At 52.1% G+C, this 136,698-nt stretch overlaps 10 protein-coding genes across 31 annotated transcripts in view; 4 read left to right on the top strand and 6 right to left on the bottom strand.

Annotated features, from left to right (window-relative positions):
* Window positions 1-17,236: 17,236 nt before the first annotated feature.
* On the top strand, window positions 17,237-22,623 carry CHRNE (cholinergic receptor nicotinic epsilon subunit). Of its 2 annotated transcripts, XM_008009959.3 has the most exons (13): window positions 17,237-17,327; window positions 17,587-17,729; window positions 17,856-17,900; window positions 18,024-18,133; window positions 18,265-18,420; window positions 18,716-18,816; window positions 19,125-19,325; window positions 19,408-19,522; window positions 20,772-20,886; window positions 20,970-21,156; window positions 21,242-21,348; window positions 21,458-21,646; window positions 21,741-22,623. In XM_008009959.3, the coding sequence occupies exons 1-12, from the start codon at window positions 17,282-17,284 to the stop codon at window positions 21,611-21,613; spliced, it is 1,482 nt and encodes a 493-aa protein (XP_008008150.3). In that variant the 5' UTR covers window positions 17,237-17,281; the 3' UTR covers window positions 21,614-21,646; window positions 21,741-22,623. The 2 variants fall into 2 exon arrangements, with proteins under 2 accessions (XP_008008150.3, XP_008008149.3); XM_008009958.3 differs by having other exon boundaries at window positions 21,458-22,623.
* C16H17orf107 (chromosome 16 C17orf107 homolog) lies at window positions 19,659-20,788 on the bottom strand. Of its 2 annotated transcripts, XM_073004614.1 has the most exons (4): window positions 20,522-20,788; window positions 20,212-20,421; window positions 19,849-20,120; window positions 19,659-19,768 (listed from the first exon to the last, which is right to left on the bottom strand). In XM_073004614.1, the coding sequence occupies exons 1-3, from the start codon at window positions 20,585-20,587 to the stop codon at window positions 19,872-19,874; spliced, it is 525 nt and encodes a 174-aa protein (XP_072860715.1). In that variant the 5' UTR covers window positions 20,588-20,788; the 3' UTR covers window positions 19,659-19,768; window positions 19,849-19,871. The 2 variants fall into 2 exon arrangements, with proteins under 2 accessions (XP_072860715.1, XP_008008148.2); XM_008009957.3 differs by having other exon boundaries at window positions 19,765-20,120.
* On the bottom strand, window positions 22,303-88,831 carry MINK1 (misshapen like kinase 1). 19 transcript variants are annotated; one of them, XM_008009962.3, is made up of 34 exons: window positions 88,531-88,822; window positions 41,124-41,189; window positions 39,044-39,100; window positions 38,827-38,952; window positions 35,944-36,054; window positions 35,411-35,501; window positions 34,800-34,930; window positions 34,449-34,503; window positions 34,218-34,296; window positions 33,790-33,965; window positions 33,230-33,299; window positions 32,619-32,829; window positions 30,607-30,723; window positions 30,057-30,143; window positions 29,628-29,849; window positions 29,239-29,412; window positions 28,660-28,920; window positions 28,155-28,240; window positions 27,877-27,987; window positions 27,622-27,734; window positions 27,300-27,388; window positions 27,070-27,093; window positions 26,782-26,945; window positions 26,286-26,391; window positions 26,068-26,205; window positions 25,747-25,855; window positions 25,155-25,322; window positions 24,904-25,047; window positions 24,559-24,693; window positions 24,263-24,363; window positions 24,024-24,173; window positions 23,778-23,937; window positions 23,550-23,689; window positions 22,303-23,152 (listed from the first exon to the last, which is right to left on the bottom strand). In XM_008009962.3, exons 1-34 carry the CDS (start codon window positions 88,585-88,587, stop codon window positions 23,069-23,071), a joined length of 4,113 nt encoding a protein of 1,370 aa, XP_008008153.1. In that variant the 5' UTR covers window positions 88,588-88,822; the 3' UTR covers window positions 22,303-23,068. The 19 variants fall into 19 exon arrangements, with proteins under 19 accessions (XP_008008153.1, XP_008008154.1, XP_008008157.1 ...); XM_008009963.3 differs by having other exon boundaries at window positions 26,286-26,388; XM_008009966.3 differs by having other exon boundaries at window positions 28,660-28,860.
* On the top strand, window positions 61,699-63,741 carry LOC140708593 (V-type proton ATPase 16 kDa proteolipid subunit c-like). The gene has a single exon (XM_073004608.1). It carries the CDS (start codon window positions 62,562-62,564, stop codon window positions 62,868-62,870), a length of 309 nt encoding a protein of 102 aa, XP_072860709.1. The 5' UTR covers window positions 61,699-62,561; the 3' UTR covers window positions 62,871-63,741.
* A 7,791-nt stretch (window positions 88,832-96,622) lies between the features above and the next one.
* PLD2 (phospholipase D2) lies at window positions 96,623-113,207 on the bottom strand. The gene is made up of 25 exons (XM_008009955.3): window positions 113,073-113,207; window positions 112,417-112,526; window positions 112,185-112,315; window positions 111,882-112,024; window positions 111,095-111,200; window positions 110,938-111,003; window positions 110,748-110,806; window positions 110,516-110,608; window positions 110,270-110,422; window positions 109,340-109,489; window positions 105,132-105,215; window positions 104,911-104,989; window positions 104,034-104,144; window positions 103,687-103,857; window positions 102,882-103,008; window positions 102,575-102,693; window positions 102,370-102,483; window positions 101,805-101,909; window positions 101,514-101,602; window positions 101,292-101,405; window positions 101,085-101,134; window positions 100,674-100,808; window positions 100,309-100,462; window positions 98,272-98,386; window positions 96,623-97,413 (listed from the first exon to the last, which is right to left on the bottom strand). Exons 2-25 carry the CDS (start codon window positions 112,523-112,525, stop codon window positions 97,189-97,191), a joined length of 2,802 nt encoding a protein of 933 aa, XP_008008146.1. The 5' UTR covers window position 112,526; window positions 113,073-113,207; the 3' UTR covers window positions 96,623-97,188.
* Window positions 113,208-117,076: 3,869 nt separating this feature from the next.
* C16H17orf114 (chromosome 16 C17orf114 homolog) lies at window positions 117,077-118,694 on the top strand. Its single transcript, XM_073004607.1, has 2 exons — window positions 117,077-117,149; window positions 117,946-118,694. Exons 1-2 carry the CDS (start codon window positions 117,077-117,079, stop codon window positions 118,110-118,112), a joined length of 240 nt encoding a protein of 79 aa, XP_072860708.1. The 3' UTR covers window positions 118,113-118,694.
* A 2,011-nt stretch (window positions 118,695-120,705) lies between these two features.
* PSMB6 (proteasome 20S subunit beta 6) lies at window positions 120,706-123,046 on the bottom strand. 2 transcript variants are annotated; one of them, XM_008009953.3, is made up of 6 exons: window positions 122,909-123,046; window positions 122,410-122,477; window positions 121,640-121,771; window positions 121,398-121,527; window positions 121,054-121,198; window positions 120,706-120,927 (listed from the first exon to the last, which is right to left on the bottom strand). In XM_008009953.3, exons 1-6 carry the CDS (start codon window positions 123,008-123,010, stop codon window positions 120,785-120,787), a joined length of 720 nt encoding a protein of 239 aa, XP_008008144.2. In that variant the 5' UTR covers window positions 123,011-123,046; the 3' UTR covers window positions 120,706-120,784. The 2 variants fall into 2 exon arrangements, with proteins under 2 accessions (XP_008008144.2, XP_008008145.2); XM_008009954.3 differs by having other exon boundaries at window positions 120,775-120,947; window positions 122,909-123,042.
* A 5,958-nt stretch (window positions 123,047-129,004) lies between these two features.
* Window positions 129,005-130,481, bottom strand: GLTPD2 (glycolipid transfer protein domain containing 2). Its single transcript, XM_037987430.2, is given in 4 exon segments — window positions 129,005-129,308; window positions 129,311-129,650; window positions 129,725-129,898; window positions 130,120-130,481. Coding segments are annotated over 4 exon segments (987 nt in total). The 5' UTR covers window positions 130,399-130,481; the 3' UTR covers window positions 129,005-129,114.
* A 2,494-nt stretch (window positions 130,482-132,975) lies between these two features.
* VMO1 (vitelline membrane outer layer 1 homolog) lies at window positions 132,976-134,123 on the top strand. The gene is made up of 3 exons (XM_008009951.3): window positions 132,976-133,255; window positions 133,360-133,475; window positions 133,746-134,123. Exons 1-3 carry the CDS (start codon window positions 133,064-133,066, stop codon window positions 134,041-134,043), a joined length of 606 nt encoding a protein of 201 aa, XP_008008142.1. The 5' UTR covers window positions 132,976-133,063; the 3' UTR covers window positions 134,044-134,123.
* Window positions 134,124-136,111: 1,988 nt separating this feature from the next.
* TM4SF5 (transmembrane 4 L six family member 5) overlaps window positions 136,112-136,698 on the bottom strand; it is a 9,048-nt gene continuing 8,461 nt past the window's right edge. The window contains exons 4-5 of the mRNA XM_008009950.3: window positions 136,355-136,538; window positions 136,112-136,278 (exon numbers count right to left, since the gene is read on the bottom strand). Of these exons, the coding sequence (XP_008008141.1) occupies window positions 136,264-136,278; window positions 136,355-136,538 (199 nt within the window). The 3' untranslated portion in view covers window positions 136,112-136,263. The remainder of the gene's footprint in view (window positions 136,279-136,354; window positions 136,539-136,698) is intronic.

Here is a 136,698-nt window from a genome sequence, read left to right as displayed (position 1 = left end):
ACTGCAACCTCCAACTCCTAGGATCAAGCAGTCCTCCCAACTCAGCCTTCTAACAATCTGGGACTACAGGTGCCCACCATCACACCCAGCTAATTTAAACATTTTTAGGCTAGGCACAGTGACTTACACCTGTAATCCCAGCACATTGGGAGGCTAAAGTGGACAGATCACGGGAGGTCAGGAGTTTGAGACCAGCCTGACAAACATGGTGAAACCCCATCTTTACTAAAAATAAAAAATTAGCCAGGTGTGGTGGTGGGTGCCTGTAATCCCAGCTACTTGGGAGGCTGAGGCAGGAGAATCTCTTGAACCCAGAAGACGGAGGTTGCAGTGAGCCAAGATCATGTGATTGCACTCCAGCCTGGGCAACAAGAGCGAGACTCCATCTCAAAAAAAAAAAAACAACTTAGTAGAGATGAGGTCTCAGTAGGTTATCCAGGCAGATCTTAAACTCCTGGGCTTGATTCTTTCATCACCTGATTCCCTTTTAAAACATCAGTTAGAGCTTTCTTAGACTTATCAATGCATTAGCTGGTTTCCTTGCTTACTGTTGCTTCGTGAGTCTCACGTCTTCTGAGATCCTGGGATGGTATCTGTCACACTCCCCTCAGCTGCTCAGCATCCGAAATCCTTTTCCTAAGCTCCAGACCCCCCACATCATGAGCAAGACGCTGCCTCTCACTAGCAAATGGGAAAACACCAGACTCTTGGTTCCTTTGCAGCCAGGCCCCAGCCATCTCACCGGGGCTTCTCCAGGCAGGGTTTCCTGCTTGCCTGAAGGGCCGCACCAAATCTGTCCAGGGCACCAGGCAGCCATTCCACTTGGTCTCTAACTGCGGCCTGGGCCTACTTCTAAGAGCAGCAGCCATTTAATACTATATTTTTTTCTCCAGTGTTCTAAACACTTTTGCGTTAACAGTAGTTGCCTAGGCTGGAGTGCAATGGTGCGATCTTGCCTCACTGCAACCTCAGCCTCCTGGGTTCAAGCAATTCTCCTGTCTCAGCCTCCCCGGTGACTGGTGCGCCCAACTACGCCCAGCTAATTTTTGTGTTTTTACTAGAGACGGGGTTTCACCATGTTGGCCAGGACGGTCTGAAACTCCTGACCTCAAGTGATCCACCCACCTTGGCCTCCAGAAATGCTGGGATCACAGGCATGAGTTACTATGCCTGGCCAAACATTACATTTTTAAGACATATTCATATTGATGTACCCACAGCTATAATTCATTCATTCGCAATGCTTTATTGTATTCAATGAGTAAAAGGCATTTTTCCCCTCTGTTTATGATCATTTGTTTCCACTTTTCTCCCCCATTATAAATAATAGCCAGGTGCAGTGGCTCATATCTGTAATCCCAGCACTTTGGGAGGCTGAGACAGAAGGATTGCTTGAGTGCAGAGGCTCGAAACCAGCCTGGGCAACATAGGGAAACCTCATCTCTACTAAAAATGAAAACAAAAATAGATCATCCAGGTATGGTAGCAGGTGCCTGTGGTCCCACCTACTCAGGAGGCTGAGGTGGGAGGATCACTTGAGGTCCAGAGGTCCAGGGTGCAGTGAGCCATGATCACACCACGGCGTTCCCATCTGGGTGGCAAAAAAAAAAAGTAAAAAAAAAAAAATAGTGTTATGAAAACTCTTCTACATTATGTTAGGGCATATGTGCAAGAATTTCTTTAGGACAAGCCCATGCCCACCCCTTGCCCCCAGACAGTTAAATCAGAAATTGAGTGTGACAAGCCAGGTACAGTGGCTTACACCTATAATCCCAGCACTTTGGCAGGCTGAGGCAGGCGGATCACTTGAGGCCAGGAGTTCAAGACCAGACTGACCAACATGGCAAAACCCCATCTCTACTAAAAATGCAAAAATTAGCCAGGCGGGGTGGCGCGTGCCTGTAATCCCAGTTACTGGGAGGCTGAGGTGGGAGGATCACTGGAATGCTGAGGTGGAGGTTGCAGTGAGCTGAGATTGCAGGTGACAGAGCAAGACATGACCTCAAAATAAATAAATAATAAAATAAAAATAATGAATTAATACATTAAAATAAGAAACTGGGGGGGGTGAGTCCCAGACATTAGCATTTTTGCTAAGATTTTATTTTTATATAATTTAAAACTTACAGAAAAAATACCAGAAGAGTACAAAGAACTACATGCCCTTTTCCCAGATTCACCATGTGTTAACATTTTGTCTCATTTGCTTGATCATCCTGTCTTTCTCCCTCTTAAGTGTTTCTTCCTGGAACCATTTGAGAACAAGCTGAAGACATTGTGTTTCTTTACCACTAAATATTTCAGTGTGTGTTTCCTTAAACAAAGACATTTCCTTATATACGACAGTGCAGTTATTAATTTTAGGAAATGTCATATTGATACAATACTAATACTAATATCCAATCCACAGTTCATAATCCCATTTGGCCAATTGTCCTAAAATGTCCTTGATAGTTTTGATAGGTGTTTTTTTTTTTTTGGCTTTTTTTTTTTTTCCTGTCCGGAATCCAATCCAGGACCATATCACTTTAATTTGCTTTAGTTCCTTAACCTGTCTTTATTTTTCATAAGTTTGACATTTTTGAAAATTATAGTCCAGTAATTATGTAGCGTTTCCCTCAATTTGTCAGATGTTTCCACAAGATTGTATTTGGGTTACGTTTTTCTGGCAGGAATATTACACCAGAGATCGTTCTTGGTACATTGTATCAGGAAACACATTATATCAACTTCACCCTTAATGGGGATGTCAACTTTGACCCCTTGGTTAAGGTGGCATCCACCACGTTTCTCCGCTGTGGAGATTCTGGTTTTTACTTTGTAACCAAGGAGCACTTTTGTGGAGAAATACTTTGCTACTATGTAAATATCTTGTTCCTTCTCAAACTCTGGCCTATATCCTGTAGCATCCACTGATAATTTTTTTATTTTTTATTTATTTATTTATTTTTTAAGACAGAGTTTCACTCTTGTTGCTCAGGCTAGAGTACAATGGCGTGATCTCAGTTTACCACAACCTCTGCCTCCTGGTTCCCGGTTCAAGCAGTTCTCTTGCCACAGCCTCCTGAGTAGCTGGGATTACAGGCACGCGCCACCACACCCAGCTAATTTTTTGTATTTTTAGTAGAGACGGGGTTTCACCATGTTGGCCAGGCTGGTCTCAAATGCCTGACCTCGTGATCCGCCCGCCTCGGCCTCCCAAAGTGCTGGGATTACAGGTGTGAGCCACCGTGCCTGGCCATCCACTGGTAATTCTTGCCAGAATTAATTACTGTCATGATGACTGAAAAACTTTCCTTTAAAAAAAAAAAAAAAAGTGATTTAGCTGACTCTGGGCACATTGTCTATGGGTTAGTTCTGTTCTTCGAGAAGCAACAACAAATAAAATTTAAAAAAAGAATAAAAGTAGGCTGGGCGCAGTGGCTCACGCCCGTAATCCCAGCACTTTGGGAAGCTGAGGCGGGTGGATCACTTGAGGCCAGGAGTTCAAGACAAGTCTGGGCAACACGGTGAAATCCCTTCTGTATTGAAAAATATTTTTAAAAATTAGCCTAGTGTGGTGGTGCATGCCTGTAATCCCAGCTACTCAGGAGGCTGAGGCATGAGAATCCCTTGAACCTGGGAGGCGAGGGTTGCAGTGAGCAGAGATCTCGCCACTTGTACTCCAGGCTGGGTGACGGAGTGAGACTCTGTCTAAATAAATAAATAAAAATACAAAAATTAGGCCTGGCGTGGTGGCTCATGCCTGTTATCCTGGCACTTTGGGAGGCCGAGGTGGGTGGATCACCTGAGGTCAGGAGTTTGAGACCAACCTGGCCAACATGGTGAAACCCCGTCTCTACTAAAAATGCAAAAATTAGCCGGGCGTGGTGGCAGGTGCCTGTAGTCCCACCTACTCTGGAGGCTGAAGCAGGAGAATCGCTTGAACCCGGGAGGCAGAGATTGCAGTGAGCCGAGATCACGCAACTGCACTCCAGCCTGGGTGACAGAGCGAGATCCCATCTCAAAAAAAGAAAAATAAATAAATACAAAAAATAAAAAGTGATTTAAAAGCCAGAAGCGATGACTCATGCCTTGTAATTCCAGCACTTTGGGAGGCTGAGGTAGGATGATTGCTTGGGTCCAGGAGTTTAAGACCAGCCTGGGCAACACAGTGAGACCCCGGCTCTACAAAAAAATTTAAAAATTAACTGGGTGTGATGGTGTGGACCTGTAGTCCCAGCTATTTGGGAGGTTGAGATAGGAGGATCGCTTCAGCCTGGGAGGTCAAGGCTGCGGTGAGCTGTAATGGTGGCACTGTAGCCTTGGCAACTCTGTGAGACCTCGTCTCAAAATATATATACACACACACACACACACACACACACAAATAAATAAATAAGTGATTTAAGTTTATTCCTTTTTCTTTGTAACCAAAAGAGTCCACCTAAAACAAAAGGTAGAATCAAAAGTGGGGTTCCGTGGAACTGATCCTGAGTCCAATAAGGTGCCTGGACAGTTGAAGTAGAATGTTTCTATCCCAAGTTTGCATAAGAGAGTCGCTAATTAATCTGTCACCTGGGGGATCTTGGACTTTAAACATGAGCACTGTTAGTAGGCATTTGATCAGTTGGTGGCTCTAGCTCTGGGTCAGTTCCAGGAGAGAAAGTGTATTTTGAGCTTTCTAGACTGGATTAGCTACTGTGTTATAAATTCCTAGGGCACCTTGCCAAAGCTGTTCTGCTACTTTGTTTTAATGTCTGTCTGTCCCTCTGGATGGCAGACTTTGGAACAGCAGGCGCTCAGAAGCACAGCCCATGTTCTAAGAGACAGGAGCTTTTCCGTGGATTGAGAGAGGATGGAAAATATTAAATAAGGAACTCCTTGAGCTTCTCTCTCTGTCTCATGTCTCACTTTTATAAGCTTCCTCTGATGTCTTTTTTTTTTTTTTTTTTTTTTTTGAGAGAGAGTCTTGTTTTTGTTTTGTCACCCAGGCTAAAGTTCAGTGGCATGATCTCAGCTCACGGCAACTTCCGCCTCCTGGGTTCAAGCGATTCTCCTGCCTCAGCCTCCCGAGCAGCTGGGATTACAGACACCTGCCACCACGCCCAGCTAATTTTTGTAGTTTTAGTAGAGACGGGGTTTCACCATGTTGGCCAGGCTGGTCTTGAACTCCTGACCTCAAGTGATACGCCTGCCTCAGCCTCCCAAAGTGTTGGGATTACAGGCCACTGCGACCAGCTTAAAACAATGTTTGAACATTAAAATTAAGATTTTTTTTTTTTTTGTAGAGATGCGGGGGGGGGTCTCACTATGTTCCAGGCTGGTCTAGAACTCCTGAGCTCAAGCTATCCTTCAGCCTTGGCCTCCCAAAATGCTGGGATTACAGATGAGAGCCACCTAACTCAGATACCACTGTCTTTTTAAATATAGACTTGGTGTGGTGGCTCATGCTTGTAATCCCAGCACTTTAGGAGGCCGAGGCGGGCGGATCAGCTGAGGTCAGGAGTTTGACATCAGCCTGACCAACATGGAGAAACCCTGCCTCTACTAAAAATACAAAATTAGCCGGACATGGTGGCATATGCCTGTAATCCCAGCTACTTGGGAGGCTGAGGCAGGAGAATCGCTTGAACCCAGGAGGCAGAGGTTGCAGTGAGCCGAGATTGCACCATTGCACTCCAGCCTGGGCAACAAGAGCAAAACTCTGTCTCAAAAATAGTAATAATAAGCCGGGCGCGGTGGCTCAAGCCTATAATTCCAGCACTTTGGGAAGCTGAGGTGGGCGGATCACGAGGTCGGGAGATCGAAACCATCCTGGCTAACACGGTGAAACCCCCGTCTCTACTAAAAATGCAAAAAATTAGTTGGGCATGGTGGCGGGCGCCTGTGGTTCCAGCTACTCGGGAGTCGGAGGCAGGAGAATGGCGTGAACCTGGGAGGTGGAGCTTGCAGTGAGCCAAGATCATGCCACTGCACTCCAGCCTGTGTGACAGAGTGAGACTCTGTCTCAAAAAAATAAAAATAATACTAATAATAAATAAAAATAAAAATAGACTTCCGGCTGGGCGCAATGGTTCACACCTGTAATCCCAGCACTTTGGGAGGCCGAGGCCGGTGGATCACAAGGTAAGAAGATCGAGACCATTCTGGCCAACATGGTGAAACCCCATCTCTACTAAAATACAAAAAATTAGCAGGGCGTGGTAGCACACACCTGTAGTCCCAGCTACTCGGGAGGCTGAAGCAGGGGAATTGCTTGAACCTGGGAGGCGGAGGTTCAGCGAGCTGAGATCATGTCACTGCACTCCAACCTGGGCAACAGAGGGAGAATGTCTCAAAAAAAAAAAAAAAAAAATTAAAAATTAAATAAAAATGGACTTCTATTTACTTTTAGTATTAATAGTGTAAATAAGTATCGGTAGTAAGAGCATTAAAAGTCAGGCCAGCCATGGTCAAGTGAGGCTGCAGTTGATGCTACCCAGGAGGCCAAGGCAGGAGGATCATTTGACCTCAGGAGTTTGGGACCACCCTGGACAACATAGCATAGGGAGACCCTGTTTTGATGAAAATGTTAAAAAATTAGCCAAGTGTGGTGGTGTGTGCCTGCGATCCCAGCTATTCAGGAGACTGAGGCAGGAGGATCATTGAGCCCAGCAGGCTCAATAAGCCAAGATTGCACCACTGTGCTCCAACCTGGGTGACAGGTATACTTCCTTCTTTTTTTTTTTTTTTTGAGACGGAGTCTTGCGCTGTCACCAGGATGGAGTGCGGTGGCACGATCTCAGCTCACTGCAACCTCTGTCTTCGGGTTCAAGATATTCTCCTGCCTCAGCCTTCTGAGTAGCTGGGATTATAGCAATGTGCCATCACACCCAGTTAATTTTTGTATTTTTAGTAGAGATGGGGTTTCACCATGCTGGCCAGGCTGGTCTTGAACTCCAGACCTCAGGTGATCCGCCCACCTTGGCCTCCCAAAGTGCTGGGATTACAGGCGTGAGCTACCATGCCCTCCCGAGTAGCTGGGACTACAGGTGTGTGCTACCACGCCCAGCTGTCATTACTTCTTGCCTCCTTTCTGTTTGGGATTCCCACCTCATCAAACTGTTTAGGAACTGGGAGTTCTTAGTAGTTTTTCTCTGATTTTGAATCCTTTCCTCCTGAACTTTCAAGATCAGCTGGACCCTCATCTGGCTTCTGCAGCGGCATCATCTCTACCACCACCTTCTCACTTCCTGAAGGCAAAGCCCACGATGTGGTGGAAACTGCCCGTGAAACAGTGTCCATCCTTTGCTGATATGGAGACTCTCCTTATAGATTCATTCTCGTCTTCTGCCTCTGTGCTGAAGTGAGAAGCGGATTCGAGATCTTTACTTTTCTTTTTTTTCTTTTTTTTAAATTTTTTTATTGCAGTAGAGGCTCACTCTGTTGCCCGGGCTTGAGTTCAGTGGTGCGATCTCAGATCACTGCACGCTCCACCTCCCAGGTTCAAGCAATTCTCCTGCCTCAGCCTCCCGAGTAGCTGGGATTAGAGGCACCTGCCACCATAGCCAGTTAATTTTGTATTTTTAGTAGAGACAGAGTTTCTCCATGTTGGCTAGGCTGGTCTTGAATTCCTGACCTCAGGTGACTCGCCCGCCTTGGCCTCCCAAAGTGCTGGCATTACAGGCGTGAGCCACTGCGCCTGGCCGAGATCTTTTCTAACAAGATGACTGGTATGGACTCTTCTTCCTGTGCTGGTAAGTTGCAAGGACTTTTGTTTTCTCTTCTTTACCCAAGTTGGTAAAGAGATTGCCTCCTGGGGAGGGTGAGCGCTTAGCCCTGGGCCTGGGGCCACCCTGGTGGCCTCCCTCTCCTCTATCTCTCCATCTCCCCCTCCCCCACCCTCCACATTTTTATCCCTCTTTGAAATCACTTTGGAGTTTTTACCATTTTTGTTCATCTCTTTCCCAGGCACCAGCCCCCCTTCTGCTCTGGTGTGCTGTTTTCCAAATCCAGGGCTTCCTCCTGGAGTTCCTCACCGTTTCCCTGCGGTGCTTTTACATCTGCCGGCAGCCCAGGTTTTGTCAGCTCTTCATGGCTTTCTCTGAGGGCTTTATAAATACAGCAGATAAGTAGCTGGTTGCAGACATTTTCTCCCAGTTTGTTATTTGCTTGCCTTTCGCTTTATAGTTTTTGCCCTACAGAAGTTGATGTATTTTTTCTTTTTCTTTGTGGTCTCTGATTTGGGTTCTAGGGAAAGGAAGAAAGGCCTTCTTTCCTCTGAAATACTAATTAGTTCATTGATTCTTGTTTTGCTCTACGACTTTCTTGGCTTCATTTTTTTTCTTTTTCTTTTTTTTCTCCTCTCTCTCTTTCTCTTTGTCAGAGTCTTGCCTTGTTGCCCAGCTGGAGTGCAGTAGCGTGATCTAGGCTCACTGCAACCTCCGCCTCCTGGGTTCAAGCAGTTCTCCTGCCTCAGCCTCCTGAGTAGCTGTGATTACAAATGTGTGCCACCATGCCCTGCTAATTTTTTTTTTTTTTGAGATGGAGTCTCGCTCTGTCACCCAGGCTGGAGTGCAGTGGTGGGATCAGCGCTCACTGCAACCTCTGCCTCCCAGGTTCAATTGATCCTCCCATCTTTCCACTTCAGCCTTCTGAGTAGCTGGGACTACAGGTGCATGCCACCAACCGAACTAATATTTTTTTTTTTTTTTAAGCAGAGGTGGGGTTTCACCATGTTGCCCAGGCTGGTCTTGAACCCTTGGGCTCAAGCGCCCGCCTTGGCCTCCCAAAGTGCTGGGATTACAGGCATGAGCCACCCTGCCCTCTCTGAAAATCCTCATATATTAAGCCAAGAAAAGGGGGATTTATTGGAAAGAGGCTGAGGTACCTCATTCAATCAAAGGACGTGTGGGAAGCCGGCCTGTAGCCGCTCTGCTGGGCCTCAGGTATTTCTGGGACGGGGCGGGAATGCCGAGGCCCATTCTTGTTTCTACTTGTCTGCGTCTCAGCTGCATTCTCTCTCGTTCTACGTAAAAGACGAGGAATGCATGTGGCGGCCCATGCATCCAGGTTTCATAGCTTGTGGCAGCAGAGACAGACTGCCTCTCTGAATTTCTGTTTGAGAACATTCCCAGGGAAGGGACTTTCTTTGGCCTGGCTTGGGTCAGGTGTCCTGCTGAGATCAGTCCACTCTGGCCAGGGGTGGGTTCTCTCTGCTCCAGGCAGATCCTCTGGGCCCACAGGATTGGAGACGGATAGTTCTCAGAAGAAGGGAGGGTGCTGGAAGATAAAGCACACATGACTTCATGTATTTCCTTCATACAGGCTCGCGCTTGTAATTTCAGCACTTTGGGAGGCCAAGGCGGGTGGGTCGCCTGAGGTCAGGAGTTCGAGACCAGCCTGGCCAACATGGTGAAACCCCGTCTCCTAAATATACAAAAATTAGCTGGTGTGTGGTGGTGCCGCCTGTAGTCCCAGCTACTCAGGAGGCTGAGGCAGGGGAATCGCTTAAACCCGGGAGGTTACAGTGAGCCGAGATGACGCCACTGCACTCCAGACTGGTGAGAGAAGGAGACTCTGTCTCAAAAAAAAAAAAAAAGGAAAAAAAAAGAAATCCAGGTCTACTACACCTCCTTGTTCTGGTTCAGCTGAACCTACTTCTGTTCACAGATCAAGAGCAGGTCTTTGTGTGGAATGGAGAGGGGGCCCTCCTCTGGCCAGCCTGGGGATATTTGCGCTGTGAGGGCACTGAAGCCTGAGAGGCCGCGGCCTGGCAGCCTGGCCGCTGGGGGCAGCTGCAGCTGTTCCCCCAGGCTAGCCAGAAGCCGGCAGGCGACGGCAGTTACTTCCTGTTGAGCTGAGTTCTTTGGGTCTAACTTGGAAGTCAAAGCATCCCGGGGGGTGTGTGTGTGTGTGTCTGTGCCTCTGTGTGTGTGTGTGTGTGTCTGTGCTTGTGTGTGTGTGTGTGTCTGTGTGTGTGGGTATCTGTGCCTCTGTGTGTGTGTGTCTGCTTGTGTCTGTGTGTATCCGTGCCTGTGTGTGTGTGTGTCTGTGTGTGTGTATGTGTGTGTATCCGTGCCTGTGTGTGTGTGTCTGTGTGTGTGTGTCTGTGTGTGTGTATCCGTGCCTTGTGTGTGTGTGCGCCTGTGTGTGTGTGCGCCTGTGTGTGCGCCTGTGTGTGTGTGTCTATTTGTGTGTGTGTGTCTGTGTGTGTGTATGTGTGTGTATCCGTGCCTGTGTGTGTGTCTGTGTGTGTGTGTCTGTGTGTGTGTATCCGTGCCTGTGTGTGTGCGCCTGTGTGTGTGCGCGCCTGTGTGTGTGTGTCTGTGTGTGTCAGTGTGTCTGTGTGTGTGCCTGTGTCTGTGTGTGTATGTGTGTCTGTGTGTGTCTGTGTGTGTGTGTGTCTGTGTGCGTGTATGTGTGTCTGTGTGTGTGTGTGTCTGTGTGTGTCTGTGTGTCTGTGTGTGTAGGGGGAATTGTCAGGCAGCCCACTCAGGTTCTGGGGAATTTTTATTATGACAATACGAACCCTCAGCCCTGGCTAGCAGGCCTGTGCCTGACTCCACTAACTCGGCAGGGAGTCTCAACCCCCTTAGGCAGTCCTCATTGTGAGCAAACCAAACCTAGACAAAGACGGTGGCTGAGCATTGCTCTGAGCACTGGCAGGAACTCACTGCTGTGACTTGGGAAGTGGCAAGAGCCCCTTCCGGAAACTCCTCCAGCGTGAGGAGCAAGACAGCAGGTGCGCCCCTGGGATGCACCGGTCACTCACAAGTTGCAGCTCCAGCCCCTGGTGCTCTCGGGTGTATGCGGTCTATGCATGGGGCCCATGGCCATGCGTCCATCTATGGGCTTAACCATCCAGGGATGAGGATTTCTACTCACTGTAACCCCCACCCACGAGCACCTCTCTTGTGCAGGTTGTTGGTTGAAATGTAGTTTTGTTCACTATTGCATTTTATTATTATTATTGTTATTATTTTGAGGCAGAGTCTCGCTCTGTCACCAGGCTGGAGTGCAATGGCGCGACCTCAGCTCACCGCAACCTCTGACTGCCTGGTTCAAGGCGATTCTCCTATCTCAGCCTCCCAAGTGGCTGGGATTACAGGCATGCGCCACCACGCCCAGCTAATTTTTGTATTTTTAGTAGAGACAGGGTTTCACCATGTTGGCCAGGATGGTCTCGATCACCTGACCTCATGATCCGCCCACCTCAGCCTCCCAAAGTGCTGGGATTACAGGCGTAAGCCACTGCTCCAGCTTATTTTTTTAAATTATTATTATTTTGAGATGGAGTCTTCCTCTGTGGCCCAGGCTGGAATGCAGTGTCACTATCTGGGCTCACTGCAACTTCCGCCTCCTGGGTTCAAGTGATTCTCCTGCCTCAGCCTCCCAAATAGCTGGGACTGCAGGCACACACCACCACTCCGGCTAAATTTTCTTTTTCTTTTTTCTTTTTTCCTTTCTTTCTTTTCTTTTCTTTCTTTTTTTTTGAGACCGAGTCTCACTGTGTTACCCAGACTGGAGTGAAGTGGCGCGATCTCAGCTCACTGCAACCTCCGCCTCCCGGGTTCAAATGATTCTCCTGCCTCGGCCTCCTGAGTAGCTGGGATTACAGGTGTGCACCACCACACCCGGCTAATCTTTTGTATCTTTAGTAGAGACAGGGTTTCACCATGTTGATCAGGCTGGTCTTGAACTACTGACCTCGTGATCTGCCCACCTCGGGCTCCCAAAGTGCTGCGATTACAGGCGTGAGCCACTGTGCCCAGCTAAATTGTCTATTTTTAGTAGAGATGGGGTTTCATCATGTTGGTCAGGCTGGTCTCGAACTCCTGATCTCAAGTGATCCACCTGCCTTGGCTGCCCAAAGTGCTGGGATTACAGGCACCAGCCACCTCGCCCGCCCCACTGTTGCATTTTCTGTGTTGTGGCGGGGTGTGTGTGTGTGTGTGTGTGTGTGTGTGTGTGTGTGTGTGATGTATTGTTTATACATGATGTAGTCGTGGTGCTTGAGGATTTAGCCCATCATTTGGAGAATGGATGGAAATCACACCTGAGTGAAACTACTTAGAGCAGGGGACACTGGACTCTGGGCTGAGAGTGTTTTTTGTTTGTTTGTTTTGTTTTGTTTTGTTGTGTTTTGAGACAGAGTCTTGCTCTGTCGCCCAGGCTGGAGTGCAGTGGTGCAATCTTGGCTCACTGCAACCTCCACCTCCCAGGTTCAGGCAGTTATCCTGCCTCAGCCTCTTAAGTAGCTGGGATTACAGGCACACGCCACCATGCCCAACTAATTTTTGTATTTTTAGTAGAGACGGGGTTTCACCATGTTGGCCAGGATGGTCTTGATCTCTTGACCTCATGATCTGCCCGTCTCGGCCTCCCAAAGTTCTGGGATTACAGGTGTGAGCCACCGTGCCTGGCTGAGAGCGTTTTTTTGAAGGATCCTTGCCATAATCACTTTTTAAAAAATTCCTTCAATCTAAATTTATCCTTTGAGTTACAAACAATGCAATTACACTCTAAGTGATTTTAACATGTACAATGAAGTTATTATTGACCATAGTCACTCTGTTGTGCTATCAAATAGTAGGTCTTATTCTATTTTTTTTGTACCCATTAACCATCCCCATCATCCGCCCACTACCCTTCCCAGTCTCTGGTAACCATCCTTCTACTCTCTATGTCCATGAGGTCAATTGTTTTGATTTTTAGCTCCCACAAATAAGAGAGCATGCGATGATTGTCTTTCTGTGCCTGGCTTATTTCACCTAACATAACGATCTCCAGTTCTGTTCATGTTGTTGCAAATGACAGGATCTGATCCTTTTTTATGGCTGAATAATGCTCCATTGTGTATATGCACCACATTTTCTTTATCCATTCATCTGTGTTTTTTTCTTTTCTTTTTTTTTTTAAACAGAGTTTTCACTCTTGTTTCCCAGGCTAGGGTGCAGTGGCATGATCTTGGCTCCCCATTCATCTGTTTTTTAAATTTTTATTTATTTATTTACAGATGGGGTCTCACTATATTGCCCAGGCTGGTCTTGAACTCTCAGGCTCAAGTAATCCTACCTCGGCCTCCCAAAGTGCTGGTATTATAGGCCTGAGCCACTGCACCCGGCCTATCCACTCATCTGTTGGTGAATACTTAGGTTCTTTTAAATCTTAGCCATTGTAGTGCTGCTCGTTCTCAGCTAGTTCTAGTGCTGCAACAAACAGAGGAGTGCAGATATCTCTTTGATATCCTGATGCCCTTTTTTCCTTTGAGATGGAGTTTCGTTCTTGCTGCCCAGGCTGGAGTGCAATGGAGAGATCTTGGCTCACTGCAACCTCCACCTCCCAGGTTCAAGCAATTCTCCTGCTTCAGCCTCCCAAGTAGCTGGGATTACAGGCGCTTGCCACCACGCCCAGCTAATTGTGTATTTTTTTAACAGACATGGGATTTTGCCATGTTGGCCAGGCCAGTCTTGAACTCTTGACCTCAGGTGATCCACCCGCCTCAGCCTCCCAAAGTGCTGGGATTATAGGCATGAGCCACCATGCCCGGCCTGATTTCCCTTTTTGGGAGGCATATACTCAGCAGTAGGATTGCTGGATCATATGGAGCTCAATTTTTAGTTTTTTTGAGGAACCTCCAACCCGTTCTCCATAGTGCTTGTACTAATTTACATTCGCAATAGTGTACAAGGCTTCCCTTTTCTGCACACTGTCGCCAGCATTTATTGCCTGTCTTTCGGATATCAGCCATTTTAACTTGGATGAGATGATATCTATCTCGTTGTGGTTTTGATTTGCATTTCTCTGATCACCAGTGATGCTGAGCACCTTTTCTTATACCTGTTTGGCATTTGTATGTCTTATTTTGAGAAGTGTCTGTTCAAATCTTCTGCCCTCTTTTTGATCAGATTATTAGATTTTTTTCCTCATAATAACTTTTGGAAGCACGATTTCAAGTTTGAATCCTGCTGGGGAGGATAGAGTGAATTTATATTAACTATATTGATTTATCTATATTTAATATATTTGTATATATTTCAGCTCTAGCAGTGAGAATGGCATCGTGACAGGCCGTGTTGGGAGCTAAACATATAGGAGAAGTGGGCTGGGTTGGGAGAGGGTGAAAGGCACCGGACTTGTGGTGTCATAGGGCCTGCCACATCCACCATCCATCCTAAACGAGAGTCTTAGGCCAACCCCATGACCCTCCTTCAGTGTCTGCACCGCAAGCTCTCATAGCATCGGGCAGTAGCAACGGGAACAAAACTGCTGCCTCTGCAGAGGGAAGCCAAGAAGTTGGTCTGGGGCCAAGACCATGGTGAAATGATGCACAGGTGATGAGAAAGCAGAAACTACACTGTAGGAAGGGGACATGCAAAGTAGGGGGGAATGGGCAGTGTTGACGAAGTGAGAGGAGCAGAGAGCAGACAGAGCAGTGGAGACCGAGAGATGGGGGAACAGGCCCTAGAGCTGCCTTGGTCTCTGACACTGGTCCAGTGGGTTCCAGTCCATGTGCGAGGCTACAGGAAACCAAGGAGAAATTTCATTTTTTTGTTTTTTGAGATGGAGTCTCACTCTGTCACTCAGGCTGGAGTGCAGTGGCACGATCTCAGCTCACTGCAACCTCCGCCTCCTGGGTTCAAGTGATTCTCCTGCCTCAGCCTCCCAAGTAGCTGGGATTACAGGCGCCGGTCACCACACCCAGCTAATATTTGCATTTTTAGTAGAGATGGGGTTTCACCATGTTGGCCAGACTGGTCTCGAACTCTTGACTTCAGGTGGTCCACCTGCCTCAGTCTCCCAAAGTGCTGGGATTACAGGCGTGAGCCACTGCATCCGGCCGAAAACTTCATTTTTTTGAGGTAGGGTCTCGCTTGTCACCCAGGCTGGAGTGCAGTGGTGTGATCATAGCTCACTGCGTCCTTGATCTTTTAGGGTCAAGCAATCCTCCCACCTCAGTCTCCTAAGTAGCTGGGACTACAGGCATGCACCTTTACGCCTGGCTAATTTTTTTGTTGTTAATTTATTTTTGTAGAGATGGGGGTCTCACTGTGTTGCCCAGGCTGGTCTCGAACTCCTGGGCTCAATGATCCTCCAGCCTCAGCCTCCCAAATATTTAGGATTACAGGCATGAGCCACTGTGCCTGGCCGAAACCTTGCTTTTCTGACAGATCTGGTTCACCCTAGCTACGGCCTCCATAGCACCTGTTTTTTTTTTTTTATGCTTCTCATAGTCTGGTGTCATTGGCTGTTGACAGGTCTCTGTCATTAGATGATAACTCCTTGAGGCTTGTTTTATCCATCTCAATAACCACAGCACCTAGCCCTGTAAGGGGGAACTTTGTAGGTGTCCATTAATGTTTGAATAAATACTTGCATTTATCACAATTATCGTCCCAAGCCTTGAGCCGGAGGCTCTGGAATAAGCAGCAGCACAGACTGAGAGTTAGTCCACGTACCAGCCACATGCAAGGAGACGAGCTGGGTTAAAGAGACCCAGAAAGGGAGTCTGAAATGGAAATCGTGGGAGTGGACACAGAGGCTTTACGCATGTGTGGGAAATGGACAAGGAGCCCCATGGACACTCTGTTCTTTGGTGTGTCCCTGCTTGTAACATGGAGGTGATTATGACCTACCGCATAGATGGGGGAAGGAGATCCAAAAGTGATGGGCTTGAAAGCGTTTTGTGCAGGATAAAATAAACACAGGTGTACGTGATCAATAGAGTTGATTGATAAGTCTCATGCATTATTGCCAATTTACTTGTGTGGCCCTGGATCCCGGCCTTGGCATCCCCTTTCATTCAGGGCAGTGATCATCGCTTTGCTGGACTGCTGTGAGAAAGTGAGGTGTAAGCAGAAAATATGCTTAGGCCAGCCCTTCCTACCTCACAAGGAACACCCGGACAGTTTCCTAAAAATACAGATTCCCGGCACCCTAGTCCCGAAATCAGAATTCTCTGGGAACGGAGCCTAGGAATCTGCATTTAAAATAAGCCCCCCTCCAGATGATTAAAATGGTTCAAGAAGGCATTAAGAAACACTGAGGCTGGGTGTGGTGGCTCATGCCTGTAATCTTAACCTTTTGGGAAGCTGGGGCAGGAGGATCGCTTCAGCCCAGGAGTTTCAGAGGCTACAGTGAACTATGATGGTGCCACTGCACTCCAGTCTGGGTGACAGAGTGAGATCCTCTCCCCCCACCCCCTGCAAAAAAAAAAAAAAAAAGGAACATCGAGGCTGAGCACAGTGGCTCACGCCTATAATCCCAGCACTTTGGGAGGCCGAGACAGGCGGATCATGAGGTCAGGAGATCGAGACCATCCTGGCCAACATGGTGAAACCCCGTCTCTACTAAAAATACAAAAATTAGCTGGGCGTGGTGGCATGTGCCTGTAGTCCCAGCTACTCGGGAGGCTGAGGCAGGAGAATCTCTTGAACTCGGGAGGCAGAGGTTGCAGTGAACCGAGATTGCGCCATTGCACTCCAGCCTGGGCAACAAGAGTGAAACTCGACAGAGCGAGACAAAAAAAAATCGAAAGGATCAATTAAGGTGTCATCAGGTGTGTGTGTGTGTTTAGGAGAGTAGGATGGGGAAGACGGTACTATCATCTGTGACCACAAGGTGGCAGCAGGGACAGACAAGGAGAAACAGAAGTCTCTGGTTGGTGCTCACATCCAGAGGGGCTGGGGATGGGCAAACCTGGAGATCAGGTTGTGGAAGGAGGTGGGCCCTTTACATGATCTCGTTTGCTAGATGGAATCCCTGTTACCGCAGGGCCAATCCCCTGTGACCACCTGTCTCTTTATCAGGTCTTTATGGAGGCTGTTTTTTGCCACTCTGCTGGCAGGAAAGGCATTGTGACCTTGGGTGGTGATAGTGTGTGTTCCACATGGGGGAGAATGGGAGGCAAGGGGTGTGTCACATCCCCAGATGTGTTCATCGGGCAGGGTCACCTACACAGGGCAGCTTACTCAAAGGACCTCAGTGCCTGTTGAAAGCAGTGTCTCCCACCCTCTGCTACTAGGATTGTGGTTGCAGGTGCCTCTCAGGAGAGGCTCACATCTGTGGCTGGGGAGCTGGCCAAAGACAAGGCAAAGGATGCTGGACTGGGGCGGGGCAGGGGCAGGAAACACAGGATGGGGCAGCTGCCTCTGGAAGCAGCCAAAATGTCCCCAGCTGCAGGAGGAGTGAGTAGAGGATTAGGTGACAGTCCCCTAACAGCCCGGAACTAACACCCTCCCCCCCTCACACATGCACCCTGGCCTGCCCCCTCCAAGCCTTCCAGAGCTCAGAATAATCCTGAGAACCAGGCAGCAGGATGGCAGGGGCTCCTTTTGGGGTCCTGCTCCTCTTGGGGCTCCTCGGTATGGACAGGGGCGGGGATGGGAGGCAATTGGTCACACACAGATACCGACATAGAGAGACTGGGAAGGCAAAGACAGAGACCAAAATGAAGACTGAGACACAGTATTTGGTTCCCAGGCACAGTATAATTGGTTTAGGAGACAGATACGGATAATACACAGCCTCAGAGGCCTGTGAGGACCGAAGGGAAGCAGAGAGGAGAGGTAATTCAGCCTCTTCATTATTGCCAATGACCCTTCCTGCTTGACCCCATCGCAGGCAGCAGTGTGGGGAAGAACGAGGAACTGCGTCTTTATCACCATCTCTTCGACAACTATGACTCAGGAAGCCGTCCAGTGCGGGAGCCTGAGGATACTGTCACCATCAGCCTCAAGGTCACCCTGACGAATCTCATCTCACTGGTAAGATATCCCCACCCTCATCACAAGCCAAAAATCCCACTTCTGGCCCCAACCGCTGAGCTTGGTCCTAAAGCTCACTTCTGGCCCTGAAATCTCACTTCAATCATCCCCATCTCCCATCTGCAGAATGAAAAAGAGGAGACTCTCACCACTAGCGTCTGGATCGGAATCGTGAGTCAAATCTGGGGAACAGTGTTAGGTCTTGTCCAGGGGACTCCTTTTCCCCCAAACCCCTCGCAGGCAACGCCAGGTGGGAGATGCAGGGTACGCGTCCTTTTGTCCCCCACCCCTTAGGATTGGCAGGATTACCGACTCAACTACAGCAAGGACGACTTTGGGGGCATAGAAATTCTGCGAGTCCCTTCAGAACTCGTGTGGTTGCCAGAGATTGTTCTGGAAAACAAGTGAGAACCGAGCCGGACGCCAGGCTGGAGGGAAGCCGGCCTGGGGTGCGGGCTGGACTTGGTTGGGGAAGGGGGAGTACTCCAAGAGGGTGCAGATCTGTGCAAAAAGCTCGGTTTCCCCGAGCCCACAGTATTGATGGCCAGTTCGGCGTGGCCTACGACGCCAACGTGCTGGTCTACGAGGACGGCTCCGTGACGTGGTTGCCTCCGGCCATCTACCGCAGCGTGTGCGCCGTGGAGGTCACCTACTTCCCCTTCGATTGGCAGAACTGTTCGCTTATTTTCCGGTGGGAAAAGTTACTACGAGGCCCGGACGGTTATGGGAGGGGGCTGTGGGGGCGGGGCCAAGTGGAAGCCCCGCCCTCGGGCGGGGCTTCGCGCTGGAGGCGGAGCCAGTTGTAGGCACATGGTGGGACGCTGGAGCGGGGCCGGAGGTAGAGGTGGGAACAGAGGCGCGAGGGCTGGGCCTGGGTGAAGGTGTGGGGCCTTGCGACCCCGCTAGATCCTAGCTTCCAGGGCAGGGTCTGAGGCTGGGGCCCGGGTCAGAGCTTGTGGGGTGGGCTCCCGGCCCTGGCTCCGCAGCTCTCAGACGTACAATGCCGAAGAAGTGGAGTTCACCTTTGCTGTGGACGACTACGGCGAGACCATCAACAAGATCGACATCGACACTGAGGCCTATACTGGTGAAGCCCCCGCCTGCTCAGAAAAACCCGCTTCTAGACGGGGTCCAGAGAGGGGACTTCCAGGGTGGGCTTGCCCCAGACCAATGCCACTGGAGGATGACTTCTGCAACCGGGTTTAGCTTACCCCTGTCCTGAAATCATTCTCAATCGTTACTCTAGTCCTGCCTTCTGGCTTTCCATACCCTCAACGAGAATGCCCTTTTCTGCCCGAATTGCCCCCATCCTGACGGCCCATGACCCTGGTGCAGACAGCCGCAGCCTCCTCTTCAGCCCGCTGTCAGCCGGCTGACCCTGCCCGCGTCCCGCAGAGAACGGCGAGTGGGCCATCGACTTCTGCCCGGGGGTGATCCGCCGCCACGACCGTGGCGCCACCGACGGCCCAGGGGAGACTGACGTCATCTACTCGCTCATCATCCGCCGGAAGCCACTCTTCTATGTCATTAACATCATCGTGCCCTGTGTGCTCATCTCGGGCCTGGTGCTTCTTGCCTACTTCCTGCCGGCGCAGGGTAAGCAGTGACCCCGAACCCACACCCAAACCCGGGCTCGCTGCCGGGAGGCGGGGCCCGTTCTCACCGGCTCTCCCTCCAGCCGGCGGCCAGAAATGCACGGTCTCCATCAACGTCCTGCTCGCCCAGACCGTCTTCTTGTTCCTCATTGCCCAGAAAATCCCAGAGACGTCTCTGAGCGTGCCGCTCCTGGGCAGGTGAGGGCGGAGCAGGTCTGGGCGGTGACCCCCGCAGGGGCGTGGCCAGTGTGAAGGGCGGGGCCAAGGGGGGGTTGTCGGATGGGGGCGTGGCCAAAACCCAGAGACCCCGGGAGAAGCTCTGGCTGCCTCGCCCTGCCCTGGGCTTTATTCGGACGCCGGGTGGGGCTGGGACGGGGATGGAGTCCCTGGTCCGCCATCCTCCTCACTGCTGCTGGACGTCACCTGGAGGTCTCCTGAGTAGCTCTGTTGAGGGACGGTCCGGCTCAGTGCCTCCCTAGCCTCGCCGCCTCTGGCCCCCAACTCACCCCGCATCCCGAGCTCACTGGTTCTCCGGGAATTCCGAGGCCTAGCTGCTGTTGCCACTGTCGCAGGAATGAGGCAGACCCCTGCAGACCCCGTCCACACAGGCATATAGCAACGCTCCCTGGACTAGAAGCCGGGCGCCGGCGCCCACCGCAGCCCCAGCTTGCCGAGTCCCCTGCCCCGCGGCCTGGGCTACCCGGCTCAGAGCTGCACCCGGATCCCCGCCGTCTGGGGCTGGGCCCGTGCTGCTGTCTAGTCGCCGTGCCTCCTGCTGCAGCCACAGGGCTGAGATCTGCATTGGGGGCACAGGGGTTAGCGGGGAGGCAGAGGTCCTTGCTCCCGCTGCCCGATCGCCGCATATCCTGAGCCCCCCAGTACCCCACCTCTAACAAGGTGGCGCCGAAGCTCACGAGGCTGGCTGCGGCTTCTCTTAACACCAGCCCCAGCGTGGGCTTCGGGGCAGGCAGCATCCCCTGCATCTTCGGCTCCGGTGGCTCCAGGGATTTCAGCTCTCTGAACCTCTGCTCCAGATATTCATGGGCTGCGGCCACGGAGAGTTCCAGGGAAGACAGCAGCGGGGGCTGGAGGGCCACCTGGAGAAGGAGCAGAGCAGTAGCAGGGCAAGGGTCACAGGGCGCGCAGGAGACCTACCCAGAAGGTCTCGAGGTGCCGCCCTCGGCGGCGTAGACTCACCTCGGTGGAGCTGTGGAAGTGGTAGATCCACATCAGGGTGTCCAGGGAGCTGGGGGTTCCCTTCATGGCTGCCACAAGTGGTAGGACGGGAGAAGGGCTGGGGGATGCGTCTGTCGTCGCGCAGGGGGCGCAGCTGGAGGGCGTAACCAACCCGTGCCAGGAGAAGCTGTGTTTGTGAGGTCAGAGAGCGCGCGGCGCCTTCCGTAGCTGGGAGGGGGAGCGGTGATGTCACGCATTCTGGGCTCCTCAGGTTCCTTATTTTCGTCATGGTGGTCGCCACGCTCATTGTCATGAATTGCGTCATTGTGCTCAACGTGTCCCTGCGGACGCCCACGACCCACGCCATGTCCCCGCGGCTGCGCCACGTAAGTGCGGAGGGGGCGGTGCGGCCCGGGTGGGGGTGGAGCTTACTACTAACCCCGCCCCCTAAGCCCCGCCTCTACCCCAGGTTCTCCTGGAGCTGCTGCCGCGCCTGCTGGGCTCCCCACCGCCCCCCGAGGCTCCCCGAGCCGCCTCGCCTCCAAGGCGGGCGTCGTCTGTGGGCTTATTGCTCCGCGCAGAGGAGCTGATACTAAAAAAGCCGCGGAGCGAGCTCGTGTTTGAGGGGCAGAGGCACCGGCACGGGACCTGGACGGGTGAACACAGGGGCCCGGCGGGCTGCGGGGGGTGCCTGCCACGGGGGAGACTCCTAACGGCCCACCCCGGTGTTTTCCCCGCCAGCTGCCTTCTGCCAGAGCCTGGGCGCCGCCGCCCCGGAGGTCCGCTGCTGTGTGGATGCCGTGAACTTCGTGGCCGAGAGCACGAGAGATCAGGAGGCCACCGGCGAGGTGGGACGGGAGCCAGAGGCGGGTGGAGCGCGGCAGAGGCCCCCCACTGTCTCCCATGCAGCTGGCTCCAGCAGCTGCCTCTTTACTGACTCTGCCATCCCTTCCCCAGGAAGTGTCCGACTGGGTGCGCATGGGGAATGCCCTTGACAACATCTGCTTCTGGGCCGCTCTGGTGCTCTTCAGCGTGGGCTCCAGCCTCATCTTCCTCGGGGCCTACTTCAACCGAGTGCCTGATCTCCCGTACCCGCCGTGTATCCAGCCTTAGTGCGCACCGACTTCAACTTCCCACCCATCTCCAGTAGGAAACTGATTTTGAAAAAGTAGGCTGCCGCCACCACGGCATTATGATCCCTTCCCACGGCTGATCAATCTGTATTTTGTGAACTTTACAGGAAGAATGGTGTGTGCCCACCCCTTGGTGTGTGTAGGCCTGGCCCCAGTCCAGGGGGTCAGCAGGAGGAAACGATTCACACAGGCTCTCAGGTGCCAGTGTTCCAGAAAGCAATGACTGCCCTTCATTCAGCCTTGCTGACCTCCCAGCCTTTCTCAGGCCCAGCCCCAGGGGACTCTGGAGGCTGCCAGCTTGTGAGCTACCTTTGTTCATCTCATAGCCAAACAGGAGACCCCTTTGCAGGACTTGCACATAGGGAGGCTGGAGCCAGGAAACTCTCTTCTTCCCTGGTCTGGCTCTGCTGGTTTGGTTCTGTGGGAACCAAACTCCTTCAGTGCTGGTGGCCCTCTGGCCCATAGGTTTAGGGCTGAGGCTGCCCTGGTCCTCCTGCAGTCATTTCTTCTAGGTTTTCTTGGCCCAGCACTGCCCATCCCAACCCCCATGAGGCTCACTCATTGTAGATCCCAGCCCACCCTGCCCCTTTCTTCTGCACCCTGGAGGCTCTCTCTTGCCTAGTATACAGGACTGAGAGAAAGCAATAAAATGGGGCCTGCATGGTGGGAGCTGGTTGAATTGTCTTTATTAACAAACAGGATATCCAAGGCCACTACATTGAGGAGGGGTAGGGGGAGGAAGGAGGAGGGTTACTTGCTGCTCACACTATATACAGATGCAAGCAAGGGGCGTGGAGAATGAGGGCTCCCTGTTCCCTCCCTCCACCGGGGAAGGGCATGGGCTAGAAGAGGAGGAGATGGGGGTTGGGAAAGGGGGGAATTTTGGCTGGCGGGGTCCCCCCTCCATTCCCTGGAGTTTGGGGAAAGGGGAATCATTAAAGTGCTTTCAGAAAATGAAGAAATGGTCCCTGCCCCTGGAGTGGCTGGTGACCCCCCAAAAATCTAGGGCCCAGTGACCCCCCCCAGGGTCTGGTACATTCAAGGGGGGAGCCGGCTCCCCTGACGTGCAAATAAAGGGGTCCAGGGCCCTGCCCAGTCAGCAGCAGTGGGGTAAGGGGTTCAAGCCCCAAGCACTCTCCTCTTAAATGGAGAAAAGGGGGAAGGGGCTACGCCCACTCAATTCCTGGGAAGGGGAAGCTGTGTCCCTCCCCGGAAGCTGGGGACAGGCACAGTTTTGGGAAGAGGACATGTTGGGGAAGAGGATGGTCACGTGATCACGAAAGCATCGGGGTCAGAGGTCACGTTCCCAGCAGGCTCCAGTGAATCAAACCAGTAAAAGCAAAAGCCCAGGGAGGGGAAAGAGGGGCGGCCCAGGAAGCCTGGCTGCAGGGGGAGAGCTGGGTCCAGTGTGGGACAGCCCCAGCCCAGGGCCCCGTCACCAGTTCATGATGCAGTTACGGTTCAGAGTCATGAAGTAAACTTGGCTGCTGCCCCCAGAGCGGACTGAGGCAAAAAACACCTGGGTGGGGCAAGAGAAGAAGTCACCAAGGGCTGGGGTCAGGGGTCTCAATTAACTGGGAGAGGGGAAGAAGCGGGGAGAAGGGAGAAGGAAGAAGGGGTGGCAGAAGAGGTGAGGGGGGGAGAGAGACTGCAGGAGGAGACTCACAGTGCCCCTCACCCGGAGGAAAAGCCAGGATGTTAGGGGAGAGGGTGCACTACCAGCCCCCTGGGCGCCAGCTGGAAAGTCCTCAGAACTGAAGGGAGCGCAGGGCAGTGGTAGTGGCTGCCTTCCGAACTCCCAGAGGGGCCCGCTTTCAGGGAGACACCACGACCATCCTCTCCCCAGACCTCTGCCCAGGGGCCTGGGGTCACGGCAGCCGGGACGGCAGGGCTTTCAGAGGGAAGGAGACTCCCACCTTGTCATTCCGCTCACACAGGAACTTGAGCCTCTGGGCTCGTTTGTGCATGAAGACCCCGTCCAGGTGGCCCGTCTCCACAGAGCGGATCTCAATGGCTTTCTCACCCCAGCCCATTATCTGGTTGGAGCAGATGTAGGCTGTGGGGAAAACACGTGAGGCGCTGAGCAGGCTGCACCCCGGGGCCACCTCAGGGGCATGTGGCTGGGAGGGCGGCAGCTCACTCACCCACAGAGGTGGGCATCTCTCCCCACTGCAGCACCACATCCTTAATGATCCGCCCGTACGTGTTGACGTAGACACCCTCGTCCTCGTAGCACAGCAGCATCTCCATGCCGTCGGTGTTGGGGAGGAAAATGATGGCATGGGGCGTGATCTGGCTCTGGATCTGGGGAGAAGGAGGTGGGCTGGAGTCTCTGTGTCTGGTGCCCAGACTGGGCGAACCCACTCCTCCAGCAGCCCCGCCAAGCTCACGTGCACAGGGATGTAGATGTCATAGCTGTTCCCCGAGTCGACATCCACAGCATGGAAGCCAGCACTGGAGCCATAGATGACCTTGAGCCGCTGCCCCTCCTCTACTGTCAGGTCGACCAGCAGAGGGCGGTGAGGGAGGTCGGCAAAGGACTGCAGAGAAGTGGAGGAGAGGAGGGTTCAGGGGAACGGGGAGAGGCGCTGGGACTCCAGATGGTGTTAGGGGCCGAGGCTGGGGTTACCTTGAAGGCCATGAATTTGTGGTAGGGTTTGGGGGCCCAGGCATACACCTCCACGGAGCTCTTGAGGGCGATGACCAGGAACTTAATCCGCTCGTATTTCACTGGGGGCCGGAGAGAAGAGGGTTGCTGAGGCTTCCCTTCTTGGGCCACGGGCGCCTCCCTGTGGTCTGTCACTACACTGCCCCACCCAGGCCCCAAGACCCTGGCTCCCAAGCTTTCTCAGCCATTAGACCCAGGCCCATTTCCCTCTCTTCATGAACAAGTATGCGCTGGCCACTCAGCTGGGACATCCTCACCGACACGGTAGTGCCCGCAGCCCTCCATGTCCCCGACGGTGGTCCAGCCCTGCTTCTTCTCCACTTCTGGGTCGTTGTGCAGAATCTTGTTCCGCAGCCAAGACAGGTAATACACCCGCAGTTTGTTCCTTTTCCCTGAGGAAAAGACAGACACGCCCCCCCGTTCTCATCTGAGGCCCGGCTGCCACCGCCCTGGCCTCCTCTGTCGGCATGCCACAAGGGGTAAGAAAGTGCCGCTTCACCTTCCAGTGCCTGGACCAAGGCTGCCCTCCTCCCCGGTCAGAAGACGGTGACAGCGCCAGGGAGCTGAGCCCCTCCTCCCTCCCCCACTCGCCGCACCTGTACCTGAGATGGTGATGAGCAGGTTGAGACCCTCCAGCACGTCCATCTGCTGGAAGCGTCGCCGCCCAATGAGTCCGTACACCTTGCCCTGCCCACTTCGGTCCAGCAACATCAGCCCATTCTCCGTGCCCACCAGCAGGTTGACCCCTGCAACAGGAGCCCTTGGGCAGGTCAGAGGCTCAGCCAGGCCCTCGCCTAACCAGGAGCATGGGAGCCACGCCAGAGCCCCCCCAGCGATCCCTGCCCTGGCTCACCCCAAAGGGCTGCACACAGGATCTCAGAGTTGAATCGCTTCTTGTACTTCCGGATCTCAGGGGTCTCACTGTGGGCCCGGGTGTTGGTGGGATTCACGTTGACCACAGAGCCCTTCCTCACGTCGTACTGCAGCTGGTCGAGCCGAGTGCCCTCTCCACCCACTAGGGCTGCCAGAAGGAGGAGGCGGGAGGAGGGGCTGCAGCTTCTCACCCCATCTCTTTCTACCTCCATCCCCTATATCAGGTCTTGGTGCCTCATAATACACAGAAAGGAGAAAGACGGGAGGAGAAGGGGTGCACGGGAGAGGGGGATAGAGTGCTGGACCCCCCCTTTTGAGTCAGAAGGTCTGGCTCAAGTCCCATTTCTGTCACTTGCTAGCTTTGAGTCTTTGCCCAGGTCACCTGGCTACTCTGAGCATTTCCTCTCCTGTGGAGGGGTCGCAGAGGCCCTTCCTTCTCTCTGCCCGGGCAGGTGCTAGGGCCCAAGGGATAGGTCCTGTGGCTTTGTGAGGCTGCGTCTCAACACCACCATGCTCCCTTCCAGGCTGCCCTGGACCCCAGCCTCATGGCAGGTCTGTCCTCCCGTCCTCACCTGTGATGGGGATGGTGTCCCCACTGCCTCCAGGCTGGTAGATCCCTAGATCCACAAACATCGTGAACGAGCTCTTGCCAGGGGCCTTTACCAGCCCACGAGACTGGTACTGTGGTGGGGGGGCCGCAGTCAGGCAAACAAGTGCAAGTCCAGCTGCGGCCCTGCCCCTGCTGCTGTTCCCAGGCTCCAGCTCCCCAACTGGCACCCCCATTGTCCAGCTCCCAGCGCTCCGCCCCATCCTCCGCCGTGACCCAGCACCCAGACCTCCTGCCCACCGCCCGGGCTCTTCTCTCCCAGCGGACCTGCCTCCGGCCCACTTACATCACTGCTCCCATCCTTCGAGGGCGGGCTCTGGCCTTTGCTGTTCTCGGTGGGTGAGTGGCTGGGCTGCACCACGTCAGGCAGGTTTGTATACCCGTTGCTGTCAGCATGCAGCAGGTTCCGCTCCTCTTCAGGGGTCTACAGGACAGAGGGCAGGGTTGGCACGGGGCTGAGGAGGGCACACACAGGTACAGGGGAGGCAGCGGAGGCTCACTCACACGCTGGACCACCATGGTGCCGCCCCCATATGGGGGCTGGGTCCCGGTGATCTCCTCGACGTCGTGGACCACCATGGTGCTGACGCTGTCTGTATCCCCATCGCTGCTGTGAGAGAGGAAGGTGGGGCCTCTCCAGGTCCTGCCCGTGGCCACAGAAGTGCCAAAGGCAGCAGATGGCAGCCAGAGCCCAGGCTTTTGTCTCTATTCAAAACACAACCTGCTCCACCCTCACAGGGTAGTCCCTGTTCCACCGTGAGGTGCTTCCCTGCATGGCACACAGGGCAGGCTGGCACAGGAGCAGACAGGCACTTGAAGAGGCCACCCCAGAACACACAGGGCAGCGGGAAAGAGACAGGAACCTGCACCCTCACCCCACTCTCTAGAGAAGGGCGCTGTTCTCCCTCAGACTTGCTCCAAAGCCCTACCTCTCCCCTACTGCCACTTCCCCTCCCTCCCTGTGCCTTGGAGTGGGAGGGCCCCACTCCCGATGCCGTACCGGCCCCCAGGGGTGTCTCTGCTCCCCTCTGATGGCCCGCCTTCGCCTTCCTCCTCGTCATCCTCACTGCTCTCCACCTCCTCACTGGACGATGAGTAGTCCATGGCCTTCTTGGGAGGCCGAGGGGCCTCGTCCAGGGTCCGCTCTTTCAGCAACACGAAGTCCTGCAGGGAGGAGCCACATGAGGGGCAGGGAGAAGGTGGGCCTGGGTGGAGGCAGACAAAGGGTGCTGGGACACCCCAGCAGGGTGACAGGAGGGGCCCCCACAAGCAGGCCCATCTCACTAACCTCACCAATTGCTCGCTTATAGCTCTGGAAGGGGCCGCAGGGGAAGAAAGAGCCAGGAGAGAGGTTAGGAGAGAGGTTAGAAACGGTTAGTAGCATGAGAAGCACCAGTCCTTCCATCCCCACAGCCCTTCCCAGTAGATCCGCGGAGACCCCACCCCTGGCACCCAGCTCCCTGGGGCTAAGCCCCAAACCAGGATGAGGCAGGCGGTGCCGGCCACCAGGCGACTCACTGCGGGCCGGCCTGGCCGCGAGCGGTGGTCATCAGGCTTGGCTTTATTCCCAGGAGAGAGCACTGGGGAGCTGTCCAGTTTGGAGGAGGCTGGACATGGCAGGGTGGAAGAAGAAAGGTCACTGATGCCTAGACAAGGGATGGCCTCAAGCCACACCTGGGCTGACCCCTTGCCCCTGAGCCCCAGAACTCAGCCCTGAGTTCCATACCCATGCAGGTCCTCCCTGTCCCTGTGGGTGTCCCAGTCCAAAGCCACCAAAGGCAGGGTCCATCCTGATAAGACTCCAGGCCCAGAGCAGGCTGCCCAGCCCTGGCTCACGTACCTCCCACGCGGTTCCGCTCCAGTGAGCCAGCCTGGGGGAGGTGCCCGTGAGAGGCTGGGAGGACACTGTCCGAGCGTTCCCAGCCAGGGTCGCTCCTCCTGAGGTCGGGGTTACTGTTGGGGGGCAGAGTCAGGGTCAGGGAGGCAGGGTGCTCCCCTCTCTGGGGTGCTGAGCTGTACTGCAGAGGGAGCCATCACCAGGGAAGCAGGTGGCAGAAGTGAGAGGTGGGAGTGAGTCGGGGGACGACTCCATTACCTAGAGGCGTTGGGCGGGCCAGGGGGCTGAGCAGGGGGCCCTGGAGGCTTTGGGGTGCCCCGCTCTGCCCGCCTTTGCAGATAGATTTGCCAGGCGGAGTTGCTGCGAGGTCTGTGAAGGGAGCACAGGGGTGCCGAGGGGGCGGGGGGGGGGGCGCTGAGGTGATGGGGCTGGGGCTTGCCCACCCCTAGGTGGGTAGGCTGGTAAAGTCCCTGTACCGCCCTACTCCCTAGGCTGCCCTCAGACCTCACCCAGGCCTTGCCCTACCCAGGCATTACCTGGCACGGACTGCCTGGGCTGGCCGGGATCCTCCGGCCCCACTGGTGTTAAGGGCAGTGGCGATAGATGAGGTCCTCTGAGGCACCTGTGGAGAGAAGTCCACGTGCTGAGAGCTGGCGCTGCGACGGGCACTTCAGAGATGTTGAAGCCTCACCTTTGAGAGGTGAGCTCCTCATGTTGATGGATGAGAAAACGGAGATTCAGGGAAGTTAGTGAATACATCCAAGGTTATGAAGCTGGGAGATGGCTGGAGCTGCGGTTCTAACTCGCAGTCTGCCCCTTAGCGGCCCCGAAACACCCTGGGTGTCTCTCGTTCCCACGCTCCCCAGGGGATCCATGCCACACCTCCACATTGCCTCCTTAGCTGGATGGCTCAGCCCTGCTGGGCAGCGCCCTGGCTTTCTCTGGCTTCCCGCCCTGCACTCTTCCCCATATGGCCCCTTCACTGCCCTCCTTCTCATGACTCGTTCCTTGCTTTTCCCTGGGCCCACAGGCTGTCCTTACCTTGGGTGGGGCCTCGTTATCTGGGCGGACCCAGGCTGGGGGGTTCGGGCTGGGGCCAGGTCCTTCAGAGGTGGGGTCTGAATTCTGGCGGATGACAGCTCCTCGGGCACTGGGCGTGGCAGCGGGTGCAGGGATGGCAGGGTCGGGGTCATGGGAGGCTGGGAAGGCAGCCAGGTTTCGGGTGGGCTGGTCCTGCAGGGACTGGGATCGGGGTACAGGTGCTGCATATGGCTTCAGTGGGACCCGGTGTGCCACCAGGCTCTGCAGGGAGAGACCAGGGAGGGTGGGCTGCCTGCTCCATGGCAGGTCCCCACCTGCAAATCAGGGTCTGAGGTGGGAAGGGGACTTTAGTTGCCCCTTCGTCCATTGAAGGACAAGGGGTTCCTTGAGCCTGAGGACAGCTACGTCAGGACAGACAAGGGCAGCAAGAAGCAGGTGAGTGTCTCTGTCCACATAGCCTGTGCTCTGGAATCCTGGCTCAGGGCTGAGCAGGTGTGTGTGTGCGTGTGTGTGCGCGCACCTGGGCTCTGAGCAAAGCTCCCTGTGTCTGCACTAAGACAGAAGTGGGGAGTTACTCACCTTGTGCGGTCCCTCCTGGGGCTCTACCGGCCTCTGCATAGGAGGAGTCTGGGAAAGGGGTCCTGCAGGTCCGGGGGAGGCCTGGGGGATGGAGGGCTCAGGCCCCGTGCTGCTTGGCTTGCTCTTGGCCAAGGGAGAGTTCTGCTGCTTGTTCATCCTTGTTCTCTCTTCTACCTGTGATGTGAAGGGATGTCAAGCAGGCCAGCTCCTGCCTCCCTGTTCTCAAAACTGAGGGTCCCGCCCGCCCTGACCACTCCTGTCCTACGCTGTGTGCTGTGTGCTCCTTTCCCCTGCTCGGTGCCTGCTCCTGTGAACCACCACTTCTTGTGGCTCTCCAGGCCTCAGGCAGTGGGACTGCAGTCTCAGGAGGCAAAGGAGGCAGTGAGTACCTCTCGGGCCCAGGCTGGTTTGTCGGCGGGATTCAGGCCCCGACCATAATGGTACAGGGGCTTCCTGTCCCCGGGCAGGAGCTGCTGCTGCTGCTGCTGTTTCTGAAGCTGCTGCTGCTGTTGCTGCTGCTGCAGGGACTTGAGGTAGGCATGCTCCTGCTGCAGCTGCCTCTGGAGACGCTCTGACTGCCGCTGCTCCTCCAGCTGCTTCCGCTTGTATTCCTGGGCCCAAGGGTAGGGAGAGAGGGCTCAGCAGAGTGTGGCCTGGGAGTTAGAGCAGGCATGCCCTCTCTTTTCTCCAACTGCCTAGAGAGGAGATGTATTCCCTTGATGTCTTGGGTGAATCCCTTCCCTTGAAGTGTTCCCATCCCGTTCCAGCAAAGAAGCTCTGAAAAGCATCTTCCCAGAGGACGCTGAGGGACCCGTTACCAGCAGCAGGGCCTGTTCCTGGAGCAGCTGTTGCTGAAGGATCTCGAGCTGTCGCTGCTCCTCCTCTAGCCTGTGACGAATATATTCCTGGGGGGCGGGGTGTAGGGTGGGGGGCAGAGGGCAGGGAAGGAGGAAGAGGCAGAGGAGGGCAGCAGCAGCGAGTTGGAGAAGGAGGAAGGGATCCGCAGGAGGAGGATGAGGGGGTGCAGGGGAAGAGTAAGAGAGAGGTAGGGGAGGGGATGGCATGAGCCCCAGGGGGGCCACGCGGCACAGATGGGGAAGAAGAGGGCACAGGGAATGAGGGGGATGAGGAAGGGGCCGGGGAGAGTCAGGGATGGGGTACAGAGATGGGAATGAGGCAGGGAAGGAGGAGGGAGGGGGCCAGGGTTGGGGTTGAAGGGTGGGAGAAAACAGAGAGAAAGAGTGAAGCTAGAAAAGATAGGAGGAATCTGGGTGGCGGGGAGAGAAGGGGAAAGGGCACGGGGAGCAGGGGCGGCAGGCAGCAGGAGCGGGAGGGCGGGAGGGCAGGGATGTGGGTGCGGCGCTCTACCTGCTCGCGCTCCGCCTGCCGCCGCTCCTCCTCCCGCCGCAGAACCTGCATGTCCTCCAGCCGCCGCTGCTGCTCCTTCTCCTGCAGCTTCCGCTGCTCCCGCTCCCGCCGCTGTTGCTATGGGGAGAGCCAGGTGGTCTTAAGGACCATACAGGACACCGCGGCAGCACTGTCCCTCCATGGACAGGGAGGGCAGCGCTCCTTGCTCACCACGGAGGCTTCCGCTTGTTTCTGTAACTACACCCATCCCCACCCAAGGGCCCGCGGGGCTGGGCTCGGGAAAACAGCCAGTAGCTGTGATGAGAGAGGCTGTGAGACTGACCGCTGCCTGTGGGGTGTGCTTAGCTAGACAACACCTTCCCCTACCCACACCCCACCAAACAACAAAGAAAACCCGAACTCAAAACAAGCTCCCCAGCACTCCTAGCCTAAAACCGACCTTTGCCTGAAGTCCATACAGAGCGGGTCGTAGTGACAGACTTTGGCCACAAGAGGGCACGAGGTGCCCGTGCACAGAAAGCACAGAAAAGGGACCTGGCCCCCTCCTTGGCAAGCCCCGATGCCCACGTGGTACTTGACTTTCACGGTATTTCCGATCACAAAGTCTACCACCACCACCACCACCACCACCACCTACAACAACAAAAGCACAAGCCCTAAGAGGCCCTTAAACTTGAGGGAACTTGTGCCTATTCCTGCAATGAAGTTGCTGGCATGCCTTCTCCAGTAACGCCGTTAGATAGGACTTTGTCACTATGCTATCCGAACGCTATATTTTATTTATTTATTTATTTATTTTTTGAGACAGAGTCTTGCTCTGTTCCCCAGGCTGGAGTGCAGTGGCGCGATCTCGGCTCACTACAACCTCCACCTCCCGGGTTCAAGTGATTCTCCTGCCTCAGCCTCCCGAGTAGCTGGGACTACAGGCGTGTGCGCCACCCACACCTGGCTAATTTTTTGTGTTTTTAGTAGAGATGGGGTTTCACCATATTAGACAGGCTGGTCTTGAACTCCTGACCTCGTGATCCACCCGCCTCGGCCTCCCAAAGTGCCGGGATTACAGGCGTGAGCCATCGCGCCCGGCCTATATTTTCAAAACTGCACAAGGCTCTTCTGTAGCAGGTTTTCTTGCAAATTATTTTTTGTTCAACAATGAGAGGGCCTGCTTTGGGGGTAGCAGGTGGACAGTGTGGATGCTGCGGGTTATTAGTAGTAGTAGTAGTAGTATTGGAGATGGAGTCTCACTCTGTCACCCAGGCTGGAGTGCAGTGGTTCAATCTCTGCTCACCTCTGCCTCCCGGGTTCAAGTGAATCTCCTGTCTCAGCCTCCCAAGTAGCTGGGATTACAGGCACGTGCCACCACACCCAGCTGATTTTTGTATTATTAGTAGAGATGGGGTTTCACCATGTTGGCCAGACTGGTCTCAGAAACTCCTGACCTCAGGTGATCCGCCCACCTCAGCCTCCGAAAGTGATGGGATAACAGACGTGAGCCACCGCGTCTGGTCTATTGCCTGTTATTTAGACACATTTTTTGTTAAGTCCAGTTAATCATGAAATTTGAAATCATGTAACTGTTTCAACAGAAATGCCATTGATTTAAGGCATTTTATTTCTATTTTTATTCTGAGGCAGAGTCTCACTCTGTCGCCCAGGCTGGAGTGCAGTGGCACGATCTCGGCTCACTGCAAGCTCCGCCTCCCGGGTTCATGCCATTCTCCCGCCTCAGCCTCCCCAGTAGCTGGGACTACAGGCGCCACCACCACGCCCAGCTAATTTTTTGTAGTTTTAGTTGAGATGGGGTTTCACTGTGTTAGCCAGGATGGTCTCGATCTCCCGACCTCATCATCCGCACGCCTCAGCCTCCCAAAGTGCCAGGATTACAGGCGTGAGCCACCGCGTGTGGCCCCATTTAAGGCATTTTAAAACCTGTTCTCCCTGAGGCCCTAATGGACCCTGGGGCAGGTCAGCAGGAGGCCGCACCAGGCCTGGGCCCTTGGGAGACAGCCCACCTCCTCCACGCGGCGCCGCTCCTCCTTCTGCTCCTCTATGCGCCTCTGCCGCTGGTGCAGCAGGTGTTTGATGTGTGCCTCGGGGTCTCGCTGCTGCTGCTGCTGCAGCTGCTGCTGCTGTTTTAAAGCCTCTGAGTTGCTCTTATTTTCCTGCTGGAGGCGGAGAAATTCCCGGCGTAGAGTCGACTCTCCAGGCACGTTCATGATGGAGCTGGGCAGGGGTGGCACAAAGAAGCGCTGGGGTCAGAACCCTGTTGGTTCCCACTCTCAACTCCGTGGGCCCGCCTGAGTGGGTGCTTTAACTGGATCAAAGCCTCTGCCTCTGGCCACTCCCAGGTGGCCAGGAGACTCACTGTCCCCTTCTGCCCAGTCTTCAGCCCTGTCCTCCTTTCCTATTACTGCTGCGCTCCACCTTCACCCTGAATTGCTCTTTCCCCAGCTCTTGCTCACTCATTTGTTCCACTTCTTAGCACTCGGGAATTTGGTTTCTAGGAGTCTCTACCTCTCTGTGCCCATCACCCCCAGGCCGAGCATCTCCAAAGCCAAGCACCACTGTAGTCCCCCCACTCAGTGATGACCCCACCAACTCCTGCTCCGCCTGCCAGGCCTACCTTGGCTCTCCTTCCTCTCCATGGCTGTCGTCTTCCTCCTCGCTGCCGCTGTACTCATATTCTGTCTCCTCTGCAGGGGAGACCACTGCTGTTAACTCACCCAGTGCCCCAGACCCCGCCATGGGCTAGGGAAACCTTGGGTGGTATGGATAACTAGAAGGTCTGTCTGGGTGGGCAAGCATGAGGGGCCCCATCCACTTCCTGGGAGCAATGGGAGGACAGTGTGTCTCAGGTGTGGGCCCGGACAGGGACCAGGACTGGGTCCCTGGGCAGCTGAGGTGTGGCAGAGCCTGTGCCTGGGCTCGCACACGTAAGTGCTTAGCATGGAGTTTTCATAAGGATGTGAAACGCCAGTCCTCCTCTGGAGGGCTGACCCAGATGGGGAGGGAAAGGAGGGAAAACCCCTCGGCCGTTGCAAGTTTGAGAACGATCTCCTTGGACAGGGAGAGCTGGGGCCAAGGAGGGGAGCAGGAAGGGGAGCCAGGAGTGAGCAGGGCTGGCAGAGAGGAGCCAGGCTGGAGTGTCCTCTAGTACCTGCCCCCTCCAGCCTGCCCACTGACCTTTCTCACCCCGCTTCTTCCGGGATCGGTCAATGTGGTCCTTAAGCTGGATGCGGACCTGCCGCTCCGTGGGCTGGTCCCGGATGAAGGGAAACTTCAGCAGCTGCTCCGTGGGTGGGCGGCTCAGGTAAGTCTTGATGAGACATGTGTCAATGAAGTCAATGAACTTCTTAGACCTGGAAACAGTGGTGGCTCACACTAGGAGGGTCCCCTCAGAAGGGATGGGTGCAGGAGAAAGAGGGTGGATCACTCATCCACAAGCCGCCTTGACATCCCTCCTGTCTTCATATCCCAATACCAGTCACCGCCCTCTGCCCCCCGGAATCTCTTCTCTGGTGAGATCCAAGCCGGATCACAGAGGGCATGAAGGTGGGGATGGCCTTGTCCAGGGACCTTCCTTCCCAGAGCCCACACTCTCAGAGACCTACCACTTCTTGGACTTGAGTCTGGGCGGAGGGTTCCGAGGAATGAGGAAGAGGGCTCGCATGGGGTGCATGTCACACAGAGCTGGACACAGAAGAGACGCCCTCAGTCCCTTTCACTGCACTGGAGCTACAGGACCCTTCCTCAGCAGGGTCCCAGGACCCAGCTCCTCCCTACAGCCCTCTCTGGGCCCTTGCTTTCCCTCCGCTCCCACTCCCGGCAGACTCAGAACTTACGGGGGGCTCCCTCTGCCATCTCGATGGCTGTGATTCCTAGAGACCAAATGTCACTCTACAGACGGGAGAGAAGGAACAAGAATATTCCTGACAACTCTGCCTTGCAACCTCTCTTCACCCACCATCCTGGCCTCTTCAGGAGCCTTCCTGGGCCACCCTCCTTCCTGCAGCAGTGCTCTCCAACCCCTCCCATCTTCCCACCCACGCTTGCCTTGCCATAAGATGTTCCCCAGCCCCTCACTGCTAACATCATCCGACCTTCCTTTGTTCCCCAGCCTGCTCAGGCCCCATGGTCCTCATACTGCTTCCTGCCCTTGGTAGCCCCCGTGCTCCCAACTTTCCACTCCATACCCTGTAATCGTAGGTGGCATCGGGGTTCTCATCACAGGCGATGACCTCTGGAGCCATCCAGTAGGGAGTCCCAATGAAAGTGTTCCGTCTGCCCACGGTGCGGTCCAGCTGAGCACTCACCCCAAAATCCACTGTGAAGACACAGAGGGAGGGATCAGCGTGGAGAGTCATCCCTGCTCCCTTGCCTCACATCCCTGCATACACACACAGGACTTGCCTGAGGCAGCTGAGGTCCTGGCCCTACCCAGACACCCCAGCACCCTCCTTTACCCCATCAACATCCTGAAGCACCCGATTCCACCCTCCTGCATCTTAGAGAAAAACCCCAGTGAAAGGATCACGAACAGCATCCCAGGCAGGAGGGTCATCAGATCCCAGCTCCCCAGAGCAACCTGCAGAGCACCTGGCCCATAACAGGTGACAGGTGTGGAGCTTCCTGAGGGATTTTCAGCAGGAGGCAGGGCATTCCAGGGGAAGAGGGGAACGGGGAGGGAGTGAGCCTCCCCAACAGGGAGGAAGTTGGGCCTGAGCCACCAGAGGGAAAAAGGGGTGCCTCATTCTCTGTTCTGGGGGTGAAAGGGCCCCGTCAGCCTCAGAAGGAGCCGGCGCACCTAGCTTGACCTCAGCATTCTCTGTCAGCAGCACATTCTGCCCCTTGATGTCTCGATGGATGACCTTGTGGGCATGGAGATGGGCCAGACCCTGGGACAGGAGAGCAGGGAAATTAGCCATGGTGTTGGAGGGGGTGGGAAAGAGTAAATGGGGAGTGAGTTGAGGGGACAAGGAGCAATCAGTCTGGACAGGGCTGGGATGAAGGAGCAGACCCTCTCCACCAGGAGCCCAAGCAAGCTGAGCTGTCCTGGAGAGCTTCCTCAGACTGGTGGCTCCAGGTGAATTCCCAAAGTTACAGGGTTACAGGTGGAGAAGTGGCAGAGCTTGGAAACAGAGGAGCCTGTCTCCTCCAGCAGCCTGAGACTTCCCAAGGCTGGGACCCTGCTTCCACATCCCAACCGCATCAGGCCTGCTGCTCCTGAAAGGGGGCAGTTATGTCTCCTCCCAGTGCAGGGAGGATCTTTGCTCACGGAGAAGCTCCAGCCAGGGTAGCAGAGGAGGAGAAGACAAGGGGAGGGGGCCTGGAGCTCACCCTGAGGATCTCCCTGCAGATATAGGCGATACAGTCCTCCTTCAGGGCGTTTCCTTTCGTGTTCTTTACCAGGTCAGTCACTGAACCAGCACCACAGAACTCCATCACCAGCTAGGATCCCAGGAAGGTACGGAAAGGAAAAGTATCAGTCAGACAAGCCCCCCAACCCCCGCCCCAATCCCCTGCTAGACTCCTGGAGAAGGACCAGAGACCTTGGGGCTAGAACTGGTATGAGCTGGAAAGCAAGGGCCACAGAAGCCTCACAAAGGCCACAGGGTTTCCTGAAGTCGAGAGAGAGGGAAAAAGGCTGGGTGCGGTGGCTCACGCCTGTCATCCCAGCACTTTGGGAGGCTGAGGCAGGCAGATTACCTTAGGTCAGGAGTTCAAGACTAGCCTGGCCAACATGGTGAGCAAGACTCCGTCTCAAAAAAAGAAAAAAAAAAAAAGAGGGAAAGAGAGAAGGAATACAGAACTGGCAGGTGGGGCTGGGATCAGGGTAGGAGCCCAATGAATCCCTGAAACTGTAGACAAAATGATGCAGGTATATGCGTTTTCCTTGAGGAAGGGTCTAGTACTTTCATCAGATTCTCATTGGGATTCCAAACCTTAAAGCGGTTAGGAACTACTGCTTTACGGCTGGGTGCGGTGGCTCACGCCTGTAATCCCAACACTTTGGGAGGCTGAGGCAGGTGGATCACGAGATCAGAAGTTCAAGACCATCCTGGCTAACACGGTGAAACCCCATCTCTACTAAAAATACAAAAAATTAGCCAGGCATGGTGGTGGGTGCCTGTAATCCCAGCTACTCAGGAGGCTGAGGCAGGAGAATCGCTTAAACCTGGGAGGCAGAGGTTGCAGTGAGCCGAGATCGCGCCACTGCACTTCAGCCTGGGCGACAGAGCGAGACTCTGTCTCAAAAAAAAAAAAAAAAAGAACTACCGCTTTGGATCAGGGACTGGACCAAGGCCTGCTTCTGTACAGTCAGCAAGTCAAGAATGGTTTTTACCTTTTTTTTTTTTTTTTTTTTTTTGAGACAGAGTCTTACTCTGTCGTCCAGAGTGGAGTGCAGTGGCACAATGTCGGCTCACTGCAACCTCCGCCTCCCAGGTTCAAGCGATTCTCCTGCCTCAGCCTCCCAAGTAGCTGGGACCACAGGCACCTGCCACCACACCCCGGTTAATTTTTGTATTTTTAGTAGAGACAGTTTCAGTGTGTTGACCAGGCTAGTCTTGAACTCCTGACCTCGTATGATTCACCCACCTCAGCCTCCCAAAGTGCTGGGATTACAGGCTTGAGCCTTTGCGTCCGGCCTGGTTTTTACATTGTTAAATGGTTGTGGGAAAAAAGAAAAAAAGGAATCATATTTTATGATATGTGAAAATGAAAAAACATTCAAATGTGAGTGACCTCAGTGAAGGTGTTGGGGGTATAGCCATGCTCATTCGTTTATGTACTGTCTATTGCTGCTTTCGTGGTACAACAGAATTGAGCAGCTGGGACAGCAAATATGACCTGCAAAGCCTAAAATATTTACTGTCTGGCCCTTCACAGAAAAAGTTTGCCAGTCCCTGACTTAGAAGCAGAAAAGGGACTAAGAATCAGTGATTCTCCAGGTCTGCTAGAGACAGAAAGAGTGCGTAGGGTCTATCCAGACAGCTGCAGCAGGGAACCTGGGAAGACCCTGAGAGAAACTCCTCCAGAACAAAGAGTAACAAGCCCAGGAGATGAGGAGGTCTCTGGGTCTGCACCTCCCAGGGAGAGCAGCTGAGACCCGGAGGCAGAGAAGATGGCTTCAACCAGGCTTTCTGGGAATCAGCATGCTTGTCCACGTTTTTACTAAAAGCCACATCCAATGCAGGAGAAGGTTGGATGGACACATATATTTGCATATGCAATAAAAGTAATTTGCATGTGCCTACTCCTTGGAGAGCAGAGCACAGTGAGAGGAGGGGAGGACCTGTGCCTAACAGGTCCAGAAGGGGGCGCCCGGCCACTAATGCCTCTAGCCAGACACGATCTCCACCACACACACCTGGCAGGTACACCCCCCTGTCACCTTTCTCCCTTTCTTTGTGTGCATGAGTGTGTGTGTTCCCAAAAAGCCAAAGGGCCTTGGAGGCCAGGACCATGGCTCATGCTTGTCTATACAGAAGTGCTTAGTAAGTGCTTGTCGTCTGAATGGCTGCTGGGAGGGGAGACCTGGCGTCAGTGCCAAAATTCCCGACAGCCATTGCCACACTCCCTGCTGCTCCATCCTCAGGGACTGGGCTCAGTACCACAAAGGGTGAGGCTGGGGGAACATGTCAGCACCAGTGCCCAGGCTAGGGAGGGGAATGGCTTTTAGGAATGTTCTGGGACAGGCAGGAGGAATTTGGGGGAGGCCCCAAGCTCCGCAGCAGGCTCTGGTTTGAATGGTGACCCAGAAGGGCTGGGTGCACTGTAGCGTGTGGGGGTGCTGGGAGGGATCTGGGCTCTGTTATCTCCCACAAATATTTTGGTTCTGTTGCTTTCCCAGGAGCTGTGCTCAAAGGCAGGAAAACTGATGGACGGCCTCCCCACGGTCTCTCTAGCCTTTGCCAGGATTATATTTGCTTATTAAGAGCTGATCACACAGTGTGAGATACTGGTTAGAGGAAGAGTTGGGGCAAACGCCAGGACCCCTCCCCACAAAACACTCAAAGACTGAGAGGCTGCAATTCATGGGGGCTGGAGTGCGGGGCCATCCTTGAGGCAGGAGGCTCCTCTGGGTCCGGGGACGGGGAGGCTGGGTAGACCGGAGGGAGGGTAGCTGGCGAGGACAGATGCTGGGCACTGATACCAAGTCCTAGTGAACGGCCCAGAGACAGGGCATGCGGGGAGGGCAGGCAGGGGGGCGTTTCTCACCCAGAGCTGGTCATCGTTTCCTGGGGGGCTCTTCTTGATGAAGGCTCCATAGTAGGTGGCAATGTTGCGGTGGTGAGAGTATTTTTTCAGCATGTTGATCTCCTGTTTGATCTCTTCTTCCTCATCCTAGGCAAATGGGAGGAGCTGAGCCCTGAGACTCCCCCCACACTCCCTTCTCGGAGATCCAACCCTCCCACTGCCCAGCTCCACTCCCTACCTCGGTGACATCCATGACCTTGATGGCAGCCAGCTGCCCAGTCTTGACATGCCGACCCTGCAGGACAGAGGGATCTGAGTCTATGCTCAGAGAGCGGAACGTTCTGAGGGCTTGACTCTGGGAGACACAACTTTTGACTGTTTTCTGTCTTACAAAGTGCCCCTTGGCCGGGCGCTGTGGCTCATGCCTGTAATCCCAACACTTTGGGAGGCCGAAGCAGGCGGATCACTTGAGACCAGGAGTTCGAGACCAGCCTGGCCAACATGGAGAAACCCCGTCTCTACTAAAAATACAAAAATTATCCGGGTGTGGTGGCGGGCGCCTGTAATCCTAGCTACTCAAGAGGCTGAGGCAGGAGAATTGCTTAAACCTGGGAGGTGAGCCAAGACCAGGCCACTGCACTCCAGCCTGGGGGACAAAGCGAGACTCTGTCTCAAAAAAATAAATAAATAAATAAAGTACCCCTCATTGTGGCTACACACCTCAGTGAACGTGCTGCTCACGGGAGTGGACAGAGGCAGAGCGCTCCTGAGCCATCATGGTCAACAGAAAAACCACCTACAGTGGACTTCCAAGTTACAGGCTCAATAAAGGTGAAGGGTCTCCTCCCAGAAAAACTCAAGACAGATGCGTCAGAAACACTTATGTTCTGTTCCAGCCTCTCTGGCTTGGACTTTACAGTCTGAAAGTTAGAGCAGGGCGGGAAAGATACTTCTCCATCCTAATGCAGGATGGAGGGAGGAGGAGGAGGCTGGGGAGGGAGGGGCTTTGCCTCACCCTCTTCTCCTAAGCAAGACAAAATGTTGGGGTGCTTGCCTGACTCACCAACTCTGGACAGGAGGCCTCTCCTAGAATCAACTTCACCCACACAGCTTTTTATTCTTGTCGATAGGGAAAGAGCAGAGACAGAGCTGAGATTTTAGGGAACTTAGAGAAACACAGAGGGGCCAGCCGACTGGTTGGCTAATGCTCCCGCCACCGTCACCAGTCCGAGTGGGAAAAAACTTCCTCTTCGAGTGTGTCCCAGTCATTGACCTCCTCCCCCAACATCTTTCTGAAATTCCTAGTGGGAGCATCTAAGGCTTGGAGAGGAAAGCCCAAAGGCTTCCTGGGGAGGAGCGGAGTGGAGGAAGGTGGCCCCTCGTGGGGATGGATTGGCTTTGCCAGCCCATGGGTTATTTTTATCCTTAGCCATTCAAAACCCCAGGTCCAGAGACGCAGAAGCACATGGCACCACTATTCCCATGGCAACAACAAGGCAAGAGACTGTGGGTGGGGTGCCTGTTTCCCCAAAGTTTGCAAGAGAAGGAGCGTAAGAGAAGGGCAGGTGGTCTCAGTGACACAGGAAACACGGGGCTAGAGATGCAGAAGAGACTTGTGACAGTATCAAGCACTCTGTCTGGAGATGAAAAAGCCACGGGTCCCAAGGGGCTCCAGTAAGAGGCAGCATTCACCCTGAGCATCCTCACTCCCCGCTGCAGCGGCTCCCCACATGCGAATGTGAGCAGTGGTCAGGCCACACGGGAGGGCTGGGCTGACCAACCTAAAAGCTACCATCGGTGGCTGAGAACAGGCCACTTCTGTCAGGGACAGAGGCAGCTCAAAAGCAGAAAGCCTGAGCTCTGGCTCCAGCAGACCAGCTGTGGGAGCAGAGGCCACTTCCCCTCTGCAGAAGGCCACCCATTAGGTCTCACTACCTCAAAGTCCTGGGTCTCTTTGTGGTCCGGGGAGAGGCCAAACCCACACCTCTGGCCTTAGCTCTCTCTGAATCCCAGGAGAGTTCTGACACACAAGGCCGTATGCCCTTCTGCCTGCTCTCACTGCTGCAAGCCACCCTTCCTGGCTTCTGGCCTGTTCCCACCACTTCCGGGACTGGCTCTGCACTCAGGCAGGCAGGGAGAGGCATCAACAGTGCCTCCCCTCCTGGGTGCTCTTTCCTCTCCCCCTCTCTACCTTTCCAGGGCCTCTGGCATCTCCCATAGCCCCCCTCAGACCTGCAGACCAGGAACCTACTTCCTTCCACTCCTCCCAAAAGTGCCCTGCAGATATGGAGGTCACACTTCCGCACCATTCGTCTCACCTTGTACACCTGTCCGTAGGTTCCATTGCCGACCACCTCCACAAGCTCAAAGATCCCAGCAGGGTCCTGGGGCAGGGGACAGGAGGGAGACAGAAGAATACTACATCAGGACTTTAGAAAAGGATTACAGAGCTAGAGAGGGGGAAAGTGGTATCCAGTGAAGATATGAGAGCAAACACCAGTATATCAGGAGGGCACGCAGCGGGAACCCTGGTGGCTAGCTGCCCTTTTCCCGGATTGGTTCAGAGTGAACGTTCTATGGGAAAAGTTGGAAGAAGTGAGTGGCCGGGCGTGGTGGCTCACGCCTGTAATCCCAGCACTTCGGGAGGCCGAGGCGGGCAGATCACAAGGTCAGGAGATCGAGACCATCCTGGCTAACACAGTGAAACCCCGTCTCTACTAAAAATACAAAAAATTAGCTGGGCATGGTGGCGGCGCCTGTAGTCCCAACTACTCGGGAGGTTGAGGCAGGAGAATGACGTGAACCCGGGAGACGGAGGTTGCAGTGAACTGAGACTGTGCCACTGCAGTCCAGCCTGGGCAACAGAGCGAGACTCTATCTCGGGGAAGAAGAAAAAAAAATAGAAGTGAAAGAACGTGGAAGTCAGAGCCCAGATAGCTTTTCAAAGACATGTTCCCGATTTCAAATCCACTGAGAAACTGCGTCTGTATCCTCATCTGCAAAATAAGGGTACCCGAGAACCTGCCTCTGGGGTTGGTATTCACATTTTAAGTGGAGAAATGCCCATCAAATGCTTCAGATGGTTCCTGGCACCAGAGTGTGTGCCCAATAAAAGTTAATGACCATTCTTATTATCTTTTTTTTTTTTTTTTGAGACGGAGTCTGGCTCTGTTGCCCAGGCTGGGGTGCAGTGGCCAGATCTCTGCTCACTGCAAGCTCCGCCTCCCGGGTTTACGCCATTCTCCTGCCTCAGCCTCCCGAGTAGCTGGAACTACAGGCGTCCGCCACCTCGCCCGGCTAGTTTTTTGTATTTTTTAGTAGAGATGGGGTTTCACCGTGTTAGCCAGGATGGTCTCAATCTCCTGACCTCGTGATCCACCCGTCTCGGCCTCCCAAAGTGCTGGGATTACAGGCTTGAGCCACTGCGCCCGGCCTATCTTACTTCTTAAAAGCAGGGATGAGGAAGGCTAGCAGGGAGCAGGAATTTGAGGGCCACCATCCTTTTGTCCTTCCCTCTTCCCAGTCCCCCTGACACTGAGGGCTTCCAGGCCAGGGTTTGAGCAATCGGGAGCAGAGGGACCTGGAGGGAGGGAGTGAGCAGGTGATGGTGAGAAAGGGCCTCTGAGAGGGGAGAACTTTCCATTCCTACTTTTCTGAGCCAAGCAGTACCAGGAGGAGAGGGCCCTAAGGGCTCGAACAAAGCCGCTAAAGAGGCTCATCCTGCCCCTGGGCCAAGAGCAGGCAGGCCTGGCCTCAGTAACACAGCTACTGTCGGAGGCCACCCACACCCTCCTGGCAGAACTTTTTTTTTTTTTTTTTGAGAGAAAGAAGTTGGGAGGTGGAGCTGCAAGCTGAAGAGACATATAGCCCAGTATTGTCCACACTCCTGCACCTCCTGCAGAATGATGGCTCTTTTTTTTTTTTTCTTTTGAGACTGGGTCTAACTCTGTCACCCAGGCTGGATGCAGTGGTACAATCATAGCTCACTGCAGCCTCAGTCTCCTGGGCTCAAGCAGTCCTCCCACCTCAGCCTCCCAACACATTAATATTATAGGCATAACCCAGCATGCACAGCTAAAAAAAATATTTAATAGGTGTAAAACACAGTAGGATCCACAGGAAAGAGAGGTGCTGTCACCACAGTGCGGATGGCTAACAAGAGGTCTTCCTGACCCTGAGAGCTGGAAGTAACCTGAAAAAAGTCATCTCATCCATCTTCAGTTCTAGACCAGAGGCTCAAAGACCACAGAGTTCCCCACAGCGCTGCCCAACAGAAGAACTCATCCATTCTGAGGCCTCTGAACTGACTGCTGCGAAGTCCTTCCTTGAATCAAACTGTAGTTCTTTCTGAGATGGAGGGAGACAGGAAAAAGGACCTATGGTCATAATTTTCTGAACACTCCTAATCTAAGAGGGAAAATACCGTGGGTCTGTTAGAGCTGTAATGATCTGTCACCATCAACTCAAATTACTGTAAGTACATTTTAATTTTGTAACCTTGACTCCCAAACTGTCTCCTTCCCCCATGTTTGGGTGGCACTGAGGGATGAAGGAATATTTGAGGTCAGACACCCTGGGTTCAGATATCGACATTTAATGGGTTTCAAGTTGGTTTCCTGAAAACTCCTACTGGAAAGGGTGATTCAGAGAAGCAAGATGGGGTCCCGCACGTGACACTCTGGTTGTGATCTCTTACCCTCTCCCCACCCAGATGCTGCATGTTTCAATAGCAGCACCCCTTTCCCACCATGGTCTAGTCTCTGCCTAATCCTCCTCCTCCTCCCTTTCCTGTGTCACAGCCACCCCGTCCTTTCTCCCTTCAAAATGTGCCTGGCTTGTCTGCCACCTCAGACCAATCCCTCATGTCCTCCCTCCTGGAGCTCTTGCCTCCCCATGTCTTCCTTCTGCTGCCACTGATTTAACTTTTCCAAAATGCCGCTTTCCTGATTTTACTCTTCTGCCCAGAACTGGTAGCGGGGCTCCCCAATACTTAAGAGAGTCCCAACACCTCAGCCTGATATTTAGCGATGCCCCGTTACTATTCAACCACTAAATATCTTCTGAGTGTGCGCCTCCATTTGCCCTGCACTGGGCGAAGCCCTAAGCAGAGAAAACCTGTAACGTAATCGTATCTCATTTGATTCATCCATTACGTATTTCTTGAGCACAAACTATGTAATAACTCCCAAATTAGACACAAAAGGGAGCTCACCGATACATGAGAAATATAAAACCTTATAATTGTCTAGATTGGCCAAGTACTCAAATATGAAAATGTGGCGGTCTACGATTATGTATCACAACAGCAGCCGAAAGCACGAAAGTCGCTGAGACGCTGCTTGGTGTGGCAGAAAGAGCACGGGAGAAGGGTTTTCAACTCTGGCGTTAGTCGTGTGTCTCTGTGCAAGTATTTAACTGTTTGAGGCCTTGTTCCCCTCCCACAAGCTAAGAGGGGATTGGATTGTGTAAAAAGTCCACTTTAGGGTTGGGCATGGTGGCTCATGCCTGCAATCCCTGCACTTTGGGAAGCTGAGGAGGGCAGATCATCTGAGGTCAGGAGTTCGAGACCAGCCTGGCCAACATTGTGAAACCCCATTTCTACTAAAAAATACAAAAATCAGCTGCGTATGGTGGTGGGCACCTGTAAACCCAGCTACTTGGGAGGCTGAGGCAGGAGAATTACTTGAACTCAGGAGGCGGAGGTTGCAGTGAGCCGAGATTGCGCTGCTGCACTCCAGCCTGGGTGAAAGAGTGAGACTCCTTATCAAAAAAGAGAAAAGAACAGAAAAGGAAAAAGAGCAGCAAAGACCATGCTGTGCTGTGGGAGAGCGGTCTGGGTTTGAATGTTGAATTGGGGATGTTGCTATGGGAGAGTGGTGACAACGTGCTAGCGGCCCTAGCTCGCTCTCAGCACCTCCTCGGCTTCGGCGTCCACTCTGGGAGCGCTTGAGGAGCCCTTCAGCTCGCCACTGCACTGTGGGAGCCCCTCTCTGGGCTGACGAGGCCAGAGCCGGCTCCCTCTACTTGCAAGGAGGTGTAGCGGGAGAGTCGTGGGTGGGAACTGAGGCTGCGCACAGCGCTCGCGGGCCAGCGCGAGTTTCGGGTGGGTGTGGGCTGGGTGGGCCCTGCACTTGGAGCAGCCGGCTGGCAACACCGGCCCTGGGCAGTGAGGGGATTAGCACCTGGACGGGCAACTGAGGAGTGTGTGCCAGGTCCCCCAGCCCTGCAGCCCGCCATGCCTGAGTCTCACCCCCACAAGGCCGTGGGCTCCCACACAGCCCGAGCCTCCCCTGATGGGTGCCACCCCCTGTTCTGAGGTGCCCAGTACCATCTACTGCCCAAGGGCTGAGGACTGTGGGCGGCCGCATGGGACTGACCGGCAGCTCCGCCTGCGGCTCAGCATCCACTAGGCGAAGCCAGCTGGGCTCCTGACTTGGGTGGGGACTTGGAGAACTTTTATGTCTAGCTGGAGGATTGTGTATGCACCAATCAGCACTCTGTGTCTAGCTCGGGGTTTGTGGATGCACCAATCAGCACTCTGTGTATAGCTCAGGGATTATAAACGCACCAATCACCACCCTGTGTCTAGCTCAAGGTTTGTAAACACACCAATCAGTGCTCTGTGTCTAGCTAAAGGATTGTAAATGCACCAATCAGCTCTCTGTAAAACGGATCAATCAGCTCCCTGTGAAATGGACCAATCAGCAGGATGTGGGTGGGGTCAGATAAGGGGAATAAAAGCAGGCTGCTGGAGCCAGCAGTGGCAACCTGCTCAGGTCCCCTTTCCACACTGTGGAAGCTTTGTTCTTTCGCTCTTCACAATAAATCTTGCTGCTGCTCACTCTTTGGGTCTACACTGCCTTTATGAGCTGTAACACTCACTACAAAAGTCTGCAGCTTCACTCCTGAAGCCAGCAAGATCATGAACCCACCAGAAGGAAGAAACTCCGTACATATCTGAACATCTAAAGAAACAAACTCCGGACACACCATCTTTAAAAACTATAACACTCACCGCGAGGGTCCACAGCTTCATTCTTACAGTCAGTGAGACCAAGAACCCACCAATTCTGGACACAGTGGGAGAGCAGTCTGGGTTTGAATGTTGGATTGGGGATGTTAAAGGATACACAGGTACATTCTATTGGGCAGTTAGAAACAAGGATCTGTAAATACAATTTACAGACATTTGTGAGTGTGAGAGCTGGAGATACAAACAAGATATCCAGGGAGAGTGTGAATGGCCACAGGCAACACATGAGAGCAGCAAAATAGACGCCAGAGGAGGAGATGGTCATGGAGGCTGCAGGGGGGATAAGGGGAGAGTGATGGCCTCGAATGCGGCAGAGCAGCCAGAGGGCACTGAAAAAAATCCCACTGACTTCAGCAGCTAGGAAACCACTGGGAACTGCCATTGTGTGAGCAGAGGGCAGACAGCGGGGGCTGGAGGAGACGGGTGTGCTGAGGAAATGAGGGCAGCACCCTTTCTGGAGAAGTCTAACCTTGAGAGGAAGGGGGAAAATCAGATGACAGAGCTGGCAGCAAAGTCAGACAATACGGTTTTCAAAATAGGGAAGATCGTTCATGATTATGGAAGGGAAGAAGCCAAAAAGGGTGGATGTTTGAGGAGTTGATTTTTCTTTTAATTTTGAGACAGAGTCTCTCTCTGTCACCCAGGCTGGAGTGCAGTGGCACGATCTTGGCTCACTGCAACCTCCACCTCCCGGGTTCAAGCGATTCTCCTGCTTCAGCCTTCCGAGTAGCTGGGATTACAGACACGCACCACCACACCTGGCTAATTTTTGTATTTTTAGTAGAGACGGGGTTTCACCATGTTGGTCAAACTGGTCTCAAAGTCCTGACCTCGTGACCCACCCGCCTCGGCCTCGCGAAGTGTTGGGATTACAGGCGTGAGCCACTGTGCCCAATTTTTGTATTTTTTATGGAGACAGGGTTTCACCATGTCGCCCAGGCTGGTCTCGAATCCTGAGCTGAACAGATCCACCTGCCTTGGACTCTCAAACTGCTGGGATTACAGGGGTGAGGCACCATGCCTGACTCTGTCCATCCTTTTTTTTTTTTTTAAGACTTAGTCTCATTCTGTTGCCCAGGCTAGAGGGCAGTAGTGCAATCTCAGCTCACTGCAACCTCCACCTCCTGGGTTCAAGTGATTCTCTTGCCTCAGTCCCCTGAATAGCTGGAATGCCCGCCACCACATTTGGCTAATCTTTTTGTATTTTAGTAGAGACAGGATTTCACCATGTTGTCCAGGCCGGTCTTGAACTCCTGACCTCAAGTGATCCGCCCACCTCGGCCTCCCAAAGTGCTGGGATTACAGGAGTGAGCCACCGCACCCAGCCTGTCCATTCTTTTGACTGGAGCCATCCTAGTAGGTATGAAGTGGTATCTCATTGTGGTTTTGAATTGTATTTCCCCAGGAGGCTGAGGCAGGAGGATCCTGTAAGTCCAGAATTCAAGGCTGCAGTGAGCTATGACCATGCCACTGTACTCCAGTCTGAGCAACAGTGAGACTGCCTCCCTACCCCATCTAGGAAAGGATGGACAGTCAAAGGCATTGAGGAGGGCATTGGAGAAGCTGAAACTGTCATACGCTGCTGCTGGGAATGTAGAATGGTACAGCCACTTTGGAAAACAGTTTGACAGTTCCTCAAATGTTAAACAATGAGTTATCGTATCACCCAGCCATTTCACTTCTAGGTAGAGACTCAAGAAAAGTGAAAACATATATCCACACAAAAATAGGTAGATGGACGCCCACAGCAGGATTATTAATAACCAAAAAGTAGAAACAACCCAAATATCCATCAACTGATGAATAGATACATGTGGTATATCTATATAATAGAATGATATTGGCAATAAAAAGAAATGAAGACCAGGTGTGGTGGCTCATGCCTATAACCCCAGCACTTTGGGAGGCTGAGGTGGGAGGATCACTTGAGGTCAAGTGGTTTGAGATTGCTTGGCAGGTTTGAGACCAACCTTGGCAAGATAATAAGACCCCATCTCTACAAAAAAATTTTTAAAATTAGTGAGGCATGGTGGCATGCACCTGTAGACCCAGCTACATGGGAGGCTGAGGTGGAAGGATCCCTCGGGCCCAGGAGCTGAAGGCAGTAGTGACCTATGATAGCACTACTGCACCCCAGCCTGGGTGACAGAGTGAGACCTTGCCTCCAAAAAAAAAAAAAAAAAAAAAAAAAAAATTAAAAAAACAAAAAAAGGGAATAAACTACTGCTAGATGTTGCAACATGCATGAACCTTGAAAACATTATGCTTAATGAAAGAAGCTAGTCACAAAAGGCCACATATTATGTGGCTACATTTATGTATAATGTCCAGAATAGGCAAATCCAAAGAGATGAAAAGTAGATTAGTGGTTGCCAGGGGCTGGGAGGAAGGGGAAAATGGGTAATGACTGCTAATGCATACTGGGTTTCATTTGGGGATAATGAAAAGGTTCTGAAATTAGATAGTGAAGATGGTTGCGTAAGTCTGTAAGTATACCAAAAACCACTTTAAAATACTTTATTTTAATGTTTGTTAGTTTGTTTTTTGAGACAGGGTCTCACTTTGTTGCTGAGGTTGGAGTGCAGTGGTGTGATCTCAGCTCACTGCAACCTCCGCCTCCTGAGCTCAAGCAATCCTCCTGTCTCAAACTCCCAAGTAGCTGGGACTACAGGTGCACACCACCACAGTTGGCTAATTTTTATATTTTTTGTAGAGATGGGGTTTCACTATGTTGCCCAAACTGGTCTTGAACCCCTGAGTTCAAGTGATCCGCCTGCCTTGGCCTCCCGAAGTGTGGCATTACAAGCATGAGCCACCACACTTGGCCTAAAATATTTTTAAAGGGTAAACTTTATGGTATGTAAATTATATTTCAATAAACCTGTTATTAAAAATAATAATCCTTCAATATCACTAGTAATAGGAGAAATGCAAATCAAAACCCAATGAGATAGCATCTCACCCCAGTTAAAGGGTTATTATCAAAAGACAAAAAGGCTGGGCATAGTGGCTCACACCTGTAACTGTAATCCCAACACTTTGGGAGGCTGGGGTGGGAGGATCACTTGAGCCCAGGAGTTCAAGACATGCCTGGGCAACATAGTGAAACCACTCCTCTACAAAAAATAAAATAATCTTAAAAGAAAAAAAAATTGGCCGGGCGCGGTGGCTCACGCCTATAATCCCAGCACTTTGGGAGACCAAGGTGGCCGGATCATGAGGTCAGGAGATCAAGACCATCCTGGCTAACACAGTGAAACCCCGTCTCTACTAAAAATTACAAAAAAAAATTAGCCGGGCGTGGTGGCGGGCGCCTGTAGTCCCAGCTACTCAGGAGGCTGAGGCAGGAGAATGGCGTGAACCCTGGAAGGGGAGCTTGCAGTGAGCCGCTGCACTCCAGCCTGGGCAACAGAGCAAGACTCTGTCTCAAAAAAAATAAAAATAAAAAATAAATACATACATACATACATACATATAAAATAAAAATGAATACAAATAAAATAATTTTTAAAAGACCAAAAAAAAAAAAAAAAGAGATGCTGCCAAGGATATAGAGAAAGGGGAACTCGTACACTGTTGGTGGGAATCTAAATTAGTACAGCCTCTATGGATAACAGCATGCAGGTTCCTCAAAAAACTGAAAATAGAACTATCATAAGATCAGGCAACGTCACTGCTGGGTATATATCCAAAAGAGAAAAAATGGTCAGGTACAGTGGCCCACACCTGTATGTGAGCACTGTGGGAGAAAGAGGCAGGAGGATCACTTGAGTTCAGGAGTTAGAGACCACCCTGAGCAACACGGCGAGACCCTGTCTCTACAAAAAGTACAAAAAATTAGCTGGACGTGGTGGTATGCACCTGTCGTCCCAATTACTCGGGAGGCTGAGGCAGAATTGTTTGATCCTGGAGGTGGAAGTTACAGTGAGCCGAGATCGTGCCACTGCACTCCAGCCTGGGCGATAGGACTGAAACCCTGTCTCAAAAATAAATAAATAATAATTTAAAAATTAAAACATTAGGCCGGGAGTGGTGGCTCACACCTGTAATCCCAGCACTTTGGGAGGCCAAGGCGGGTGGATCACGAGGTCAGGAGATTGGGACCATCCTGGCTAACATGGTGAAACCCCGTCTCTACTAAAAATACAAAAAAATTAGCCAGGTGTGGTGGCGGGCCCCTATAGTCCCGGCTACTTGGGAGGCTGAGACAGGAGAATGGCATGAACCCAGGAGGTGGAGCTTGCAGTGAGCCGAGATCGCACCACTGCACTCCAGCCTGGGCGACAGAGCGAGACTCTGTCTCAATAAATAAATAAATAAATAATTAGCCAGGTGTGGCAGTGTGCACCTGTGCTACCAGCTACTTAGGAGGCTGAGGTGGGAGGACTTCTTGAGCCCAGGAGGTTGAGGCTACATGCAGTCAGTCATGATCATGCAATGCAACCTGGGCAACAGAGTGAGACCCTGTCTTAAAAAAAAGAAAAAAAAACAAAACAAGAAATCAGTACCTAGAAGAGACATCTATACTCCTATATTTATTGTAGCACTAGTCATAACAGCCAAGATATAGAGTTAAATTAAATAAATGCATACATAAAATATTGCATATCTATATGGAATGTTATATGGAATATGGATGGAATGTTATTCGGCCATAAAAAGTAATGAAATCGGTTCACCTGCAGCAACATGGATGAGCCCAGAGGATATTCTGTTAAGTGAAATACACCAGGCATGGAAAGACAAACGTTACATGTACTCTCTTATATGTGGGGAGTAGAAAGAGCTGGTCTCAAGGAGGTGGACAGCAGAACAGGGGTTGCCAGAAGCTGAGAAGGGCAGGGGGATGAAGACAGGCTGGTTAATGGATTCAGAAATACAGGTGGATAGAAGAAACACTAGAAGGTTCTAGTGTTTGACAGCACAGTAGGGTAACCACAGTTATGAATACTTTATTGTAAATGTAAAAAGAGCTAGAGGAGGGTCGGGCGTGGTGACTCACGCCTGTAATCCCAGCACTTTTGGAGGTCGAGGGTGGATCACCTGAGGTCAAGAGTTTGAGACCAGCCTGGCCAATTGGGTGAAACCCCATCTCTACTAAAAATACAAAAAGTTGCTGGGCGTGGTGGCGCATGCCTGTAGTTCCAGCTACTTGGGAGGCTGAGGCAGAAGAATCACCTGAACCTGGAAGATGGAGGTTGCAGTGAGCCGAGATCATGCCATTGCACTCCAGCCTGAGCAACAGAGCAAGACTCTGTCTAAAGATAAAAATTAAAAATTAAAAACAAGAGCTAGAAGATATGGAATGCTCTCAACAAAATCAAATAAGTGTTTGAGGTAATGGATAGCCAAATTGCGCTGACTTAATCATTATACATAGTATGCATGTATCAAAACATCACATATTCCATCAATATGTATAATTATGTATAAATTACTTTTTTTTTTCTTTTTTGGAGACAGAGTCTCACTCTGTCACCCAGGCTGCAGTGCAATGGTGCCATCTCGGCTCACTGCCACCTCCGCCTTCCAGATTAAAGCAATTCTCCTGCCTCAGCCTCAAGAGTAGCTGTGATTATCAGCCTCGCAACTAGCTGTGACCACCATACCTGGCTAATTTTTGTAATTTTAGTAGAGATGGGGTTTTGCCATGTTGGCCAAGCTGGCCTCAAACTCCTAACCTCAGGTGATCCACCCACCTCAGCCCCCAAAGTGCTGGGATTATAGGCGTGAGCCACTGCACCTGGCCCAATTTTTAAAAATTTTAATTATTATTATTTTTTAGAGCTGGGTCTCACTATGTTGCCCAGGCTGGTCTCAAACTCCTGGGCTCAAGTGATCCTCCTGCCTCAGCCTCTCAAAGTGTTGGGATTACAAGCGTGAGCCATTGTACCTGACCGTGTATCTATTTTTTTAATGCATTTTTAAAAATCCTAAGATGCAGGACATAGTGGCTCATACCTGTAACCCTGAAATTACAGGTATGAGCCACTCAGGAGACTGAGATAGGAGGACCACTTGAGCCTAGGAGGAGGTTGAACCTCCGGTGAGTTGTGGTCATGCCACTGCACTCCAGCCTGGATGACAGAGCAAGACCCTGGCAAACAAAACAAAACAAAACAAAACAAAACAAAACAAATCCTAAGAGCACCTTCTGTAGTGTTTAGTTTATTATCTATCTATCTATCTATCTATCTATCTATCTATCTATCTATCTACATATCTATCTATCTATTTTGAGACAGAGTTCGCTCTGTTGCCCAGGCTGGCGTGCAGTGGCGCGATCTGGGTTCACTGCAAGCTCTGCCTCCCGGGTTCACGCCATTCTTCCACCTCAGCCTCCCAAGCAGCTGGGACTACAGGCACCTGCCACCACGCCCAGCTAATTTTCTGTATTTTTAGTAGAGATGGGGTTTCACCACGTTGTCCAGGATGGTCTCGATCTCCTGACCTCGTGATCTGCCCGCCTCGGCCTCCCAAAGTGCTGAGATTACAGGCGTGAGCCACCGCACCTAGTTGATTATTATTATCATCATCTTGAAACAGTCTCGCTCTGCTACCTAGGCTAGAGTGCAGTGGCATGATCACAATTCACTGCAGCCTTGACCTCCTGGGCTCAAATGATCCTCCCACCTCAGCCTCCTGAGCAATTGTGATCACAGCTATGGACCACAATACCTAGCTAATTTTTAAAATTTTTTGTAGATATGCAGTCTCATTATGTGGACCAGGTTGGTCTCAAACTCCAGGGCTCAAATGATCCACCTGCCTCGGCCCCCCAAAGGGCTGGGATTACATACGTGCACCACCGTGCCTGGACAATAAGTTATTATTAATGACAGATTCTATTCTAAGAGAGCTACCCTACTAATATCAGCTTGGTGTAGTGGCTCACACCTGTAATCCCAGCACGTTGGGAGGTGGGCGGATCACCTGAGGTCAAGAGTTCAAGACCAGCCTCACCAACATGGTGAAACCCCATCTCTACTAAAAATACAAAAATTAGGTGTTGTGGTGCATGCCTGTAACTCCAGCTACTTGGGAGGCTGAGGCAGGAGAACTGCTTAAACTGGGGAGGTGGAGGTTGCAGTGAACCAAGATTGTATCACTGCACTTAAGCCTGGGCGACAGAGTGAGACTCTGTCTAAACAACAACAACAACAACAAAAAAAGCAACCTACGCTACTAATATGGAAAGGGATCTATAAAGTGCTTCTCATCTAATAACACATATTTAAAAATTCCTAGACAGGCCGGCACGATGGCTCACGGCTGTAATCCCAGCACTTTGGGAGGCCGAGGCGGGTGGATCATGAGATCAGAAGATTGAGACCACCTTGGCTAACATGGTGAAACCCATCCCTATTAAAAAAGAAATACAAAAAATTAGACAGGCGAGGTGGCAGGCGCCTGTAGTCCCAGCTACTTGGGAGGCTGAGGCAGGAGAATGGCATGAACCCGGGAGGTGGAGTTTGCAGTAAGCCGAGATCCTGCCACTGCACTCCAGCAAGACTTCATCTCAAAAAAATAAATAAATAAATTCCAAGACAAACACAGTAGACAATAAAATATAATTCATGATTAAAAGTTAGGCAATTTTTTTTTTTTTTTTTTTTGAGACAGAGTCTTGCTCTTGTCACCCAGGCTGGAGTGCAATGGTACGATCTCTGCTCACTGTAACCTCTGTCTCCCAGTTCAAACTATTCTCTTGCCTCAGCCTCCTGAGTAGCTGGGATTACAGGTATGTGCCACTATGCCCAGCTAATTTTTATATTTTTAGTAGAGACGGGGTTTCACTATGTTGACCAGGCTGGTCTTGAACTCCTGACCTCAGGTGATCTGCCCACCACGGCCTCCCCAAATGCTGGGATTATAGGCATGAGCCACTGTACCCGATCTAGTTTTTTGTTTTTTAATTAAGATGCAGTGTTGCTCTGTCACCCAAGCTGGAGTGCAGTGCCAGAATCATAGCTCACTGCAATCTCAGACTGCTGTGCTTAAGCAATCCTACTTCAGCCTCCCAAGCAGCTGGGACTACAGGCATGTGCCATCATGCCTGGCTACTTTTTTGTGTGTGTAGAATCAGGGTCTCACTATGTTGCTCACAATTTGGTTTCTTATTCTTGGCTCTGCTGCTAACAGGCTGTGTGTTTAAGGACCAGTCACTTAACTTCTCTAAGTTCCCTTTCAGTAAGATAGCTTTTTTTTTTTTTTTTTTTGAGACAGAGTCCCACTGTGTCACCAGGCTAGAGTTCGGTGGCGTGATCTCGGCTCACTGCAACCTCCGACTTTCTGGTTCAAGCGATTCTCCTGCCTCAGCCTCCCAAGTAGCTGGGACTACAGGCACACCCCACCACGCCCAGCTAATTTTTTGTATTTTTAGTAGAGACGGGGTTACACCATGTTGGCCAGGATGGTCTCGCTCTCCTGACCTCGTGGTCCGCCCGTCTCAGCCTCCCAAAGTGCTGGGATTACAGGTGTGAGCCACCACGCCCGGCCCGAAAACAGAATTTCTAACTCTATGATTCCAAATGCTCAGGTCCACACTCCATGAGGCTGCCAACCTAATGACTATTTATTCCTTCCTTCTGTGTGCCAGAAACTGTGCTAAGCTGGGGAATAGAACAGTGAGTAACTGAAGCAGTCCCTACCTTACTGGTGCTTACATTCTGAGGAGAGAGGCACACGTTAACAACCTCTACAATTAATTGTGTAATTATAGCTGTGGCATGTCTTTGTTTCCTTTCTTTCTTTCGTTGCATCTCAGATGCCACAAACCAATGTATTGTTTCTTTTTTGAGACAGGGTCTTGCTCTGTCCCATAGGCTGGAGTGCAGTGGCACAACCATAGCTCACTGTAGCCTCGAACTCCTGGACTCAAGTGATCCTCCTGCCCCAGCCTACCAGGTAACTGGGACTACAAGCGCACACACCACTCTGCCTGGTTACTGGCTATTTTTTTTTGGTAGAGACGGGTCTCCCTGTGTTGATCAGGCTGGTCTTGAACTTCTGGGCTCAAGCGATCCTCCTGCCTCAGTCTTCCAAAGTGCTGAGATTACAGGTGTAAGCCACCATGCCTAGTCTATTTTAATGTTTTTCCCATAGATCACAACTTCATCATTTTTTTCTACGTAGCTGTTCCACATAGTGAAATTTGTCCTTCTGAGAAAAAGGGGAGAAAAAAAAAAATCCTTGAAACTTTCCCCCTCTAGTCCAGCGTCTGGTTATTTAAATACACATCTCATGTAAAACAGAAAAGATAAAAAAGTAAAGATAAAAATAAAAAAGTATGGAGTGACACTCCTCCTGCTGCTGCCAAGTGTGTCTCTTGGACCGAAAAGGAGGAAGGAAGGTTTCGGTCTCGGAAAGAGCTCCGGTCTGTCTTATGTGCTGTGAAGTGCAGGGTGCCAAGAGAGCACACCTGACCGAGCCTGGGGAGCCAGGAAAAGGTTCTTTTGAAGAAGACATATTCAAGCTGCAGTGGTCTACCTGCCTTTCCAGTACCCTCCTCTGAACAACGAGTGCTGCAATCTGCCCCATCCTTCCAGCCTTGATCTTTACTACTTTAGGAGCTTGCCCATATCGGCCATCTCAGAGATCACCCTCATTGTCCACTCTCCCCATAGGCCTTCTTTTTTTTTTTTTTTGAGACGGAGGCTCACTCTTGTCGCCCAGGCTGGAGTCCAGTGGTGCGATCTCGGCTCACTGCAACCTTCACCTCCCGGGTTCAAGCGATTCTCCTGCTTCAGCCTCCCAAGTAGCTGGGATTACACCGCACCCAGCCCCCATAGCCCTTTAATAATGACAGAGCTAGGCCGGGCGTGGTGGCTCACTCCTATAATCCCAGCACTTTAGGAGGCCAAGGCAGGCGGATCATTTGAGGTCAGGAGTTCAAGAGCAGCCTGACCAACATGGTGAAACCCTGTCTCTACTAAAAATACCAAAATTAGCTGGTGTGGTGGCACACACGTGTAATCCCCGCTACTTGGCAGGCTGAGGTAGGAGAATCTCTTGAACCTGGGAAGTGGAGGTTGCAGTGAGTCGAAATTGCACCACTGCACTCCAGCCTGGGTGACACAGCGAGACTCCATCTCAAAAATAATAATAATAATAATGAGACAGTTAGCAATTTTTGAGCATTTTATTTGTTCCTGGTACTGCGGGGCACTTTAGAATTATAATCTCACACGACAAACTTTGAAGTGGGTACTACTGTTATATTCATTTCACAGGTGAAAAAGTTCACAACAATTTAATGACTTGCCCAGGATTACACACAGCTAGGAAGTGGTGGAGCCGAGATTTGACCTGAAAATTTGACCTCAAGGCCTGCAGTGTGCATTGCCTAGCTCATACCTCCTGTTGCCCAAAGGACCGTGTTTTCAACCATTTCTTCCCCTTTCTAGCCCCAGCAAAAGTTTAAGAAATGAGTTCCTGACCCCAGGGAGCCAGTCTAAGACTGAAGGAAAAAAGGTAACCAAAGGCAAACTTCCTCTTCAGCCTTTCAAATAAAAGGGAAGACGCCAGACAGTGCCTGGAGACTCAGGGCTGGAGAGCTCATTATCATCTCAGGTAAAGGAAAGCAGAGGCCATGAGTGGGCAGAGCGGCCAGACTGTACACAGAGAGCACAGTAGACATGGAAGGAGAGGCCATGGGAGCTGCAGGGGGAGACAGAAGCGGGACAGTGACCAACTGACTCTAGCTATCCCCTGGTGTTACCATTAACCCAGAACCACCCTATGGTTCCAGTTCCAAGGAACTGTCTATGCTGCCATTCAGGTGCCTAGGTTCCAACAAGATGCTTTTTCTCTTTTTTTTCTCTTGGCATGTGAAGTGAGAAGGATATTTTTTTGGTTTTTGTTTTGTGAGGCAGGGTCTTGCAATGTTGCCCAGGCTGGCGTGCAGTGGTGCAATCATAGCTCACTGCAGCCTCAACCTCTTGGGTTCAGGCAGTTCTCCCACCTCAGCTTCCTGAGTAGCTGGAACCACAAGCACTCACCATCATGCCCAGCTACTTTTTAAAAACTTTTTTGTAGAGATAGGGGTCTCACTATGTTGCCCAGGCTGGTATTGAACTCCTGGGCTCAAGCAATCCGGCTGCCTTGGACACCCAAAGTGCTAGAATTACAGGTGTGAGCCACCACACCCTTTCAAGAAGGGTCTTGACTTTAAATAAAAATATTGACAGTCTGGCACTGTGCTAAGTGTTTTACACGTACCAACCAATTTTTTTTTTTTTGAGATGGAGTCTCACGGTCGCCCAGGCTGGAGTGCAGTGGCGTGATCTTGGCTCACTGCAACCTCCACCTCCTGGATTCAAGCAATTCTCCTGCCTCAGCCTCCCAGTAGCTAGGATTACAGGTGCCAGCCACCACACCAGGCTAATTTTTGTATTTTTAGTAGATACAGGGTTCTGCCATGTTGGCCTGGCTGCTCTTGAACTCCTGACCTCAGGTGATCCGCCGGCCTCGGCTTCCCAAAGTGCTGGGATTACAGGTGGGAGCCACCACGCCCGGCCCACACAACAACTACTTTAATCCTCACCTAACTCCATGAGGCAGATATTATTATTACTGTCACTTTACAGAGGAGGAAACAGGCTCAGGGAAAGTAAATAACTTGCTAAGGTCCAACAGCTATTTCAGTGGCAGAGCCAGGGTTTGAATGCATGGAGCTGGCTCCTGAGTCTCTGCCACATCTACCCCTTGTTTGACTTAGCTGGAGCAGATTCCTTCCAACCCAACAAGCCAGACCACAACATCTCTATTAAACCTTTCACAGGGCTGAGCCTCAGCTCCACAAGTAGAACAGAAGCTCATTAAGGGCAGGAGCCATTTCTACGTGGTACTTGGGTATACATAGAACGAGAGTGAGGCAGCCTCGCACTGAGACGGGTGCCTGAATGAAAGCAGCAGTATTTTATCTGCTCTGAATCTGTAACACACACAAAACGACTGTTGTTGCATCGTGAGCGCGTGGGGTAACAGTCTGCGGCTGCTTTGTCTCATTCACTAGAGCTTCTATTACTAAGAAGAATCTTATCTCCTCACGTTTTACGTATACTAAAATTGTGTAAAATCTTTGGTTGGCCCAGGCACGGTGGCTCACACCTGTAATCCCAGGACTTTGGGAGGCTGAGGCGAGTAGATATCCTGAGGTCAGGAGTTCAAGACCAGCCTGGCCCACATGGTGAAACTGTCCCTACTAAAAATACAGAAATTATCCGGGTGTGGTGGCGCGTGCCTGTAGTTCCAGCTACTAGGGAGGCTGGGGCAGGAGAATCACTTGAACCCGGGAGGCGGAGGTTACAGTGAGCTGAGATCGTGCCACTGCACTCCAGCCTGGGGAACAGAGTGAGACTCCCACTCAAAATAAATAAATAAATACAAATCTTTGGTTGATGGAGAGGCTCTGGAAGATACCATAAAAGTGTTGGACTCAATTACTGAAGGGTGGGGCTCTGGGATAACAGAAAGAGCCTCTTGTGTGTGTCAAAATAGATGTCGCCTGGCACTGTGCCCTGTGTTGTTTACAATGTATAATTATACATATTGCTTTGCTCAGATATGAAGAGCCAACAGTGATGTTAAGGCTGAAACTTGGTAGATGTCTCGTCTCTCATAGCTCCGCATACAATGCAAGGCAGTGGTCACACACCAGGCTGGCCCCGAGCAGCACATCCTCCTGACGCTGCACTCACCTCACTAGGGAGCTGCCTGTTGTTTGCTCCTGTTCCCCTCAAAGCTCCAGGTATGGCCGGGCGCGGTGGCTCAAGCCTGTAATCCCAGCACTTTGGGAGGCCGAGATGGGCGGATCACAAGGTCAGGAGATCGAGACCATCCTGGCTAACACGGTGAAACCCCGTCTCTACTAAAAATACAAAAAATTAGCCGGGCGAGGTGGCGGGCGCCTGTAGTCCCAGCTACTCGGGAGGCTGAGGCAAGAGAATGGCGTAAACCCGGGAGGCGGAGCTTGCAGTGAGCTGACATTCGGCCACTGCACTCCAGCCCGGGTGACAGAGCAAGACTCCGTCTCAAAAAAAAAAAAAAAAAAAAAAAAGCTCCAGGTATGTTCCTGAGTATATACGAGGTCACCAAATCCTCACTGATTTAATGATAAAACGCCAGACGGAGCAAGGCAGAGCTGGGTTGGCTCAAGGAAAGCTTTTCAGAAGAAGCTGAGGAACAAGGGTTGGAGAGAGAGAAGAGGCACACAGCTGGTGGCCTGAGGCAGGCAAGGGGAGGGCACGAGCTGTCCCCTCAGACTCTGCTCCTCTGCCTTAAATCCCCCTTTAACTATTTCAAATGTATTAGTTTCCCCAGCTTCAAAAGCTTTCCGAAGGTGCTGCCTAACGCTTCAGCGTCTCCCTAGCACATGGCATGCACTGGTGCTGAACAGTTACGGGACACAGTGCCGTGGTCCTTCCACCTGCACCACGGACTCTGCTCCCTAGAACCGACCAGGGGAGGCATACACCAGCCTTAAGCCCTTGCTTCTTTGCTCTGCTGACCCTCAAGGGGCTCCCTGAACTCCTCCCACAGCTCCTACCTGGAGAAAAAACCAGGGGCAAATGTGAACCCACTCCTGCTCTCACGGTGCAGCCTGGGGCCCAGTATCAACGGACATTTTCCTTTCCTCAAAACCAAAAAGTCATTTCAGTGTAGTGGTAGGACAGACTGAGATTAGATTAGAAACAAAAGGTTTGATTATTTCCCAAGAGAAAATGCAAAAGAGTTTATGCATAAACTGTTTCGAGTATGCTGTCCGGTTGGGAGGCTGGGACACGAACCGAAGCTCAGAGCCTAGGAAGCGTGAGCCAAGGCTGTGGGGCAAGAAAAAGGAGAGAAGGAGAAACCCCATCAGTCCCTCACAATCCTCATGTGGAAATCTAGAAATGCAGGAGAAGCCTGGAGTCATAGTGGAATCCAGGATGAAAGGGGTGGATGACAGAATGAGCAAAAGGAGGCAAGCACCAGAGGCTTGGGGTCCCATTTCTTGGAAGTGGCCTGGAGCTGGCAGATGAGAACTCTGGCTGCCAGTCCTCATTCCACTAACAATAGCTCCTCTAATAACATGCCCCTTCCCTTTGTACCCTGCTCCAAATGGGGAAAGTAATTCCTGCGGTGTTGGCTTTGCATGTAGATGAAACCCTTTGAGGGGTAAAGGTTTATTTAAGTACTTTAGCAAATGCAAACTGTTATTATCAATATTAGCCAGCATCTTTATTTAATTTATTTTTTTGAGATGGAGTTTTGCTCCTGTCGCCCAGGCTGGAGTGCAATGGCAAACTCTCGGCTCACAGCAACCTCCGCCTCCCAGGTTCAAGCAATTCTCCTGCCTCAGCCTCCTGAGTAGCTGGGATTACAGGCATGCGCAACCACACCCAGCTAATTTTTGTATTTTTAGTAGAGATAAGGTTTCGCCATGTTGGCCAGGCTGGTCTCGAACTCCTGACCTCACGTGATCCACCCGCCTCAGCCTCCCACAGCGCTGGGACTACATAGCCAGGGTCTTTGTTAAGTGCCTGTCAAATAATGCTCCTGATTTATAAGCGCCCCTGGCTCTACCTTCTGGGTGCTCAGACACCAACATGGAGAGATGAGAATTAACATCCTGAGGAGTCACATATGCTAAAATATAAAGAGTAAGATTGTGAGGAAACTGCAGGGGAAGCAGGTAGGTTAGGAAAAGGTATCCTCACTTTTCTGCTGACCGATGAGTCTTATAATTCTTGAATTTCAGTGCTGGAAAGGTCCATTAAACATTCCAGGAGATTCTAGGGAGCTTCCAGAATGGCAGAAGAACTGGAACCATAAAGCCTGGGGAAGGGATGGAAGTCCTTGGGAAAGAAGCACTAAACAGCCCAGTGGAGACAAGGAAGGATTGGTCTCTCTCGTGCTTCGAGCCCAGCAATGATTATTCACTCAGATATGCCCCGGCAGGTGTTGCTGCTGGAGCCAGTGCTGTTCCCAGACCCAGGCAAGGTGCCATCCTACCCCGACAGGAAACAGGGCAGGAGGTGGGGCTGCCCCGTGCCTGGTGTTGGGAGGGGCCAGGGGGAATCCTGGGTGTTGGGAGGACAAGCCAGAGTCAGCTAGCTGTGAGGCTGGGGGAGAAGACTTCTCTAGTCTGGGAGAGACCCCTCCTTTCCTAGTTCCTTGTACTTCCAAAAAGGCAGGCTTCCTCCTGTTACTAACCATACCAGGACTGACTACACAGGAGCCAGAAAGACTCAGAGAAAACTGTGATAGAGAAAAACAGACGGGGGAAGGGAGAGAAGAGAATGTCAGAGGACACTAGGGAAAGAGAATGGGAACTTGTGGTCTAAAGAGGGAACCAAGTCTGGCCAACATGGTGAAACCCTGTCTCTATTACAAATACAAAAACTAGCCAGGCATGGTAGTGCACGCCTGTAATCCCAGCTACTCAGGAGGGTGAGGCATGCGAATCACTTGAGACTGGAAGGCAGAGGTTGCAGTGAGCTGAGACTGCGCCATTGCACTCCGGCCTGGGTGACAGAGCAAGATCTTGTCTCAAAAAAAAAAAAAAAAAAAAAAAAAAAAATTAAATTTAAATTAAAAAAAAAAAAAGAGGGAACCAACAAGAGCTGGCAGAACAGAATAAAGTCTCAAGCCAAATAACTCCCTTGCCTTGGAAGAGCAAGGCTGCCAGGGTCTTGGAGCCTCTGTTTATCGGGTACCAGTTCAGAGGTCAGTGAGCCCGAGCTGGCCCGGGAGGCCCTCCCTCCCTGGCAGAGGAGAACAATAGGCCTGTTTTCCTGAGCTCTTCCTGTAATCCAGAAGGCCCACACAGAGGAAGAGGGGGCAAAGGCAGTGGCTATACCCAGTGGGGGAGGGGGTATTTAGCCTCCCATAAATTCATTAGCTCCCTTAAAGACACCGCAAAACACCAACAATCTAAGTGTTAAAATAGTGACTGCTATGCAAATGGAGCTTTAAAACCCATCCCTTAGCCCCAGTACCACCAGATTACTAACCCTAAACCCCATCTGTAGGAGATATTCTGAAGCCACCGCAGGGGAGGGGATAAGGGCCTGAGAGACAAGGGGCAGATGGGGTTTCCCCAATTTAAGTTCCACAAGGATACAGTACTGGCAGAGATGGAAGGAGGGGCAAGTATTCTGACAGAAGGGTGGTGTCTTAGACATTCTTCAATTAGACAGGAGTAGCTAAAGGCTGTGTGTGTGTGTGTGTGTGTGTGCATAAGAAAAGAAATAGGAGGGTATGTATGTAAGAGAAAGAGCATCTTGGCCGGGTGTGGTGGCTCACGCCTGTAATCCCAGCACTTTGGGAGGCCAAGGCTGGCAGATTTGCCTGAGCTCAGGAGTTCGAGACCACCCTGGGCAACATGGTGAAACCCTATCTCTACTAAAAATACAAAAAATTAGCTGGGCATGGTGGTGTGTACCTGTAGTTCCAGCTACTCAGGAGGCTGAGACAGGAGAATGGCTTGAGCCCCGGAGGCAGAGGTTGAAGTGAGCAGAGACCCGCACCATTACACTCCAGCTTGGGCTACAGAGTGAGACTTTATCTCAAAAAAAAAAAAAAAAAAAAAAAAAGAAAAGCATCTTTGCTGCTACCAGTCCACTATCTTTGCACTCACCCTCACCCTCTGCCATGCCCATCCTTGTCCCCCTCCCCACTCACAGGCACATCCAACAACAGCCCTGAGTATGCTTTGGTTTTCACCATCTTGGGTGCTATGGCCACCATGGTCTCCAGTGGCCTGGGTGCTGCCTATGGCATGGCCAACAATGGCACCGGCATTATGGCCATGTCTGACGTGTGGCCAGAGCCGATCATGAAGTCCATCATCCCAGTGGTCATGGCTGGTATCATCACCATCTATGGCCTAGTGGCGGCTGTCCCCAGTGCCAGCTCCCTGAATGATGACATCAGCCTCTACAGCAGTTTCCTCCAGCTGAGCACTGGCCTGAGTGGCCTGGCAGCCAGCTTTGCCATCATCGTCGTGGGGGACACTGGCAAGCGGGGCACTGCCCAGCAGCCCTAACTTTGTGTGGGCATGACACTGATCCTATCTTTGCCAAGGTGCTCATCCTCTCCACAAAGCAGCCCCTCTCAAAACCCACCAGTCACAGAAGACGATGTAAAGAGCACCCCTCCTCGTTCCGGAACAAACAGCCTGATACGCCTGTGCCAGGCAGCTGGCTCTCAGGAGTTGGTCTTCTAAGTGTACGGTGTCCTGGAGCTCGTTGTCTGTTGGCTAGGCCTTGCCCCCTCCTCCCCATGCTGTGGACACCTGAGCCTACTCATCACCCATCCAGGTCCCCGACCAGTGAGGACTCAGGTCCCTGGACGCCCCACCCGTCTCCCTTGAGTGCTGTATGTAGAAGGATGAATTAGAGTTGTCATTCTCTCTTCACTGGGTATTTATAAAGCTTTGGCCTGTCCATGCCCCTGCGGAGCAGCCCTTGTCTCCCAACTCTCTAGTAACCTTCAGGTACGGTGTCACCTCACGGAGGTTCCCATTGCTGAGCCTCCTAGGATGGGCCACCCTCTCCAGCCCGGGCTAAGAGGCCCAGTGCGGAGGCTGTGTCTGATAAAGTTCTCAGATGTCGGGGGAGGAAAAAAAAAAGAGAGAGAGAGAGTGTTTAAGAAAGAGAGAGAAAATGGGAGTGGGTGTGTGAGCTGGAGATAGGGAAGTGGCAGGAAAAGTCTGATAAGATCACCTCCTCCTTCCTACCCAGGCAGAGATACTGGACACAGCCCCCCAAGGACCCAAAGGGTAATAAGTAGAGAGCCAGATGCCTGCCTTTCTCAATGGGAGGTGGCCCTCCCAGGCCTGAAGAAGTCTCCATTTACCCCAGAGCCAGCTAAGAAGCAGGTAGGTAGCACCATCTCCAAGCACCCAGGTGCCTGGGATGAACGGCAGGCCCAAAGCCAAAGCATGAGACAGATTAAATGTTCCTATGGCAAGAGGAGGAGAGCAGGGGCCACCAGCATCTCTTCAACGAGCAAATGAAAGGAAGAGAGAAGGTAGACTGATACCCTCATCAATTTTCTACTGTCCATGACATACCACCATCAACTGGACTTTTTTTTTTTCTGAGACAGAGTCTTGCTTTTGTTGCCCAGGCTGGAGTGCAACAGTGTGATCTCAGCTCACCACAACCTTTGTCTTCCAGGTTCAAGTGATCCTCCTGCCTCAGCCTCCTGAGTAGCCGGGATTACAGGTGCCTGCTACCACGTCTGGCTGATTTTTTTGTACACGGGGTTTCTTTTTTTTTGAGACGGAGTCTCGCTCTGTCGCCCAGGTTGGAGTGCAGTGGCGAAATCTCGGCTCACTGCAAGCTCCGCCTCCCGGGTTCTCGCCATTCTTCTGCCTCAGCCACCTGAGTAGCTGGGACTACAGACGCCCGCCACCATGCCTAATTTTTTGTATTTTCAGTAGAGACGGGGTTTCACTGTGTTAGCCAGGATGGTCTCGATCTCCTGACCTCGTGATCCACCCACCTCGGCCTCTCAAAGTGCTGGGATTACAGGCGTGAGCCACCATGCCTGGCCAAGATGGGGTTTCACCATCTTGGCCAGGCTGGTCTTGAACTCCTGACCTCAGGTGATCCATCCACCTCAGCCTCCCAAAGTGCTAGGATTACAGGTGTGAGCCACTGTGACTGGCCTTTTTTTTTTTTTTTTTTAAGACAGGAGTGTGGTGGCACAATCTCAGCTCACTGCCACCTCCCCTTCTAGGTTCAAGTGATTCTCCTGCCTCAGCTTCCTAAGTATAATAAGAGCTGGGACTATAGGTGCCCACCACCACGCTCAGCTAATTTTTTGTATTTTTAGTAGAGACAGGGTTTCACCATGTTGGCCAGGCTGGTCTCGAATTGCTGACCTCAAGCGATCTGCCCGCCTGGGACTCCCAAAGTGCTGGAACTATAGGAGGGAGCCACTGCGCCCAGCCTGGACTCTTTTTAATGAAGCCTTCAAAAAAAACTCCTTTTCTCAGCTTTCCTTACTCTCTGAAACAGACTCTCCACTCTGCTAACCCTGCCTCTCACGCTGTGGAACTCAACCGGATCTTTTCATTCTGATTCCACAATGTGAAGTACTTGTCCTCTGTTTATCGATGGCTACCCGTGTTGTGAAGTGTTTTTATGGGAATGAAGCACAGGAGGGGAGGAAATCAGGCCAGTTCTAGAAGTAGAAGGAAGGCAAAGAAACCAGGAAAAATATTTATGTGACGGGAGGAAGGGCAGTTTATAAATCACTCATGGATCTCTACGCCAGAGGGACGTGTGAGACACACGCATGTACATACGCACTGACTTGCAGGTACATGCAGAGGCAGCAACAAGTCAGGACACGACACATACGGGAATACAGATACCATTCTCATCAGAAACCAGTCGGAGCAGAGGGGCCCCGCCTGGAGCGAGGAGACTGGAACTAATCCCCTCCTCCTCTCACAGGCGGATTGTGCTGCCTCCATGTCTAGGTTCCCCACAGATCTGGCTGCCTCAGACAGGGGCCCTGGGCTGGTGGCTGGACCCAGCCTGGAGGTCTTCACAGATGGAGGCCTACAGGAGGTGGCAGCTGACACCTGGAGGGAGCGGGATGAAGGCAGGCAGTGCAGAGTAGAGAAAGCCAGGTGGTGGGGGAGGGAGGGAGGGAGAAGAAGGGACCAGATTCAAGCAGCCTCGCGCTGGTTCTAAAATGGCCACAGCAAGGCAACGGACAGATGGTCCCTTTCTGATGCTGAGCCGGGGAAGTGGGGAAAGGGAAAAGGAAAAAATAAACACCATCACAGTCAGAAATTTAAAAATAAACTGAAAAACCTAAAAAATAAACAGCTTGCTTCTGAGGTGCCGTCTGCCTCCAGAACCTTCTAAGGGAAAATACAGAACTGCAGGCCTGGGAGAGCAGCCCCAGCCTCGGGTGTGAAGATGGCTAGAGGTCATTCTAGCCATCCCCTGTCCCCAGCTGGAGCATCTTGCAAAGTCTTCCAGGCAGCGGAGGTGGCATCTCGCCTTTACCTCCCCAGCACTTCTTCCCAAGTCTCACTGTAGGTAAGCAAGGCCATGGCTTTTCAAATGTCAGAGCCATTTGATTCTGTCTCCTTCCCAAGAGTCAGTTTCTGTCCAACATCAGTAGAATAAAGTTCACCCTCTCACAGTTGCTGCCCCTCCTGCCACCACCCAACTGCCCAGACTTTACAGTTCACAGGGCGCTTTCACAGCCATGACTGCATCTGCACTTAAACCTGCAGGGAAGCTGGGCAGGAATGACTACCACAGAGAACAGATGAGAAAGCCAGGGCTCTAACAAGTGAAATGTTTGTCAAGGTGAAGCAAGAGCTCAAGCTTGCATAGCCTTCCGATGGCACACAGCAACCACACTGCCCCCAAAAACCACTCTGCCCCCACCAACGACACTCCCCCGCCAAACCACACTCCCCCCACCAACCACACTCCCCCCTCCAACCACACTCCCCCACCAATCACACTCCCCCCACCACACTCCCCCACCAACCACACTCCCCCCTCCAACCACACTCCCCCACCAATCACACTCCCCCCACCACACTCCCCCACCAACCACACTCCCCCCACCAACCACACTCCCCCCACCAATCACACTCCCCCACCAACCACACTCCCCCCACCAACCACACTCCCCCCACCAATCACACTCCCCCCACCAACCACACTCCCCCCACCAACCACACTCCCTCCACCAACCACACTCCCCCCACCGATCACACTCCCCCCAACCACACTCCTGGACCAGCCACACTCCTGAACCAACCACACTCCCCCAAGCAACCACACTCCCCCCACCAACCACAGTCCTCCACCAACTACATTCCCCCTCAACCATACTCCTCTCTCAACTACACTCCCCCACCAACCACACTCCCCCCACCAACCACACTCCCTCCACCAACCACACTCCCCCCACCAACCACACTCCCTCCACCAACCACACTCCCCCCACCAATCACACTCCCCCCAACCACACTCCTGGACCAACCACACTCCCCCCACCAACCACACTCCCCCCTCCAACCACACTCCCCCACCAACCACACTCCCCCACCAACCACACTCCCCCACCAACCACAGTCCTCCCACCAACCACACTCCCCCACCAACCACAGTCCTCCCACCAACCACACTCCCCCACCAACCACACTCCCCCACCAACCACAGTCCTCCCACCAACCACACTCCCCCACCAACCACAGTCCTCCCACCAACCACACTCCCCCACCAACCACACTCCCCCCACCAACCACACTCCCCCCTCCAACCACACTCCCCCACCAACCACACTCCCCCCACCAACCACCAACCACACTCCACCCAACCACACTCCCCTCACCAACCACACTCCCCCCACCAACCACACTCCCTCCACCAATCACACTCCCCCACCAACCACACTCTCCCCACCAACCACACTCCCCCCACCAACCACACTCCCTCCACCAACCACACTCCCCCCACCAACCACACTCCCCCCACCAACCACACTCCCTCCACCAACCACACTCCCCCCACCAATCACACTCCCCCCAACCACACTCCTGGACCAGCCACACTCCTGAACCAACCACACTCCCCCCACCAACCACAGTCCTCCCACCAACCACACTCCCCCACTAACCACACTCCCCCCACCAACCACACTCCCCCCTCCAACCACACTCCCCCACCAACCACACTCCCCCACCAACCACACTCCCCCACCAACCACAGTCCTCCCACCAACCACACTCCCCCACCAACCACAGTCCTCCCACCAACCACACTCCCCCACCAACCACACTCCCCCCACCAACCACACTCCCCCCTCCAACCACACTCCCCCACCAACCACACTCCCCCCACCAACCACCAACCACACTCCACCCAACCACACTCCCCTCACCAACCACACTCCCCCCACCAACCACACTCCCTCCACCAATCACACTCCCCCACCAACCACACTCTCCCCACCAACCACACTCCCCCCACCAACCACACTCCCCCCACCAACCACACTCCCCCCTCCAACCACACTCCCCCACCAACCACACTCCCCCCACCAACCACCAACCACACTCCACCCACCAACCACACTCCCCTCACCAACCACACTCCCCCCACCAACCACACTCCCTCCACCAATCACACTCCCCCACCAACCACACTCTCCCCACCAACCACACTCCCCCCACCAACCACACTCCCCCACCAACCACACTCCCCCTTAACCACACTCTCCCCAACTACACTCCTGGACCAACCACACTCCCCCCACCAACCATACTCCCCCCACCAACTACACGCACCCACCAATCACACTGCCCCCACCGAGTAGATTCCATTTCCCTCTGTGGGCCAAATAGGTTCTTCCTCAGGCTCACATATGACTGCTGTACAGCTGAATATTCCAGCTATGGTTTACCTGGAGCCTTGCCAATTCTCGTGGTGTGCCTTTTGGTTCTTGCTGGCGTGGGGATGAGGCAGAGGGGCAGGAGCACTGCACTAACTAGTGGCTTTCGCTCCGTTCCTTCTCACTCCTGGGTCTCCACATGCTGTTCACTCTTGCAAGTTCATCACTCTTCTCCTCTTTACCTGGATGCCTCATGCCCGTGCCTCCCAACCTCCACTGAGACAATGTCACCTCCAGGAAGTGCCCCTGACGATCCTCTCCTCCCACAATACCCTGTACTGACCCTTTCATGACACCAATTACATTTTCGTGATTGATTCTCTTATCTGTCTCCTCTGCTAGACTAAGTTCTTGGAGGTCAGGCCTGCCCTCAATACCTGTCTGTGGAATGAATGAATACAGAAATAAAAGAAAGCTGGTGTTATCTAGAAAACTCTCCCTCCTTCCTTAATGCAGCAGTTTCTAACACTAGTTTTGGATTATCTCCATCCTTCCAAAATAATCCTTGAATATTCACTTAAGTGGAATGCATTAGAGCAGCTACTAAAAGTGAAAATTCATGCTGGTCACATGAATCAGCACCTCATAATTTATATGCTCGGTCAATGTTTTACCAGAGTGGACTTTCTTAGTTCTTTTTCTTTGAGGCAGAGTCTCACTGTGTTGCCCAGGCTGGAGTGCAATGACACGATCTTGGCTCACTACAACCTCCACCTGCAAGGTTCAAGTGATTCTCCTGCCTCAGCCTCCCAAGTAGCTGGGATTACAGGCACAAGCCACCACGCCCAGCTAATTTTTGTATTTTTAGTAGAGACAGGGTTTCACTTTGTTGGTCAGCCTGGTCTGGAACTCCTGACCTCAGGTGATCCACCCACCTTGGCCTCCTAAAGTGCTGGGATTCCAGGCGTGAGCCACTGCGCCTGGCCCGAGAGTGGACTTTCTCAAGGCAGGGAATTCCTATATGGTTGGCAAAAACCAAACGGGAACACTAATAATGGCCCAAAGAGGTCGGGAGACAACACAGCCAGGAGAGATGAAGGGAAGGCTTCCCGGAGGAGAGAAGAGTCAGCACAGTGGAAAGGAGAGAGAAACGGGCAGAGGCTGGGCTGGATGAGAAGGGCCAAAGAAGTCCCCATCGCGGGGGGCAGACAGCGAGCAGGAAGCCTCTAAGATGGAAGAGGGTAACTCGGGGGTAGGCTTTCTTAGCTGAGGCCAACAGCAGGACAGCAGCGTGGTGAAATGGAACGATAGGGAATGCTTAGTGTTTACTGTACTAAGAATCAGAAGGCCTGGGCACTGGTTCTGACTCTTCTGTATAAAAATCACTTAACCTCTTGGAGGCTCTTTTCCTTACCTACCCAGGCCCATTTCATAAGAATTCACCGACGTAAAAACATTTTAACATCCATAAAGTGCTACAAATTTGCATAGAGTCATTATGAAGAAACTGGCTCCCACTGAGCAAGGCAAAACTGTGGCAAAAAGTGATTTACTGAAACTGTTGGCGTCCTTGGGATTTGGGGTGAAGTGCGGCAGTTCAGGAAAGAAACGAGATAAAGAGCAGAACTGAGAGGAGGGCAGGCGAAAGAGAAGAGATGAAAAACAGATCTGTGGCCTCAGAGGCTGACGGGCAGGGAGGAGGGGCAGTCCCTGGGGAGCGGACACCAGAGAGAGCAAGGAAGGGCACGGCATGGCAGTGGGAGGGGGCAGAAGGGAGATGCCAGGCCCGTTCAGGCTGGCAGATACCAAGCTAACGGAGGAGGACACCACCAGTCATCGGGGGTTGGATAATAATAAGACTTCTTGCTGCTGGTTTTCAATTGCAGCACAAACAGATCATTATACCTTATTGCCAGCCTCCTCCTGTGGGAGTCAGGTGTCCACAAATCCAAGGGAAGAGACTAGGGAAGCTTCACGACCAAGAAAACTTGTGACCTGCACCCATATGATTTCGCATTCCAGAAGACCAATGAGACGCCATGAGAGAAAATTTAGGACTGAAAGCTCTGAAGGACAAGGGGACAGGAAAAGAGACCCTGGAAGGAGTGGGAGAGGGTGCGAAGCTGAGTCAGCTGGAGGAAGAACAGGTAGAAGGTGGGGCCAGCAGGAAGGGGAGGAAGGACTGTCTGAATCACACTCTGAGAAAGAACAGGGTTACTCTCCAAAGGGTGGAGACCAGATATTCTCTGGCCCCACCAAGGACCAACCCAGGATAAATTACAGCTGAAGAGACGCAGGTGAGACAGAAGGGGAACTTCCTGACCAGCAGGATGGAGCAAACGTATTCACTCAACTTTTCACCAGGCCTGTCTCTCCTGTTTATCCTAAGAAACCTTCCCAGACACTTTTCATGCCAACTCTATGGTCTGGTGAACCAGCTCATGTATTCATTCAACAAACACTGAGTGTCAGCTATGTACAGGCCTTGCTAGATACCGGAAATGTGGCGTCGAACAAAACAGAAATGGTCCCTTCTTCCTTCATGGAGCTTACAGTCTAGTCAAGGAAGCAGACGCTAGAGACATAATTACATAACACCTGTGAAAGACTCTGATGAAAAAGTATAGAGTGCTATCAGAACGACTCAAGGAGGCTGCAGCCAGCCATGCTTGCGCCACTGCACTCCAGCCCGGATGGCAGAGGGAGACAGTATCTCAAAAAAAAGATGAAGAAGAAAAAAAGATTAAAGGGAGGTCATGATGGGGAAGGGAGCCAGGAAGGGCCTGCTAAGGAAGTGATATTTAAGCTGAGACCAGCCGGGCACGGTGGCTCACACCTGTAATCCCAACACTTTGGGAGGCCGAGACGGGCAGATCACCTGAGGCCGAGAGTTCGAGACTAGCCAGACCAACATGGAGAAATCCCATCTCTACTATAAATGCAAAAAATTAGCCGGGCATGGTGGCGGGCACCTGTCATCCCAGCTACTCGGAAGGCTGAGGCAGAATTGCTTAAACCAGGAGATGGAGGTTGCGATGAGCCAAGATGGCACCATTGCACTCTGGCCTGGGCAACAAGAGCAAAACTCCAACTAAAAAAAAAAAAAAAAAAAAAAGCTGAGACCACAGGGACAAGCAAGAGTTAACCAAGCGAGGAACAGGGGTGGGGAGTACACAAAGACTCAAGGCAGGAATCTCAATCTCCAGGCAAGGCAGAGTAAGGAGCCCAGCATCCTGAGCCACCCAGCCCTGAATCTGTGCCTTTCAATAAAGCTTTTTATACATTTTTGTGCGAACATCTTGTCTCCCACATCCCAACAAAGCTGTGTATCCCCAAGGGTGAGGCACAGGTTTTCCCCTCAGGCTGAATGCTTTCTCTGGGTGGGTCCAGAGCTTTTACAGAAAACAGCACGCAGGGCCAGGGTGACTGCCCAGTGATTGCCGGAATTCCTGAGTCAGGACAAACAGGACTTTCGTGTTCAGATTGAAGTTACTCTTCCTTGCAGTGACGCTGGAAGACTTTCAGGAGATGGCAAGAGGCTCTAGGTCTGGGAAAGGGGAGCCAAGCCCACAGAATTCCAGATCTACACCTGGGGCTCACTGACTCACTCGCAGCCATTTACATTAAAATCAATAGACTGGGTGGTTTTCTCTTTCTTTCTTTTTTGTTTTTTTTTTTTGAGACGGAGTCTTGCTCATCGCCCAAGCTGAAATGCAGTGGCGTGATCTCGGCTCACTGCAAGTTCCACCTCCCAGGTCCACGCCATTCTCCTGTCTCAGCCTCCCGAGTATCTGGGACTACAGGCGCCCGCCACCTCGCCTGGCTAATTTTTTGTATTTTTAGTAGAGACGGGGTTTCACCCGTGTTAGCCAGGATGGTCTCAATCTCCTGACCTCATGATCTGCCCGCCTCGGCCTCCCAAAGTGCTGGGATTACAGGCGTGAGCCACTGTGCCCGGCCGGTTTTCTCTTTCTTAAACAAAATACTAAGTCGCGGCAGAGGAATGTTAAAGAACCCCCGGAGACACGCTTTGTGGGAACTTTGTACAGTAAGAAAAGTTGGGCAGCTACCACCTGTCTAATGAGTATTTACCAGACTAAGCACTTTACATCCCTTTTATTTAATCCTCTCAACATCCCTATTAGGTGAGTCTTGTTACCTTCATTTTACAAAGGACAAAACTGAGGCACAGGGGCCGGGCGCACAGTGGCTCAGGCCTGTAATCCCAGCACTTTGGGAGGATGAGGCGGATGGATCACCTGAGGTCAGGAGTTCAAGACAAGTCTAGCCAACATGGCAAAACCCCGTCTCTACTAAAAAATACAAAAATGAGGCTGGGCACGGTGGCTCACACCTGTGATCCCAGCACTTTGAGAGGCCGAGACGGGCGGATCACGAGGTCAGGAGATCGAGACCATGCTGGCTAACACAGTGAAATCCCGTCTCTACTAAAAATACAAAAAATTAGCTGGGCGTGGTGGCAGGTGCCTATAGTCCCAGCTACTCGGGAGGCTGAGGCAGGAGAATGGTGTGAACCCTGGAGGCGGAGCTTGCAGTGAGCCGAGATTGCGCCACTGCACTCCAGCCTGGGTGACAGAGCGAGACTCCGTCTCAAAAAAAAAAAAAAAAACCCAAAAACTGAGGCATAGGGGTATGAGTTACTTGCCAAAGAACACATAGTAAGTGACAGAACTGGGGTTTGAATCAAACCTGTCTCCAAGGCCTGTGCAGTCGCAGGGAGGGATGATGGGGAAGGTCCCCCATTCCAGGTCCCTCTCTGTCCCTAAGGAACAATTCCCTGTCTTCACAAGTCAATCCCCACTTGGTTCTGACTGCTTTTCCTCCTCAGCACTAACAGACGCAGGAAACCATCTTTGGAGTGTATGTATTCTGAAGGTCATATTTCAAATCAAACAGTCCTTCAGACTCCCTCCCGTCCTCCCTCGCTCCTTCTTCCCTTCTCTCTCCTCCCTCTCTCTCCTTTTAACAGAGACGAGGTCTATACGTTGCCCAGGCTGGTCTCAAGCTCCTGAGCTCAAGCACTCCACCCACCTCTGCCTCCCAAAGTGCTGGGAATACAGGCATGAGCCACTGTACTGGGCCCAGAGCTTTTTCTGAAACTTCCCTTTATTTTTTTTGTGTCCTTCCCATGGATGCTGGGCTCCATGCCCACACTCCGACACTGTACTCAACCTGAGATCTCTCCACACAGTAGGAACTGGTGTTTCCCAGACCAGCTGTGAGACACCACCTGCCCTGGTCACTGGCACCCCCCGTTTCTCTCAGCTCCTCCCAGCTTAACACACAGTCACCACCTCACTTTTCCTTATATACAGAACACTGCAAATTACACATTTGATATATTCATATGTTTAAGTCAGTGTGAGAACAAATAAAGCATATTTTGACCTCTACGACAGGGGGCTGGCTCTGTCTCATAGTAGGCACTCAAAAAGTTTTAGGAAGAAAGAAGGACTCCTGGGCCTGAAGGGATATTAGGGATCCTATCATCCTACAGCCCTCGGGAAACACTCCCTGCAACTGTGTAGGCTGTGGAGACAGACTTGGATTCAAACCAGCTTCAGCTCACCTAGTCAGGCATGGTGGTGGGAGCCTGTAATCTCAGCTACGCTAGAGGCTGAGGCAGGAGAATCACTTGAACCCGGGAGGCAGAGGATGCAGTGAGCTGAGACTGCGCCACTGCACTCCAGCCTGAGCGAGACTCCATCTAAATGAATGAATGAATGCATGAATGAATGAATGAAATGGAACCGAAACTAGAACCAGGTTGCCCAGCTCCTCATGCCATGCACACTCCATGGATCACACTGCCTCAAAGGCAAAGTCAAACAGCCCATTGTGTTAGCAGGCCTTCCACTGACAGTTCTTTAGAGATGGGCAATTTGGGCCACCTGAGGAGGTTATGAGGCCAGGACAGGAGATCCGGGCAGCAGCAGGTATGTGCATTGTTAACTTGTGAAACACACCTAATCTGCAAAGACTACACTTTGGACCCCACACTGACCAATCTCACATGAGATCTTTGTTTCTGGTGGGGACTGCGCAATGTGGCAAGAGTCATGAGACATGAGTATGGGAAGTCAGCTCTCACTAGCTCTGAGACCTTGACTGAGTGCTGGCACCTTTTGAAATGTTAAGATGGGGCCGAGCATGGTGGCTCACACTTGTCATCCTAGCACCTTGGGGGGCAGAGGTGGGAGGATCACTGGAGGCCAGGAGTTCAAGGCTGCAGCGAGTTATGACCATGCCACTGCATTCTAGTCTGGGCAACAGAGCATGACCCTGTCTCAAAATCAGTAATGATAAGATGGCCCACAGATGCTCTGCTATCAACACAAACACTTCAATCACTTATTACTTTTATTGGCGATGGTGATGGGAACAACATCCAGGCGGACTGCAAGATAACACCTAAGGATGTTAGTGTCTCTAGGAGTCATCAGTTGGAACATTCCTTCATTCAAACCTTGAACATTAGGGTGGGGTAGACTGAGACTCAGTCCAAGGAAAACAACCGACTGCCATTCAGACCTGGCTCAGTCTAAGAGAAAAGTAGGCTTTAGACTGCAGTAAGAGGAACTGTGGTGAGAAGGGCCGTTCGGTATTGGGCAGCTCCTGGCAGGTGTCATCAAATCCGTGTAGCCTCCTCTAAGGTTGTACACGGAGATAGAGAAAAAAGACCTCGTAAGTCCTTGAGTCTCCCCTCGATCCCTGCAATCGGACACTGTTGTGAGGAAAGGCAGAGGTCTTTTGCACTGCAGGCTTCTGCCTGGTAATGTAAGGGCACAGCCCACAATGGTGTACCCTAACATACGACCCCCGCCTACCAGCTAGAGGCCTGTATTTGGACCTCTAAGACAGGCGGCTCTCCTACTCTCCTCTCTTCCTGGGTCACCTGAAGAATAGGTATGTCTCTCCCTCCCTTTTTCCTCCTTCCCCACGAAGGTCAGTGAGAAACTGTAAACGGCAAGGATGGGGGAAAGTGAGGAGGCCAGGGAGGCCACTGCACTCATCTCTGTTCTAAAATATCCAACTCAGCCATGCGCGGTGGTTCACGCCTGCAATCCCAGCACTTCGGGAGGCTGAGGCAGGCGGATCACTCGAGGTCAGGAGTTTGAGACCAGCCTGACCACCAGGGTAAAACCCCTATTTCTACTAAAAATACAAAAATTAGCTGGGCGTGGTGGCACGTGCCTGTAGTCCCAGCTATTATGCTTGGGAGGCTGAGGCAGGAGAATAGCCTGAACCTGGGGGTGGAGGCTGCAGTGAGCCAAGATCGCGTCACTGCACTCTAGCCTGGGTGACAGAGCGAGACTCTGTCTCAAAAAAAAAAAAAAAAAAAAAAAAAAATCAATTCCAGGTCATGCTTTGGGTCTGTCCAGGGGTATAAACACCAGAGGAATACAGAGCCTGACCTGGTTCTCAACTGTCCAGGCCTGGAGGTCCAGGAGGGTTGACCCCCCTTTAACACATGCACCCCTCACATACTAACACAGAAATGCTGTTATATTCTATCATCTTCATCCCCTAAACGACCTTATTTCCAACTTCCTCTAGCACCTAACCATCAGACCCCCAGGATGAGATGAAGTAAGAGGCTGAAAACAAGCAAGATGACGAACATGAGCACAGCAGAAACCAGAACGCACGTCATGGCTGGGGGATGGCGAAAGGAACTGAATACGGAACAGAAACCCTTAACTTCTCTTGCTACTGCCCAATCCTCTTGTGATTCCAGGCAGCCATTTCATTTAAAATCCCTTTCAGAAGCCTGTCGTCTTGCATGAGAGCTGGGAGGCTGGGAGGGGGGTTGTGTTCCGTGTTGGCTGATGACACGTGGGCTTCTGAGACATGCACCTAGGCTGACTCAACAAATATTAAGCATCTGCTCGGTCAGACCCTCTGCCCAACTGTGCACACACAAAAGACGATGAGGTGCGGAATGGCGGCCGCCAGGGGCTGGAAGGTGGCGGGTGGGAGAGTCAGTGTTTACTGGGTACAGAGTTTCATCTGGGGAGGATGAAGCAGTTCTGGAGATGGACGGTGGTTTCAGTTGCACAACAGTATGAATGGACTTAATGCCACAGAACTGCACGCTTAAAAATGGTTATAATGGTAAGTCTCACACACACTTAATCACATAAAAAAACACAAACCACATTTTTAAAGGGTGGGGGGAAATGAGAGAGTCTTCCTCTCCTCCCTCTGAAGAGGCTTTCTTTTGAATGATTCGACTGTCTTTCCTCCAGACCAAATATTCTGAATTCTTCTGCATGTCCTTCTTGTCATCACAGTGATCTGCCCAGCGGCCCTACATTTAGAAATCTCTCTCAGTTCTGGGTACGAGCCCCATGGAGCTCTGTATTCCCAACATGTGCTCCCCAGTGCCAACCCACCAGCAGTTCAGCTCAGGCTGGGGTCACTTATTCTCCCCACCTCAGAAAGACCCAGGTATATGAATAAAAGGTGTCCTCTATTAAGACACAGATCTAGAGGCCATGCGCTCCTGGAGGGCAGTAACTATCTCTCATACAGGCTGTCTCCAGCCCACGAAACTGGCCATATTCCAAAAGTCTCCAAAAACTTTACTGAGAAACAGTATGGATAATGTTATAGTCCTCAGTAAGCCCACAAAGCCTGTTTACCACAGGTCACAGGAATATCACACATTTACCATTAAAACAGGCAGGCCGCGCACAGTGGCTCACACTCATAATTCCAGCACTTTGGGAGGTGGGTGGATCACCTGAGGTCAGGAGTTCGAGACCAGCCTGACCAACATGGTGAAACCCCGTATCTACTAAAAATACAAAAATTAGCCAGGTGTGGTGGTGTGCAACTGTAATCCCAGCTACTTGGGAGACTGAGACAGAAGGATCGCTTGAACCTGGGAGGTGGAGGTTGCAGTGAGCCTAGATCGCGCCACTGCACTCCAACCTAGGCAAAAGAGCAAGACTTCAGCTCAAAAAAAGCGAAAACAAACCAAAAAACAGGCAGAAGTCAATACTAGTTGCATGTAGTCTTGCCAGCTACACACTGCCCTCCTGTCCTCCCCTCAGTGCCCACCCTCAAATATACCCCGCCACGTGGGAGCAGGCCCCCCTCCAACAGCATGGCAGCCCAGGTTTTGGAGACAGACTTGAGTCTGAATGTGGGCTCTGCTGCTTCCTGGCTGTCCAACCTCAGGCAAGTTACTTAACTTCCAGGTTAATTTCTGTAAACTTTGGTTTCTTCATCTTGCAAACGAGGATAAATCCTCCACCTCAAAGGGTTACTGTGAGGGACGATGAGATTACAGAAGGAAAGAAGCTACTGCACAGTAAGTGTTCGTTACCGTTCTTATTCCAACCCCAAACACCCCCTTCTGAAATGAATCCACATAGTAATATAAATAACTTTTTTTTTTTTTTTTTTTTTTTTTTTGAGACGGAGTCTCGCTCTGTTGCCCAGGCTGGAGTGCAGTGGCCGGATCTCAGCTCACTGCAAGCTCCGCCTCCTGGGTTTACGCCATTCTCCTGCCTCAGCCTCCCGAGTAGCTGGGACTACAGGCGCCCGCCACCTCGCCCGGCTAGTTTTTTGTATTTTTTTAGTAGAGACGGGGTTTCACCAGGTTAGCCAGGATGGTCTCGATCTCCTGACCTCGTGATCCACCCGTCTCGGCCTCCCAAAGTGCTGAGATTACAGGCTTGAGCCACCGCGCCCGGCCAAATATAAATAACTTCTATCAGAGCAATCTTCATTCCAAACAGAAGACAGACAGAAAAATGACCTACTAGAACCAACCAACTTCTTTTTTTTTTTTTTTTTTTGTGACGGGGTCTCGTTCTGTCGCCCAGGCTGGAGTACAGTGATGCAACCTTGGCTCACTGCAACCTCTGCCTCTCGGGTTCAAGTGATTCTCCTGCTCAGCCTCCCCAGTAGCTGGGATTACAGGTGCCTGCCTGGATAATTTTTTGTATTTTTAGTAGAGATGGGGTTTCACTATGTTGGCCAGGCTGGTGTTGAACTCCTGACCTCAAGTGATCTGCCTGCCTCGGCCTCCTAAAGTGCTGGGATTACAGGCATGAGCCACCGTGCCCGGCCCCAACCAACTTCTGATCCACATCCTGCCTGTCCCCCTAGCCTGCTTCGACACGTGGGGCTCAGGTAGTTTCCACTTTGAGGAATGACCTTGTTAAGGTTAGGCGGACTCTCTCCAGCTCCTGACTCTCTCCAGCTCCTACAAACCTTAGCTGCCCAAGGCCAGGAGCCTATCAAGTTCTGCTCTCCTGACTGGGGGTGGGACGCAGCGAGTTGTGGAAGGCAGCTCTGCAGCACAGCCCCAGCTCCTCCTGCTCAGCTGTGCTGCTTCCCAGCCACTCGCCCACCCTGAAAGGATACACTAGGGCAAGGGGTCTTCTTTTTTTTTTGAGACGGAGGCTCGCACTGTTACCCAGGCTGGAGTGCAGTGGCATGATCTCAGTTCACTGCAACCTCCACCTCCCAGCTTCAAGCAATTCTCCTGCCTCAGCCTCCCGAGCAGCTGGGACTACAGGTGCCCACCAGCATGCCCGGTTAATTTTTTGTATTTTTAGTAGAGACAGGGTTTCACTGTGTTAGCCAAGATGGTCTCGATCTCCTGACCTTGTGATCCGCCCGCCTCGGCCTCCCAAAGTGCTGGGATTACAGGCGTGAGCCACCGCGCCCGGCCCGAGGGCAAGGTGTCTTCTACTCTCTCTGGTCACTCCCCGAGATGTGAGTAATGACATTCATTCACCACACCTCTGTCTTCAAAAAGACAAGTATAGGATGAAAAGACCCCAGAGAAGAGACGATGTGCTGGCCCCTCTCTCAGATGCTGCATGCACCTGCCTGTCTTTGCCTCACGCTGCTTAGGCTTTGGGGCACTCTGTCCAACTGTTTTCTTGAAGACTCTTTCCTCAGTCACTTAGAATTAAAGACTAACTATTGCAAGCTTCAGCCACTTTCTTAAAAATGTGCCTTGAAAGAAAGAGTGGGTGGGTGGTAAAAAGAGAACATGAAAATCTTCCTTACAGTCTGGCTGGGAGCCTACCCATTTTACCTCCAGAGGTATGCTGGCAGACAAAAGCTGCTAGATATGTGGCATGCACAAGGGTAATTTAGAGCCCGCATTCCTCTCTCTACCTGGAAAGAAGTACACAGGGGACTTAGGAATTACTTCCTACCGCATGGAAGAAACCTATCCAGTCCTTCCCTGGGTCTCTCCCGTGTCCATAACAAGTTCATGAGAGGTACCAGTGGCAATCTGGGTGGAAAAACAGTTCTTCGATGCACTGTCCCAGACTCTGCCAGATGGTTAACATCCCCAATCCCCATGTGCTAAATGCCGTTAGCGCTCCCAGGACATCAAATGCCATTAGTGCTCCCAAGACTTTTTTTTTTTTTTTTTTTTAAAGGCAGAGTCTGGCTCTGTCGCCCAGGCTGGAGTGCAGTGGCCCGATCTCGGCTCACCGCAAGCTCCACCTCCTGGGTTCACACCATTCTCCTGCCTCAGCCTCCCGAGTAGCTGGGACTACAGGCGCCCGCCACCATGCCCGGCTAGTTTTTTTTTTTAATTTTTAGTAGAGACAGGGTTTCACCATGTTAGCCAGGATGGTCTCGATCTCCTGACCTCATGATCCGCCCGCCTCGGCCTCCCAAAGTGCTGGGATTACAGGTGTGAGCCACCACGCCCGGCGCTCCCAAGACAGTTAATCCTCCCTCCTCAACATTTCCAAACACCCCCTGGGGGCCAGCGGTGCCCTGGCTGAGAACCACTGAGTCAGCACCTGTATTGCTTTGAATCCCACGGTGACCAGCATATACTGGGCACCCTGTACTGCTTGTGGATTGAATCTAGTAGGAAAGGAGCAGTCACAGACATACTTAGATCCACGTCTCTTACCAAGTAATTTCTGAACCCCTACTGTGTGCTCAGCATCTTTATATGGATCAAGAAGAGATATGGATCACAGTCTCTACACATAAGGAAGTGGTAGGAAAAACAAGACCATAACACATTATTCAATATAAGGCAATACATAAGCCAATGCTAAAGGTCTGTGAGAAAGTGGATGACGTGATCAGTAAAGGCTGGCAAAATCCGGGGAGGCTTTCTGGGAAAAAAACATAAGTTGAGGCGGCTCTTGAAGGAGGTGGGCTTGTCTTCATTCAGCCCTATTGATCCTCAGCCTGTCCCCGCCAGGACCGCTGTTCATGGAAAACTCCTCTACGCCTGCCATTCTAGGAGCAACGCGGCAACCCAAGCCCTTCAAATCTCCAGGTGGCTCCTGGAACAAGAAGGTGTGAGGAATTTCCCATTCTTTGCCAGAAGACCAGAAAATATCAGGCCTGCTTTTAGGAGGCCTGCTCATCCCAAAGGCAACGGAAGAAACCACTGGCGGAAGTGCCAATGGCGGAAGTGCCCAAGACAGAACCAGAAAGCATTTGGTGCTCTGTGTACATACTGAGTCATGGGCTCCACGTGGTGGGGCTCCCAGTTGTGACCACAGATACTCCCCACATTGCCTGTCCCCTGTGGCCCTGGAATTCTCCTGCTGTGGATGAACCTGAGGTCTCAGCTATCTCCTCTGTCAAAGGTCTTCTTGCCGCCTCGCTCGCCAACCATCACCCTTTTTCTTAGGTAGCTCATCCCCATTTCCTCCATTCATCTCTCTCCAGTCACCCAGGCTCCTCCCACAGGCTGTGCCACCAAACTCTCCTCACAGCCCATCCCACCGTCTTCTCCACTGCCATCCTCCTGACATTCAAGCTGGTCCCAGAGTCTGGCTCCTCCAGGAAGCCCAAAACTCGTGGCTTCCCCAACCCTGTTTCCTTTCAAACATGCAAAATCAGTAACACTCCCCCTCCACACCCCACTCATCCTTTACTTGTATACAATGTAAATCGAGAGTCTTGTCTATTTATATACACTATCCAGCTAATGTTAGAAAGAATCCCACTTCCCACAGACCACAGGAGCTAAGCTGAGGGCTGGGCCTACTTGTTCTTATTTCTGTGCGACTTACCTACCTTCCAAACCCCAGGCACCCCTTAGGCTAATAACATCTAGGGATACACCCTCCTCTTTCATACACCCGACTCTGAGAAGCCATATCTAAGTCCACAGATCCAGGACCCAGAGTCCCTCCCCCAGTAAGTAAAAATGAGGATTATATGAGTCATAAGCTCTTTCCATATACATGCTCTTAACTTCTGAGACAAACAAATAAACCATTTCTTCCCCTCCCACAGGAAGATTCAGAAGAAATCCTTTTGGAATTAAGCCTGGAGTTTCCACCCCCTCCTCAGGCTTCTTGCCCTTGATTGTTGACCAAATGCTTCACCATAAGAATGGCCCCATTCCAGAGTCTCCCAATTCTTGCCATCACCAAACTCTACCTGCTGGTTCAACTCTATCTAATCTTTCTGCAGCAATGCCAGTTTAGCTTTCTGATGTGATTTACGTCTCTCTCAATCAACTAGATATTTTTGTCTTATAAAAGTTTTGTCTGGTAAAAGCAATTTTTTTTCCATGACACAGCCCTCAGGAGATCCTGAGAATATATGATCAAAACAACTCTTGTTATATGTGCCCATGGCATGTTAAAGTTTTCTGCTGCAGGCCTTACCATGGCTTGCAATCACACACACACACACACACACACAAAATAATTACTTGATTAACGTCTCTCCCTACTACTAGACTGTAGGAGAACCATATCGGTCTTGTTCACCACTGTGTCCTCTGTGCCCAGTTCTAGATCTTTCCTCAAACAGAACATGAAATCCTACCCACACGTAGCACATACAACCTCAGGCTGTCTAGCCACTGGACAAAATCTCCAGGGGCTCTCTTGGGTCACTACAATTCCATCCCTCTTTTCTCTCCTCCCTCTACTATTCCCGCCCTTAGTAAGAACAAAGAGCCTCAAAACCCTTTTTCCATTACCCCCTAGAAGAGCTTCCTATAGCTAAGAGAGGCCCAGACTCAAGTCAAGGACTGGTTGGTTGGGAGGAGAATGGCAAAAGAACTGGAGAGAGCAGAGAATGGCCGTGAGCATGGACAGGATCCAACTCTTCTACCAAGTCATGTTTTTGTATCTTACTATATTCTGTGTGCAATCAAGAAATGCTTTGAGGGTTGACTTATTAACCTGATCACTTTTGTTCTGTCTTCAATCCAGGAAAGAGAACACTGAGACAGATAGTAGTAAAAAGTAGGTGTTGAGGGGAGTGGGGCTGAAGACCAGGTTTCACGATGACTTCCCACTGACCACAGAAAATGAGTGTAATTCATGGAAATAAGGTTTAACAAAAACGTCCCAATCTTGAAGGTTGTAGGATACTAAGGAAAACAGTAACAGTTACTAAAGAGTCTAGGCCGGGCATGGAGGCTCACGCCTGTAATCCCAACACTTTGGGAGGCCGAGGTGGATGGATCACGAGGTCAGGAGATTGAGACATCCTGGCTAACACGGTGAAACCCCGTCTCTACTAAAAATACAAAAAATTAGCCAGGCGTGGTGGCGGGCGCCTGTGGTCCCAGCTACTCGGGAAGCTGAGGCAGGAGAATGGTGTGAACCTGGGAGGCGGAGCTTGCAGTGAGCGGAGATCATGCCACTGCACTCCAGCCTCGGCGACAGTGAGAGACTTTGTCTCAAAAAAAAAAAAAAAAAGTGTCTAGGATTGGAAAGGCATTGCTTGGGTGGATGTCCCCAGAGATCTGGTTAAATAGCTTAGTAGAGGACTGAGTACTATATTACATCCTTCCCATAGAATTTGGAACCTGATTCTCAACACAGTAGACTGCCAATGCTTGGCGACTGACTGGTGCAGGAAAGGAGATTATTGATAACTTGCTCTGATTCGACTTTGTCTGGAGACAGAAAGATTAGACAGGCAGACTCACGGGCCTCTGGAGATGCTCTCCAGTCCAGAATTGCTCTGTGTTTCTGGGTTGAGAGGTTACTGCATGCCTTCTCTACAGACCTACGCCAGAACACAAGCTTGGCAAGAGCGGTTGCACACTTCCTGCCATCGTGTCCCCTACATGACAAACAAAGGTGGTTTACATGTGCAAGTCCTGTGCATGACCCTGTCTGAGGCACACAGTTCAATGCGGAAAGGAATGGAGGCCAGATTTGAAGTCAGGATTCTGTACCGCACAGTTTTAATTGAGCTCCTGAGGCAAGAGTGAGGGGCTGGGCCAGCTGGCTCCCTTGCTGACCTTACTGTTATCTTACCTGTCAAAACCTCCCCACTGTGTATATCCCTAAGGACTGTGGCAGTCTGTCCCGTCCCATAGCATAAAGGGTGGTGATGTCTCTCTCTCTGTTTGGGGAATGACTGGTCACCTAGTTTCGGCCAAGTTCTCAGTAATCTTCCTTCCGTCATTTTGCCAAAGCAGCATTTCACTTCACTCTAAATGCCTCGAGCTCTCCAAACAGCCCCATCCCCCTTTTGCAATTTTCTAGGGGAAAAAAGTTACTATTGAATGCCCTTACTTCTGCAGCAGGAGGTCACTCTTCCCATTCTCCTGCCTAAGGCATCTGTCATCAACATTTGGACAGCTAGCACATCAGAACACAGTGGCAGTCCCACATTGCTCAGCAGCCTAGAAACACATGCCCAGAACTGCCAGCTTTCCGAGTGGTGCTGGCTCCACAGCCGCATGAAGAGAGGAGGAAGGCGAAGACACTTCTCCAAAGAACAGACACAACAACACAAAATCATTTGAAAAAGAACATCTCTGTCAGCAGCTACCACCGAGCAACAAGTCCTTCTTGAATGTGCTCCATGCTATGATTTCAATCCAGCGATGCTAAGCATAGCTCCACAGTTTCAAGGACACTGCAGTTGAAAACTTCGAGCTGGACGGTAAAAAGAAGCTGTTTGATTTATGAAGTGGGTCAACCAAAAGGAGCAATGCAAAAAGAAAGAGGTCAGGCCGGGGTCTGCCCCCTCCTTGTCCCATCTACTTCCGCCGATATTTATCCTTTGTGAGAAGCCAAGAGTTCCAAGTCAGAAGGTTCTCCTGGAATATAACCAAGCTTAGACACAGAGGCCCACATTTTCTGTTGGATGATCCTAACTTTACTTCAAGGGCATCGCTCAGCTGGAGGCTTCCAGAACTGTTTACCCCAGACAAGGTCTGATTCTAAAAACATCCCAGAAAAAATATATTCTTAATTGTGCATAAATAAGAGAGGGGCAAAAAGAAGCTTAAGAAGCCTGAGGTTTATTGAATACTTTCTCTAAGCAAGCACTGTGCTGCGCTTTCACTTGTTATAACAGGCACTTCTTCAATAAACATGTGAGCCCCTATTATGTGCAAAACACTGTTATAGGCACTGGAGATATAAAATGAACAAAATAGTCACAATCTCAGCTTTCATTGAACTGTTTTTTTTTTTTTTTTTTTTTTTTTTGAGACAGAGTCTGGCTTTGTTGCCCATGCTGGAGTGCAGTGGTGCAATCTCAGCTTACTGCAACCTCCACCTCCCAGGTTCAAGTGATTCTCCTGCCTCAGCCTCTTGAGTAACCGGGAACTGGGATTACAGGCGTGCGCCACCACACCTGGCTAATATTTTTGTATTTTTTTTTAGTAGAGATGGGGTTTTACCATGTTGGCCAGGCTGGTCTAGAACTTCTTTTTTTTTTTTTTTTTTTTTTTTTTTGAGACGGAGTCTCGCTCTGTCGCCCAGGCTGGAGTGCAGTGGTGCCATCTCGGTTCACTGCAAGCTCCGCCTCCTGGGTTCACACCATTCTCCTGCCTCAGCCTCCTGAGCAGCTGGGACTACAGGCACCCGCCACCACGCCCGGCTAATTTTTTGTATTTTTAGTAGAGACAGGGTTTCACCGTATTAGCCAGGATGGTCTCGATCTCCTGACCTCGTGATCCGCCCACCTCGGCCTCCCAAAGTGCTGGCATTACAGGCGTTAGCCACCGCGCCCGGCCCTGGTCTCGAACTTCTGACCTCAGGTGATCCATCTGCCTCGGCCTCCCAAAGTGCTGGGATTACAGTCGTGAGCCACCACACCCGGCCACTGAACTGACATTTTACTGGAGCTGACAGAAATACATATGTCAGCTGGTGATAAATACTATGAGGAAGGATAAAGCAGACTAAGGGAATGCTATATAAAATTTTATACAAAAATAAAGCAGAGGAGGGAGTGCTATTTTAGATAAAGTTGTCCTGGAAGGCTTCTCTGATTGCCATTTGATAAAAATAACTACAAAAAGGGCTATCACGTATGATCACTATGTGCTGGGAACTGTACTGAGTACTTCATGTGCATTTAATCCTCAGCAACTCTGCATTCAGTACTATCACCATGTCCACGATACAGGACTGAACAGAGCTTACAGAGGGTAAGGCTCTTGGCAGAATCTGCAGTAAGGGGAGCAGGGCCAGGGTTACATAGTAAGCGAGGAAGCTAGGACTTGAACTCAGGACTGCAACTCCAAACCCCACGCTTTTCCTCACCACACAATACAGCCAGGTGGGTGGAGAAAAGGAGCCTCAAAGAGGTCAAGTGTGGCTGTGGCTACAAAGTAGCAGGTCCATCTGGCCTCCCCACACATGGCTAAGAGATTAACGCAATTCAATCTTCCCTAATATCAGGCGATTACTCTCATCACCAGCTGAAAACCAAGCCTTATCTTGAAACAAGAGGAGAAATACACCTTGGGCTCTTTAAGGCCAGCGAATAAATACTGAATATGTTCCTCTCTCATCCCTCTCCCCAGCCCCCAACACAAGATGGTGTAGTAAAGGGAGACACCATTTCTCACTGGAAAACAGACAGGAATAGCACAAGAGATGGCCACGCTAGCTGCTTGACAGTGTCACAGCTCTCTGAGGTGGAGTCGGGGGGCACAGGCACTGAGAAAAGGTCAGCAGCAAGGAGAAGGTAGGCCCTCACTAGTCCCATTCCAAAGGAGGTACAGCTCTTCCTCAAGCCCTCACATTTTGGGGTGGAAAGGAGGAAGCAGAATGCTTTCTTAAACAGCATAAGGCAGGCCAGACAGAAGCACTGGGAGCAGGTCACCAGGTCTCCTGAGGGGAGGGAGAAGAGAGTAAGGCTAGAGGCAACTGAGGAAGGCTAACGTTGCTTTAAGCCGAGAAGTCCAGAAGGGAAATACCACATCTAAGGTCAGAGGGTATTTGTGGAATTGCTGGAAATCCCAGGTTGAGGGTCCAAGCCAAACTACCAGAAGAGGCTACAAGAGAAACCCAAGCAGAGTCCCACAAGGTTCAAAGCAAAGGTTGTGGTTTCGATTCCCCCCCCTTTTTTTTTTTTTTTTTTTTTTTTTTTAAGATAAGGTCTTGCTTTGTTGCCCAGGCTGGATTGCAGTGGCGTGCAATCTTGGCTCACTGCAACCTCCACCTCCCCGGTTCAAGCGATTCTCCTGCCTCAGCCTCCTGAGTAGCTGGGATCACAGGAGTGTGCCACCACGCACAGCTAATTTTTGTATTTTTAGTTGACACAGGGTTTCACAGTGTTGGCCAGACTGGTCTCGAACTGCTGACCTCAGGTGATGCCCCTGCCTCAGCCTCCCAAAGTGCTGGGATTACAGGCGTGAGCACCTCGCCCGGCCTGACCCACCCATTTTTTATTGTATTTCAGTCACCCCAGCCACAGGCACCTGTAGCCAGTTAATCAATAACCAAGGTAGGAAGGATAGGTGGAAGTTCATCCCAGAATGGAGCACATTAAGAGACTTTTACTCAGAATCGGGATTTCCATCTTATATCCCAACTGACTTGGGCACCCCAGTTTAAACCCTGGCTTACCTGACCTTAAGAATCTCCCTCCTAAAGCCTTCAGACCCTCTCCCCATCCACACACATATGTGCTTGCGCACACAGAGAAATTCAACGTTCAGTCCCTCTCCCCAGAGATTTATCACCTTATCTCCAGCAAGTCAGGTCTCATAGCCCAACATTGCACCAAACAAATTATGACCTGAAAATGGCAAGAAAAAAACTGTGTCACCTAGAGAAACCCAATTAACAACATGACTCTGCTCTCTTCAATTCCCCTCTCCCCTCCAGCCATATCCGGGGCACCTGCGTGGCTGACCGCCTTTTCCCACTACTGGCCATGTTCCCTGGCTGACTCAAAAGCCAGAAGACAGTCTCAGCGGGGGCCTCCAGAGAAGCGAACCTAGAGATGGGAAGTCCTGCTCTCCCCACACCTTGGCCTGGTGAGAGCGCTGGAAGGGCACAGGATTAAAACACCACCTGGCTGATAGTCTGGAGTGTTCACCTTGAAATCACTAAGTTGCCCCTTAAGCCAAAGCTCCCTGCTGAATAAAAACATAAATGCTATAGAAAGCTCCTCCACCAGAGTGTGTAAGTACCCCACAGGGGACAATGAACGGGTATTTCCAAGAAATTCCTGCAGCATTTGCTTCCTCTCAACCCCTTTCCTTATTAGCCCCTAGCTTGAGAGGTCTCCATTGCTTCCAGCCTTCAGCTAACATAAATACCCACTGCCTTCCAAACCTTCTGCCTGACCACATGTAGCATGTGTCGTGTGTGCGTGTGCGTGTGTAAACATCCTCTTCCCAGCCCGTGCTACAGTTTCCAAAGAGAAGAAATGCCTCCCCTCCTCCCCGAGGGCTCCCGGCCCCACGCTGCTGCAGAGTTGGTCATGTAATATTCAGGGACCCTGAGACCGGAAATGCCTGGTTCTGAACTGCTGCACTCGAAACGGGAGAGAAGGGATAGGGAAAACCGAACGTGGGATTCAGTGTGACGGTAGGAGGGGTGCGGTGGCTGAAATTCTGACCAGGGAAAGCATGCAATTCAAGGGTGGGCAAGGCAGAGAAAGAGGGATGAGAGAGAGGCTGCCGAGACAGTTGCAAAGTCAAAATTCGAGGAGCCGAGGAAGAGCAGGGGAAGAAAATAGAAGTAAGGGCAAAGGTGGAAAGAGGGCCGAGAGGAGGTGAGGAGCCACGATAAAGATTCTCCAGGTGATGGGGGAGGCCAAGTTTAGGGGAACCAGTGGGTCCCGAACCCCAGAGTAAAGGTAGGGTGGCAGGGAAGTGTGGGGGCGGGGCACCACAGGGTGGGGACCGAACTGGCTCCCAGGATCTGCAGCCAGTGGAGAGAGAAGGGAGCAGAGGGCGGGGGCCCAGCCGCGGCGGGAGCCCGGGAAAGGGGCACAGGTCGCCAAGGGGACCCAGGCTGGTGGAGGGGGCGCCCGGGAGCACGTGAGGCGTGCAGCCACCCCGCTCCCTCCCCTGCGGCGGGGACAGGAACCAGGGCGAGGCTGGGGGACGGCGCGCTCACCCGCAGGGCGGACAGGTCGATGTCGTCCAGGCTGCGGGCGGGGGCTGGGTCGCCCATGGCCTCCGCGGGGAACGGGGCACCGGGGCCGCTCACGCTCCGGCTCGGTTACTCCACTGCCGCCGTCGCCGCTTCTCCCCCATCGGAGGACCCCGGGGGCGGACTCCACCGCGCCTCCCCCGGAGACCGGGGAGGGGGAGGGCCGGCGCGAGGACCGACCCACCGACTGACAGGCGCTATCTCCCCGGAGCCAGCCACCCGAGCCTCCCGCCTCTCCTGCGCAGGCGCGGAGCAGCCGCGCACGGGGAGGGTGGAAGCGGGAGCGTGACGCGAGCGCGCCGGGGACCCCTCCCCCTAGGCGCCGACACCTGCGCGCAGGCGCAGGCGAGCAGGCTAAAGGCGCGCGCGAGGACAGAGCGACCGCGCGAGCCTGGCGTGAAAGAAGTGGGCGGCGGCCGAGGCGGCCGCGGAGCGCGCCCACCAGCTGGCGCGCGTGCGCACACGCGTTTCCTTTTCTTTCCCTATATTTTTGCCCTTTCTCTCCTTTATTTCCTTCTCAGATCTCCTTTGACGCCTTTCCTTCCCTTTCCCTCCTTCTTTCGTGTGCCCAGCTGCCAATCAAGCCACCCACCTCTCCATTTGCGGGGGAAGGGGGCGGTACCCAACCCCCCTCTATTACTAGGGGGTTGTTATGGTAACTCCCCACGCGAGGGCTGGGTGGCCTCTAGATAGGACGGGCTGTCCACCCACCCAATTGCTATGGCAACAGTGGAGCCGCTGAGGGAGGGGCCACTCCGTGAGAACTTGGCTGGAGAAACCACGTGGGAGTTGGGGGGCAGAGGAGGGGCACCGGCTGCCTCAGGAATGCCCTTTCCACCCTCACCTAGCAGGTTGGGGAAGCATCGAGGAGCTCTCAGATCTCAGGATAAGGAATCCTACCGCAGACGTGTATCTCTGCACCTCTTTTAACAAAGCGTTCTGCACAAAGGAACTGTTTCGACAATTATTCATTGATCACTGGAGTCACGCGTGGAGGAAGGGGTGGCGAAGGGGAAGAGAGGGAGTCTGCTTTCAATCCCTTCACATATTGCTTGGGTCACCTTAGATCTAGTCATGTTGGCACAGCGCCTACAGCCATTAGCCTCAGTGGAGGCTGGGTAATGCTATCTAAGAACCAAGAGTCATGTTCTACCACTGACATGCTGTGTGACCTTGAGCAAGTTGCTTTGCTTCTCTGAGGTTTTCTTTCACTGTGAAATTGAGGGGGGAGGCTGTATGATCCTCAGGAGCTCTTCTAGCACCAACACTGTTTCTGAAAGACTCCACCACCAGCCTTAATATAAATCATTTAAGAGAGTTTAAATTAGAAGTCCTTGGAAAATAGCTGAACACATTCCTTTCTGGACCCTTCTCCTTAGCATTTGGATACATGGCCAGTCGGCCCCCTTCCCTAACCCCTAGCCCATTCTCCTTGCCACTGCCCTTATTCAAGCCACTATCCCCATTCATCTCCTATTTGGCCTTCCTGCCTGACTCCTTCAAGTCAATTCTATTTTTTTTTTTAAAGACAAAGTCTTGCTCTGTCGCCCAGGCTGGAGTACAATGGCATGATCTCTGCTTACTGCAACCTCAAGCTCCTGGGTTCAAGCGATCCTCCAGCCTCAACCTCCCAAGTAGCCGGGACTACAGGCAGCACATGCCACTACGCCTGGCTAATTTTTGTATGTTTTGTAGAGATGGGGCTTTGCCATGTTGCCCAATCTGGTCTCAAACTCCTGGCCTCAAGTGATCTGCCCACCTCGGCCTCCCAAAGTGCTGAGATTATAGGATCCCTTGAGGCCAGGAGTTGGAGCCAGCCTGGCCAACATGGTGGGTTTTTGTTTTTTGAGATGGTTTTTGTTTTGTTTTGTTTTGTTTTGTTTGTGAATTTGTTTTTATTGGGGAACAGGACACAGGGTGGAAAATGTCACCTTGGTGGAGACAGAGTTTTGCTCTTGTTGCCCAGGCTGGAGTGCAGTGGCACGATCTTGGCTCACTGCAACCTCCGCCTCCCAGGTTCAAGCAATTCTCCTATCTCAGCTTCCTGAGTAGCTGGGATTACAGGTGCACGCCACCACGCCCAGCTAATTTTTTGTATTCTCAGTTGAGACGGGGTTTCATCACGTTGGCCAGGTGGTCTCGAACTCCTGACCTCAGGTGATCCACCTGCCTGGGCCTCCCAAAGTGCAGGGATTACAGGCATGAACCACCACACCCGACCAAGCCTGGCAAACATGGTGAAACTCCATCTCTATTAAAAATACAAAAAATTGGCCGGGCACGGTGGCTCACACCTGTAATCCCAGCACTTTTTGGGAGGCCGAGACGGGTGGATCACCTGAGGTTAGGAGTTTGAGCCCGGACAACATGGTGAAACCATGTCTCTACTAAAAATACAACAATTAGCGAGGTGTGGTGGCAGGTGCCTGTAATCCCAGCTACGAGTGGGATGCCGAAGCAGGAGAATCGCTTGAACCCAGGAGGCAGAGGTTGCAGTGAGCCAAGAACATGCCACTGCACTCCAGCCTGGGTGACAGAGCAAGACTCTGTCTCAAAAAAAAAAAAAAAAAAAAAAAATTGGCTGGGCATGGTGGCTCATGCCTGCAGTCCCAGCACTTGGGGAGACCAAGGCGGGCGACTGCACTCCAGCCTGGGCAACAGAACGAGATTCTGTCTCAAAAAAAAAAAAAAAAAGGCCAGACACGGTGGCTCATGCCTGTAATCCCAGCACTTTGGGAGGCCAAGGCGGGTGGATCACATGGTCAAGAGATCGAGACCATCCTGACAAACATGGAGAAACCCTGTCTCTACTAAAAATACAAAACTGGCCAGGTGTGGTGGCGCATGCCTGTAATCCTAGCTACTTGGGAGGCTGGGGCAGGAGAATCACTTGAACTTGGGAGGCAGAGGTTGTGGTGAGTCGAGATCATGCCATTGTACTCCAGCCTGGGCAACAAGAGCGAAACTCCGTCTCAAAACAAAACAAAACAAAAAAACCAGATTGGCTGGGCGCAGTGGCTCACACCTGTAATCCCCACACTTTGGGAGGCTGAAGCAGGTGGATCACCTGACGTCGAGATTTCGAGACCAGCCTGGCCAACATGGTGAAATGCTGTCTCTACTAAAAATACAAAAAATTAGCCGGGTGTGGCGGTATGTGCCTGTAATCCCAGCTACTTGGGAGGCTGAGGCAAAAGGATTGCTTGAACCCAGCAGGCAGAGGTTGCAGTGAGCTGAGATTGCACCACTGTACTCCGGCCTGGGCAACAGCGTGAGACTCTGTCTCAAAAAAAAAAAAAAGAGCAGATAAAGTGTGGCATCGGCCGGGCGCGGTGGCTCAAGCCTGTAATCCCAGCACTCTGGGAGGCCGAGGCGGGCGGATCACGAGGTCAGGAGATCGAGACCATCCTGGCTAACACGGTGAAACCCCGTCTCTACTGAAAATACAAAAAACTAGCCGGGCGAGGTGGCGGGCGTCTGTAGTCCCAGCTGCTCGGGAGGCTGAGGCAGGAGAATGGCGTAAACCCGGGAGGCGGAGCTTGCAGTGAGCTGAGATCCGGCCACTGCACTCCAGCCCGGGCGACAGAGCGAGACTCTGTCTCAAAAAAAAAAAAAAAAAAAAAAAAAAGTGTGGCATCAAAGACCCTTCAAGATTCTGCTGGCTTTTCTTGCCTTTTCTTTTTTAATGGTTTGTTTCTTTAGGAATTGGGGTCCTGCTCTGTCACCCAGGCTAGAGTGCAGTGGCATGATCATGGCTCATGGCAGCCTCCAACTCCTGGGCTCAAGTGATTATCCTGCCTCAGGCTCCTGAGTTGCCAGGATTATAGGCATGAGCCACCCTGCTTGGTGCCTGCCTTATTTTTCAGTACTCAACTATTAGACCTCACATTTTCCAGCCATACTGAAATACTCTACTTACTTCCCAGAACTCAACATTCTCTCCCCCAACCTTTGCATGTACTCTTTTTTCTCCTTGGAATATTCCCTAGCCTCTTGACCATGCCCACTCTCACCGTGTTTTGCTTTGTCCTACATGTCTAACTCACCTCCTCCATGAAGCCTTCCTTGACTCACCAAGACTAAGTTTGGTTCTTCTGTTTCAGCTGCCTGGCTTTAGTCCATGGTAACATTTAATGATTTGAATTGTAAATGTCTTTTGAATCTCCTTAAAGGCAGGAATAATATTAGTCTTGTTCAGCACATGGCCTGGCACCCACTAGAAAATCAGTAACACTTAAAAAAAAAAAAAAAAAAAAGCAAGAAAATCACTAACACTTAAGCAATGAAAGTGGCCAAGCGCCGTGGCTCACGCCTGTAATCCCAGCACTTTGGGAGGCTGAGGCGGGCGAATCACCTGAGGTCAGGAGTTTGAGACCACCCTGACCAATATCGTGAAACCCCATTTCTACGAAAAATACAAAAATTAGCCGGGCGTGGCGGTGCGCACCTGTAATCCCAGCTACTTGGGAGGCTGAGGCAGGAGAATCGCTTGAACCTGGGAGGCGGAGCTTGCAGTGAGCTGAGATCCGGCCACTGCACTCCAGCCTGGGCGACAGAGCGAGACTGTCTCAAAAAAAAAAAGTAATGAAGGCATCTGTTGTCTGGGCGGGCACTGCAGCAGTTCAAGGTCAAGACCATGGGATAGTAGGAAAAAGCATAGAAAGTGGAGGTAGTGCTTTAGGCAAATCACTAACCTCTCTGAGGCTCAACTCTGTCATCTGTAAAATGGAGATGGTAATAATAGGGAGGTTAGGATAAAATAATACATGTAAAGCACTTAGCATATACTAGGTCCTCTAAATTTACTAATGCCTCAGTCATAGAGGCTACTCTTTCCATTCTGGGTTTAGAGCCAACTCTTCTGATTCTAAGCCCTCTGCTTCCACCGCTCACCCCCCTCACTACAGTTGGTCTCCATTTAAAAAACTCCAGGACTAGCCCGGGCACAGTGTCTCATGCCTGCAATCCCAGCACTTTGGGAGGTCAAGGCGGGTGGATCACGAGGTCAGGAGTTCCAGACCAGCCTGGCCAACATGGTGAAACCCCATGTCTACTAAAACTACAAAAATTAGCCAGGCACAGTGGGGGGCACCTGTAATCCCAGCTACTCGGGAGGCTGAGGCAGGAGAATCGCTTGAACCAGGGAGGCGGAGGTTGCAGTGAGCCAAGATGGTGCCACTGCACTCCAGCCTGGGTGACAGAGCAAGACTCTATCTCAAAAAAAACCCAAAACAAACAAACAAAAGCCTCCAGGACTAAGGAGGGGAGGGCAGAGACTTCGAAGCAAAAGCCCTCGGCACCCCTGGCCCAGCCTGGGGCAACTGCTGCCTCTCACTCCACGGTGAATGAGGTAATGGTCTCCCTCGGGAAAGAGGCAGTTAGTGCTGACAATGAGGCTAATTAACAAGATGCCAATTAGTACCTGGAGACCGCTATATGTAGGAGGGGGGAATTCTGGCACAGAAGTAGCTTCTTATGAGGACTGAGGGCTGAACTCCAAGGAGAGGATGAGGCAGAGCAACACCATCCCCTCTTCACGCCTCACCCACCCAGAAAATCTCTCTTCCAGGAAGGCTTCCTAATCCCACACTTCACTCCCCTCAGTTTCCTCCTGCATCTGTGGTCAGTTCTGAGACAGGAGCGTGAGGCTGTGGGAACAAAGGGCAAGAGCCAGGACTTGTGCTACACTTTTTTCTTTTCTTTTTTTTTTTTTGAGACGCAGTCTCGCTCTGTCACCCAGGCTGGAGTGCAGTGGTGCGATCTCAGCTCACTGCAACCTTCGCCTCCCGGGTTCAAGTGATTCTCCTGCCTCAGCCTCCAGAGTAGCTGGGATTACAGGCACCCACCACCACACCTGGCTAATTTTTTATTTTTAGTAGACAGGGTTTCACCGTGTTAGCCAGGATGGTCTCGATCTCCTGATCTTGTGATCCACCCACCTTGGCCTCCCAAAGTGCTGGGGTTACGGGCATGAGCCACCGCGCCCAACCTACATTTTTTAATATTGAAAATATTTTGGACCAGGCATGGTGGCTTATGCCTCTAATCCTAGCACTTTGAGAGGCCGAGGTGGGTGGATCATGAGGTCAGGAGTTTGAGACCAACTTGGCCAACACGGTGAAACCCCGTCTCTACAAAAAAATACAAAAATTAGCCAGGCACGGTGGCACCTGCCTGTAATCCCAGCTACTCAGGAGGCTGAGGTGGAAGGATCGATTGAGCCCAGGAGGTCCAGGCTGCGGTGAGCCATGATTACACCACTGTACTGCACTCCAGCCTCAGCAACAGAGTGAGAGCCTATCTCAAAAATGAAAAATAAATAAGCTGGGCACCATAGCACGCACCTGTAGTCCCAGCTACTCTAGAGGCTGAGGTGGATTGCTTGAGCCCAGGAAGTTGAAGCTGCAGTGAGCTGTGATCGTAACACTGCGCTCTAGCCTGGGCCACAAAGCAAGACTCTGTCTCTAAAAAATAAAAAGAAACAAAACTAAACATTTCAGACATACAAAAAGTTATGAATATATATGTGTGTTTGTATTTTTTTAATTAAGAAATTTTTAGAGATGGGGGTCTTGCTATGTTGCCCAGGCTGAGCTTGAACTCTTGGCCCTCCTGCCTCAGCCTCCTAAATAGCTGGGATTACAGGCTTTAGCCACCATGCCCAGCTTTTATACACACACAGTTTAAGAAATAAAAGGGGCCAGGTGCTGTGGCTTGCGCCTGTAATCCCAGCACTTTGGGAGGCCGAGGCGGGTGGATTACCTGAAGTCAGGAGTTCGAGACCAGCCTGGCCAACATGGTGAAACTCCATTCTACTAAAAATACAAAAAAATTAGCCAGATGTGGTGGTGGACGCCTGTAGTCCCAGCTACTCAGGAAGCTGAGACAGGAGAATTGCTTGAACCTGGGAGGCGGAGGTTGCAGTGAGCTGAGATCGTGCCTCTGCACTCCAGCCTGGGCAACAGAGCAAAAAAAAAAAAAAAAAAAAGAAAGAAAAGAAATAAAGGGGCCAGGTGCTATGGCTTATGCCTGTAATCTCAGCACTTTAGGAGGCTGAGGTAGGAAAATCACTTAAGCCAGGAGCTTAAGACCAACCTGGGCAAGATGGCAAGACCCCATCTCTACAATAAATAAAAACGTTAGCAGGTGTGATGGCACATGCTTGTAGCCCCATCTATTCAGGAGGCTGAGGCAGGAGCATCTCTTGAGTTCAGGAGTTCAACATTGCAGTGAGCTATGATTGTGCCATTACACTCCAGCCTGAGGGACAGAACAAGACTCTGTTTGTCCCTCCCTCTCAAAAAAAAAGTTACCATTGTTACCAGTGACATTCTCTCTATATACCTCTCCTGGAAGGTAACCATTCCCAGTCTGGTATGTGCAATATGCTTCCATAGACCTTGCCATGTTTTCCGCCTCTTCCCTCTGGAGCAGGGCCATCCAGTAGAATCCCGTACAGTGATGGAAATGGTATATACTTGCACTGTCCAATATGTTAGTTACTAGCAGCAAATGGCTACTGAGCACTTGAAATGCAGTTAGTGTAAGGGACTAATTTTTTTTTTTTTTTTGAGATGGAGTCTCGCTCTGTCGCCCAGGCTGGAGTGCAGTGGCGCGATCTCAGCTCACTGCAACCTCCGCCTCCCAGGTTCCCGCCATTCTCCTGCCTCAGCCTCCCGAGTAGCTGGGACTACAGGCACCCGCCACCACGCCAGGCTAATTTTGTTTCTGTATTTCTTGAACAAGAGGCAGCCTCTCCAGGTCCTTCTTGGAGCATCTCCCTCACCTGTGGTTGTGACAGCAGCTCCACAGTTCTCCAGGTGCCCTGGCTGGGCCCTGCCCATCCTTCTACCCAGGCAGCACTGTGTCAACACCTTCTCCTCTCAGAAGCCAGGTGACCGAACTCCCGAAGCCATGGATAGGTAGAACAGAGGTAGAGAGAGGAGAAAGAAGAAAGGAGGAGGGTGGAGATAAGATGAAGAGGACTGGTGCCCCGTGTGAGCAGGGACGGGAGGCTGGACCCAGTGCTTAGTTCCTCCAAGGAAGACGCATTAACCTTTTCTACACTTTTATTTATGAAATGCTTATTGAACAGATACAAAGTTAGTGTCAGCAGGCTGGTGGAGGGAGTTAATATGCACTCCTTCCTTCCCCTGGTGGGGGCTGAAGCCAGAAGTGGCTTTATCCTTCCCTCCACCTTGGCAGCAATTGGGCTGGGAGAGGCCCTGGGACAGGGAGGGGGTTCAAGGGCAGGAGGAGGAAGGGAACAATGGGTCGTAGGGCCTGGGGCAGAGCCCCCTTCTCCTGGAATAAGAGGTTTGACCCTGCTCGCCCTGGCAGGAGCTGTGCTTCTCCTCTGCAGCATGGAGAAGTGGTTTGCACTGGGCAGCAGGGGGGTGAGCTTCTCTGGGCCTCTCTCCTGCCTCCCCAGCCCAAGGTTGCGAGTGTCCTCTTCAGCTATTTCTCATGTAAGGGTCCTCTGTGACACCTCTAATCCCGTTCAGGGATGCCTGCCTTCCCAGATCTCGCAGGGCACTGCCCTTAGTCCCTGGGCTTAAGGGGTAGGCAGCCAGACCTGGTGGGGCACAGCAGCTGGTGACCTCTCCCCGACGGGGACCTCAACTATGTCCACACTTCTAGGGGGATCATGCCCTCCTTGCTACCCAGCGGGGGCAACAAAGACTCGTCCTCGAGGAACTTGAGGGGGAAGTGGACCAGGTGGCCCTGGACCTGGGTGAGCTCAGACCGAGCCAAGGGAGGACTGACGGTGGCCAAGGGCTCCACGGCCACATACTCCCGGAGTGTCCGCAGGGAACGCGTGGCATTGGTCGGTAGGCAGCGGAAGATCTGTGGGCGGGGGCACGGACGCCAATAAGGCTTGGGGAGACTCTCCCAACAATCTAAGTCCGACTAGGCTCAACCCCTTCCCCCATACCACCTCTCCACACCCCCACTGACCCTGGGCCTCTCTCTCTTTTTTTTTTTTGAGACGGAGTTTCACTCTTGTCGCCCAGGCTGGAATGCAATGGTGCGATCTCAGCTCACTACAATCTCCACCTCCTGGGTGCAAGTGATTCTCCTGCCTCAGCCTCCCGAATAGCTGGGATGACAGGCACCCACCATCATGCCCGGCTAACTTTTGTACTTTTTTTTTTTTTCAGACAGAGTTTCGCTCTTATTGCCCAGCCTGGAGTGCAATGGTGTGATCCTGGCTCACTACAACCTCCGCCTCCCGAGTTCAAGAGATTCTCTTGCCTCAGCCTCCTAGTCACACCCAGCTAATTTTTTTGTATTTTTAGTACAGAAGGGGTTTCTCAATGTTGGTCAGGCCGATCTCGAACTCCTGACCTCAGGTGATCCACCCACCTTGGCCTCCCAAAGTGCTGGGATTATAGGCGTGAGCCACTGCGCCCGGCCAATTTTTGTACTTTTAGTAGAGATGGGGTTTCGCCATGTTGGTCAGGCTGATCTCGAACTCCTGACCTCAGGTGATCCGCCCGCCTTGACCTCCCAGAGGGCTGGGATTACAGGCATAAGTCTCTGTACCCGGCCTGGGCCACTAAATCTCTTGATAGCAAACGCCCCCAGGCCCTCATCCCCCTTCCGAGAATGAGTGTGTGGTGGGGCTTCTCTCCATCCTACCCTGAGCAGGATAATGCACACATTTCCCCAGGCCACTCTCCCCCTCCCCTCCCAAGTTCCCACCTGCTCATAGATGTTGGCGTTGCTCTCAGCTGTGTCTTGCCACAACTGGAAGAAGTCATCACAGACGGGGTCTCGGAGATCCAAGTCTGGCCGGGTATTTGCTCCAAGAATCACACTATGGGAGAAAGGGGTCCCAGCAGGGCCAGATTAAGATCCTTAGAGAACTTGAATGCCAGAAAAGTTACATCGTCCCTACTCAGGTAATTCAAAATTGGCTGGGCGCAGCGGCTCACGCCTGTATTCCCAGCACTTTGGGAGGACGAAGCCGATGGATTGCTTGAGCTCAGGAATTCAAGACCAGCCTGGGCAATATGGCAAAACCCCATCTCTACAAAAAAATATAAAAATTAGCCAGGCGTGGTGGCATGTGCCTGTAGTCCCAGCTACTTGGGAGGCTAAAGTGGGAGGATCACTTGAGCCAGAGAAGTCGAGGCTGCAGTGAGCTGTGGTCACACCACCGAACTCCAGCTGGGTGACAGAGCAAGACCCTATCTCAAAACAAATAACAAATAAACAAACAAACAAAAACAAAACAAATGCAATATAAAATAGTAAAATAAGTATAAAAGAAGCCAACAGAGTTCTGATTTGTCTTGACTTTGATGACTACCTTGGTGTTTTAAAAAATTATTTTTATTTTAAATTTTCTTCTTTTTCTGTTCTTTCCCCAATCCTCAGAACCTATGAAAATAATTACTTTTTTTTTTTTTTTGAGATGGAATCTGGCTCTGTTGCCCAGGCTGCAGTGCAGTGGCACCATCTCCGCTCATTGCAAACTCTGCCTCCCGGGTTCACGCCATTCTCCTGCCTCAGCCTCCTGAGTAGCTGGGAGTACAGGCGCCCGCCACCACGCCTGACTAATTTTTTTGCTTTTTTAGTAGAGACGGGGTTTCACCGTGTTAGCCAGGATGGTCTTGATCTCCTGACCTCGTGATCTGCCTGCCTTGGCCTCTCAAAGTGCTGGGATTACAGGCGTGAGCCACCGCGCCCAGCCAAAAATTACTTTTAAAAGATTTTTTTTGGTGGGATGCAGTGGCTCACAGCTGTAATCCCAGTTATTTGGGAGGCTGAGGCAGGAGAATTGCTTGAACCCAGGAGGCGGAGGTTGCGGTGAGCCAAGATTGCGCCATTGCACTTCAGCCTGGGCGACAAGAGTGAAACTGCGTCTTAATAACGACAACAACAACACAACAACAACAAATTTTTTTCATGCCCAGGTACAGTGGCTCACACCTGTAATCCCAGCACTTTGGGAGGCTGAACTGGGCAGATCACCTGAGGTCGGGAGTTCAAGACCAGCCTGACCAACATGGTGAAACCCTGTCTCCACTAAAAATACAAAAAATAGTCGGGTGTGGTGGCACAGGCCTGTAATCCCAGCTACTTGGGAGGCTAAGGCAGGAGAATCACTTGAACCCGGGAGGCAGAGGTTGTGGTGAGCTGAGATCTCGCCATTGCACTCCAGCCTGGGCAACAAGAGCAAAACTCCGTCTCAAAAAAAAAAAAAAGATTTTTTCTCATTTTTTTTTTGGTGTTCCTGCTTCACTGACACTCTAAACTGATTAGTCTGCCTATAGATTTATTTTTTTGTTTTGTTTTGTTTTTTTTCTGGAGGCAGAGTCTCGCTCTGTCACCCAGGCTGGAGTGTAGTGGCATGATCTCGGCTCACTGCAACCTCTGCCTCCTGGGTTCAAGTGATTCTCCTGTCTCAGCCTCCCGAGTAACTGGGATCACAGGTGCCCGCCACCACGCCCAGCTGATTTTTTGTATTTTTAGTAAAGACGGGTTTCATTATGTTGGCCAGGCTGGTCTTGAACTCCTGACCTCAGGCAATCCACCCACCTTGGCCTCGCCAAAGTGCTGGGAAGTGCTGGGATTAGAGGCGTGAGCTGCCGCGCCCAGCCTTGCCCATTGAGAACCTAGCACTACCTCTACCTCTGGCTCTGGAAGTACCTATGCGGTGCTACCTCTTGTCCTGCTCAAAAGGCAGACGCCCCCATCTCCCTCCCACCCTGTGGCACCCTGCCCCAGCTCTACCTGAAGCAGTGCTTCCGAAGACTCAAGGCAAACCTGCCCGCCTGATACTCCACCCCATTCATGAGGGATGGTTCCATCTCTGTGTCCTCGATCAGCACGGCCAGCTCACTGTCCCGCTTCCCCAGCAAGCTCCGGTCATTGATGTTTGCAGAACCTGGGGTGGATGTGGGGCACGCTGTCTGCTTGGGGCCAGGGCACTCCCCCCAGTACCCCATCCCCTCTACCAAAGCACTGGCCTGCAACACTCCTTCTTGGACCCTCCACCCCTACATGAGCCTGAGCTGCAGTCTCTGTCATCCCAGCCTCTCATCTCTTTGCCTGTCCCCGCACCCTCTCCCTGCCAGGGGCCCAGATCCGGCACTGACCGATGATGACTGTCCGGTCATCTGCGATGAGCATCTTGCTGTGGATGTAGATGAGCTCCGAGACGGGGTGCCCGCCCAGCTCTCCGTGTGTACGAAGCCCGCAGATGGAAATATAGTCCCGCCATGCTGTCCCCACTGCATACAAGAGACGGGGTGACAGGAGGGGAAGTGAGGGGAGAGGCGGCTCTGTGTGCAGACAGGGCCCTGTCCCACCTCCTCTCACTCCAGAAGCTCTTCCTACATAGAGTCTGGTCTCTCTACTTCTCCCTGCAGTGGAAGGCCAGCTATGGTCTGCGTAGCCTCAGAGGCTCACAGGAATGACAGCCTCCTTCCCCCACCCCCAGGCCTCCAGCGCCCCAATCTCCCTCTCCCAGGGGTCCAGGGCTTGAGCCCCCAGCCCCCAGCACTCACTGGCTGCTTTGAGGCGATGCAGGATTGAATACTCCCCACGACACAGGGTCCTGAGAGAAAAGACAGAGGGAGAGAACTGGAGGCTGGCAGAGGGGAGGGGAGGTCGGGAGAGGTAGCACTCCTTTAAGGCCCAGGAGGAAGGGATCAGGACAGAATCAGGAGGGGGACACGGGTGGGATGGGGCCATTGACAGCCCTGGGGGGTCACCTGTAAGTAAAATGCAGAATGGCCTGAATGGAGTTGCCACCACCCGTGGAGATATCACCCTCGAAGCCAGGGAGTAAGGGCAAAAGCACGTAGACACGGAAACACTGCCCCTGTCTGGGGAGAGGGTGGAGTCAGAGGTGCAACTGGTCCCTCCAACTCCATCCCCTGCAACTGGGCTCAGACCACACCCACAGTCCCCACCTTCCTGACAGTCCACCTTACTTGTGGGCCTTCAGGATTCTGTCCACAATCTCATCGCCCACCTTGTTCAGAACCGTCCGCCCATCTGAGCAGCTAATGAAGAACTGATTCTGGGGCAAGAACCAGAGACAGACATCAGCAGCCTAGCCCCTGGCGCTGTCCTCGGCCTCCAGCCCTGGTCCCAGGCTCCAGGCGTCTGCTTCTGCTCCGGGCCCAGCTCCACCAACCCTCGATGACTGACTCCACTCATTCCCCAGGTCTCTCTCCTGCGACATCCCTTCTATGCTCTCCCCCACCTCCTCCCAGTCAGACCTCAATGTAGAGGAAGTGCTGGCTCTCCTTGATGGTGTGGAGGTAGGCGTTGAGGATGGAGTTCTCCAGAGTCCCTGCTGACCAGCGGTCCACTGACCGCAAGACCTAGGGAATGGTGAATGCGATGTGCTTCTTTTCATTTTCTTATTTTATGTTTTTTTTTAGACAGAGTCTCGCTCCCTTGCCCAGACTGGAGTGCAGTGGTGTGATCTCAGCCCACTACAACATCCACCTTCTGGGTTCAAGCGATTCTCCTGCCTCAGCCTCTCTAGTAGCTGGGACTACAGGCACACACCACCATGCCCGGCTAATTTTTTGTATTTTTGGTAAAGATGGGGTTTCACCATGTTAGCCAGGATGGTCTCGATCTCCTGACCTCGTGATCCGCCTGCCTCGGCCTCCCAAAGTGCTGGGATTATAGGCGTGAGCCACCGCACCCGGCCGTGATGTGCTTCTTAACCCCAGGAGAGGACAGTGTAGGGGGCTCTCACACCAGGGAGAGTGGGTTGGGGTGTTGGGCTGAAGGAGACAAAGGTGGGGAGCTGGCTGAAGTGGGGGGCCTCACCTGCACAGTGGTGCACTGCCCCCCTGGGAGCGTGAAGGGGAGCTGGTTGGCAGTGCTGGTAGACTTGGGAAGCAGGTAGAGGTACGTGGGAGTCTTGTACTTGGCCTTGGTGGTCTGAAGTGGAGGGATGGCAGAGTCAGCAGGAGGTGCCAAGCTGTCCCTGGCTCCCTCCCTACCTCCGGCCCCCACCAGAGGGAAGGAGCACCTTGGTGAAGTTCCAGCGCTGGATGAAGTGCCGGGCGAGGTCCCGGGCAGGTAGGCCGTGGACGACCACCCCAACGTCCCGCCATGGCATCCGAGGGGTCGTCTCCCTGTCAATGAAATCTGCGAGGTCCCGGGAGAGTCAGGGGAGACGTCAGGGCTGGACTCCTGGGGACACTTGGGGCAGGGAGGAGGAGCCTGCCAGAGGGAGGGCTGTACCACCCTTGACCCCTCATCCCATCCTCAGTACCAGTCCCAGCTTCTGACCCTGCTCTCAGCTCTCTGGGGTTTTGGCGGGTGGGAGGCTTCACCTTCGAAAGGCCGGTCGAGCTGCACCCAGTCCTTGGTGATAAGATTGCTGTAGTCCTTGCCCAGCCAGAAGAATTGGTTGTGAGAGAGGTCTGGGGTGGCCGGCGAGTCTGGGCACGGGGTGGGAGGCTGTAGGGGGAACACACCCAAGCCAGGGGCAAGGGGAAGTCATGGGGCTGTACAGAGCCAGGGCCAAAGAGAGGAGCACTGAAAGAGTGAGAGAGACGGAGAGGAAGAATGAAACAGAGGGTCTGATTCCCCAGTCCTCCCCTCCAGCTGCCTTTGACACTTTTAGAGGAATGGGGTGATGGTCAGTGAAATGGGGAAAGGACTGGATTACAGCCCTTTTTTTTTTTTTGAGACGGAGTCTCGCTCTTGTCACCCAGGCTGGAGTACAGTGGCACGATGTTGGCTCACTACAACCTCCGCCTCCTGGGTTCAAGCGATTCTCCTGCCTCAGCCTCCCGAGTAGCCCAGATGACAGGCACCCGCCACCATGCCTGGCTAATTTTTTGTATTTTTAGTAGACACGGGGTTTCACCATGTTGGTCAGGCTGGTCTCAAACTCCAGACCTCAGGTGATCTGCCTGCCTCGGCCTCCCAAAGTGCTGGGATTACAGGCATGAGCCACGGCACCTGGCCGGTTATAGCACTTTCAAAGTGGGTTGTTGGGGTCCCAGAAAGTTTGAGGAACCCTGAGGTGGGCAGGGCCTGGAATGACTGAGGGGGTAAGGCTGGAGCCGGGAAAAGGTGTGGATTGAGCTTATCTGAGTTTGGGGGTGCTCAGGAAGGCCTCGGGGGGATTACCTGGGAGGCAGCTGATTCAGAGGAGCCTCCAAGGTCAGTCAGTCGGTAGTGCAGGTCATCCCAGCGGCCATAGGCAAGGTCCAGTCCCCCCAGGAATGCTACCACTTGGTCCACCACCAGGAGCTTCTCATGATGGGCCCACAGCGTCACTTGGTCTGGGTGACGCATCACCTGAAGCAGGCAGGGAGGGTTCATGAGGTGGGTTTAGGTGAAGGAAAACAGGAGGTACTGGGAGGGAGAGAGGAAAGATGGAAAGATGAGACCGTCAGGAAGCAGGAGCACTGGGGGCGGGGACAGTGTGGGGAGGAGGGCTGTCATGGGGGAGGGTCTCTGAGGCCCAGAGTCACCTTTATGTTGGGGTGCAGCAGCATCAGTGCCCTCTTGCTATAGCCACTGTTGATGCCCAAGGCCAATTCCACTTCCTTAAACAGCAGAATGGACACGCGGACACCCTCCTCCTGGTGGTGAGTTGGGGAATTAGATCCCAGTGCCTCTCCCAGAGTTGCCCCTTTCCACACTCCCAAACCCTTTCTACGTGTGTCCCTCCAGCCTGTCTGGAGATCCTAGAGGCTCTGCCACATATGCCCTGCTTTGCTGATTGCAGCAGACTTAGACTAAATGTCATCTGTGTGCTCACCCACTCACCCATCCACATATCTATCCACCTACCCACATATCATCCATCCATCTATCTTCCCAAGCATTTACTCATCCCTTTATCTACCATCTATCATTCATCCATCTACCCGCCTACCCTCCTAGCCCTCCACCTTTCCAACTCATATCCTTCCATCCATCACCCTTTCTGTCCTCTATCCATCCACCTGCCCACCCCCCCTGCAACATCCATGCATCCTTCTTCCTGTCCATCAACACCACACATGCCCCCCCCATGGCAGGTACTGTGCCTTGTAGTGGAACAATGATATTAACTAGTCCAGTGAAAGAGATAGGCATGTACACCCCCAGATAACACAATAAACTATTATGTTTACTGGGAGGGAAGTCTCTGCCAGGTGAAGGGAGCATGAAGAGGAAGGTGTCAGTTCTCCTTAGGGCAGAGGGAGAGGGCGGAGGTGATGTCTGACAGGCGCTGGGCCAGGATGGGCACATTTCCCTCCCCTGAAGCCTCAGACTCCCTATCTTCTCCCACGCTGCAGCCCTGCTAATCAACCTCCACCCACAGGCAACCCCCTCCCCCTGCAGCCTGACGGCTGTCCTCACCGCCTTTCTCTTGAGCATAATGTCCAGTCTCCAGTCATCTGAATGGGCCGGACGCTTCAGGTAAACCTCAGGACTCAACCTGGGATTCAAGGCAGTGGATTAGGGGCAAACAAAGCCCCAGACCACCAGCCGCACCCCGCTTCTCCTCCTTCCTCCGAGGAATACGCTGACCTGCCCCAGGCTCTATCCTGCCCCGTCTTGTTGGGGCCTTTCCCACTCACCACCAGTCTGTGATGAAAATCTCCTCTTGAGCTCGAAGAATGGCATCTGCCACAGCAGCAAAGTAACCTGCCCCATTCACAAACCTGGGGGGAGGCCAAGCCAAGGAGGTCAAGGGAGTCAGAAGCCAGAAAGCTCTGGAGAGTGAAGATCGGAGGACAGTCATGGGTCAGAGGTGACAGCAAGGTCAAAGATCAGGAATGATCAGAGAGCACAAGCGGTATCAGACACATCAAAATAGTGTTTGCCCATATACGCTAAATACAAATAAAAATTACAAAAAGACACAACAACCTAATCAACTAAAGAATGGGAGGATTAATACATCATACATAAAGAACACCAATAAGTCGACAAGGAAAAGTCACATGAGCCGACTGAAAAATGAGCAAAGAGTAAGAACTGACAGTTCACAGAGAAATTAAAATGGCCAGTTGTGGCAAATGATGTTCAGTTTCACTAGTAAACGAAGAAGTTAAAATGAGGCCGGGCGCGGTGGCTCAAGCCTGTAATCCCAGCACTTTGGGAGGCCGAGACGGGCGGATCACGAGGTCAGGAGATCGAGACCATCTTGGCTAACATGGTGAAACCCTGTCTCTACTAAAAAATACAAAAAACTAGCCGGGCGAGGTGGTGGGCGCCTGTAGTCCCAGCTACTCAGGAGGCTGAGGCAGGAGAATGGCGTAAACTCGGGAGGCAGAGCTTGCAGTGAGCTGAGATCCGGCCACTGCACTCCAGCCTGGGCGACAGAGCGAGACTCTGTCTCAAAAAAAAAAAAAAAAAAAAAGAGGTTAAAATGAAATTACATTGAAAAATCCATTAGATGGGTAATAATTAAAATCATTAGTAACATTCAATATCAGCATATTAGCATATCAGAATGTTATTCAATATGCTGGGGAATATTCAGTATGCTGGGGAAGTGGGTATTCTCATAGACTACGGGAATATAACTTTTAGGAGACAATTTGGCAGTATCAAAAAAAAAAAATATATATATATATATATATAGCTTTTTTGAGATGGTGTCCGGTTCTGTCACCCAGGCTGGAGTGCAATGGCACGATCTTGGCTCACTGCAACCTCTGCCTCTTGGGTTCAAGTAATTTTCCTGTCTCAGCCTCCCAAGTAACTGAAATTACAGATACCCGCCACCATGCCTGGCTAATTTTTGTATTTTTAGTAGAGACGGTTTTTGCCATGTTGGCCAGGCTGGTCTTGAACTCCTGACCCCAGTGATCTACCCGCCTCGGCCTCCCAAAGTGCTGGGATTACAGGCATGAGCCACAGCGACTGGCCAGCAGTATCAAAATATTAAATGCACATAGCTTTTAATATCATTAAATATGCACAGTAATTTTACGTCTAGGAATACAACCTACACAATGCTTAGGCAAAGATCGTGTTCATCGCATTGTGTGTAAAAATGAAAAATGGGAAATAATCTAAGTGTCTAATCTCTCACACATGTATTAAGTGAAAAAATAAGTCACAGAAGAGGGTGCATGATCTTATTTATGTTGAAACAAAAGTAACACGTGCCTGCACATGTGAAAATATGTAGGAAGGCCAGGCGAGGTGGCTCATGCCTGTAATCCCAGCACTTTGGGAGGCCGAAGTGGGTGGATCACTTAAGGTCAGGAGTTCGTGACCAGCCTGGCCAACATGGTGAAATCCCATCTGTACTAAAAATACAAAAATTAACTGAGCATGGTGGTGCATGCCTGTAATCCCAGCTATTCAGGAGGCTGGAGGCAGGAGAATCGCTTGAACCCGGGGGGCGGAGACTGCAGTAAGCCGGTATCATGCCACTGCACTCCAGCCTGGGTGACAGAGCCAGACTCCATCTCAAAACAAAAACAAAAAAACCAACCAACCAAACAAAAACAACCTCCATCCATGACTGCCCTGTGCCTGTGATATTAGCACACGGGAGCCTGTGAGATCAGCTGCCACTGACTCCCAGCCTCTCCTCTGACTGCTCCTCCTCACTCAGTAACAACAATATGTCCTGGTGGTTCCCAAACGCCCTGAGCTATTTCTGTCTTCTCTGCCTGGACTGTTCTGCATTTTCTTTATCTCGTATAGTTGCATGAGGATCAGCAAGTGTACGCTGTTCCCATGCAATCACCAGTCCTATCAAAATATAGGACATTTTCATCGTTCTGGAATGTTCCCTCGTGTGCCCCGTTTGATTGCCCAGACAATCTTTTCCCCATACCCTGCCACAGGCAACTGCTGATCTGATTTCCATCGCTGTGGATCGGTTTTGGCTGTTTTAGAAGTTTATAGCCGGGCGCGGCGGCTCACGCCTGTAATCCCAGCACTTTGGGAGGCCAAGGCAGGTGGATCACAAGGTCAGGAGCTCGAGACCAGCCTGGCTAACACGGTGAAACCCCGTCTCTACTAAAAAATACAAAAAACTAGCCGGGTGAGTTGGCAGGCGCCTGTAGTCCCAGCTACTCGGGAGGCTGAGGCAGGAGAATGGCGTAAAACCTGGGAGGCGGAGCTTGCAGTGAGCTGAGATCCGGCCACTGCACTCCAGCCCGGGTGACAGAGCGAGACTCCGTCTCAAAAAAAAAAAAAAAAAAGAAGTTTATAGCCAGGCGCGGCGGCTCCCGCCTGTAATGCCAGCACTTTGGAAGGCCAAGGCAGGTGGATCACAACGTCAGGATATTGAGACCATCCTAGCCAACATGGTGAAACCCTGGCTCTACTAAAAATACAAAAATTAGCTGGATGTGGTGGTATATGCCTGTAATCCTAGCTACTCGGGAGGCTGAGGCAGGAGAATCACTTGAACCAGGGAGTCAGAGGTTGCAGTGAGCCGGGATTGTGCCACTGCACTCCAGCCTGGCGACAAAGAGAGACTTCATCTCAAAAAACAAACAAACAAACAAAATTAGCTGGGTGTGGTGGCACGCGCCTGTGATCCCAGCTACTTGGGAGGCTGAGGCAGGAGAATCGCTTGAACCTGGGAGGTAGAGGTTGCAGTGAGCCGAGATTGTGCCACTGCACTCTACCCTGGGCAACAGGAGCGAAACTCTCTCTTTAAAAAAAAAAAAAAAAAAAGTTTATATAGGCCAGGCACTGTCCCTTATGCCTGCAATTCCAGTGCTTTGGGGAGGCCGAGGCAGGAGGATCCCTTGAGCCCAGGAGTTCAAGACCACACCTGGCTAATGAAAAAAAAAATTATTTTACAAAAAATTTAAAAACTTAGCCGGGTGTGGTGGCATGTGCCCGTCGTCTCAGCTACTTGGGAGGCTGAGGCAGGAGGATCATTTGAGCCTGGGAGGTCGAGGCTGCAGTGAGCCACGATCACACTACTGTACTCCAGCCTGGGTAACAGAGCAAGACACTGTCTCAAACAAAAACCATAACAAAATTAATATTGTGTCAGTCTCTGATTTAAAGCAAAACTACCTCAGGATCACTACCTCCTAGAAAGCTTCCTGATATCCCTGCTGGGTCAGGTACCCCCTGTCTGTGCTTGTTACCTTCTACCTGTCACCAGTATGGCAAGTTCACATTGTTTTATGATTTGATCACCTACTTCCCTAACCCAGAGAGGCCTGTGTCTTACTGCCAGCACTGCTAGGTGCTTAGAAAATGTTTATTAAGGCCAGGAGTGGTGGCTCATGCCTGTAATCCCAGCACTGTGGGAGGCCGAGGCGGGTGGATCACCTGAGGTCAGGAGTTTGAGACCAGCCTGGCCAACATGGTAAAATCCCATCTGTACTAAAAATGCAAAAATTAGCTGGGTGTGGTGGTGGGTGCCTGTAATCCCAGGTACTCAGGAGGCTGAGGCAGGAGAATCGCTTAAACCTGGGAGGCAGAGGTTGCAGTGAGCTGAGATCAATAGAGCAAAACTCTCAAAAAAAAAAAAAAAAAAAAAAAAAAAAAAAGGAACATGTTGATTAAATGAAGGACTAAATCAGATTTGAGAAGATGATAAAGAACAGAGAGGGTCAGTGTGGTAGAGGAGGTTACAGACATCAAGGGTCAGAAGAGATGACCAAGTCTGAAGGTCAGAAAGGTCAGAGCGAAATCAGAGAGATCAATGTGGTTAAAGATATCAAAGGTCAAGAAGATTAAGGAAGTCACAGGGTGGATCGCTGAGGTCAGAAGGGTTCAGAGGAAATAAAAGAGAGGGTGAAGGACTCAGAGACAGGGGGTCAAGAAGGCCACAGAAGGGATGTCAGTGTCTCACCACCGGGCCAAGGTCCCAGGCCGGGGTGGGGCGTAGCTGTCATGCTGGTGCAGCTGTAGGAAGTCTCTGCCTGGGCCCCGCGCCAGCTCAGTGATCTCTTGGGCCCACCACCGTGCCTGCCGGTAGCTGCTGCACTTGAGAATCAAGGACCTGGATGGGAACAATGAGATGGACCATAAATCCTTGCCCTCCATACATATGATCTTGCCCAGAGACCTCCCCTTTCTTTCTCACTTCCTCCCTTGGTCCCTAATCACAACTCCACAGAGACAGGGCGTGTATGTATCTGCCTTATTTGTTTATTTATTTTTGAGACAGAGTTTAGCTCTTGTCCCCCAGGTTGGAATGCAGTGGTGCGATCTCTGCTTACTGCAACCTCTGCCCCCTGGCTTCAAGCGATTCTCCTGCCTCAGGCTCCCAAATAGCTGGGATTACAGGCCAGCACCACCACGCCTGGCTCATTTTTGCATTTTCAGTAGAGACAGGGTTTTACCATGTTGGTCGGGCTGGTCTCAAACTCCTGACCTCAGGTGATCCGCCCGCCTCGGCCTCCCGAAGTGCTGGGATTACAGGCATGAGAAACCATGCCTGGCCGTATCCACCTTACTCACAGTTGGAGCCTAGTATTGTATCAGCAACCAGTACTGTACCAGGCACTCAGGTTTGTTGAATGAACAAATGAACAAATGGAATTTCCTTTATGTCAGCAGTTCCTTTCCTGAGCTTCTACTAATCCCCTTTCTCTGGGCCCCGTCTCTAAGAGCAGTCCCAAGCATCTGGCTAGACCAGTTCCCTGGTTCAAAACTATGTCCGGATCCCGGGAGGTGGAACAGCCTTCCTCTCTACTGTGGTCTCTCTTACTCAACTCCCAGCAGGGCTGTAGGCTGGCTCACCACTCAGCCGGTGTCTCTCACCCCAGGGAGGCCTCACCTGTGGGAGGTGTCGATCCGCACACCGTACCGTGCCTCCGTGCTCCTTTTCCCCACCTGCACCTCAAAGCCAGGGTCAAAGAGCTGAACAAATGAGATGGCACCCGTCTCGAGGCACATGTACAGCAGGAAGGAGTCCTTCACCACCAGCCACCTAGAGCAGAAGGGCTCCCCGTGTTCCTCTCTGCCCTCACAATTTTATTCCTCACTCCCACCCACTGCCCAGCTGCTCAGCCATAGCCCTTACCTCTTGGACCAGCGATAACAAACTTGGTCTCGGCCACAGCAGGTGAGGCCAGGAACGCGGTGGCCACCTGAGCGCTTCCGGATCGTCCCCTCCCTGTGGGGCAATCAGGAAGAGAGGCTGGATGAGGACTCCAGACCCCCAGCCCACCCTGCACTGCTTGCCCCATTCTCAGGCAGGGAGAAATTAAGAGGGATGTCTATGGATGCCTGGGTGAAGGGGGCCAGACACTCACAGCCCTTTGCAGCCCAGGTCTGGGATAAAGGACAGCTGACTGACTTCCAGGAATTCTGTCTGCAGAGGAAAACAAAAGGCCAAAGGAGACACCTGGCTTTCAGCTCCTCAGACCCTGGAGCCCCTGGCCCTCCTCCCCCTGAGGGTCTGATGATCCTGCTCCACATCTAAAATCAGCTCCTGGACCTTACCAAGGCATGGTAGTTGCGATAGAAAGACATGGTCAAGAGGCGATTGAGGTAATTCTCCAGGTATTTCTAAAGTGGAGATGAGAGAGAGAGAGACAGATGGGACCAGAGCCATTTGCACATCCAATGCCTTCCCAGAGGACCTGGCATCTGGTCCCACCTGCTTGCTGGCTGCATGTCTGGTGGAGCCCTCAGGACCTGCCCGGGGTAGAGAGGGCATCTCTCTGTTGGCTGCATCTTGGGCTGGAGAATAGGCAACGGCAAAACTGTGGAAAGGATGGATGAGGTTCAGATAAGAGCTGGGAAGCTGGGTGCTCTGGTTCCTGAAAACACTGGAGATGGGGCTTGGAGGAAAAGAAGAGGCCTGGAGGTGGCCAGGCGTGGTGGCTCATGCCTGGAATCCTGGCACTTGGGGAGGCTGCAGCAGGTGGATCACTTGAGCTCAGGAATTTAAGACCAGCCTGGGAAACACAACAGCACCCCATGTCCACAAAATATACAAAAATTAGTTGGGTGTGTTGGCTGTGGTCCCAGCTACTCAGGAGGCTGAGGTGGGAGGATTGCTTGAGCCCAGGAGGTTGACATGAGCCAAGATCATACCAGTGCACTCTAGCCTGGGTGACAGAGGGAGACCTTGTCCAAAACAAAAACAAAAACCAAGCAAAAGTCCTAGAGTCTGGCAAAAGGAAGGCCCCCTACCCTGGGAATGGAGACTAGAAAAGGGTGAGGCTGCCAAGAGCATTTTGGGCATCCCGCCCAGCTGAGATGCTGGCACAGAACCATGGACAGGGAAAGCTGAGCAGGGAAAGTTTCCTGGTAACTGGGGTCAGGGGAGGGGCCCAGTGGCCAGAGTTGCAGGGAGGAAAGATTGTGGCCTGGGGGTGAGACAGGCAGAAAGGAGGGTGGGGGGCACCTGCCCTCTACAGGCCTCAGTCTGATCCCCTCACCGAGCCAGAGGGAGCAGACTCATCAAGACTTTGTGTCTCAGGAGGTCCCGATGCAGCTCCTGAAAATGACGGAACTTCTTCTTGGTTGTCCAGGTAAAGTCGCCGTGAGTCAAGCGGACAGAATACAGAGTGCAGGTTCCCACCTAGGGGTGTGAGGAACTGAATGGATGACCCCTGTGTTGAGTCCCCGCCTCCCCACTCTGGCCAGCTCTCCCTTTCCCTCTTCCCTGGGGCCAGCACAGCCACCTTGGATCCATTCCGGGCCGCCCTCCCTTTCCCCCTCCCTGGGGCCAGTCTGGCCACCTTGGATCCGCTGGTGTATCTTTCGGTGCCCACCACCTGGGCTGTGACAGGGACCCCAGGTGCGAACACCAAGGGGTGCACTTTCAGAGGCTGAAGCTCATAGATGGCCAGAAACGGGTGCATCCGGTCGGCTGGGAGGAAAGAAAGTCGAGGAGTGTAGACCCCCACAGGCCCCAGCCCCCTGGCTCGCCACGCCTCTCCTCCCTGAGGGCCATCCATATTCCCTGTGTACCTGGGTCCTCTCCCTCCCTCAGAGTGTCCACCTCATCGGACTCCATCTGGAGCTGGCTGGAGTCCAGTTCGTCCCCAGTGGGGAAGAGGCTCTCAGGGGTCGCCATCATCCTAGGAATATAGGGAATCCTCAGGGAGGCGAGTTGCCCTGCAGCACCCGCCCCCCATCCTAACTCCCGCAGGTCCTCCATCTCTTCCAGGTCCTCCTCTTCCCCCACGGACTCCTGACCTCCCGCTGATGACGACCGACCAGTTTGCAACGCCCCACCGACCCCTTCGAGCCCCCATCCGCTACCTTAGTCCTTCATCCACAATCCCAGTCCCACTCCCCGACCCCCGCCCCGTCCCGTAACCAGAGACCCGGGAAACACCCAGCCAGGCCCGGAAGGCTCCGACCTGGGGCAGCACAGCAGCTGCGCGGGGAAGCGGCCCCGGGTGGTCGGGAGAGCGCGGGGCTACGGGGCTTACGCCAGGCCAGGCGGGCCGGGGGCAGGGGTCCAGGCAGGAATGAGGAAGTTATGCGATCCCCGCCGGGGGGAGAAACCCCGAAATCTGAGCGTGCGACTGAGTCTGGAGGCTCCGCAACCCGAGCCCTTTCCGTCCCCGCCCGATTCCCGGGACTGGGGACCCCCGCGCGCCCCTTCCCGGCCGCCTCACCCTAGCAGACGGAGCCAGCGCCCGCGCGGGTTCCCGAGCCAAGCGAGCAGAGCGGAGCCGCAGCCGGAGCCCACGCCCCAGCAGGCCGGGGCGGGGCTGGGGCTCAGGGCCTGCCCTCGGGGGCGGGACGGCCCCCGGCCTCACCTCCGCGGGATTCTCGTCTGTCCTGTCCCGCCCCCACCGCCCTCGGCCCGCCCCGGCGCACCGCCGCCCAGCCGCCCCGCGCACCACCGGGAGCCCGGGGGCTGCCCTGTGCCCTGCAGGGCCGCGGGGCCGCGCAGCTCTCTCGGTGAGACCGGCAAGTGCTGCAAAGCGTCGGGGCGTCCCGCGCCGTCGGTCCCAGCGTGCCCGGCCGCCGCCCGCCGCCCGCCGCCTGCCGCTCGCCGGGGCACCCCGCGCTGTGCGCATCCTTCCGCTCGGCGCCCGCCCGGGCCCCTCCAGCCGCGGGCGCTGCCTCGGCCCCCGGGGGCACGCGCCTCCGCTGCGGGACCTACCGGTGGTTGCCCAGCTCCCAGACCCGCTGCGAGCCACATTCGACCTACCCAGATAGCGTTTGTACCTGGAAGGAATGAGGGCGTAAAAGGCCCGAGGGGTGGTGGCTACAAACCCATTAGTGTATGAAAGCGGGCATTCTTTCATTCATTCACCAAACATGTATTGCGCGCTTACTCCTTGCCAGAAAACTGAGCGTATGGTAGTAAATAAGATGGTTACAGAGCCTGCTCAGCTGGAATTGACAGTCTAGGGGGAAATAAAATTTTTTTCGGGTATTAAAATACAAGATATTTCAATCTTTTTTAAAAAACAGATTTATATTTCTCTTCTTTTGATAGACATGTGTGTTTCCAGTTTCGCCCATTGTTTTAGCTCCTGTAAACATCCCTGTCTTGGTGTGGATAGTTTTCCTTTATCTTGGGTAACTAGGGAGTGGAGTTGTTCGATCATGTAAGTGTATGTTTAACTTATAAGAAACTATCACACGATTTTTTTCGAAATGGTTGTTATATTCTAGATTTCTAAAATCAGTGTATGGTGGTTCCAGTTATTCTATGGCATGGCCAACATTTGATATTCTAAATCTTTAGCGTTGGCCGTTGAATGGATGTCATAGGCACACCATTGCAATTTGATTTGCATTTCTCTGGAGATCAATGGTATTGACTATGTTTCATGTGCTGATTGGCCATTTGTATGCATTCTTTTATAAAGTGCCTATTCAGTCTTTTGCTAATATTTATTTATTTTTTGAGACGGAGTCTCGCTCTTGTTGCCCATGCTGTAGAGCAGTGGCGCGATCTCGGCTCACTGCAACCTCCCCCTTCCGGGTTCAAGGGCTTTCCGGCTAATTTTTGTATTTTTAGTAGAGACAGGTTTCACCATGTTGGCCAGGCTGGTCTCAAACTCCAGACCTCAAGTGATCGGCCCTCCTTGGCCTCCCAAAGTGCTGTGATTACAGGCGTGAGCCACCATCCCCGGCCTTTTGCTAATTTTTTCTTTTCTTTCTTTTTTTTTTTTTTTGAGAGGGAGTTTTGCTCTTGTTGCCCAGGCTGGAGTGCAATGGTGGGATCTCGGCTCACTGCAACCTCCGCCTCCTGGGTTCCAGCAATTCTCCTGCCTCAGCCTCCTGAGTAGCTGGGATTACAGCCACCGGCCACCACGCCTAGCTAAATTTTTGTATTTTTAGTAGAGATGGGGTTTCACCATGTTGGCCAGGCTGGTCTGGAACTCCTGACCTCAGATGATCCACCCTCCTTGGCCTCCCAAAGTGCTGGGATTACAGGCGTGAGCCACCGCGCCTGGTCATAAACTTCTAAATTTTAGGCAAAAACAATCTATAGTGATGGAAATCAGATCAGTAGTTGCCTGTGGCAGGGTGTAGGGAAAAGATTGCCTGTAAAGGGACACGTGAGGGAACATTCCAGGATGATGAGAATGCCCTATATTTTGATAGGAGTGGTGATTGCATGGGAGCATGCACTTGTTAATACTCATGGAACTGTACGTTAAGATGTGTGCATTAAATTGTATGTACATTTTTGCTTCAATAAAGTTCATTGAAAGAAAAACAAGGCCAGGCGTGGTGGCTCACGCCTGTAATCCCGATACTTTGGGAGGCCAAGGTGGGCGGATCACCTTAGGTCAGGAGATCGAGACCATCTTGGCCAACGTGGTGAAACCCCATCTCTACTAAAAATACAAAAAATTAGCTGAGCATGGTGACGCGTGCTACGCGGGAGGCTGAGGCAGGAGAATTGTTTGAACCAGGGAGTCGGAGGTTGCAGTGAGCTGGGATAGTGCCACTATACTCCGGCCTGGTGACAGAGTGAGACTCCGTCTCAAAAAAAAAAAAAAAAAAAAAAAAAAAAAAAAAGACTGTGTAACTTGAGCAGTATGTGTCATCAGCAACCTAACGTTTCCCACATTGTGGTACCTTCGCGGAATGATGAAACAGCCCTTGTACAGCTTTACTTACGGGCACTTAGAGCCCTTGGCTAGGATGCTCTTGACTAGAGGGTCTCTGACTAGAGGACCAGAGCCTCGGCTCTGGCCACCCCAAACTGGCTGAGGGCATCGATGCTTGGGGACATGCTTCAGAAGCTCAGTGTACTGGTTAAAAGAGTAGATTCTGGCTGGGTGTGGTGGCTGATGCCTGTAATCCCAGCACTTTGGGAGGCTGAGGCAGGCGGATCACTTGAGGTCAGGAGTCCGAAACTAGTCTAGACAACATGGTGAAAGCCCATCTCTACTAAAAATACAAAACATGACTGGGGATGGTGGCGGGTGCCTGTAATCCCAGCTAATTGGGAGGCTGAGGCAGGAGAATCGCTTGAGCCCTGGAGGCAGAGGTTGCAGTGAGACAAGATTGCACCACTGTAATCCAGCCTGGACAACAGAGCAAGACTCCATCTCAAAAAGAAAAAAAAAGAAAGAGTAGATTTTGGGGTCAGACTGACTCAAGGTGAGGGTTGTGAGGTGGGCATGGTTCCTACTCTGTACTAACTGCCTGTGTGACCTTGGGCAAATTACCTTGCCTCTCAGTGCCCCCTTTTCCTCATCTGTAAAACCAGGATAGACTTACCAGCAAGGGACTTACCTCAAAAGATCTTTGAGGCTGGGTGTGGTGGCTCACACCTGTAATCCCAGCACTTTGGGAGGGAGAGGCAGGCGGATTGTCTGAGGTCAGGAGTTTGAGACCAGCCTGGCTAACATGTTGAAACCCCGTCTCTACTAAAAATACAAAAAAATTAGCCAGGCATGGGGGCGCACACCTGTAGTCCCAGCTATTCCGGAGGCTGAGGTAGGAGAATTGCTTCAACCCAGGAGGCGGAGTTACAGTGAGCCAAGATCGCGCCACTCAACTCCAGCCTGGGCGGCAGAGTGAGACTCCATCTCAAAAAAAAAAAAAAGATCTTTGACATGATTAAGTGAAATGAGATAACATGTAAAAGTTCCTAGCATTTACCTGACACAGCATCATTAACCAATTACAACCATCTTCATAACAGGGGACAGGAACTATCAGACCATTAACGAGAATCTATTCCCTGGATAATAAAGTTTCTTAGTCTAAAAAAATAGAGTATTCTTTAAAAGTCTACATCTTGGGCACTCCAATTCTCATTCTAAAATACAAACGAATCCCCAGCAGCGTCCAGCCTGGTGCCCAGTTGCCGGGCATCGCTAGAGTGAAATTTTACTGTATCTGTCACGGCACCTCTGCATCCGTCCCTGCCGTGCCACCTCTCCCAGCCACCTCCTGCTTCTCCATGGGGATCAGAAAGGACCCCCAAATTAATGGGGCATAAAAATAGGTGTCTGAATGGGAGTATACCCCCAGCCCTTTCTTCCTCCCTCCTCTCCCCATTCCATCCCTGGCGCCTATAATCACCAGGCGGTCTGAAGCTAAGTGGTAGTTTTGCCCGTGGTGGGGGGGCTCGGAAACCACACCCCTCTCCCGGGAGCCCTCCTGGCCATTCCCCGCTCCAGTCGCCTCCACTGTTGAGATGGGTCTGAAGGGGGCATGGTGTTTCCCATGGTGCGGGTGCCGGAGACAGCGGGGGACTGAAAGAGGAGCAGGTATGGGGTAGACTGAGGGTAAAGCGGGGCTGTCAGGCGGTCAGACAGATAACTGCATCGCAGGGAGAGAGAGAAATGCTCAAACCACCAAAAGGAAAAGGCACATTTGTCTCCCTGGGTGGGAGGTGGGTCACCAAAGTCCTCACAGGACTGGCTAAATACTTTGTGGGGCCCAGTTCGAAATGCCTAAGAGGGGCCCCTCGTTAACAATTTAAGAATTTCGGCTGGGCGCGGTGGCTCACTCCTGTAATCCCAGCACTTTGGGAGCCCGAGGTTGGCGGATCACGAGGTCAGGAGATGGAGACCATCCTGGCTAACACGGTGAAACCCCATCTCTACTAAAAATACAAAAAATTAGCCGGGCGTGGTGGCGGGCGCCTGTAGTCCAGCTACTCAGGAGGCTGAGGCAGGAGAATTGCTTGAACCCAGGAGGCGGAGGTTGCAGTGAGCCGAGATAGTGCCACTGCACTTCAGCCTGGCAACAGAGTGAGACTCTGTCTCAAAAAAAAAAAAAATTTAAGAATTTCAAGATGGTGATAGCAGAACCCTATGCCAAGCACGGTGGCCCTTTTGAGTCTGGGGATCCTATGCAATTGCACAGGTCACATGCATGTGAGCCAGCTCTGCTTGCTCTGCAACAGTCCCTCTCCCTCTCCCTGCTGCTGTCACCCACGCTCCTCACCGGCCCCCAGGCCCCAGGTGTCTTCCCTTCTTCCCTCCTCAACCCTGGGTTGGGGAGCAAGGGAGGAGGTGAACCCTGACCTACAACTTCCTTCTTCCCCCTCCCATCTTTTAGGCCTGAGTCCTGCTGCCCCTCCAGATCCCAGTCCAGCTATAGCCCCCATCATGGCTGAGGGAGGGGTACCCTCGCCAGGGCCTGGTGCCTACTTCAGCAGGAAAGCCCGACTCTCCTTCCGCCACCAGCTGCATGACATAGCATCGGCCAATGACTCCACCATTTGAAGGGGACAAGGAGCTGAACCTCCAGGAAGGCTTAGCAAGCTTCCTTCCCCAGACTTCTCAGCGATCCTAATGGCCACCTCCCCAAGTCCTTTCTAACCTTCTCATTAAATATGTTCGTAGTTGCTAAGTGCTGTGTGTGTGTGTGTGCAGGGGAAGTAGGTGGGGCCAAGGCTGCAGGGCTGGGTTATGGGGCTGAGATGGGAAGTGTTGCCTATGGTGGGAGTGACACACAGGAATGATGAATATGAGGCAGCTCATCTCATGCAGAGCCCAGGTGTGACAAGTGGGAAAGTAAGAATTGGCTGACATCAAGCTTCAGAGTTGAGTGTGCTGAAGACAGTCTGGGGTGGCTGGGGGCTGGGCAGGATGGCAGATGGGATGAGAAAGCATATTCATTCAGTAAATGCCGAGTATCTACCCCTGCCAGGCATGGAGGAGATATCAATGAACCAGGAAGAAAGAATTCTCTCTTCTCACTGAGCTGACTTTCTAGTAGAGGGACGGAGACAATCATACACAGGTAAACAACTAAGTGAACCCAAGACAGTGATATGTGCTGCTGTGAAGAAAGTGAAACAGGGTCATGTGAGAGTGGGACTGGGGGGTGGTGTTTCTCCAGTTTCAGGTGGTCGGGAAATGCCTTCCTGATGACGTGACATTTGAGCTGAGAGCTGAATGACGAGTAGCCACGTGGAAATCGGGGAGCGATGTGTCAGCGTAGGTTTACTAGTTCCAACAAATGGCCATCTCTGGTGCAGAATGTTGACAGTGAGGGAGGCTGCCCACGTGGGGAGAGGAGCACATGGGAAATATCTGTATTTTCTACTCAATTTTGCTGTGAACCTAAAACTGCTCTAAAAAATGAATTTTAGGCCGGGTGCGGTGGCTCACGCCCATAATCCCAACACTTTGAGAGGCCTAGGCAGGAGTACGAGACCAGCCTGGCCAACATGGTGGAACCCCGTCTCTATTAAAAATACAAAAAAATTAGCCAGACGTGGTGGCGCACACCTGTAATCCCAGCTACTCAGGAGGCTGAGGCAGGAGAATCGCTTGAACCCAGGAGGTAGAGGTTGTAGTGAGTCGAGATCGCACCACTGCACTCCAGCCTGGGGGACAGAGCCAGACTCCATCTTAAAAAAAAAAAAATTGCGAGGCCGAGGCAGGTGGATCACCTGAGGTCGGGAGTTTGAGACCAGCCTGACCAACGTGGAGAAACTCCATCTCTACTAAAAATACAAAATTAGCTGGGCATGGTGGTGCATGCCTCTAATCCCAGCTACTCGGGAGGCTGAGACAGGAGAATCGCTTGAACCTGGGATGTGCAGGTTGTGGTGAGCTGAGATCACACCATTGCATTCCAGTCTGGGCAGTAAGAATGAAACCCCGTCTCAAAAAAAAAAAAAAAAGGCCAGCTGTGCTGGCTCACGCCTGTAATCCCAGCACTTTGGGAGGCCGAGGCAGGCAGATCACAAGGTCAGAAGTTCCAGACCAGCCTGGCCAATATGGTGAAACCCCGTCTCTACTAAAAATACAAAAACTAGCTGGGTACGGTGGCACGTGCCTGTAATCCCACCTACTTGGGAGGCTGAGACAGGAGAATCGCTGGAAACCGGGTGGCGGAGGTTGCAGTGAACTAAGACCAGGCCACTGCACTCCAGCCTGGGCAACAGAGCAAAACTCCGTCCCCCCACAAAAAAAAAAAGGCTAGGCACAGTGGCTCATGCCTGTAATCCCAGCACATTGATAGGTTGAGGCAGGAGAATCACTTAAGCCCAGGAGTTTGAGGTTACAGTGAGCTATGACAGTGACACTGCTGCCTGGGTGACAGAGTGAGACTCTGTCTCTAAAAAATACATAATAAAATTAGGCCTGAGGTGAGGTGGCACATACCTGTAGTCCCAGCTATCAAGCTCCTTTATGTCCCTGGCTTGAATAGGGACAGCTTCGGAGGGGCCAGAGTCCATTTTCAGCCTCTCATCCAAGGGGCTGATCACACCCCCCACCATGGGAATGGTGGCTTCCAGAGCTGGCCAAAAGCACTCCTGGTGGCTGTGTTCTCCCACTCAACAGTCATCTTAAATTCCATTTGCAAACAAGGCCCACCTTTCTCCCAAAAGCCAAGGAAGTCACAATGCTCCTGCTGATCACGAGGTGAGGTGATAGAGGTTAAGTGTGGAGAGAGGGGACCATGAGGCTGGGCTGGAGGAAGCTGCTCTTTGTGGACTTAGGAGCACTAGTCACCCATGGTGACTGGCGGGAAGCAGGCTGAGGAAGGTGACTCCAGTTTTAGTCAGAATTCCGAGTTCCGCCTTGGTGTTGAACAGGGAGCGGGTGTTGCTGGTAGCCCCAACACCAACCACAATCCAGTGGTTCAAGGACCTGGATATGGTGGGGGAAAGAAAGTTTGGGGGAAGGTGGTTTGGAGAAGAGGTTTGAAAACCATCCATGTAAAAGCTTATTGGGGAATCAAGCATTCACAAACTCCTTTCATTTCCTCTCCAACTCGCTCTGAGTTCAGTGCAATGGTTTATAAAATAGGAATGGGCCAGACAAATTCAAGCTTGAAGTCAAAAAAAAGAACCCCAAAGTATAAAGATTCTCTGTGACAAACTTTATTAAATTTTGCATCAGTACAGGGTATCTCTTATTGCATACTAGAATCCCAGGATTCAGGGGGGCGGTAAAGTGGCAATGGCGAATTTGGGTATCTGGTCTCCCAAAAGTACTTGCCGCTCTACCCCTGACTCTGCAATGGCTGCCAGGCGGATCACTCCTCCACTGGAGCCATCCCGCTCCATGGCCAAAGCGAGAGCTGTGGATAAAAGGAGAAAGCTGGGTTCAGAGTCAGATGCTGGGATCACTGCAAGGAATGAGGAATGTTGGCCTGGCTTGGGTAGTTGGGGTTGAAGCTCACAGGCCCAGGAGCCTAAGCTCTCACCATTGGCAGTGAATTGCAGACACTCCTCCTTGGTCATGCCTTCCCGGTAGGTAGCATCCACATAGCCATAGATGTAGGAGCTCCCAGAGCCTCCAATGGCAAAGGACTGCCTTACCATCATACCCCCCATAGGCACTGAGTACACCTGCCAGATAGAAGGAGAAGAGTTACCAGTCGTATCCTCCCTCCAACACATGTACATTCACCTGTCCATTCTGCTATTGGTCTGAGGAATGTTAATAGTAAGAACAAGTGAGGTAGAGACTGGAAAGAAAAAGAAAATGGTTGGGGAGAAGATAAAAGGCCTGGCTCAAGTGTGCCCTGGTCTGGGGTGGGGATCTGACCTGCCCTCCTTCTTGAGGGTCCCAGCCTGCGATGATGATTCCCGCCATCAGGTCTTCTCGGTATCGGTAACACATCTCCTTAAAGAGGCTGGCTGCTGTGTGGACCAGTGGAGGCTCATTCAGTTCAATGCTAGAGGGTCAGAGAAGTCACAGAGAAAGTTTCAGGACCTAGAAGTCAGGCCATTTAGCTCCTCAGCTTCCAACTCCCTTCAGATACTTGCCCCTCCCCTGCCCACAAGCACCTGTGGAAACCGAGCTGGTAAGTGACAGCATCAGCTACTGCCTGGGTATCAGCAGCTGAGCCTGAGCGACAGCAGAAAATGTGGTCGTGAATAGGAGTCAGCTTGTCAGTCACTCGATTGGCGATGTAGGACCTGCAGGATGGCAGAATAGTGAGGAAAGGAGCCCACCTGTCTTCCACCTCCATCCCATCACTACCTACTCTCTTAGGGCTCAGGGACAGGATGTCCAGTATTGCCTTTTTTTTTTTTCTTTGAGATGGAGTCTCGCTCTGTTGCCCAGGCTAGAGTGCAGTGACGTGATCTCTGCTCACTGCAGCCTCCGCCTCCTGGGTCCAAGCAATTCTCTAGCCTTAGCCTCCCAAGTAGCTGGGACTGCAGGCATGCGCCGCCATGCCCGGCTAATTTTTGTATTTTTTAGTAGAGACGGGGTTTCGCCATGTTGGCCAGGCTGGTCTTGAACTCCTGACCTCAGGTGATCCACCCATCTCGGCCTCCCAAAGTGCTAGGAATACAGGCGTGAGCCACCGTGCCTGGCCTCCAGTATTGCTTATTCTCATCCAAACTGAAGCAGACTGGAGAACAGACTTTCGTAAGGATTCCCCTAAAGAGTGGGGGGATCTGAAACTAATAAAAGCTGGGACAAATCTTAATCTCCAGAGAGATAAGAAACCTCTCTTCCCACAGTGGTCTGTGGAGGATTAGGGTGGGCTGGCAGGCAGGAAAGGAAAAGGAAGATGGGAAGACCTTTCACAAATCTGTCCTGAGCTCACCCAGTGGTTGTTCTGGAGTCTGCCCCCAGAACCACGCCCCCGTCAAATTGCACGGCCATGATAGTAGTCTGGGAAAAGGGAAAAAGGAGTGAGTCCACATTCTCCAGCATACACAAACCTCAATGATCTCTCTACCTAGTTCCCAAAATACAAAATCTGTGCGTCGCTGAACCGTTTTCAAATCTTCCAGGGGCCTCAGTACTCCGCAGAATACCAGAATGCCAACCCTCAAATCCCAAAAGACTCATCCCGGACTTAAGCCCAGGGTCTTCACTAGCCTCGCAGGATTCCAGAATTCCACATTTCAGCCCACCCTCCACCTCCTACTACGAAGCTACCGCACCACTCCACCATCCTCGGAGTGCCTCTCCCCATTCCTGGAGCACAACATATTTTACCTCCCCTCCGCCCCTGCCAGATCTCTCAACCCCACTCAAACTTTATCTTCCCATCGCGTCAGGCCTTGTGCACATCCTATGAACCCCGAGTCCTTCCTCACCCCAGTGGAGACTTCTCGGCTTTCCCAGTCTGGGGTGAAGGCCTCCGGCCCCCAAGCCGGTGCCGGCCCGGCTCCCCGAGCAGCTAGTAGGGTGGCCGCCATATTTCTCCTCCGGTACTGCCTCAAAGCAACTGTCGTAAAGCGCTCGGTCACGCTCTTTGGTCGCGCTTTGAGGCCTTCTGGGAGCGAAGCTACTACGAGGTTGACGGCAGAAGGGAAAAGAAAAGTACAGTACTGCATAGGGACGGTTCTTTTGCGACAGTGAGTACTTGATGGCAGCGTGGCAAGCAACAAACACAAGAAAGTCTGAAAAAAAAAAAAAACGTCCTGGCCGGGCGGGGTATCTCACGCCTATAATCCCAGCACTTTGGGAGGCCGAGGCGGGCGGATCATGAGGTTAGGAGTTCAAGACCAGCCTGGCCAACATGGTTAAACTCCGTCTCTACTAAAACATACAAAAATTGGCCGGGCGTGGTGGGGCGCGCCTGTAATCCCAGCTACTGGGGAGGCTGAGACAGGAGAATCTCTTGAGCCCAGGAGGTGGAGGTTGCAGTGAGCCAAGATCACGCCACTGTACTACAGCCTGAGCGACAGAGCAAGACTCTGTCTCAAAAAAAAAAACAAAAACAAAAAAACAAAAACCAAACCAAACCAAAACAACCCTCCTAGTGGCTTGCGCCCTACCAATTTTAGGGAGCTGCAGGCCAAAGGGCCCACAAAATAAACCTGAGCGTCTTTGGGTTAAAGTGACCACACCATGTTTTCCTTTCTTTTAGTTGTATACTTAGGAGTATATGCTGGCAGAGGAATTTATGGGTTCTATAGCTGTATGTTTAACATTTTGAGCAACCGACAAACTGTTCTCCACAGAAACTGCACCATTTTACATCCCTACAAGCCATGTATGAGGGTACCAATTTCTCCACATCCTCACCAACACTTGTTATTGTGCATTATTTTAGTTACAGCCATTCTAGTGGGTGTGAAGTGGTACCTTGCGGTTTTCTTTTTCTTTTTCTTTTTCTTTTTGAGACAGAGTCTCGCTCTGTCGCCCAGGCTCAAGTGCAGTGGTGCAATCTTGGCTCACTGCAAGCTCCACCTCCCAGGTTCATGCCATTCTCCTGCCTCAGCCTCCCGAGTAGCTGGGACTATAGGCGCCCGCCATGACCCCCGGCTAATTTTTTTGTGTTTTTAGTAGAGATGGGGTTTCACCGTGTTAGCCAGGATGGTCTCGATCTCCTGACCTCGTGATCCGCCCGTCTCGGCCTCCCAAAGTGCTAGGATTACAGGCGTGAGCCACCGCGCCTGGTCTCTTTTGGATTTCATTGGTATTTCTCTAATGATTAGTGATGCTGAGCATATTTCCGTGAGATAATTGGCCATTTGTATGTCTTTTTTAATGATTCAAGTTCTTTGCACATTCTAAAATTGGGATATGTCTTTTGTTTAATAAATTTTTGGAGTTTAATTTTTTTTTTTGAGACAATGGCAGGGTGTGTGTGTGGCGGGGAGGGGGGTTGTCTTGCGGTGTGTCCCAGGCTGCAGTGCAGATACGATCATGGTGTACTATATCAACCTTGAACTTCTGGACTCCAGTGATCCTCCTGCCTCAGCCTCTCAAGTAGCTGGGACTACAGGTGTGTGCCACTGAACCCAGCTCTATTTGTCTTTTTATACTGGCATGATCTAGGCTCACTGCAGCTTCTGCCTCCCGGGTTCCAGCGATTCTCTTGCCTCAGCCTCCCAGGTAGCTGGGATTACAGGCATGCGCCACCACGCCCGGCTAATTTTTGTATTTTTAGTAAAGAGATGGGGTTTGACCATGTTGGCCAGGCTGGTCTTGAACTCCTAACCTCACGTGATCCTCCCGCCTCGGCCTCCCGAGGTGCTAGGATTACAGGCGTGAGCCACTGTGCCTGGCTGTTTTTTTTTTTTTTTTTTTTTTTGAGACGGAGTCTGGCTCTGTTGCCCAGGCTGGAGTGCAGTGGCCGGATCTCAGCTCACTGCAAGCTCCGCCTCCCCGGTTTACGCCATTCTCCTGCCTCAGCCTCCCGAGTCGCTGGGACTACAGGCGACCGCCACCTCACCTGGCTAGTTTTTTATATCTTTTAGTAGAGATGGGGTTTCACCGTGTTAGCCAGGATGGTCTCGATCTCCTGACCTCGTGATCCGCCCGTCTCGGCCTCCCAAAGTGCTGGGATTACAAGCTTGAGCCACTGCGCCTGGCTGTTTTTTTCTATTGTTGAGTTGTAAGAGTCCTTTTTAATATTCTAGGTACTAGAAACTTACCAGATACATGATTTGAAAATATTTTCTCCCATTGGATTGTCTTTTCATGTCCTTCATTGGTGTTCTTTGAAGCATGAAAGCTTATAGTGCCAGCTCTTACATTTTTAGGTCTGTGGTCCATTTTGAGTTAATTTTTGTATGCGATGTGAAGTAGAAGTCCAAATCCATTCTTTTGCATATGGATAGCTAGTTAGTTGTTCGGCACCATTTGTTGAAAAGACTATCTCCCCATTGAATGATCTGGCACTCTTGTTAAAAATCAATTGACCATACGTATATGGACTTATTTCTGGATTCTCAGTTTTGTTTCATTGATCTATATGTCTGTCCTTATGCCAGTATCATATTGTCTCGATTACTGTAGCTTTGTAGTACATCTTTCCTTCCTTCCTTCCTTCCTTCCTTCCTTCCTTCCTTCCTTCCTTCCTTCCTTCCTTCCTTCTTTCCCTCCTTCTTGCTTTCTGTCTGTTTTTTTTTTTTTTTGACAGAGTCTCGCTCTGTTGCCCAGGCTGGAGAGCAGTGGCGTGATCTTGGCTTACTGCAACCTCCACCTCACAGGTTCGAGCAATTCTTCTGCCTCAGCCTCCCAAGTAGCTGGGACTACAGGCACCTGCCGCCACGCCTTGCTAATTTTTGTAATTTTAGTAGAGACAGGGTTTCACCATATTGGCCAGGCTGGTCTCGAACTCCTCACCTAGTGATCTGTCTGCCTTGGCCTCCCAAAGTGTGGGAATTACAGGTGTGAGCCACCGTGCCCGACCTGTAGTACTTTTTTCAAAATTGAGGTAAAATTCCCATAACAAAATTATTTTACAGTGTACAATTCAGTGTTATTTAGTACATCCACAATGTTGTACAACTATAACCATTTGTTTATTTATTTTTTTGAGACAGAGTCTTGCTCTTGTCGCCCAGGTTGGAGTGCAGTGGCACGATCTCAGCTCACTGCAGCCTCCACCTCCCGGGTTCAAGCAATTCTCCTGCTTCAGCCTCCCGAGTAGCTGGGATTACAGGCGCCTGCCACCACGCCTAGGTAATTTTTATATTTTTAGTAGAGATGGGGTTTCGCCATGTTGGCCAGGCTGGTCTCAAACTCCTGACCTCATGATCCACCCGCGTCAGCTCCCAAAGTGCTGGGATTACAGGCATGAGCCATTGCGCCTGGCACAACTATAACCATTATCCAGTTTCTGAATGTAGTAATTTATAGATTCAGGAAATGTGAATCCTCCAACTTTTTCCTCCTTTTCAAGATTATTTTACCTTTTCTGGATCCTTTGCATCTCCATTGGGATTTTAGGATTAGCTGTCCATTTCTGCAGAAAAGGCTGTTGGAATTTTGTTAGGGATTGTACTGAATCAATTTGTGGAGTATTGCCATCTTAAAATGTCTTCTTTTCATAACATGTTTTTTTTTTTTTCTTCATTTATTCAGGTCTTCCTTACTTTCTTTTAACAGTGTTTATAGTTTTCGATATGTAGGTCTTGCATTTCTTTGATTAAATTTGTTCCCAAGTATTTTATTCTTTTTGATGCTATTATAAGTGATGTTGTCTTCTTAATTTCATTTTTGGATTGTTCATTGCTAGTACATAGAAATACAACTGATTTTGATTTTGATATTGTATCCTGCAACTTCATTGAGCCATTTATTAGTTCTTTTTTGTTTTTCGTTTTTGAGACAGAGTCTTACTCTGTTTCCCAGGCTAGAGTGCAGTGGTGCAATCCCAGCTCACTGCAACCTCTGCCTCCTGGGTTCAAGCAGTTCTCCTGTGCACACCACCATGCCCGGCTAATTTTTGTATTTTTAGTAGAGACGGAGTTTCATCATGTTGGTCAGGCCGATCTCGATCTCCTGACCTCGTGATCTGCCCGCTTCAGCCTCCCAATGTGTTGGGATTACAGGCATGAGCCACTGTGCCAGGTCATTTATTAGTTCTAATAGTTTGTGTCTATATTCTTTGGGGTTTTCCTATATAAACAATCATATCATCTGTAAATGGAGATAGTTTTATCTCTTCCTTTCCAATCTGGATACCTTTTATTTCATTATCTTGCCCAGTTGCTCTGGCGAGTTACTTCAGTACAATGTTGAATAGATTGGCAAAAGCAGACATCTTTGTCTTGTTTCTCATTTTAGGGGAAAAACTTAGGGAAAAGTCTTTCATCATTGACAGTGCTGTTAGCTTGCTTTTTCATAGATGCCTAGGCAGGGGAAGTTCCCTTCTATTCCTAGTTTGTTGATTGTTTTTGTTTTTTGTTTTTTTTTGTGTGTTTTTTTTTTTTTGTTTTATTTTTTGTTTTTTGAGACAGAGTCTTGCTCTGTTGCCCAGGCTGGAGTGCAGTGGCACGATCATGGCTCACTGCAGCCTCTGCCTCCCAGCTTCCAGTGATTCTCCTCCCAAAGTGTTGGGATTACAGGCACACGACACTGTGCCCGGCTAATTTTTGTATATATATATATTTTTTGCGATGGAGTCTTGCTCTGTCACCCAGGCTGGAGTGCAGTGGCGAGATCTCTGCTCATTGCAAGCTCCGTCTCCCGGATTCACACCATTCTCCTGCCTCAGCCTCCCAAGTAGCTGGGACTACAGGTGCCCACCAGCACGCCTGGCTAATTTTTTGTATTATTAGTAGAGACGGGGTTTCATCATGTTAGCCAGGATGGTCTTGATCTCCTGACCTTGTGATCCGCCGCCCCTCGGCCTCCCAAAGTGCTGGGATTACAGGCGTGAGCCACCGTGCCCGGCCTCATTTTTGTATTTTTAGTAGAGACAGGGTTTCACCATGTTGGCCAGGCTGGTCTTGAACTGCTGACCTCAGGTGATCCACTCACCTCAGCCTCCCAAAGTGCTGAGATTACAGGCGTGAGCCTCTGCGCCCGACTGTTGATTGTTATTTATTTATTTGAGAAGGAGTCTCGCTCCCATCGCGCAGGCTGCAATGCAGTGGACGTCTCAAAAAACAAACAAACAAACAAACAAACAAAAATACCCAGAAGGATCTGTATGATGAGGTTTTTGGTGTGAGGACCTGGAAGAATGGAAGTGTCATTCACTGAGCCAGCAAAGACTATGGAGGGAGAATTTTCGTGGGGAGGGCGTATTGGAGCTTAGTGTTGGACATGGTAGGTTTGCTATGACTAAGTGACATCCTAAGGGAAATACCTAATAGGCAATCGTATATGTAGGATTCTGGAGTCCGGGAGAAAGTGGATTGAAGTGGTGATTTGGGAGTTATCAGTGTATGAAATGGCAGGGTCTTTCATGTTCACTGCGGGAGTGGCCGTGTGGCGCTGAGCAGTTGCTTGGTGTGAGGCATGACGCACATGCGCTTGGGTAGCTGAAGCGTGAGGGTGCCATTTGTTCACAGAGACAGGGAACACAGGAGAAGGTGCAGTTCTTGGGGGGATGGTGGTGGGACTAGTGTTGGACGTGTTGCATTTGCAGTGTCTGTGGAGTGTGCAGGATGCTTGCTGTATACTTGGCTGCACAGGGGCGAAGCTCAGGGAGAAGTCTGAGCTGGAGACTCAGCGTGTGGTTGGCAACCAAAGCCACGGGAGTGACTGCGATAGGCCGGGGAAGCGTGGGTCTCTCGGCTGCCGGGAACAGAGATGACACATCTTCTCACATTCGTTTTTTATTTCCCTTAAGCGCCTGTCGTCATCACACAAAACGCCCTACATCGATGCTGCCAAATACTTTTTATTCCTCACAGCTCCTGCCGTCTTTCCGAGACTGCGGACAGAGGGAGCTCAACGCCGTTCCCTGCCGGGGCAGCCCTCTCCGCCGCGACGTCATGGAAGAGGCGGGATACGGAGGCGGCGCCGGCGGCGCCGGCTGCGGGGCTGACCCCGGGCTGCGCGGCCCTACCCCGGGCGATCCGCTCCGTTCCCGCCGGTCCCCGCAGCCGCTGTCCTAGGTCAGCTGGAGCAGGCCGCGCTCGGCCAGCAGGCTCTGGGTGCGGTTGTAGACATCCTCCAGGGTGTCGGAGGCCCGGACCAGCGCGGCCAGCGCCTCCGCCTGGGTGGTTCCAGGACACACCAGCTCCAGCAGGCGGCGGCGACCCGGGAAGGCGAGGAAGGCGAGGCGGGCGGCCTGACAGACCAGCCGGGGTGATGCGAACCCAGGGCCGCGCGGTAGGCGTCGCTGCACTGCACTCCCGCGTCCGGGCCTCCCAGCGCGCCGGTTGCCTCCCGGTGGAGGCAGAGCTGGGACCAGCGCAGCGCACGGTGCAGCAGGAGCAGCGTGCAAGAGCCCGAGCTCCGGGCCTGGTCCCGGGGGGCCGCCCCCGGCTGCTCCAGCAGTCCCGCCCGCCGCTCCCACGCCGCCATGGCCGCCAGCGACGAGTAGTTCTCCGCGTCCGGGTCGTGCACCCGAGCCTCCAGGGCTGTCACCTTGGTGAAGGCCTCCCTAGTGGCGAAGGCGAAGACTGAACCAGGGAAGTCAGGAACCTGCGGGCGAGATGATTTGAGAGAATGGCGATGTAGCCGCCAAGGAGGCGGGGACCCGCTGGGGGGCGGGAGGCCACTCACTCGACGAGTGCCCTCCATCCCGCCAGGTACGGCGACAGCCTCACATCCCTTTCGGGTTTCACACTGGCGTGGAACGGCCTCATCATACGGCCCAGCGTCCCCCGAGGGGCCAGACACAGAAGCTGTTTCCTCTCCGGGGCCTCCAGGGGTCCCGACTCCTGCCGGACCTGGTGGGGAGACACGATGGGAAGAGGTGGGAGCAGATTCCGCCCTGAAGAAATTGTTCCGAAGGTTTAGCTGGTGGCTCTTCTGCTGTGCGCTCAGCTTACGACGGAAGAGGGGAGACCAGGGGGAGGACCCGCCCTTCGCCGGACCCTCAGCCTGGCTCCACGTCCCCCTGTTCTGGTCCCTCCTGGAGCTCCCGCGCCCAGCCCTGCGCCAAGCGCACCTGGAAGGGCGCGGTTGCCCATGGAACGCAGGCCTGAGCCCCGGGTCCGCAGCCCGAGCGGGCGCCTGGGGACAGAAGAAGCGGAGCGGTGAGGGCTAGAGGAAGGGGCTTGAGTCCTGAGGGCCTGGACTCCGGGGTTCCTCCCGGAGCAGGTGAGGGAAGGGGCAGCTCACCTAGGCTCCGAGCACTGAGATAAAGCAGCAGCAGCGCGAAGATAGCGAGAGGAACTGAGTGGCTGAACCAGTGCCGCAGGGCAGGGGGCCGCACCGCCACCCCCATGCCTGCTGCTGGGACCACCGCCCCCTTACCAGCCCCTACCTAGCCAGTAAGTGTCCCTCCACCTCCAGGAGGGGAGAGAAGCCCGTGGTGCCCTGAGGGGCAAAGGGTTAATAATTAACCTACTAAGCCCCCTTCCCCTGTGCCCTTCGCCCCAAAGGGCGGCTACCCCGGGTGCGAGGAACCGGGTGAAGGGAATTTGGGGGATTCGATAGCAGTGACAGATCAGTGTCTTTCCCTTCCCTGTAGGGCCAGCTGTAGTAAGAGGCACTCTGAGTACTGGGAAGAGAGGCAGAGGCCAGAACAGCTCCCCTACTGAGCAGTGGTGTGGGCCCTAATTCACTCTGGTCTTGAGTTCTCTCCACTGTAAATTGAGGATAATAATAGGTACTTCGCAAGCCTCATGTGTGAATTAAATGATAATGTATATGAAAACACTAAAGGAAAAGCTGACCACAATTGCCCTATAAATATTAAGTTCAAGCATCACACACCTCTGGAATCCAGGGAACACCCACTTCTCTCTCTCTCTCTCTCTCTTTTTTTTTTTTTTTTTTGAGACAAAGTCTCGCTCTGTCACCCAGGCTGGAGAGTGCCGGCTAATTTTTGTATTTTTAGAAAGACGGGGTTTCACCATACTGGCCGGCTGGTGTGAAAACCCTGACCTTGTGATCCCTCCGCCTCGGCCTCCTGAAGTGCTGGGATTACAGGCGTGAGTCACCGCTCCCACCCGGGAACACCTACTTCTAAATTGTCTATCTTATCCCCAGGGGACTTTGTCTTGCCCTGTATACATGACCTCTCACAATAGTACTGGATACGTGACCTCTCGCAATCGTATATACACATCAGGCTTTATCCTTTTGCATTTTTGAGGTTTACTTTTCAAAACTCCAAATTGGCTCTTCAATCATTCATTGCACCAACCTTTGTTAAGTACTTCCTCATGTACTGGGCTTCAAGAATACAAAAGTGCCTTCCCAGAGCTCAAGGTCCACTGGGGGAGAATTTATCCTCTGTCTCCTGCGATGGAATGTGAGCTCTGATGGCAGGGGCCTTGTTTTTCTTGCTTACAGCACTTGGACTATTGCTTAAGCCAAAACATATTATTGCTAAATAAATAGATACTGAATAAACAAAGGAGTGTATATGAGGGGCAGGTAAATCAGGGGTTGTGGCCCCCTAACAAATTTAGCCAGGCATTTTTAGGCTGGGCACGGTGGCTCACGCCTGTAATCCCAGCACTTTGGGAGGCCAAGGTGGGCGGATCACCTGAGGTCAGCCTGGCTAACAAGGCAACACCCCATCTCTGCTAAAAATATACAAATTAGCTAGGCGTGGGGGCGAGTGCCTATAATCCCAGCTACTCCGGAGGTTGAGGGAAGAGAGTCACTTGAACCCGGGAGGCAGAGGTTGCAGTGAGCCGAGGTGGCATCACTGCACTGCAGCCTGGGCAACAGAGTGAGACTTGGTCTCAAAACAAACAAACACACCAAAAACATACTTAGTCAGGTTTTCTTGCTTTTTGTTTTGCAAATTAGGAGTCCACCTGGTGGTCACAGGGGGAAAGGCATTCTGGGAAAGGACATAAGGATACATACAGAAAGCAATGGAAGAAACAGCATGATCTCTTCTTAGGGGTTCTTAGTCACCTGTCCCCAAACTTCTTAGAATTATTCCTGTTGGGCCGGGCACGGTGGCTCACGCCTGTAATTCCCAGCACTTTGGGAAGCCAAGGCAGGCGGATCATGAGGTCAAGAGATCGAGACCATCCTGGCCAACATGGTGAAACTCCGTCTCTACTAAAAACACAAAAATTAGTGGGGCAGGGTGATGGTGCGTGCCTGTAGTCCCAGCTACTAGAGAGGCTGAGGCAGGAGAATCGCTTGAACCCAGGAGGTGGAGGTTGCAGTGAGCCGAGATCGTGCCACTGCACTCCAGTCTGGGCAACAGAGAGACTTTGACTCAATAAAATAAAATAAAAACAAATTATTTCTGTTTGTGTGTATCTTCTTTTAAGATGGGGAGGGGTGTCCCAGATTCTCAAGGTGTTAGGGCCCTGATCTCTCAGAAGACCTGTCAGAGGAGGAGGAGACTTCTAAGCTGACAGGAAATTTCTCAGCTTCTCCAGTTCGAGGATTCTTGTCTTATCCTCACTTTGACGTCCCCTCACATCCTGGAGGTCTCTGGGTTGCCCTTGACCCATCCTGTCCCTGGTGGGACTCCTGGGAGGTCACTTCCATCCCTGGCCCTGGTCTCCACTCTGTCTCCGCTCTCCCTGCTGGAATGTTTGCCAGCTTGCTTGGCTGTAAACCTAAGGCAAGATGCTTGCCATTTTTGAGCCAGTTCCCTGTTCTACAAAAGAGGAAGGATAATTCTCAACTCCTAAAAATTGTTGTGAGGGTTAAATAAAACACTGCAAAGCACTAACCATAATTTGTAGCCTGTGGTAAATGTTCAATAGGTGATGGTTATTTCAATTCACCCTCTCTCACTGCCCCTCCTCCCCTTGCTCTGGGAGCCTCTGCCTCAGGCAGCAGGAAATAGGGTTCCGGGAGTGGTTTAGTTTTGGGTTTCACTTAATCTGGGAGGCCCTTCCGCAATCGGAGCCCTCACAGGGGCCAAACTGATATAAATCTGCTTAGGAGGCCTGATTCACAGCTGCAGGATGGAGCCAGGGAGGGGAGCCAAGCTGCTGCCGCTGCTGCTTCTGCAGGCGACGTGTTTCACATGTGCACAGGCAGATGGCTGGAACGACTACGCCGCGGTCATCCAAGTGACCAACGGGGGTCCCTGGGGCGACTGGGCCTCGCCTGAGATGTGTCCTGATGGATTCTTTGCCAGCGGGTTCTCGCTCAAGGTTGGGGCTCAGGCTTAGGTCCTGGAGAGGATGGAGATGCGTAGGACCATCCAGCCAAGGATGATAATTCGGTGACTCGCCCTTGCTCTTCTCATCATACCCAGGTGGAGCCTCCCCAAGGCATTCTTGGCGATGACACTGCACTGAATGGGATCAGGCTGCACTGCGAGCGCGGGAGCGTCCTAGGCAACACGCAAGTGGTGGAGTCCCAGTCTGGAAGGTGGGGCACAGGGGTCTAGGATCCCTTGGGGTGATGGTATGTCCCTTACCCTCTATTACATACTCCGTCGCTGCAGGCAGGCTGGCTCCTGCAGAGCTACGGGGCAGTATAGACGGGGGTGGGGAGGGGGCAAGGGATGGATGGAAGACTCCCCTTCTGTCAGGGAGCACCCAGCCCACCAGGTCAGACACAGCACTTGGCTTGGAAAGTCTCAAGGGCTTGGTGAATGGGGGCGCCGGCAGAGGCAACGCATCTCCCTTTCCCTTGCAGCTGGGGCGAATGGAGCGAGCCGCTGTGGTGTCGCGGCGGCGCCTACCTAGTGGCTTTCTCGCTTCGCGTGGAGGCACCCACGACCCTCGGTGACAACACAGCAGCGAACAACGTGCGCTTCCGCTGTTCGGACGGCGAGGAACTGCAGGGGCCTGGGCTGCGCTGGGGAGACTTTGGAGACTGGAGTGACCCTTGCCCCAAGGGCGTGTGTGGCCTGCAGACCAAGATCCAGGGACCTAGAGGCTTCAGCGATGACACTGCGCTGAACGACGTGCGCTTATTCTGCTGCCTCAATTGAACGGGGCCGCCGCCGCCGCCGCTCTCTCCCGGGCCAGGAGGCTAGTCGCACTTCCTGCTATTAAAGCTTCTCCGAATTGACTTTGGTCTCGCTTGTTTATTTCATTTCATTTCATTTCATTTCGCTGTCGCCCAGGCTGGAGTGCGGTGGCGCGATCTGCGCTCACTGCAAGCTCCGCCTCCCGGGTTCATGCCATTCCTGCCTCAGCCTCTGGAGTAGCTGGGACTACAGGCGCCCGCCACAGCGCCTGGCTATTTTTGTTTGTTTGTTTGTTTTTTGTATTTTTAGTAGAGACGGGATATCACCGTGTTAGCCAGGATGGTCTCGATCTCCTGACCTCATGATCCACCCGCCTCGGCTTCCCAAAGTGCTGGGATTACAGGCGTGAACCACGGCACCAGGCTGGTCGCGCCTGTTTAAGGGATGGGGAACTGAGTCTCCTTTTCCCCTCCTAACCTGGCATTGGGGGAGGCATACATTTGGGTTTGGTCTCAGGGGTCCATGGTAGATTGCCAAAAGTTATGGACTCGAGAAAAACGCACTTAAACACATACATTTCAGACAACTAATGGAAGTCTGGCTTGTTTTTGTTTTTGTTTTTTTTAGGAGTCTCGCTCTGTCGCTCAGGCTGGAGTGCAGTGGTATGATCTTGGCTCACTGCAATTTCCATCTCCAGGGTTCAAGCGATTCTTCTGCCTCAGCCTCCTGAGTAGCTGGGACTATAGGTACCCACCACCACGCCCAGCTCATTTTGTATTTTTAGTAGAGGTGGGGTTTCCCCATGTTGGCCAGGCTGGTCCCAAGCTCCTGACCTCTAGTGATCCACCAGCTTCAGCCTCCCAAAGCGTTGGGATTACAGGCTTGCAACATGGTGCTGGCCAGGAAGTCTGGCTTTCTGAGAGTATCTGCACACCCTGCCTCCATTAGGTGCTGAGGTTGTCTCCTTTCTGAACCGGTGACCTAAGATTAAGAAAAATCTACCAAATTATGGCCAGATGTGGTGGCTCATGGCTGTAATCTCAGCACTCTGGGAGGCTGAGGCTGGTGGACTGCTTAAACTCAGGAATTGGAGACCAGCCTGGGCAACGTGGCAAAACCTCCTCTCTACAAAAAGGACAAAAATTAGCAGGGGTATGGTGGTGTGCACCTGTAGCCCCAGCTACTCAGGAGGCAGAGGAAGGAGGATCGCTTTAGTCCAGGATGTTGAGGCTGCAATGAGCCGAGATCATGCCACTGCACTCCAGCCTGAGTGACAAAGTGAGACCTTGTCTCAAAAAAAAAAAAAAAAAAAAAAAAAAAATTCTACCAAATTAGGAGGTGACAAGGCCACAACGGCTTTACAATGCCATTTTCTAGAGTTTAAGAGATTACAGTGTCTTTTCCATAGTTGTCATTATTTTCTCCTACAAAACTGATCCCTGTTTAGGATCTTTGTCCTTGCTCTTCTCTCTGCCTATAATCCCCCAAATATCCAGATGGTTAGCAAGCCCTCCTGATCTTAGCTCAAATTTCATTTTCTCAAATTTTCCCTATCATAAAAGAGAGTCTCTTCATAAGTTAATATCAATCCCATTACCAACATGCTTTTAAAAAGTGCTTATTAGCTGCACACGGTGGCTCATGCCTGTAATCCCAATACTTTGGGAGGCAGAAGTGGGAGGATTACTTTTGCTTAGGAGTTCGAGACAACATTGCAAAACCTGGTCTCTACAAAAAAATTAGCAAGGCATGGTGGCATATGTCTATGGTCCCAGCTACTCGGGAGTCTGAGACAGGAGGATTGCTTGAGCCCAGGAGGTGGAGGATGCAGTGAGCCAAGACCATGCCACTGCTTTCCAGCCTGAGTGACAGCAAGACTCTGACTAAAAAAAAAGTGCTTATTACCTATTGAAATAATTTTTTGCTTCTTTTAAAAATTGCCTATCTTCCACCCTTGGAATGCCAAGTTCTTTGAGAGAACAAAACTTGTCTGCCTTGTTTACCATCGTTATTTCAGCGCAACCAAATAGCTCAGTATCTATTTGTTAAGAAAGTACAAGCGGGGTGCAGGCGCCCCAAAGCCCAGGTGTACCTGTAGCCTCTTGTACATTTCTTCTAACAGAAGGCACAGTCTGAGACAGGGAAGAGAGCTCAAAGCAGTTTATTCTAGCGAGCCAGGGAGTGAGAGAGCCAGGCAGGCATCCAGGAGGGAGCAGGTGTAACCGGGCGGTCAGTGGAGCCTCAGTGAGTGGCGTCCTGCGGAAAAGAGAAGGTGAGAACGCAGCCAGGACCAGGCAGGTTCCCTCTACAACTCCACCGCACGCCATTTCACCTGTTTTTTCCTGCAATCGCCACAGAAGACACCAATGGTCGCGTTCACCAGCTGGATCCCACACAGTACTATCTCCAGGCACGAGGCGGCCACCAGCAGAGAGAAGAGCGTCACATTCCAGGGGACCACGCGAGGGGGCGCCTCGCACCGATCCCACAAAGTGCCGTTGAGCAAGTAAGCGCCCCTGTGGGAGGGGTAAGATCACATGGGAGAAGGCGGAGTGCGCGTGCGCCACCCCCGCCTCCAAGAATACGTCCCAGGGGATTTGCAAAGGCCCAGGTAACCCACGTGGAGCGAGTGCTCTCGAAGGTCGAGTCCCGCCCAGGTGTCCCAGTCCACCGGGG

This window comes from Chlorocebus sabaeus, chromosome 16 (assembly GCF_047675955.1).
Source record: "Chlorocebus sabaeus isolate Y175 chromosome 16, mChlSab1.0.hap1, whole genome shotgun sequence".
Taxonomy (NCBI): domain Eukaryota; kingdom Metazoa; phylum Chordata; class Mammalia; order Primates; family Cercopithecidae; genus Chlorocebus; species Chlorocebus sabaeus.
This window is presented reverse-complemented; position numbering and strand designations above follow the sequence as displayed.

Coding starts and splice junctions, on each gene's coding strand:
- CHRNE (XM_008009959.3), top strand. CDS start 17,282: ATGGCAGGGGCTCCTTTTGGGGTCCTGCTCCTCTTGGGGCTCCTCG. Junction 17,730..17,855: donor TGACGAATCTCATCTCACTG/GTAAGATATCCC, acceptor TCCCATCTGCAG/AATGAAAAAGAGGAGACTCT. Junction 18,421..18,715: donor AACTGTTCGCTTATTTTCCG/GTGGGAAAAGTT, acceptor CTGGCTCCGCAG/CTCTCAGACGTACAATGCCG.
- C16H17orf107 (XM_073004614.1), bottom strand. CDS start 20,587: ATGAAGGGAACCCCCAGCTCCCTGGACACCCTGATGTGGATCTACCAC. Junction 20,422..20,521: donor ACTTCCACAGCTCCACCGAG/GTGAGTCTACGC, acceptor CTCCTTCTCCAG/GTGGCCCTCCAGCCCCCGCT. Junction 20,121..20,211: donor TCGGCGCCACCTTGTTAGAG/GTGGGGTACTGG, acceptor CCCCCAATGCAG/ATCTCAGCCCTGTGGCTGCA.
- LOC140708593 (XM_073004608.1), top strand. CDS start 62,562: ATGGCCACCATGGTCTCCAGTGGCCTGGGTGCTGCCTATGGCATGGCC.
- MINK1 (XM_008009962.3), bottom strand. CDS start 88,587: ATGGGCGACCCAGCCCCCGCCCGCAGCCTGGACGACATCGACCTGTCC. Junction 34,504..34,799: donor ATGCCACCTACGATTACAGG/GTATGGAGTGGA, acceptor TCCCGTCTGTAG/AGTGACATTTGGTCTCTAGG. Junction 33,966..34,217: donor AGACTCAAGTCCAAGAAGTG/GTAGGTCTCTGA, acceptor CACTGTTTCCAG/GTCTAAGAAGTTCATTGACT.
- PLD2 (XM_008009955.3), bottom strand. CDS start 112,525: ATGATGGCGACCCCTGAGAGCCTCTTCCCCACTGGGGACGAACTGGAC. Junction 103,858..104,033: donor TGCTGCACCCCAACATAAAG/GTGACTCTGGGC, acceptor TGCCTGCTTCAG/GTGATGCGTCACCCAGACCA. Junction 98,387..100,308: donor CTTCGGAAGCACTGCTTCAG/GTAGAGCTGGGG, acceptor TTTCTCCCATAG/TGTGATTCTTGGAGCAAATA.
- C16H17orf114 (XM_073004607.1), top strand. CDS start 117,077: ATGGGTCTGAAGGGGGCATGGTGTTTCCCATGGTGCGGGTGCCGGAGA. Junction 117,150..117,945: donor GGGGACTGAAAGAGGAGCAG/GTATGGGGTAGA, acceptor CCCATCTTTTAG/GCCTGAGTCCTGCTGCCCCT.
- PSMB6 (XM_008009953.3), bottom strand. CDS start 123,010: ATGGCGGCCACCCTACTAGCTGCTCGGGGAGCCGGGCCGGCACCGGCT. Junction 122,478..122,908: donor GCCGAGAAGTCTCCACTGGG/GTGAGGAAGGAC, acceptor CCCTTTTCCCAG/ACTACTATCATGGCCGTGCA. Junction 121,528..121,639: donor TACCAGCTCGGTTTCCACAG/GTGCTTGTGGGC, acceptor CTGACCCTCTAG/CATTGAACTGAATGAGCCTC.
- VMO1 (XM_008009951.3), top strand. CDS start 133,064: ATGGAGCCAGGGAGGGGAGCCAAGCTGCTGCCGCTGCTGCTTCTGCAG. Junction 133,256..133,359: donor CCAGCGGGTTCTCGCTCAAG/GTTGGGGCTCAG, acceptor CATCATACCCAG/GTGGAGCCTCCCCAAGGCAT. Junction 133,476..133,745: donor GTGGAGTCCCAGTCTGGAAG/GTGGGGCACAGG, acceptor TTTCCCTTGCAG/CTGGGGCGAATGGAGCGAGC.